Source organism: Pyricularia oryzae, chromosome 6 (assembly GCF_000002495.2).
Source record: "Pyricularia oryzae 70-15 chromosome 6, whole genome shotgun sequence".
NCBI classification, from domain to species: Eukaryota; Fungi; Ascomycota; class Sordariomycetes; order Magnaporthales; family Pyriculariaceae; genus Pyricularia; species Pyricularia oryzae.
In genome coordinates, this window is record NC_017853.1 from 3,065,230 (window position 1) to 3,197,644 (window position 132,415).

The window sequence follows — 132,415 nt, forward strand, 5'->3', positions numbered from 1 at the left end:
TTGGGCCTTTGGTTAAAATTGCCCCAACCAGAATCGGCATGTCCAGAACTGGGCAAGCCCTGGCCTAATTTCAGTCTCTCCATGTTCCAGGTTACTTTCGTCGGAATCCTAACTTCTTTTGGGCATCCCAGAACTTGACCACTTTATCAATGCAAGTCCAAATTAACGGTGAATTGTTTGTGGAATTACAGTATGGAATTCAATAACGAGCTTTTCGTTTTAATTGCCTAGCCATCTTTTCGGCTTTGTACCGTTTTGAAGTCTGTAGACTTTACCTGAAAGATGCGACAATTGTGTTCAATTTTTCCCGCACTTTCAAAATAGCTAAGCGATATTAGAGGCTCAAAAGGCTGACTAAAAAGGCATGTTCTCTCACTAGATTTGGATTCTTAGACTTATCTCTCGAATGTGCCGGCTTACTGTAACGGATTGTTGGTATACATAGTCCTTTTTCTTACCTGGCTGCCGTCCTTGGAAGATCGGCTCATGGTGCGTTTCTAAGCTATCCTATGTGACATTTGGACCACAAGATCACCAGACCCTAACCCTGACCCCTGACCAACGACCCACCGGGGTGATACCTTTATCTACGTCGCGTCAAGCTCAGAACTTTGTTTGTTTCCTTTCTTCTGCTCAGAGTAGAATCTTCGTCGATAGGCGCCAATAGACTAGCTTCCGTGCTATGCTTACCCTGGCCGTGACAGAATTGTCGTCCCGAAATTTGTAATTTCGCCAAAAAGCGAATATGGAGTTTCGCAAACCCTAATATTCCTCAAAAATTTCGACCTGTATAAAAAAATCGCGGTTTCAATCAAAGCAGAGGCCGCGGATATTTCAATGGAGGTTCGTGCCCAGGGATAATGCTAAATTTGGGCAAAATATATGGGCAGCGAATGGAAAGGGACAACACGGCTGGTTTTGGAGCCCGGATATATTTTGGGGCAGGTTATTAATATATTTGCCACCAACCGCAAAATTTTGCTTTACGGGAATTGTTTCGGATTCGGTGCCGGTGGCCATTTCCTAACGGCCGGTTGGGACATCGTTTTAAACCGGCCCTACGGTTTGGAATACCAATCCGTGGTTGGTGGACGGATCGCCCTATGGGACGGGTTTATCGTGGAAATAAATTAGCAAAACCAGGCCGATTTGCTGTACGCCATGCGTGGCGGGGCCGCGGTTGCTATAGGCGTCGTTACCCGCATACGGTTGCGCCTAATTAACGAACCACCGTCGGTAACGTGGTGTTTTGCTCCTATCGACAAAACGCAATTTTAGTTATGCGTCGCAAAAAAAGCGTTTGCAAACGCCCGTGGTTTACCCCGCGCAATTACGGTTTCTTTCCGGTTTTATTTTAAACCCCATTAGAAAGACCCGGTATGCTTTTTCAATATTACCAGCCTATTGTCGGCGAAAGAGATTATTGTCACGGCCAGGGTAAGCATAGCACGGAAGCTAGTCTATTGGCGCCTATCGACGAAGATTCTACTCTGAGGAGAGGAAAGGAAACAAACAAAGTTCTGAGCTTGACGCGACGTCGATAAAGGTATAACCCTGGTGGGTCGTTGGTCCAGGGTCAGGGTTAGGGTCTGGTGATCTCATGGTCCAAATGTCACAATTATCGAATTTTTGCGCCGATATTTGGGCCCGGAGCTGGTCGAATTGGTTACCGACAATTCCTTATAAAATAAAAAATCGCTTATTAAATTGAAATTATTGCCGGTATCGGATATTTTGGCCGCAAACCCAAAAATGTTTGCCGAAATTTCGTCGACGGCGTTGCAGGAAAACCCACTGGTGTATTGGACGCAGACCGTTACCTTTCGCGAAATGGCCAATTTTTATTGCAGCTCCGTTTCGTGTTGGGTTATCCCCGAATGCGAACCGATATTCCTTAATTTGTACCATGCCCTCGCTTTTGTTTAAAGCCACCCGGCGCGCGGGCGGATGCATACGTTTGTCGTTCAGGGCGGTAATCGGATATCGGAGCTGCAAAAAAATTGCAATATGCCGTTAGGCCAAGCGCTGGCCAAATTTGAAATGCATCGGGATGACGCAAAAAAGGAAGCGTGGTGCCGTGACTTTACGGATAATGTTCGGGGCATATTCCAATCGAAAAAGGACCATGGGCCAGGCCGGCCTTATCGCGGGGATGCTTGGTTGAGGGAGCAAATTGGCGATGAAAGGTTGGACGAAATATTTCAGCAATATGATCGTCGGTTTGAAGCTACAGCGTGACAGTGGGCGTTTAATTTTGAAAGCCTGAAGTTGAACTTTGCGTGTTTACACAGTAGAGTTGATGTTTTGGTATAATTAACTTTTACTTGCTGATCGTGTCCCAATCTGCAAATATTATCCCTTTTGGGGTTGTCTTTCCGTAGGCCTCACTTTCTAAAATGTTAAAATGTGTAGAGGGAGGAAGAGCAGCAGCAAAAAAAACCAATTCGAAACCCGTACATAACAAGCCCGAGCAAATGTGGCCTGAAATCCTAAATTTAGTCTAAATGCCACATTTTTGTCCATTTCTGTTGATAGGCCTTTCGTAGATCGATCGATCAACAAAACGTTGTTATGGGTAAAAGGTAATATATTCTTGTCTAACGACTATTCTGTCTACGTTCGAGCTTCTAATCGTCCTTTCCTACTTATACCCGTGACCGAGGATTGGATGAGTCACGTGCGGGTCCTGTGGGGCACCGCACGTGAGTCATAAATTGAATCGATGAATTGAACGCGATCCCTTCTATTCCAACAAGTTGAGAATTTCAGCTTTTGTTATATTATATCATCCAATATATTTTTGTTACAATTCTTTATGGGCGATCACGCAATGCTAAGGTTAAGATCCCATCAAATAAAATAAGTATTTAGTGTTAATTTACTCGCTGCAGGATTTATAATAAATATGCCTTTAAATATTAATATTAGTTCTATACACGCATTATGGCTTTATTGAAGACCCGCAAGTGGTATGATTTTACCGCATATATTAATGCAAAGTCTAGAAGTATTCTTTAACTCTTTAAATAGAAATGTACTGATATAATAATTAATAGACTATGAAATATTACGCGAAATTTGAACAAAATGCAAGCGGAAATATTTTAATATAAAAGGTGCGTCAACATATTACTACAAGTTCGAATCTCTTGCAAATTATCTATTTTATTTATTCGGTTGACCACAAAAGTTCACTTCAAGCTTACATAAACCAAAACTGCAAGATGCATCACACACTTTCCTTCGCGATTATAAACTTTTTAGTCGCAACTTCCACCAATGCTACTATTCTACCGGTTCTGCACCAAGGTAAACCTGACGTGGACGGTAGCCCTTCCACTATTAAAGCCGCTGTAGGTTTGAAATTTATCAGTTTAATTTCAAAGTGGTATCTAATATAATTAAAAACAAGGCTGGAGCTACTCGACATCCTGAAATATACCATTTGAACAAAGTTAAACGAGGTCACATTAGTAACGGCTGCAGTCGTTACGAGCAAGATATGATAAAAACTGCTATGGAAAAGTATTCAAACTATTTTCAAGATATTAAATTATATCATTCTAACTTAATTAATTTAGGTGCAAATCAATGGCCGACGCAGCATACTGGGCTGTTGAAAAGCAGTCTAATCTCAGATTTAGATATTTCAAGACTCATACCGAAGGCAATATTAACGCCCTTCAACAAGCATTTCATAAGATTGAAAAAGCATGCGACCTCGGCTCTGACAATATTGTTTTCCGCTGCGATCCTCCAAATCACCATTGTGACAAGGCAGCTGGTTATGTCCCTCTGTATCCCGCTGACGAGTCCAACAACCAAGTATTTTTATGCCCGTCATTCTTTAATAAATACCATTATCACGATGTTGACAGAGGTCGTATCCTCGTTCACGAGACTTCGCATATTCCATACAGTAAGTAAATCTTACAAACTAATTTTATTGGTATTTTTTCGACCCAAATTTTTGTTAACTTGAGACTTTTGTACTATAGTTCGACATACGGAGGATTATAATACGTATGGATTGCTTGCGTCATTAGCGTAAGTATTATTTCCAAATACCTTGTTTTTTATTTGAAAATGTTGACCATTTTACTATTTTAGACTTTCTAAGGAGCTTAGCCTTTATCACGCGGATACCTTTGGCTGGTTCGCCCTCGCCGCTTATAATAAAGACTATTAAGCTTTTCTTACATGTTGCAATTAGGACATTGGGTGGTGCTGGAATGACAATTACTATAGCAGTTCGTCTTAAAGTTCTTGGCTGTGAGGATCAGGCCCCTAGACCTACCCTCAGAATCACGACTCGGCTCCACGCCGAGCCAGGGATCGGACAAGGGTCCACTAACTCCGGATTTAAGCGCGTCTCTCCAGCGCGCCGTCAATTGTAATTTCTCTCTTCTCTTCAGTTTAGAATTTTCGTCGATAGCGCCTAATACACTGAGGTTCTCCAATGTATGCCTGGCCGTGACATTCCGTAGAAAGCCTTTGAAAAGGGCTTTGTGCTTTTTTATAAGGTTGAGAACCTTTAAGTCGACTTTGAAGTGTAGACCTAGGTATTCCCCATTTTCGGGAGGTTTTTGCAATTGGATTGCCATTATTGACGTCGTTAATTGCAGATATAAGCTGTTTTTCAGTATATTGCTTCATTGGAAAATGGAGAATTAAAATCAGAAAAAAGTAAATCCAAAAGTGACAGATTCATCGAGATATTTATAATAGAAGTTGGAGGATAAAAATAAAAGTGTTGTTATTTTTGGGTGCCGAACAGGGGGGGTGCCGAACAGGGGGTACGCAACGTTAATGTGAGGATTAGGCCCCCAGACCTACCCTTAGAATCACCACTCCACTCCACCAGCCACGCGAAGCCTGGGGTCGTGAAAGGGTCCACTAACACCGTATTTAAACGCGTCTCTCCAGCGCGTCGTTGATTGTGATTTCTCTCTTCTCTTCAGTTCAGAATCTTCGTTAATAGTGCCTAATACATTGAAGTCCTCCAATGTACGCCCGGCCGTGACAATGGATACAGACTGCACCTCATGCTCAACAATATCGATTGACTCGCACGACCAAATTATCAGTCTGCTTGCATAGCCTTACTGATCCGCAGATTTGCCCCTTGACATCTTGATACGCGTATAGACTCAGAAAATACTCTAGCTAGAACATTTGGCCAATCTAGTCAACACCGCGATATTCGAAAATGTTGGAAAATTCGGGCATCGCCCTCATTTTTCCCACCAGCTCCTTCTCCATGGTCACTGTAAAGACGCACCCTTCGTCAGGATCGGCGGACCTGACAGGCGCGTACATGACGACGGCGCCCGCCGTCGAGAAGCCGCCAAATAAATGCCGATAGGTAATCGGCTTCCCGAAGCCAAAGTCAAAGCTACCAACGTCCGCGGGCCTATGATCAGTCATTAACATGCTCATGGGAGGATACGAGTCCAGTCGCAGGCTGATCGTGCGCTTATCCCGGATAGGTGCTACCATAGCCAGTAGGTGGTCCACATAATTGGCAGCTAGCTGCATGATATAGTTGCTATATTCTATCGCATCCAGCGCGTAGTGATGAGCCTGGACGACTAATACTAAGTCGCCGACGCAGAGATTGATCTAATATGCGGACACGGCAGGTCTGTTGTCTGGGTCTGCCTCGGGTCGCTCACCTCATGTCATTGTTGGGATGCCTATCAAGTGGGCTATTATTAGCTTTGTAGGGGAAGAAAAAGAATATCTATTTCGGCATTTGGATCCATGTCAGGGATAATGACCTGCACGCTTGATTCCCGCCTCTTGACGAACGAGTACCCGCCCTGCACATCCTTTTTCGATTGTCCTGGAAAAGGTGTCTACCTTGACCGAGGGTACGTTGAAGTCCACAAGTCAGCAGCTCTACAGCGCGGCTCTTCTCCTCATCCCGCAGGCGGAAGAACACGGCGTAGTTGGTGGAGAGTCCAAAGCGCTCCTCCTCCGTGTCGGACTCCCCCGGCTGGGGAACACAAAACAACGACAAAAGCCTTTGGTTTGCAGCCTCTCGCGAACCCGAATGTGATGCGATCGCTGGACAGGCCGCCAAAGCCGCCGAGGAGCGCAGGAAAAAAGGCGGCTCAGAATGGCGAAGGCCCCCCTCGGAACCCCCAGTGCAGAGCCTGGCGCTATATTGAACTGTGTACTGTATTTGAGGAGTCATTGCTATCTGCAAGCTGATCTTGAACTACTTGATATCTTGAAATTGTATACATCCTTTTGGAAAACAAAATCGCCACATTCGTGCACAGAATCTCCCGGCCCACATCCAGATGTATCTTACTTGATAGTTCTAGCTTAAATGAATTTTCTCGGACAAAGACCTCGGACCACTAGGATGCAGTATCCGATGGCAGCTCCAAGTATTTTCCCCTGATCAGGAGAAAAGCGCTAGCATGCAATTTTGTATGAGCTGAGCTGTGGAACATGGAAAAGGTAATCTCAATGAACAAACTAAGTCGCATGGCATCGGCGCTAGTCCCGACCGATCCACGCCTCCAACAATTCATCAACGCTCAACCTTTGGTCTAGACCACAGGGGTCAATCAGCTCTAGTTTTGACCCTTTCGTCGAACGAAATAAATAGGACACTGCATTGCCATGCCTTGAAAGGTCCGCCAAGGAAGTGCCAAGACCAAACAAGCCATACAGACATACCCTCACGGTCATCAATCCCACTAGCGAGGGCCTACCTGCCTGTCTCCCGTCGTCGTTCATTACAGCCATGCACAGAACACGCACTGCCGTCGGCATTCTGCTGGCCCTCGCCGGCCCAGTTCTCGGCGCTGCCGTCACCAAGATCTCCCAGGATGCAACTTGCGGCATCGCTTTCGGGACCACATGTCAGGGCTCCGCTTTTGGCAACTGCTGCTCCCGATATGGCTATTGCGGAAGCGTAAGATTTATATACAACATGTATATTCATATACAATAAGATTTACAATATGCTGATCACGATTTCTTTTAGGCCGATGGCTATTGCGGAGCTGGCTGTCAATCCGATTTTGGTACTTGCAACGGTGCCAGCCCTCCATCTGGGATGAAGGTCAGCGAGGATGCTACCTGCGGCAACGATGTCACTTGCATTGGCTCCGGCTTTGGTGACTGTTGCAGCTCCAGCGGGTGGTGTGGCAGCAGCAAGGATTACTGTGGCTCAGGTTGCCAGAGCCTCTTTGGATCCTGTGATGGCATCGCCAGCTCGTTGGCCTCTGCAACCGTCAGCGGTAGTACCCGGTTTTCCCTAGGCCCGACATCGAGTTCGAGTCAGGCCGCGTTGTCTTCTTCGGCATCATCTGCCACAGCATTTTCCTCGGGGTTTGCATCAACAGGAAACAGCGCAGCGTCCAACGGCGTCCCGCAAACTTCCACCGAGGTCCCGTCGACCTCCACTGGGACGTCCACATTTTATTCTGTCGACCCATCTGGCACATCCAGCTCCGGCAGTACGTCCGCTTTGCCTACTCCTACGTCGGGAACAGTTTCCGCCGCCCCCTCCGCGTCTTCTGCGGGCGTAAGGGTCTACGAGGAACGGGATGGGCAATGGGTCTCACCGGCCTGTACATATCTCGTCGCCGACAAAAGAGTCACCAACATTATCAAGGAGCCCAAGTCCGCAGCCATCGCAGAATGCCAAGGACGCTGTAATGCCTATCCCGGCTGCCGTACTTTCTTCCTTTATGAAGAGAACGACAGGGTTGGTGGGCCTGGATTCGACAAGATGTATTGCGCATACGGGGTTCGACCGTGGAACGATGATTGGCTGCAGTGCAACAATGCCCGCTACCAGTTCAGCATCGGGTTCGAGTACGTGCGAACCGACGGCGGAGCCATCTCTGCTTCTGGTCCCGGTGGGAGCTCCGCGTCGTCCACTTCCAGCTCTATCAGCAGTTTCAGTTCTATCAGCAGCTCCAGCTCCAGCTCGTTGACCACATCTTCCAGCTCACGGACCACCGCAAGCACCACCTCTACTTCATCAACCACGTCTTCCGCCTCGCGGACGACTTCAAGCTCCAGTTCGACGACGGGGACCACGACAGCCCCGGCGGCACCCTCAACCAGCGTCCGCAGCGTCAGGGTCTACGAGCGCCGCAGTTACAAATCCAAGTCCCCGGGTTGCGCCTCCATCGACAAGACGGCGCTGACCATCCGAGGACTGGACAGCACTCCGGGACCCAACAAAGACTACGCCACGGGCGTAGCTCAGTGCCAAGGCATGTGCGACGCCTACGCCGGCTGCGAGACCTTTTTTTACTCGCGTCAGGACGGCACCTTGAAGGAGAACTCCCTGGCCCAGTGCACCCTTGACAAACGCGCGTGGTCTGATGGGCGCATCCAGTGCGGCTGGACTAGTATCGTTTTCAGCGCCGGGTACCAGTTTGTCCGCACCAATACCGTCACCGTCACCCTGGGAGCTACTTCCTCGGGTCCCACCTCGACAGAAGCCCCCCGATGAAGAGTGCGAGCATTGTGCCGAGCCGGTGACAGATGATGACAGGGCGGAGAATTATATTTGAAGGAGCAATAGAGAGTATTAGATCGTTAACTCTTCGAGACACATATAATTTTTGCTATTACTGCATTATCAATAGTCCTAGCGGTCATATGCATATTGGTCTCGTGTATCGCACGTCTTCGTTCGTGATCCTTTGGGTTAAGCCAATCCTACGCCAATAAACGCCGATGCTCTTGTTCAATTTGCTCCATTGACATTGGATTCCAGTTGCACACTAATGCGAGAAACCCTGTCAACTCGTTTTTTGCCCCTCCTCAGATGCCGCAAGCAGCCCATTGAAGTAACTTATTAAATAATGCCGTTTGTTTTTTGTCTTGACTCTCGAATTACATGCATGGGCTTTCCTACGTAGCACTAGATAGAATGTTTCTTGCCAGCCATTCACTAAAAAAAATGTCGCGCGCCAATTCCGATAACAAACTCCAATTTTGTCTGTAATTTGGAAACTGCGGTTACAGGGCGAGATAATTATGGGCTTCTAGTCGAACCCAAATCTGGGCCACACTGTGTTCACAAATCACCATGGACGGTAAGCTCAGGGCATGTGCGGGAAAATATTGACAATGCTGACAGGGGTAGGTTAAACCGATAGGACCAAATTTGAGGATGTTTTCAGGCTGTTCAGGGTATGCTTGATCACATATTGTAAAAAGCAACACAACATCAAATCTTCAAAGTTTTTGGAAATTTCGCGGCTTGTCAATTGCGCCAACAGTTTCCTTCCATAAATAACAACGTGTTTTCTTGCATTAAACACATCCCAAAACTGGGACGTTACGAGGACCAAAATTGTGTCAAACAAAACAGGCTTGGCCGAACTTTCAGTCAAAAGACCTATGGTTGGCTTACTGACACAAATAGACAAGAAATAACAAAGGTTAGCGAGTCCGCTGCACATGTTTTAATTTTCCCCAGACTCTTGTTTATACCGCAGATCAAAAGAGAATATCTTCAACACTAAAGCCTTATCAAAATATATGACCAAAATGGCCTTGCAAGCACGCATACCTAAGGTAGACCCTGAACTAGGTCTTGTTTGGGAGGGACCTCCAAGCATGGATACACTCAGCGATGTATTTGCTGTCCGTAACGCATTCGCATCCCGTCACCCGGACATATTCGGCCTTCCCCATCTGCCAGTCTCCACTCAAACACCCTCCCACAACGTCAGGTCCGCCGACGGCACCGAAATAGAGGTTACGCATTTTATCCCCGAGGCACCTGCAGCAAAGGAAGCCCCACCGGCTCGTGCAGTTATATTCTGTTTTGACGGCGGTTTTATCATGGGAAACGCGGCCAGCAACATCAATTTTGCCGCCAATATGGGGACAACGGTGCATTGCTTGTCGAAGCTGGTAGAGGTGAAGATTCAGCGGCCACCAAAGTGGAAATAAGAGCATCAAGCATCCCGGATACTCTTATCGATCCCATTTTGAGATCTGATTCCGTTTGATAAAAGGATTTATATTATTGGCTTTCTCTTGAATTTATTTCTGAAACATATGCAATCAGTAGCCACAACGGCTTGGTAGATTTCTCGCTGGACTAGTGGCAGCAGCCGTAATTACCGCCCCCGTTCTAGAGTGCCAATTTAATTTTTATCAATATTACGGAACTACCGTACGTGTGTGCGTGGGCCTTGACCAAAGTAACTGTTCGCGGCGAGCTCCAAATACCTACAGTAGATGTGTTTTTTCTTCTTCTTTTCTTTTTTCTTTTTGTTTTTTATCTCCTTTGTTCTTTGCTTTTGCAAAGGGATAAAAGTGGGAGCACACACGCCCCGCAACATTGTGCTAAATATTTAAGGAAGGGATTTTTACCCCTACTACAGTAGTATTTGAAGGTACCATAAGCATGGAGAAAGCATGGAGAAAGCATGGAGAAAGCATGGAGAAAGCATGGAGAAAGCATGGAGAAAGCATGGAAAAAGCATGGAAAGAGCATGGAAAGAGCATGGAAAGAGCATGGAAAGAGCATGGAAAGAGCATGGAAAGAGCATGGAAAGAGCATGGAAAGAGCATGGAAAGAGCATGGAGAGGGGTCCGTATAGATTGCAATATGCACAACACTTTATAATGAAACCCGCGCAAAAATGCGTCCCTGGTCCGTTAGGCATTTAGCACTCGTACCTTTTGGCGTTTTGTAGCGAGGTCAATTTGCATACCAGGTACAATTTGCAACGGCTCTCAAACACTGCCCCACAGGAACACCGAAACTTGAAGGCCATTATAATATAAAAAAGCTATATCAGATATATCTACAGCTGCTGATATTTTGGAAAACAACTAACGCTGTAGGGTGCAATTCTCGAATCCGTAGCGGTAGGGTTTGAATATGAAGACCGGGATGTGCCAGCGACGGCTGTTCATGCTTTAGTTAACCAGCCATTTTTGTACAACGCAGTTCTTGACCAATATTTACTCTAAAGTGGATTGCTGTTACGATCAAGGTATCGGGGTAACCTGTTCTTATGGTAAAGTACAGTGGGTTGAAGCAACTGAGCGTCTGACTGGGTAACTGGGGTTCTCAATGACTGGGGGTGAAATTATGATTGTTCTCAAGTAAGTATTGAGGTTAACTAGAGTTTGATTGCTGCTAAGCAATCCTAGAATCGAATCTATCTACATGGTAATAAGCGTGCCTTATATAAACTATGTTCCGAATGTGATCTCTCCTGATCTGTCACAGATCGCAGAGATCACTTCCCTTGATCTGTTGTGATCCCTCAATGATCACTGAGATCACTCTCTTGGCAATCACGTGAGGTCACGTGATTCCTTATTATGTAATCCTCTTTCTGCCGGTCGGTGATTTCTCTGGGCGGGTGTCGTCAGGAGGGGTGTGACCCCACCTGGCCTCCCTGGTACCGGCCCAACTGTCTGGTCGTAACAATTGCGACTAAGAAATTTGCAATAACTTCCATGAATCCTCTGATTGAAAGGCAAATCATGGTCAAATTCTTTTGTGAGCGCCCTGACAAGTAGCTTGACACGTCTCTTGCATTAGCACTGGAAGGAGCACAGTCCGAATAAGCGTGCCTTGGAGGGTGTCTTCAAAAGGTGCCACTAGGGCAATTTGCAAAGCTGCATTTGTAGCCTGTCCATTGTTGCATAACCAAAGGACGAAAGGTGAAGCCTGATAGTAATCTGGACTCATGCAGCCACCACCCAAATTCCCGTATCTTGTAACGTTATCATATTGCGTTCTGATTTTAGCAGTCACTCAAATATGTACGGTATTACGAAGTACGATGGCGTGGTGGGGGGGGGTATGGCGCTGTGGAGCGCAGCGGCGCATGGCGTAGTGGCGTAAATGCAGCAGTGTCCCGTCGCTTTTTAAACTGGGCGCTTAATATTAATGTTAATATTGATTTTGATGGCGACGTTGAGATGCACAGTTTCTTCCAATCAGTTAGCCGCCGTTTAAGCGCTTTCGAATTTTCGATTTTTGTTTCAATTAACGAATATCAGGTTCGCGTTTACCAGGGAATTTATATAAATTGTGCAATAGTGAAATGAAAATCTTTGCTCTGACCTGATGTAAAACGCTAAAACTCGTTGTTTTTAACACGATTTTCTGAACGAAACGACTGGAAAAATAACACCACCAAACATCAGCCATTTGATCGACAGCCGAAGTTCAAACCTGCTCCGAAAAACCACAGCGTTCGAATTTGACGGAATAAAGGTGGCCATTTGCATCGAGTATAACGGTTTGACAAAGTATTTCGTCACCGACGAAAACTTTCAACCGAATTGGAACGCGGAAACAGACGCGAAAATAACAATTCCGCCAATTCCAATTTCGAACGAGGAAAAGTATAAATATGACGGTAATTTGTCGTCTAATTTTGCCTCATTTTCAACATTTGGCAACCCTGCATTTTCAACGCCAAATTCGGACATGGTCCGAGCCGAATTGCCATTACACAACGGCTTTTTTATAACGTTGCGTACCCCCTGTTCGGCACCCCCCCTGTTCGGCACCCTGAAAATCTAACAACGAAATGCCTACTTTTATAAACTGATTTAAATATAAAATTATCAACGGACAAAAATACAATCGTTTTCACGCTTCTCCGGTTCATTAACCTCTTCTTCATCAGCTAAAGGTTCCAAATTTTCTATATCATTTTCCTGCAATCCAATAATGTTCTGTTTGTTAACCAAAAGCTCGTTTGGATCCGGAACCACCCTCCTCCTTTTAACCGGCCGTATTGCCTCCAGTTGTGCTTCCAATAAGCTGATTTTTTGCTGGGCGCTAGCCAAAAGGGTATCTTTGGCTTCGAAGCTTTTTTGGACTTTTGCAAATAAAAGACGTGAAGTAGCGTTGGTTTTGTTGGATTGGGAAAGTTTTTGCAGTTGAAGTCGGATATCTCGGGTCGTTTTAGCGGTTTTCCAAATAAGTAAAGACGGGTCGTTAATTTTTTGGGCTGGGCTTTCCGGTGTTTTATCCCTTTGCAAACCGTTGTTTTTATCTTTTATAACGTTGGCGTTGCTATTTTCTAACAAAAAAGGGCTTAAAAGTGGTTTAACCAAGTTTACCGGCCATAACCCCGTTGTACGCCAACCAGATTGAATGGTTTTTGCTATAAATGCTTTTAATCTGGCTTTTCGATAACAAAGTAGGAAATTTCGTTTTCCAATAACTGTCAAACAGCAAAATTGGCTAACAAATCCAAGTTGACGTCGATAAGCTTCTTTTAACGGCCCAAAAACCGATAGATCCAATGGTTGAAGAACGTGTGACGAATGAGGGGGTAAATATAGGAGTTGAATATTATTTTGCAAGCAAAGAAGCATAAATTCGTCCGTTATATGTGATCCATGGCCATCCAAAACTAATAACCGCTTTTCAGGGGTTAAAGGTTGGGTATACGGAATAAACACCTTTTTTAACCATTCGATAGCCGTTTGGTTATTTGTCCACCCGTTTTCGGTTGCATGAAATTGCCAATTATCGAAAGGGCTTAAATCCGTGGGAAACCATTGTTGTTGTACGTTTTTTCCCTTAAATATAACGAGGGGAGGGAGGGCAACGCCCGTAGCCGATATACATTCGATTATAGTCGTCCAACCACGCGTTCCGGGCTCTTTTCGTTGCAACGGCCGGATCCCGTTAAGCCCTAATACTAGGCCATTAGATCCTTTGCCTTCCATTATACCGGTTTCGTCCATATTCCAACGGTTTTCCGGTTTAATAGCGTTAATAACCGGGTTCGTAATATAAAGCCACCAAGATTTAATTACCTCCGTAGTAGCGCCATTAACCCGGGCGTTATCTATTCGACGGGGCCTTTGGGTTTTAAGGATTGGATAACGAGCCAAAAAACGAGTTATCCAACGTTTTCCAAGGCCTTTTGTCTCTCCGGCGGCTTGAAGAATTCGTTCGGCAAAAAAGCGTAATTCTTGATGCGTTGGCGGAAGCCCTAAAGCTGTTTGGGTAAGTACCCAATCAGCCAAATGCTTTTCCTGTTCCGTGGAAAGCCTTTGAAAAGGGCTTTGTGCTTTTTTATAAGGTTGAGAACCTTTAAGTCGACTTTGAAGTGTAGACCTAGGTATTCCCCATTTTCGGGAGGTTTTTGCAATTGGATTGCCATTATTGACGTCGTTAATTGCAGATATAAGCTGTTTTTCAGTATATTGCTTCATTGGAAAATGGAGAATTAAAATCAGAAAAAAGTAAATCCAAAAGTGACAGATTCATCGAGATATTTATAATAGAAGTTGGAGGATAAAAATAAAAGTGTTGTTATTTTTGGGTGCCGAACAGGGGGGGTGCCGAACAGGGGGTACGCAACGTTAGAGCGCATGCGCATATCGTTTGCCGCGAGTCGCTGAATCCCGTAAAACTGAATATCCCAAAGCGCCTACCTAGTCTCAGGGCTCATCCCTGAACGCGCGCTCCGCCAATTGAACTCCGGCTTAATTGGTAAGTAACTTAGGCTAAAGCGCGTTGCAGCGATTTTATCGTGCTCTCAAGAATTCAAGGAGCATAACAGTGCCTTACCAAGACGACATATTATGTCGAGTAGTAGGGCTTTATTACTTCCATTTTCCATATAAGCGAAGCGCTAGAACTTTGGCCCTGGGACGAGTGCTTTGTGCGCTGGGAGAAGGCAGCAGAGGAATTCTGCCAAGATTACAAGACAAAAGGAGCAAAACCCTAGTCTGAGGGCTCATCCCTGAAGCCCAAAGAGCCGGACCAGTTCCGCTTCAATCACACTGGCAAAATGGATACCAACAGCAAGTATCACCAAAGCTCGTTGTGTGCTTGCTGTAATGGCTGCTAAGTTTTGGAACATGATCCCGCCTCCCTTGGGCTAGCCCAGCGCGACTACTCCCTAACGACAAGACTATGCTCCCACAAAAGTCCCGCTGATCACCCAAAAGCCCATGCTGTCGAGCTGATGCTCTGGCTCAGATGGAAATAGATTAACAGACACGTCGGGGATACTGCTAGCCACAGCCCATGACCGTTCAATTTGACATATCCTACAAACAACCGGTTAGCAAACAATCCGTTTCCGTTGCGTCGAGTTCGCCGCCGCTGTCGGCTCCAGCCTGGGAGGGAAAAAAAGAACATGCCAGATAAACCTGATAAAACGCCCATCTCCACTTGCCATCCTCGGCACTCTTCTCCAGCACGCCGTGCGCAGCCCACTCCTTGACCAGGTCGCCTCCGCTCCGGAGCGTCTGCTTCACCTCTCCGTACAACATGATCTCGGGGGACCCGGGCGCGGCCGCAAAGACGCGATGAATCTTGTGCTTGCGGGCCTTTACCCTGTCCCACATTCTCTGTCGGAAGTCGCGAATCTCTGGAACATTTTTTTTCTCTTTAGTGTCTTCTTTTTTTTTCATCTTGTTGCAGCGTCAAGTCGGGATGAACAAGCAGGCCCTAGTTCCGACACGGAAAGGATTCAACTCCATCGGCTGAATCACGCGACATAGAGGAAAACGAACCTTCAGTCCCTTTGCATTTGAAGGTCGCCATTATCGCTGTACCGTCCGGGGTGTATTGTTGGGTGTAGAGGTCATGTCCCTCGGGGTCGTCGGTGATGCGATAAAACTCCTCCAGGAAGGCGTAGATGCCCTCGTCCAGAGCGACGTCTGGTTTGGCAAAGGTGTAGTCGGATGGCATTCTTGAAATTGGAAGCTGATCTTCAGATCTGCGTTTGTATAACAATTGAATCCGGTATTGGATGGGATTGTTTTGTGCAAAACTCAATTTTTGGCAGTCAAGGCTATTTTGGAGTAGCTTGGCAGAGGGGAGGGGCAGAGAATGCCGGTTTATATAAAATCGTCCATCTTGACTTGTTCGAATGTGGGTCCCAACTTTTATGGGCCTTTCGGGTAAGTTCCTAAACAAGATCCATCCAGGTTCAGAACCGCAGCCTATGAGGTTCTTCCAAGAGCTCGAAACCTTTATTTTAAAACTCATTTACTTCCTCGAATCTCTTTGGCCCTATAACTCTCCTTTCCTTGAAATCCACATCCCCATTTTTGAGGGGGATCCTGTGTCTGTGGCCCGAGGAAAAGGGACACGATCTTGCAAGCAGCATTGTTCCCCCGGCCAAACGGAACATGACAAGAGTAGAGAGTACAAAGAAGCTTGGAGAAAGCTTATTTAGCCCTGCACTACAAATTTTGACCGCTTAGCCCCGAAGCAAAGTCAGCCAACTGAGCTAGGATGCGATGCACTGGCTTGAGTTTCAGAGCGTTTGTTATCAACTGCGGTGAAAACTTCCTGGACAGTTTTGATGTCACCAGGGTCATTAGTTTTGAAGAATCTCCACATTTAGGACTTGTTATTTGCAGCAGCGTAATTGGCGTGATAATCAAGGCTAACATAGCTGTCTAGAGCTTGCGATATAGTCCATTCTTGACTATAGTCGCACCCTGTGGCGATGTAGGCGCGTTTCTCTACATTGGGACGGTCGACATCAGCGACCGCTGTGATGACGATAGGCTCGTCACGGGCTGCAATAATGGTATACAAAGGCATATATTCTTTGTGTGAATCTGTGTTTGCACAGCTAATGACCGCCATGGTGGCAAAGGCGGCCACAGCAGTCAGGAGATAATGCGAAGAAATAAGTCTTTGCTACTTGGCTCGAGTTAAGCAGAGTGACGGAACGAAACCAAATAGTAGATGAAGAGTATGCCTCTGAAAGTGCGAAGTCTGCAGGAAGTTCCCAGTTCTATATTGCTCTTTTAAACCCTTTAAATCTAAATGTAATGGATACAACTGCCTGAATACCCCACTCCCTCGCCAAATTTGATAGGGCCTGCCGCATGAGCCCCAACTGCTAAAACAATGCAAACTGAGGCAGTTGTTTAACAGACACTAGGTGTAATATGGCCGTTTATAGTTACTCTCATTGAATGAGTGCCCTATCTGCTGTACATGCGGACGATGCCGACAGTTAGATAAATTGATGTCAGATCCTTTAATTTTATCCCCAAGGTAAGGCACATTTGCCTAGACCGGGTGACTAAATACCACGGTAGCAGGCGGGAAAAGCCGCCCCTTGTCACCGTATGTTTATTCGTGGACTTTCACCAATTTAACTGTTCGCTGGGAATTTCAAATACCTGGATTTGTTTTTTTTTTTTTTTTTTTTTTTTTTTTTTTTCGCAAAAAACTATTACCAAAGCCGGAAACACCCACAAGGCCCACGCAATGGAGCAACTGTGCCATAAAAGTGATTTTTAGCCTTACCACTATAGTATATATAGCGGATTTCCCCTTTTATTGTAGTATTTCCATTAACCTCAAAAGAAAACCAAAAAAAAACTTTTAATATTAGCTATTTCTTAGATTGTTGCCGACATTAATACAAAAACTACCTCCCTAGAAAGCGGGTGTTTGGTTTTATATAAGTACAAATTTTCATATACATTAAACAGCCGCGGTACTATTATAGAGAGCTATAGAATAAAAGTGAAATGACCACTTTAGGGCCCTCTCCATCTCTGAGTCACCCGGGTCTAGCAGCAGCAGTGCGATTGTCCGTAATCAGGAAGCATTTTGGGCTGAAGTAAAACTGTAGCCCTTTCATATCAGATTGTTAAGTGCAGAGATCAGCAGCATGGAATACAGTTACCATTGGCTTCGGATGAAGGCCTTCCGATTGCCGCTGTAAAGAACATGCTGCTGAGAAACTTGGCCTCGAGGCAGCCGACGCGAACCCAGGAGGCACAATATGGGTGTATGTGGATAGCGCCTCCGTTATTTGGGGCCTGAAAGGATCCGCGTCGTTATCCTCGCAATGGGCCTATATCCGATTCCACGAACTCGTGGAGGAGCTAAACGACACAGGCGTTAACATCCTCATACAATGGTGCCCGGGGCATAAAGGAATCGAAGGGAACGAGAAAGCAAACCGCCTAACGGACGAAAATGCAAAAGGACCCGCGGACACCGACCCCCGCACGCAAGACGCGACCGTCAACGGTATCCGATCCGAATTTCGGAAGGCAGCCCGAAAAGCCAGCGCGCGATGTTGGCAGGCCAGGAAAACTTCAAATGCATATAACCGATGGAAACTGGAATATAACCCAACGAAAAAACCAAGCGAGTTCGGGCTACCCCGGCGGATTTTGGGGCATTACCTAGCTATGCGGACAGGACACGGGGCTTTTCGAGGTTACCACGACCGGTTTGCCCACCAGGGCGCAAAAATGTAATACCTTTGGTGCGATAATTCCACGGCACCAAACCATTTGGTCCATTGCCCAAACAATTTTAAATAATGGAAAAAATGGCCTAACGGCCCGATTTTACGGCCAGACACGCAAACCAGACAAAAAATACCTATATAAAACATTGGGGACCCCGCGGACCTTCGAAACGTTAGCAGCTATTATTGGCTATTTTACCCTTTTTCCGCGCTAAAAGCGCATCGAACCTGCCTTGGTGGACACCCCCGCGCGCAACGGTGTGACGAACAAACGGCGGAAGGCATATATATACATAAATAAGATAATAAATTATAAAATATATTCTACAAAAACTTTGGAAACAGAAATTGCTTATCACGACGAGAAGGTTGGTGTAAGGATTAGGCCCCCAACCCTTCCCTCAAAATTACAATTCGGTTTTAACGTTGGGCTCCACATCTCCGACCCCCCTAAAGTCCGGCCCCTAAAAATATCTACTCAGCCACATCAACCCTTTGTTTTATTTTATAAATATCTAGACGAATTTTTCACTTTAGAACTTGATTTTTGAAGATTCTTGCTCCAAACTTTCCAATGAAACAGTACACTGAAAATCAGCTTCTTGCTGCCATTTCTGACATAAGAAATGGCAAATCAGTTCACAAAACCTCGCAAAAATGGGGTATTCCTCGGAGTACCCTTCACGATCGTTTAAAGGGGGCCCAGTCAATTCAACAAGCGAAAAGATTTTGTCAAAGGCTTTCACAGGAGCAGGAAACCTATTTGGCAGATTGGGTACTTGCGCAGGCCGCGTTAGGCCTTCCGCCAACGCATCAAGAACTACGCTATTTTGCGGAACGAATTCTTCAGGCCGCCGGAGAAAGAAAAAGCCTTGGGAAACATTGGGTTAGCCGTTTTATAGCCCGATATCCAATTTTGAAAACCCAAAGACCCCGGCGAATAGAAAATGCCCGGGTTAATGGGGCTACAACCGAGGTAATTAAATCTTGGTGGTCCTATTTGAAAAATCCCGTTGTCGATACTATAAAACCGGCCAACCGTTGGAATATGGACGAAACAGGTATAATGGAAGGCAAAGGATCTAATGGCCTGGTGTTAGGGCGTAATAAAATCCGGCCATTACAGCGAAAAGAGCCTGGAACGCGGGGTTGGACGAGCATAATCGAATGTGTATCAGCTACGGGGGCTGTTATACCTCCCCTCGTTATATTTAAGGGGAAAAACGTACAGCAACAATGGTTTCCAGCTGATTTAAGTCCTTTCGATACCTGGCAATTTCATGCAACCGAAAACGGGTGGACAAATCATGAAACAGGTATCGAATGGTTAAAAAAGGTGTTTATTCCGTATACCCAACCTTTAACCCCTGAAAAGCGGTTATTAGTTCTGGATGGCCATGGATCACATATAACGGACGAATTTATGCTTCTTTGCTTGCAAAACAATATTCAACTCCTATATTTACCCCCTCATTCGTCACACGTTCTTCAACCGTTGGATTTATCGGTTTTTGGGCCGTTAAAGGAAGCTTATCGACGTCACCTGGGATTTGTAAACCAGTTTTGCTGTTCAACGGTTGTTGGGAAACGAAACTTTCTACTTTGCTATCGAAAAGCCAGATCAAAAGCATTTATAGCAAAAACCATTCAATCTGGTTGGCGTACGACGGGGTTATGGCCGGTGAACTTGGCAAAACCACTTTTAAACCCTTTTTTGTTAGAAAATAGCAACGCCAACGTCGAAAAAGGTAAAAATAACGGCTTCCAAAGGGATAAAACACCGGAAAGCCCAACCCAAAAAATTAACGACCAGTCTTTACTTATTTGGAAAACCCCTAAAACGACCCGAGATATTCGACTTCAACTACAGGAAATTTCCCGGTCCGAAAAAAGTAACGCCACTTCACGGCTTTTGTTTGCAAAAGTCCAAAAAAGCTTCGAAACCAAGGATATCTTATTGGCTGAAGCTCAGCAAAAAATCAGTTTGTTAAAAGCAAAATTGGAGGCGGTACGGCCGGTCAAAAGGAAAAGGGTGATTCCGGATCCCAACGAGCTTTTGGTCAGCAAAAAAAACGTTTATGAAGCACAGGAAAATAATAGGGACTGTTTAGAAGCTTTGAACGATGGAGAAGAGGTTAGCGAACCGGGAGAGCCTGACAATGATTGTATTATTGTGCGTTGATAGGTTTACATTTAAATCGGTTTATAAAAGGGGTATTTCGTCGTTACATTTTTCAAGGGGGCCGGACTTTAGGGGGGTCGGAGATGTGGAGCCCAACGTTACCAATTACGCCGAACCATGGATCGGATAAAAAAAGTTATTAGCCCGGATTCAAACGCGTTTTTTTTAACACACCGTTAATTGCCATTTCTTTTTTCATTTTATTTTAAGAATTTCGTTAATAGGGCCTAATATATTAAGTTTTCCAATATATGCCAGGTCGTAATAATAATAAACAAAATCGCTATTTTTACATATTTTTCAAATTAAACGTAATTATTTACGAGATTGCAAAAACTTGTTAAAGATTATGTTACGCGTTCCTAGATTACGTGGCTCCACACGTAATTTATACTACCCGCATATCTGCCGATAAATCAACAGCAACCGAATATTTTGCCTGAAGCTGATTTTACGTAGAGGGCTGCTTAACATAATACCCCTTGCCCTTACATGCCGGTCTTCTATCCTGATGATTTCTCATAGTGCCCACATAACGAAGCCTTTCACCGCATCCGTTGCAATGTGAAGTAAATGGTAAAATTGTGAGCTCTGCCTCTCGCCCGCCTTTTTTGGGGAGCTTGAACGATCTGTTGGGATTGTCCTCAGGTGCTCCGCCTGGTCCGTTTTGGGGGACGTGGGATTTTGTACCGGAATTGTCCCCACGTCGTTGAACAGCGGACGAATCGCAACCGATGGGAACAGCTGTAATACCCACGGCGAAAAAGGTTAAAATACCAAAAAAGGTAGACGTTCGCATATTGGTGGTTTATCGAAAGGAAAATCGGATTGGGTTGACGCGAAGAAGTAAAGGTGAAATAGAAAAAGTTAATCAAGAATGGTGCTGGAATGAAAGTGCTTGTGAGGAAAAAGCCCAAGGCTTCGTAGATAATTTGTCGAGATTATATACAATTGCTGTTAATAGGGCTTATATAGTGGGTAGCCAAAAATAACGCGAAAAGCTAAAACTCTCATATAAAGTTATTATACTCACTATTTTTAAAGAGCAATATCTTGGTAAGTAAAATAGCATTGGAAGGAACAAATAATCATTAAAAGATTTAGGTATGAATTTTATATATTTTAATTATTATTATTATTAAATTTGCCTGGATAAGCTCAAATTTCCAATAAGAAAGTCACGCTCAATTAGGGAGCGACAGAGCAGGGATAAGCCCTGAGACCAGTGGAAAATACTTAGTATATTATCTAATTCTACATAACTAGCTACCGCTGACTTGCGTGTATCTTATGGTGGGTAATGGAGCGGGTGAGGTGCCTGCACGGAGCTGCCAGTCCACGTGGGGTGAGTCAAGTAAACTAATAATAACCAATTTTTAGAAACTTCATGTTTTTTTTCTGTAAAAAAGAAGTTGACAAAGGTACAGTATTTACGCATTGTATTTATTTCAAAAATAGTAAAAACAAATTAATTAAACTATAATTGTTACGAAAGCGATTCCAAAGAAACAAGGTAGCAATATAGGGGCGATGTTATTCGAAGATTTGAGATGAAGTTTACACAAAGAAGAAAGGCACGCTATTGGCGTGCACGCGCCCAAATAAATATATAATAACAAAACATGGCAGTTTATTACGTAAAGTGGAGCTAGCTACGGTTGGCAGTCGCCCAGGCACGCCATTCCGTAATATAAATAGAGAAATTTTATTTTTAAAATTACACTCTCCATTATTAAATTCATATTATTATATTCGTTACTAAAGTTATTTATAAAATCCTATATACGCATTATATTATTGTTACGATCAAGGTATCGGGGTAACCTGTTCTTAGGGTAAAGTATAGTGGGTTGAAGCAATTGAGCGTCTGATTGGGTAATTGGGGTTCTCAATAACTGGGGGTAAAATTATAATCGTTCTCAAACAAATATTAAGGTTAACTAAAGTTTAATTGCTGCTAAACAATCCTAAAATCGAATTTATTTATATGGTAATTGTCACGAAAGCGATCCCAGAGAGACAAGGCTGCAATATAGGGGCGATTCTATTCGAAGATCTAAAGCTAAGTGTAAAGGAAGAAGAAAGGCACGCAGTGCCAATCGCGTACACGCGCCTAAGCGAACAAATAACAAACTCACCCTGGCGCCTTGTCACGTGAGGTGGAGCTAGTCACGGTTGGCAGTCGCCCAGGCACGCCACTCCGTAACATTACCCCCCGTCCGCCCCGCGAGCGGTTAGGACTCTTGCTGTGTCCTGTTCTGTCTTCACCGGCGACGTCGCAATCTGCTGGCTGTGCTGTTCCCCGTAGCCGGGGCGTTGTCGTACTCGTCGGGCGGGTCGAACCGATTCTCGAGGGCAGCCTTTTCCCAGGCCTCTAGGCGCATGGGAGGGCCGGCCTTGTCGGGGTAGGCGTTATGGTACTGTCGCAATTGCACAGCCGCGTTCTTGAATCCTTCCGCGTCGTAGAACTCCGGGTCGGGGTCCCAGCCTCTCCACTGGACTTGGTACTGAAGCACACCTCGTAGCACCCGCGAGGAAATTACCCGTTCGACTTCCCACTCCTCTTCGTTGGTATCTTCTGACGCGTCGATTACCTCGCCTTCGGGCCTTTCTGCGGCTTGTCCGTCCAATGGGTCACGTGGGTCTAGCCGAAGACGGTCGGCATGAAATACGCGGCTTCCCTTCCAAGAGTCTGGCAACTCCAAACGGTAGGAATGCCCCCGCTTCTCCTTAATCACATAACTACATCTGGTCAACGGGTAGTCTAGTTTATCGCTAGGACGGTCCGTCACCCAATGCTTTTTAATAATGTAGACGGCGCTTCCTACTCCGAAATCGGGTTCCCGGCGGTGCTTGTTGGCTTGGTCGCACATTCGTTGTTGCGCCATTTGGAGGTGGGTGCGTGCCGCCTCCACGTAGCTTTCGAGCTTTTTGGTAATCGCTTGAGCTTCGGTTCTTGTAAGTCGCTCACGGGTAGGCAGTCCCTTTAGTTCGGTCCTTTGCGTCCAATCGAAATGCATATGGGCCGGGTAGCCGTTTCCAATCTCGAAAGGTGAAAATCCTCCGAGAGAGTCATGGGGTAGCGTTGCCTGCACCAAATCGATTGCGGGCATACGTTTGTCCCAATCGTCTTGGAAATGGTTAATATGAGGGCGCAACCTTTGGTCGATGTAGGCGTTCATAATCTCTGCTTGCCCTGCTGTTTGGGAGTGCCCGGCCGTCGAAAGCTTCCACTTAATCTGCAAGATCTTGGACATCTCGTCGATCAAATCTGATACAAACTGCGGGCCTCTGTCGGAAACGACTTTCGTGGGTAAACCATAAACGCGGTAAGGACCCTCGTAGTACATCATGGCTGCATCTTTTGCGGTAGCCGTCCTTGTACATGGAACGGCCCACGACCGTTTCGTCAGCGCATCGATCATTACAAACAGGTTATCGTTTCCCGACTTCGACTTGGGCATTGATTTAAAATCTACGACGATGGTGCTCCATTGTCGATCCGGCACGGGTAATGGTTGTAAAAGCCCAGGGGTCTTATCTCTCGGAACTTTGGCTGATCGACAGGAACAGTTGGCGACATAGCGGTCCACCATTCCGCTCATGCCTGGCCACCAAAACTGCTGTGCCACCAAACGGCGGGTCTTATTGCGGCCAGGATGGGCCGTAGCAATAGTCCCATGAACTTCACGAATCACTTTGGCGGGCCATTCCCCGTCGCCTGGGATCACCAATCTCCTTCGGTACAGTACGTGTTTGTCGTGCAACAACGTCCAGTGCTTCTCTTCGGGGTTACGGGCCTTAATTCGGTACTGTTCTAGCAGTGGTGAATGCTCGTTGGCCCTGAGCACCTCTTCAGCGAACAGCAGTTGTCCAGCTGCGCCAGTTGGTTCGATCGCTGCCAACAGCACTCCGAAACCGCCATCGGCAACAGTTTGCCAATATGAAAAGGGGTTGACCACATAAAGGTCGTCGCCAGCACTGTCGACAGGACGGAAAATAGCCATATAGCGTTCTGCTTCCTGACGTTCTTTTTAATTTTGTACATCCTCTGCCTTGCGGGTCAAAGCATCTGCCAGCACGTTCTCGCTGCCAGGGCGGTAAGTGATCTCAAAATTATATTGGGAAAAGAAGTCGGCCCAGGCCGCTTGCCGGGAGTTGAGCAACCGTTTCGTAGAAAAGTATTCCAAGGCCTTATGATCAGTAATCGCCACAAACTTCTTTTTGGTACCCATTAGCTCTGGTCTCCAGGTTTTCAGCGCCCTAACGACTGCTAGCAATTCCTTGTCGTGGATGGGGTAGTTGAGTTCCGCCTGCTGCATAGTTTCGGAAAAGAATGCGATCGGATGCCATTCTTGGGTGTTTGGGTTCTGCTGCAGCAACGCTCCGGCCACCACTCCTCCGGACGCATCAGTCTCTACCCTTGTTTCGTAATCCGCTTGGTAATGGGCAAGGATGGGTGCGGAAGTTAACGCCTTTTTCAGTGTATCGAAAGCGACGCGGCAATGTTCGTCCCATTGAAAAGGCACCGCTTTTTTCGTCAAATTCGTTAGCGGTTTGGCTACCCGGCTGTATTCTGGGACAAACTTTCTGTAAAAATTGCAAAACCCTAGGAAGGACTGCACTCCTTTCACGGTAGTGGGTGGTGCCCACTGCTTCACGGCGGCTACCTTATCTGGGTCGACAGCGACGCCCTTGGTGCCTATAATAAAGCCCAGGAATCGTGTTTCTGTGACGTGGAACTCGCACTTTTTTATGTCAGCCTGGAGTCCAGCCTTTTTGAGCCTTTCCAGGACTTGCCGGACGTGAGTCTGGTGTTCCTCCTCAGTCTCGCTCCAAATCAGAATGTCGTCCATATAAGCGGAACAGAAATCGTCCAAATACTCCATCAGGATCTCGTTGATAAACTTCTGGAACGTGGCCGGCCCGTTAGTGAGACCAAAAGGTAACACATTATACCGGAAGGTCCCGTATCGGGTCCTAAAGGTTGTGTAATCTCGATGTTCCGGGTTCATGCGGATCCGGTGGAAAGCTTGCCTAATGTCGATCTTGGTGAAGAATCGAGCCTTGGAGATCCGGGCCAGTGTCTCCTCGATTAACGGTAAAGGACAGACGTCTTTTTTGGTAAGGGCGTTCAGTTTTCGATAATCGACGCAAAACCGGAGTCCTCCATCGCCTTTTCGTGCGAACAGGATGGGGGCGGCCCACGGGGTCGATCCTGGCTCTATAAAACCTTTCTGGAGGTTCTCTTGGAGATATTTCCTGCAAGCTTCCAACTCTTCCTCCGTCATCTTGTAAAGTGGACTATATCCCAATGTTCTGGGGTCACCCTCGAGTTGTATATTATGGTCTGATCCCGGTCGAAAAGGCGGGACCTGATCGGATTCCACTTTGCTGAACACGTCTAACAGGTCGTGGTAATGTTCTGGAACTCTTTCCAACAACATCGCCCGCAGGTCTCCGTCGTCATCAGGGAGCAGCCTCTCGGCATTCTTCTGCCGCAGGACATCGTCGATTTCGTTTATCGAGGTGCAGTAGAGGGCTGAATCCTCCTGCACCAAACGCATAAGTTGTATAGCGCCTATCATGGCGACACTTGCCTGTCGGTCTTTGTACCAACCCACCGCGTCTCTCTTCAGTATGTATTTTCCTTTGGCATCCTTTTGTATGCGAGAGGAACCTTCGGCCTCTCTGGTCTCTTTCCTTTGGGTATAACTCAGGCTTGTCACTTCAACCTTTGGCCTCGGCAGGTCGTAAAGTTCCCGTTGCATCTCCTGTAAATTCGGATCGGCGTAAGTTTCCCGGGCCGTGGGGATCTCCCAGGTCTGTCCCGACCTGGCCAGCAGTTTTGCTCTCCGGGGTATCGACGGAGGGCGTTCTGTCATTTTTTCCAAGGCTTGGATTCGTCGTTGTATCATTCGTTGTCGGGAGGCCGATTGATCTTTCTTTTCCAGGGCCGCATCTCGACGATCCGCGTCCGACTGGTGTATGGGGCTCACAAACCTCGGATCTGGTGATTGGGTCATGTCGATATCTCGATAACATACCGCCAATGAGGGTAGGCTTTCCGGGAATTGGAGCCGTCGGTGACGACAGTCAGTAAGTATTCCGTGCTCCGCCAGGAAGAGTCGTCCCACGATCATCTCTTGTGGCATATCCAATACCAGCATCGGCGTTTCGCGGAACCTCCGGCCCTGTATTACAAAAGTGGCCAATGCAGCAGTATCGATCTGTTGCGAGGCTTTTCCGTCATAGCCTCCAACCTTTTGGGGGTGGAAGCCGACAATCTTAGGGGCTTTTAACGTTGTGTACAGTCGCCGAGCAAGTTGTTTGCTGATAAAAACGTACCCATTTGCTCCGGTGTCAATCAAGGCACGAGTGTTATAATTGAGTCCATTTAGGGAAATGCTGGCCGCTATAAGCATGGGGTCGCCGCCTAGATATCTACGTAAGAAATCGTAGGGTATCGGCTCTTCCAGCAGCCTTTGCTTTGCAGCGATTTTTTCTCTCAATTCGCACATCTCGGTGGTTGGCCACACCTTCCCTGGGAGGGAGTCCAATTTCCCCAGGGCAATCAGTTTTCCGACATGACGACGTCTTCTCCAAACATATCGGTACCCTTTCCATGGTAGCTTGCAATAATTTGGTTAACTCGGTCCTCGGAAATGGTGGGGCGACCGGTGTCACCGTTGGGGCAGTTCCTGCTAATGTGGCCCGGTTCACGGCATTGGAAACATTTGCCTGTCCGGATAAGTCCACGCATCTCCTCCACACTCAGTTTGCCCTTCTGTCCCTCGTCAACAGCGCCTCCGGTGGTCCGGGCTGGTCCTCCAGCACGTGGAATAACAGACCCTCCTGTGGTCTTCTTGATCGAGGTGGTCTTGGTCTTATTCTTATCTTCGGTCCGCGAGGCGTAGGCTTTGGTGAGGTCATAGGAGATGCCATCGGCCGTACGGACGTAGGCGTCAAACGAGACGTTGGTATCCTGGTGGTATATAACCATTGCGACTCGCAAGTTGGTAGGCAGGCGGCGGTGCAATTCCCGCTTCCAGCTTCGCTTCGGAAGGCCGCTCTGACCTGCCAGTTTGACGAATTTGTTCTTGAAAATCATAAACTTGTCCTTCGTCGACATAATCAGCTTGTCCAATTCGTCCCGCGCTGTATCCTCGAGTTTGGTATCCTTGTATTCCTCGCGCAAATGGCCCATTATACCGTCGTACGTGGTGATCTGATCGGGATGGGTATCGTTGAGGTAAGGGAGCAAGGTGTCGGCGGCGTCACCTCCGAGACGGGACTCGACGTAGGCGCGCTTATCTGCATCGGTGGGATAATGCGCTCCGTCGAGCAACAACTTGTTCTCAATCCGGCGGTGCCAAACCTCGAAAGTAACCTCGTCTTTGTCGGGGTTATTTGAGAATGTCGGAGGATCCTTTACGCGGGATTTGTGGTGCGAACCACCGGAACCGGTACCAATACTAATCGCGGTAGTTTCTCGTCGGGAACGGGCTTCGCGGAGCAGGCGCGAAATGGTGGCCTCGTTTTCTTGCTTGGTGTTGTTTAGTAAATCGATTTGGTCCTGCATATGGGCAATGCGATCTTCCAATTCGTCTACTATCATCTGGTGTTCTTCCTCGGAAAGAGGAGCCTCGTTGGTTTTGCGTGTCGGCCCATCAATATCTATTGATGGTAAAACTCGCTGGTCCCAATCATCTAACCGAACGGGTTCGTCGGTGTCTTCTCGGGAATCGGTGGTCTCGTCCTCCCCCCTAACCGTCACAGTATTTCCCACGCGCTCCCGGGTCGACGGGCGACGCTGGGCCCGTGTTCGTACCGTAGGCTGCTGACGCTGGCGCTCTGCGCGGGGGGGACCTGTCTCGGGGCGACCGTGGTCAGATTCGACCTCTTGCCTTCCCAACTGGGCGGTCGGCTGCCGTTCGGCGTCGTTCTTGGCCATTTCGGTATCGTGCCTTATAGGCGTTCGTGTTTCTTTTTCGGTATCGTGCCTTATAGGCGTTCGTGTTTTTTCTTCGGTATCGTGAATATTATTATACCGTTCCCGGTAGCTGATTGGTTGAGCTTTAGATAATGTCACGAAAGCGATCCCAGAGAGACAAGGCTGCAATATAGGGGCGATTCTATTCGAAGATCTAAAGCTAAGTGTAAAGGAAGAAGAAAGGCACGCAGTGCCAATCGCGTACACGCGCCTAAGCGAACAAATAACAAACTCACCCTGGCGCCTTGTCACGTGAGGTGGAGCTAGTCACGGTTGGCAGTCGCCCAGGCACGCCACTCCGTAACAATCTGTTTGTGGAATTTCTGGTTGGTCCTAGCAACCTACCTGCGGAATTGGTCTTTTTTATCCTCGCTATTATTATCGTTTTTGGGCCGAACAGGGGCTTTTTGGGCCGTTTTATTATTTGTAACCGGGGTAATGGGGGTGTTATTTTTGGACGTTTGAGAAGATATATTGTCTGTGAGGATCAGGCCCCTAGACCTACCCTCAGAATCACGACTCGGCTCCACACCGAGCCAGGGATCGGACAAGGATCCACTACCTCCGGATTTAAGCGCGTCTCTTGAGCGCGTCGTCGATTGTAATTTCTCTCTTCTCTTCAGTTTAGAATTTTCGTCGATAGCGCCTAATACACTGAGGTTCTCCAATGTATGCCTGGCCGTGACATAATTCTAAACTCGCTATGATTTGCTGGTGAAGCAATTAAAATATATCGTTCAATCCCTTTATTCAATCGTTCACCACGTCGGCTGTGCACGACGGTAAACTAGGCCACAGAAGACACCATTCGCGAAATCAATGTCGCCGCGTAAAAATTACGGCCCACCGATTCGCCAATCCCAACGCGTGATAAACGCAAATTCAGCAAAGCCAGATAATTTGGCTTCAGGCACTACGTACTCCCAACACCGAAGACTCGGATCAAAACGGAGAGATTACAGTTGCCCCAGTGAGCCCAGAGCCAGTAGAGCCCGCTCCTACCAGCGCCAACACAGAGCCTGAAGAGCCCGTTGAGCCCCAATCCGACACAGAGCAAGATCAGCCAGTCGACAGCATCGAAGTTGACGGATCGTACGAGTACGAGTCAGTTTCTGAGCACCCAGGAGAGGCGCGAAACCCTCCCCACCAACCTTCTGCCAAAACGTTAGACGGCAGGAACGAAATTCCGAAATTTCCAAGCAGAGCGCCCTCGCCTGCCGCCCAAATGAGAAGCGAAATGGCAAACGAAAGCGAAAACACAACCGGCCAGGCCACCATCACTCAATCGCAATTGCAAGACCTCTTGGCTACTATTGCCCAACTGAAGGACCAGTTGGCCACCCAAAACAACTCCACCAGTAATGGAGCCCGTGGGGTTACACCCTTTAACAGCGCCTTCGGTGGGACCGATTTTAAACCTGTTGGATTTGCCGCCCATGATGCCTTTAGGCCCTACGGAAATGGCCAAATTAGCGTTAACCCCGGGTATGATAGAAAAGCCCGCAAGACCGGCGTTGACCCCGGATCTTTCGAGGGTAAGGACGACACCTTCGACACGTGGATCATCCAAGTCGCCGATATGATGGAAGAAGATGAAAGCACTTACAAGACCGAACGTAGCCGTATGGCAGCCCTTTTTTCGTTAACAAAAGGACCGCCTAACGACCTATTGCGTAGCCGTTACGCCTCGAAAGAAAACCCTTTTAGCGGTGTTGCCGAGATGGTCGCAACTTTAGCTGCGGTGTACCACGACGATAACCAAGGCACTAAAGCACGCCGAGAACTGGCTGAAATGATGTTTGACCCAGCAGACAAAACTATGGACATCCATGTTTTTGTTGGCAAAGTTAACACTTTGGCGGACCGCGCCAACATTCTCAAATCAGAGCGTAAAACCCTACTATACGAACATATTCCGGCAAAATTGAACACCCAGCTTTTCGACGACGCTAAAAATCCGGATATATCGTACGAGTCTTTCGTGAACAAAGTCGCCAACGCTGCACTGGCTAATCAGCGCGCCTACGAGGAAAACCTTAAACGGAAACAGGCTAAAAAGGGGCGCCAATCGCCCGAGCCTCGTCGTCGCCGTTCCCGCGATTACGAACACAGGAGAGAGGTTAAAACAGCGACTCCCACACCCGTTAAGGAAGTAGTCACTCTTTCCGACAAGGAAAGGAGCGCTCTTTTGGACGCAGGTCTTTGTTTTCTATGTAAGAAGGCCGGCCACCAATCCCGTCAATGCCCCGATCGCAAAATTATCGCCAATATGTTACAGGCTCTGGACCATGTGGATTCGTATTCGCAGCCTGACAATTCGACTCGCAACTCGTCGTCGACTTCCTCGTCTGATTCGGAAAACTGCTAAGGCTGCCGGAAGTCTCCTCGGCAGTCTGCATGCCTCAGATAGCTAAAATCGATAGATCACCCAAATTAAACACCTTCCTTGCTCCCATTCAACTGCAAGATGTGAGGATCAGGCCCCTAGACCTACCCTCAGAATCACGTGAGGATCAGGCCCCTAGACCTACCCTCAGAATCACGACTCGGCTCCACACCGAGCCAGGGATCGGACAAGGATCCACTACCTCCGGATTTAAGCGCGTCTCTTGAGCGCGTCGACGATTGTAATTTCTCTCTTCTCTTCAGTTTAGAATTTTCGTCGATAGCGCCTAATACACTGAGGTTCTCCAATGTATGCCTGGCCGTGACACAAGACAAAGGTCGTGGTCTCAACGCCCAAGCTCTCTGTGACACCGGAGCAGATGTGTACTTATCCATTCGACCGAGCCTGGCGAGAAAGGTCGCCCAACGTTTAGAGCTACCTATCAAAAAGCTCCCCAAACCTTTGGACTTTGGAGATTTTAACGGGAAGGTTACCGCAAGAGCCACCGAATACCTTCGGCTCACTTTGCAAATCGACGGACGACAATTCCCACGGCAGAAATTCATCCTCCTTGAAACGGCCCACGATGTGTTTATCGGACAAGAATGGTGGACGAAACATCGAGTAGGCTTATTCCCAGCTACCCGCAGCTTCGTTTGGCCCAACGACCTGCCCGCCATGGCCCAATACTCACCCGCAATCGTTGTACAACGTTCGAATCCGCCTCTGGACCTTGAGGCCCAAGCTGACGCAGTCCGCCGGGACCGCAAGATGGAACAAGAAGACCGTCGCATCCAGGTCCACAAGATACTTCGAAGCCCTAAACGCCAACACGAAAACCAGGCTCAGATCGCAGAAATTAACGCCTTCCCGACTATCCCAAAGACCGTTTCTAACAAAGGCCTGCCAGCTAATATTTGTGCCCTCCTTAACGACCCTCGTCAAGATCGATGGAAACGATCCCCGTTACCCACGGAGCCTATACCGTTGGTACCAGTAAACGATACGCCTACGACCAGCCTGAATGCGGTATCAGCCCTGCAGTGGAACAAGACTCACGATGGACGTCCCATTCCATTCCCTGCAGACGAAGACCCGGAGCACATCGCGCAAGTACGAGCCAAGTTACCCAAAGCACTTGCCCACCTTGAGGGTTTCTTTTCCAAAAAGGCGTCGACGATTCTCCCGCCTAGCCGACCCGGCTTCGACGTGGTTTTGGAACTCGAGAAACCTTTGGAGGGGAGGCCAGCCCGCTATTCGACCCCTTTCGCGATGATGGAGTTGGAAAAGGAAACCATCGACGAACTTCTGAGGATCGATTTCATTGAACGGACAATGGAGGAGACCGCAGCTTCGACTCTGTTCGTTCCTAAACCGCAATCGAAGGAGCAGCGTTTTTGTGTGGATTACCGATGGGTAAACAAATTCATCAAAGGACGACAAGTACTTGCCCCCGACGTGGCCGGGACGTTGAGCAAGTGTGGAAAAGCCCGGAGGATGACCAAGATCGACATTATTCGAGCTTTTAACAGATTGCTAATGGATCCGAAGTCACGGTATTTAACGGCGTTCAAAACGCGACAAGGCACATTTCAGTGGAAGGTCCTACCCTTTGGACTGAAGGTCGGACCCGCCTGGTTCCAAGCTTTTATCAACGCTCAGCTTAATGAACTGCTGGACGCTTTCGCGAGCGCCTACGCAGACGACGTGTTGATTTACACCGAGGATAAATCGGAGCAAGTCCATTTTGAGCAAACCGAGGAGGTTATTTACAGGCTGCACAAAGCCGGACTCCAAGGCGATATCAAAAAGTCAAGTTTCGGCGTTTTCGAAATCGAGTACCTGGGTTTACTTCTAGAGATCGGTAAAGGTATCCGCATCGACCCCAAAAAGGTCGAAGCCATCACCAGCTGGCAATGGGACGACGTCACCTCCGTTTCGGCAGTACGATCCTTCCTAGGCTTATGCAATTTCGTTCGGACGTTCTGCCATCACGCCAGCGAACAAGCAGAACCTCTGACCCGATTATTGAAAAAGGGAGTCCCGTTCGAAAGAGGCCCCGAGCAGAAATCTGCCTTTGAAGCGCTGAAACAGCTGGTGATCACCGCCCCCGTGATGAGTTTCTTCAAACCCGGTATGCCTGTCAGGATGGACACCGACGCCAGTGGCAGGGCCACCGCCGGTGTCGTGTGGCAGCAACAGGACGATGGCAGCTGGAAGCCAATCGGCTATTCGTCCAAAACCATGTCCCCTGCTGAACAAAACTATCCGATTCAGGACCAGGAGCTATTAGCTGTGATTAATACGCTAAAGGACTTCGAACCAGCCCTGTTGGGTACCAAGTTCTGTGTTTTCACCGATCACCAGGCCCTAATTTATTGGTCGACCAAGAAACTTTTGTCCGCTCGCCAGATACGATGGGCTGACTACCTGGCCAACTTCGACATCACCTTTAAATACCGTCCCGGCAAGGATAATGTGGCAGCCGATGCCCTTTCGCGCAAAACTATCGACAACCCTACGGTTAAGGCCCGAGCTGTGTTAGACCGCACCATTGCACTAATCCCTCCAGAAAAGATCGACTCCCGACCCGGCGAACCTCTTCCAACCATTAGCAACTTGGAACCCTCCGCACCGCAGGGAGCTGACCTGGTGGCCCTTATCCTGGAAGAAAACCTGAAACAGAACCTAGGTCACCACGACAATTTGTTAACGGTACCCGAGACTACCCAGGATGGCAAAATCTTCTTAAGAACGGCTCTCATCCGCGAAGCTCATGAGCCCAAGATCTTCGGCCATGGAGGCCAGAATAAAACCCTCAGCCGCCTGAAAAAGGACTATTGGTGGCCCGACCGAAATCGAGACGTCAAACGCTACATTAAGAATTGTCGCGAATGTCAACGCAACAAGGTACGACATGATAAGACGCCTGGGCTGTTGCACCCACTGGAGATCCCTAGACGGTGTTGGCAGCACGTAATGGTAGACGGCAAAGATATGCCCAAGGATAAAGAAGGCTATAATTACGTCTGGGTCTTCATCTGCCGATTGACCAAACTTTTGGCCACCCTACCGGGAAAAAAGACAGACACCGCGGAGACCTTGGCCATGCGGTATTATCAGACTGTGTACCGTTGGAAAGGCGTCCCCGACTTATGGCTTTCCGACAACGCCGGACCGTTTATATCCGAGTTCCTAAACACTTTAAACGAGTTGACAGGAACAAAGCATAAACATGGAAGCGCCCGCCACCCTCAAAGTCAGGGCAGCGTCGAAATTACCAACGCTGAATTGGATCAGAAAATGCGCTTCTATGTAGACAAATACCAAACGAATTGGCGACGGCATATTCCCGCCTTCGACTTCGGCCACAATTCGTCCGTTCACGCCTCTATCGGCATGGCACCGATCGAAGCAGAAACAGGAGCTCGCCCTAGAGACCCGCTCTCTCTACCTTTACCCGAAGAAGACCTGGAGACCGGTCAGCAACAAAAGGCGCTGGAAATGGTCCGCCAAGCTCGGCAAGCTCAGGAGCTGGCCCGCAACAATGGACTCGGAGCGCAGATAGAGCAACAGAGGCAGGCTAACAAGAAACGGCGACCGGTCGACTTTACGGTGGGAGATGCGGTTTACGTTAGCAAAAAGGGTTTTTCCACCGAAGCTCCTACGACCAAGTTGGACTCGCAAAATGCAGGACCATGGACGATTCTCGGGGAAAAGGGTCACAGCTTCATTCTCGACACCCCTGCCTGGTATAAAGGTAGTAAGCTGTTCCACGCCAGCCGACTGCGCAAAGCAGCAACGGATCCATTACCTCAGCAGTATCAAAAGCCGGAACCACCGGTCGAGATTAACGGAGAACCGGAGTGGGAGGTGGAGCAAGTGTTGGCCTCGCGACTATTCGGACGAAAGAAGACGTTGCAATATCAGGTATCGTGGGTCGGACTCGACCCTGATGAGACATGGTATGAGGCCCGCGACTTGAAAAATTCACCAGTACTGCTGGATACCTTTCACAGGGAGTACCCGGACGCAGCAGGACCTCCGGTAAATTTGCAACAGTGGATCAGGAGCGCAGCAGAGGATATTTTTGCGGAAGACGGACCCGAGGACAATGTTGCCGAACACGATGCGAAAGAGACACGAGAGCGGCGGAAGGCCCCGAGGAGACACACGTAACAGACTCAAGACTCTGACCGCCTACGTCGATCAGGCCTTAAAGGGGGGTAATGTGAGGATCAGGCCCCCAGACCTACCCTCAGAATCACGACTCGGCTCTACCAGCCACGCTGAGCCAGGGATCGGACAAGGGTCCACTTACTCCGGATTTAAGCGCGTCTCTTGAGCGCGTCGTTGATTGTAATTTCTCTCTTCTCTTCAGTTTAGAATTTTCGTCGATAGCGCCTAATACACTGAGGTTCTCCAATGTATGCCTGGCCGTGACATGGACTACAGACAATTAAACGACATCACCATAAAGAATTGCTACCCACTCCCACTAATAGGAGAACTCCGAGACATGCTCTACCAAGCACAATGGTTTACGACACTAGACCTCAAAGGAGCATACAACTTGATCCGCATGAAGGAAGGCGAAGAATGGAAAACAGCGTTCCGCACCCGACGAGGACATTACGAGTACCTAGTGATGCCCTTCGGCCTCACCAACGCCCCAGCAACCTTCCAAACCATGATCAACCACGTTCTCAGGGAATGCCTAGACATTTTCGTCGTTGTCTACCTGGACGATATCCTTGTCTTTTCCAAGACGTTGGAAGAACACAAGCAACACGTTCACACCGTCCTAAAAAAAGCTACAAGACGCTAAGCTCTTAGTTGAGCCCGAGAAGTGTCTCTTTCACAGCAAGCAAGTCAATTTCCTAGGATACACTATCGCTCCTGGAGAAATTAGGATGGAGGAATCGAAAATCCAAGCAGTAAAGTAGTAGTAGTAGTAGTAGTAGTAGTAGTAGTATTATTTAACGCCGGGCTCGGCCCGGCTCATTAGCCGGCCGTTAGCAACCTCCCGAGGGGTATCTCGGCGCGCTTTCTATTTTCTCTATTTACACAGCGGAAAACAAGGGCATAGAAGCGAATCGAGCCTGACCGGGTTCGTGCCCGGTCCTGCTTACAGGTTTGTTCACTGACGCGACCCCGTGCCTTCAGGCGCACGGAGGATTCGTCTGACGGCAGTTGACGGCTCTTCATCGAGAGGGGCCTGTGTCCAAACAGCGGAGCTGTCGGTCGTTTGTAGCCATGGAGACGAAGTTCCCAACAAGTGTGGGCTCGACGGCACAGGCGGGTGGTTGTTGTCGATAGCCAGCCGGGTTATCCTTGCCACGGGTAAGCGGGGGAGGAGGTGGAGGGAGCAGGATTCGAACCTACGTTACTCAAGTAACAGCCATGGCGCTTAACCACTGCGCCATTCCCCCCCATGGAGTACATGGATATGGTTACGAAGGGCATCGCCAGAAGCACTATAAATTCGGTGCATATTTTGTCCCTTATTGTTCCGCAACAAACCAGACATCCATCTTACTTCCTTATCCAACAAGACACAATAACATCTACCTCGACACCTTGAGACTCTTCCAAACACCCTGCTCAAAATGCGTGTCCCATTTGTACTCTCGCTTTTGCTGGTCGGTACCATGGCGGCAACGCCTGCGTCCCCTTCTGAGCCATCCTCTATCACCATGATACCTCGTTCACCCGTAAGTATTCCGTAACTATTCTCTTGATCAACAGTTTGACAAAGTACCGGCGCCGTTGCTATACTAAAACAGAACCCGCTAACTTCCAAAAAGCTTGATTCCCAACCCGATAGCGGGCATGGTCTCCACGCACGTCGTGGTGGCGACGAATTGCAGATCGAGCAGTCGACGGAGAAGAAACAAAACACCAGAAGGGCCCGCCGAGGTGCTGGAACCCAGCACATCCGTCGCGAGGTGCTTGAGTAGAGGTTCTGAAGACTTTTACCTCGTGATGGCGACGGCGGCCACTTTTGGCCTTGCAGCGGCCATTTGTACCCATATGCAGGTTCACCTCGCGGGTATCTGCACAGCGTACTTTTTTGGGTAGCATCTTGGGTCATATTAGATAGATATTCAAGTACGGTAACCAATAAAGGTGTCGTGCAAAACCATCATATCAGTCGGCCATGGCGTTGTGTGTGAAAAATCCATTGTGCATTGTGCGTTGTGTTTGTGAGTTGGAAATAGCTTTATGCAACGGCCGGTTGTTCGGTGGGGGTGGCTGGGGAAGAATTTCTCAACATATTTGCGTGGTGTTGTTATTGGGAGGAGCTAAAATGGAGAGATTGACCGCCTGGATAGCCGAAAGTGGCCGTTCAACAGTCCAGCCCTATAATTAAAAGTTGAATTATATATACCAAATCTTGAAGCCAAATTACATAAAGAAAAAAACAAAAAAAAATATTATAATGTTGGATAATACAAATAAAACCAGTGTTACGGCCAGAGTAAGTACAGCACGGAAGCTAGTTCATTGGCACCTATCGACGAAAATTCTATGTTGAGGAGAGGAAAGAAAACAAACCAAGTTGCTAAGTCTGACGCGACGCGGCTAAAGGGTGCCACCTTGGTGAATGTCACATAATCTAAATCTTCATCGGTAGCCACGTTCTAGGAGCTAGGAATATCTCAATGATAAGCCACCAATTGACTCCCCACAGTCCGTCTCCTCAACATCGATTAAGCCCTGGCGACCGGCTTGCTGCTGTCGGCAGCCTTGAATGCTGGCCGAGCTAGGGTTTTGAGGGATTAGGGAGAGGGCTTAAGACCTCCGGGGCTGCTCCCCAGTGGCTTTACAGGGGCGATAATCCTCGGGGCCGCGTTGACATTGGGATAGTGAGCAGAAAAGACAGATGTACCAAGGTTTGCAAAATTGTTAATGCTGGTCTTCGTGCTTGGTGCGCAGTCTCCGAAGGCTGTCTGGCAGCCATCCCCACAATAATCGGGACCGGTACCGCTAGTACCATGGGAAATCTGTTAGTATTGGGCCAAAAACTGCGCAGATAGCTATTGTTGTTTTCTTTGGGCAAATTTGCAAAGGAGGACGGATCAAAATGCCGATTTTCTCGCTCTGTGTAAACATTCTTATCGACGTGGCGTAACTTGCATTCACTTACCAGTGATTTGCAAACGAGCAGCAGGCTTTGGCCGTGGACCCAGGTAGGGTTGCGCAAGTAAGAGTTACTTCGTTCTGGTTTCCCGTAATGCCGCACCAAGGGCCCGAATTGCCCGCACCGCCAAGAGATGTTGCGGCAGGCACGGCGGCTGGGAGGACGGCGCCGATAGCCCCATGTAGGCTGCCCAAGAGGATGGTGGAGATAGCGGCGAAACGCATCATGTTACGACTCGATGGCTGTTGAGACAATGAGTATGAATCTTGACTTGAGGGCTGAGGATGCCTGGTGGTGAATTTGCAATTGAAAAGCAGACAAAGGAGATCCGTAACGAGCGTATTATAATCTTGCAGCTGCTTTCAGTGGCTGCGAAAGAATGAAGACGCGGAAGTCCCACTGCAAGGAAGGTGGAAAGAGATTGATACTTTATCTTCAAAAAGAATCGAGTGTGCACATTCGGGGCGAGAGTTGGCGATCTGGACGGACTAGTAGAGCTTGCGTCGCCAGAATATCAGCCGCAATAATTTAAAAAGCTCTAAGCTCAATCCCCTTCCTCCGGCTCCTTATTAGCACCGCACGATTGAGCTGTTTTAATATCCTCTCGGGGTCTAGAACACGATGGGTACACTAAAATTGCTTAACTACGTACCTTACCCAAGGTAGGTAGGCACCCCCCTAATCTAGGGCACGACAGCCGTATCGATTCGAAGATTGCACGTTTGGCCTAGCGGTTATTTAAAAGCCACGATCTCAACATTAGAGTTGCCCACACTTGGGCGATTTGTCCAAAGCGGCTAAGCTACCTACCGCAAAGGTCCTACCCCCGCGACAGCCACAGCTTGCCGACTTCCGCCCGCGTTACCGATCCTGCACGGGCTTGGCCTGGATGGGACTGTGGCGGTGCCTGGGTGCCTGGTGCATAACAAGAGCGGACTCGGTGTTCCAGCTCCGGCGGTGGAGCTGGCGGTGGTGACCTAGGTTGGGAACCAAGTCGGGAATAAGCTCCATGTCGCAGTCCCGGACGCGGGCCTTGACCCCTTTGAACCAATTGGCAAGAATGCGGAATATGGGGCTTATGAACGGGATAGAGGAGCTAATAAGGAGCGCGGCTGCCTAATGCAGAAAGGTGCCAAGGGAAAATGCCCCTGAAAAACTGCATAAAACTGCATGAGATCCTTTGATTGATCTATCCCGCATTCGTGAAGCAATTAACGCGCAAAGTCTTGGCTGGTGCAGGTCAGCAGGAATATATTCCAGTTGAATGCCGGAGTGCTCCGTGGAGGTGAAGGCCAACAGGAACGAGCCCGTCAAAAGGCTCCCTCAGAAAAGTCAACATTAACTCCACCCCTGATTCTTCAACCGCCTCGACGATGATAGCGATGATTCGTAAGGGTTCCAAAAGGAGGCTCCCAAACAGGCTGCATTACATACCAGCCTCGCACCGGTCAATCGTTCAGAAATCCTGGTTGTTGACCCTTTACTCGGTTGCCACGCAGATTGGCATTACAATATGGAATGGCAGGCCGCCAGTGATGGCGAGGAACGACAACGGTCTTGAAGACGTGGACAGTGCGGTGTATTGGTATTCTGTCTTTTATGCACGGGAATAACCCGGGGTAATTCCATGTATTCGTCGGCAATTTTGTTGGCCGGACACACGGGATTCGTATCAGGTGGGATACGGAGGTTGGCAAGAATTCCGTTCGGGAGAGGATGCGAACAGACCTAGCGAAGTTTGTTTACTTCGCCTTGAGCGCGGGAAAGGAGAAGTTGAATGGGCACTACAAAGGACTTGGAAAACTGAGATTTCTTCCAAGTTGGTGTCTCGTGATGAAGTCCTTAATACTTGGAATGGTCGAGAGGGCCTGCGGCTCTGTCCGGTTGTAATGCAGCACTGGAAACACTGGGTGACAATGGTCGATCATAAAGAAAAGGTCAAGTTAGTCAATTGCGTTTGCAAGGGTTTTGTCCAGTGTAGGAATAGAAAGCCTAAGAGGTGATAATGGTGGCCGCTGTTACGGTTACAAGCCAGGATCGGGATGTCCGCTGACAATTTATTCAACCACGCCAGCTGCAGTACCGAAACCTGTGGTTAAAAATTCATGTTCCACCTCAAATGCGAACAACAACAGCATTCCTGTCAGAAAGGAGCTCAGTTCAGAGGCCAGTCTTTTCCAGGGAGACCCCGAAAGTCGCAGGGTCAATGGCGAAGGTACAGACAGCATCAACGGCCTGGGGGGCGGTTGCTGCGCAGCAGAGTGCTACGTTCGGGAACGGTATTATAATTCCGGTAACACATCTAATGCCGACATTTGCAAAACGGTATCTGCCTCTCAGTGTAGATTTTACGAAAAGGAACATTAGCATACTAAGACCTCATTCTGATCATTAGCTGCTCGTATTGTCTCTAAAATTACCTGGGTATTACAAGAGAAAATGATCCAACATCCATCCCGCCACCGCCGCCACACCGTCATGCCTCCTTCCGATAATCCCCATGGTCGCCAAACTCCCACTTCGCCGGATCCGAGCCGTTCGGCCGGCTCGCCCTGGAGAAGGAAACCTCTGCGCCCTCGATCTGCACCACCGGCGCGACGGCCCTGACCTCTGCGCCGTACCTGGCCGAAAACCAGCAGTCCGTCAGGTCGCGCCGGGCAAAAAGCTCCGGGAACCGCTCGCGCATGCCCCGCAGCGCTGTGCCGCTGATCTGGTCGACGCTGTTGTCGTGCCGCAGCGCGTCGAAGCCGGCCCAGCGGCCGCTCTCCTCCCGCAGCTTGCGCACCACGTCGTCGGGGTACGCGCCGGCGCGGAAGAGGAGCATGTCGTACTGCACCAGCGAGGCGCGGCCGTGCCAGGAGCCGCCGCGGGAGGTGCGGTTGAGGAGCCCCGCCAGCGCCGCGATGGCGCCCATGCAGCCGGTGCCGTAGTCGGAGATGGGGAACGGGGGCACGACGGGTTCCGACAACCCCATGAAGCGGCCTTGCTCCCAGGCGATTCCGGTGACCTTGGCTGGGTGTTAGTGACCATGGTAGAGGTTGAGATACAAGCGTGTGTTGGGCCAGCAGGGAGTGGAAAAGAAAGTGGCAGATGGCATTCATGTCGGCATCACTAGGCCTACTTACACAATCAGCAATCTGCTGCCAGCCCGGACGGTGAGCCCACTCCCCCTCGTAGCCAAAACAATTCTCATTCACATACACGACGCCCTTACCCCTTTCCTTGGCCAACCTGCTCAAAGCCTCAGGGCCGTAGCCGAGTTTTTCCAAAGCCCCAGGCCTGTAGCCATCCACGACAATGTCCACGTCTGCCACCAGCTTCTCGAACTCGGTGCGGCCGGCGGGCGTCTTGAGGTCCAAATCTGCGGCGTGCTTGCCCATGTTGCCGTCGACTTGGAAGAACGGCACGTCGCTCAGGTTCGGGCTCGTGATCTTGAGCACTGTGGCGCCGTACTCGGCCAGGATCCGCGCAATCGTCGGGCCGGCGATTATGCGGCACATCTCCAAGACCTTGATCCCGGATAGAGGGCGGTTATCTTTTGCCGCGGGGAGTGGGCAGGGTGGTGTCGATTCTTCGAGGGGTATTACTGACCAGGGGGCGCTTTTGGACATCACTTGACCCTGTACATCACAGTGTCAGATTGGTCGAGATGCAACATGGTCAACGTACCTAGGAGTGACTGGAATTCGTTCATACATGAGGCGTTTTGAGAAAGTCTTCATGCTTGAGTACAGGCACACCTGCTTGTCGATTTTTTGCATTCATCTGCTCTAGCTCCTCGATTGTGAATTGTTTGACGGCAGACTCGATTGTGCTTGAAATCTCCTCATGCGTCTGGAGGTCGGGGCGGAAGGGTTCCAGGCCGATCATTCCCAGCGTAGTTGACGCCTCCAGGGATCCATGGATGTGGTAATATTCCCCCGGGCGCTTTGTCTCGTACAGATTTGCGCTCATGCGCCGATAAGGATCGGACTGGGCTTTTAGTAGATCCGTATCTTTAAGACTGTCACTGTCAGATTCTGATCTATTTGAGGCAAGTTTCCCGCTGCGAACAAAAAAAAATGAAAATAAGAAAAAAGGCAGACCTTTTAGTAAGTGTTTTACCTCTGGATCCAGCTTCCCCAGACCCCCAACCGTGGCCAGATATGCCTGGAACAAAAACGCAGTCGTCCGCTCCAGATCGATAGTTATGCGCCTCTCCACATCGACGCCATTTCTGGCGTCCAAAATCGCAGCAGCGACTGCAGCCTCGACGGCCTTGAGCACCGCCGTGGTCTCGGTCTCCTTGAACGGAATGGGAAAATATGGAAAATCACGCGACGCGCAGAAGCCGACGTTGCTTTTGGCGCGCAGGCGCGCCGCGGTCGGCAGCGATAGCTGGTCCGAAGCAAACGAGTCCAGGACGAGGTCGAGCAGACGCCACGACTCGGCGGTTGCGGAGTAGCGCGTATGTAGCACCATGATTTTCCTTGCGGCAGGGCGCGTATTGCGTAGAGGTGGGATGCACAAAAAAGATGGAAGAAGCAACAGAATCGGCAGAAAATGGACTAGATCGGCCTCGGTAGAGGGATTGGCAGAGGGGCTGACTTTGCGACAGATCACATCCCCGTCGTAGCTTGTGCGGGGGTGACGAGACGAGGGGTTTGGATAACCAGGTACAGGACTCGGGAGGACATATCAATGAGCAGTTACTCTTTCGGGTGGTTGCATGCCTACACGTCACATTTGCGATTAGCAGCTATCCGCCTGGGAGGGGGGTTTGCGGTGGTTTGTCGGATGTCGGGTCGGTTCCGGAAAAAAAAAGCAATTGTCGCAAAATGAATGGCGGCTAGGTACGGTGTTCCCCTCGGAATCGGAAAACAACTGATCCAATCCAATTAGGTTGGTTTCTGATTAGGTGTTTTCTCGGCGGCCATGCGGGGTCAAGCTCCTCGCGGGTTACGGTACCCCAGGCGCCAAGTTCCACTGCCGACTGTCCAGGTGGCCCTTGGTGATGGGAATTCTCCATCGGGATAGTGACGTGCCTAGATGGGGAAAGATTGCCGCTGCGAGATACGGGATTGAGCAAAGGCATCATCTCCGTAGTTGCTTTGTTATTTTAATTTCATCTCATCTCAACTTTGCAACATGAGGTGTCAGCTTGACCATCTTCATACTAAATGCACATCTGACAGTTGCGGTGCACATAAACCTCATCCGTCGTCTGACATTTACACCACCACTACGATCTCATATCTCGTCTTTTCTTCCTCAATAACAGCTCCCAACCTTTGAGAAAAAAGCCCAAGCGAAAAGAAGATTTCCCCTCTTCACATCGCACCTGACAAAAAATCACCACACCCCAAAATCATGGCCTCGACGCAAAAACCAAACGGCAATGCCAAGCCGCAATACGACCCCGACTTCACCGACAATGTCATCAAGGCCATTGGCCCCAAGACAAATCCTCGCATCGCCGAGGTCATGACCAGCTTTATCAGGCACATCCACGACTTTGCGCGCGAGGTCGACCTCACAGTGGACGAGTGGATGATGGGCGTCGACATGATCAACCGCTGCGGCCAGATGAGCAACGACCGCCGGAATGAAGGGCAGCTAATGTGCGACGTGCTGGGGTTGGAGTCGTGAGTACTTTCCAAGCCCGTCTCTTGAGTGCTGTGCTAAACGATCCAACAAAGGCTGGTCGACGAAATCACAAGCAAGAAGCTGGTCGGCGCCGGCTACGAGGCTACCAAGTCGGCCATCTTGGGCCCCTTTTTCCGCAAGGACACCCCGCCGTCGGCCAATGACACGAGCATAGTCAAGACCATGCCGTCGGATGGCGAGGTGACCTTTATGCACGGCGTGGTGACGGATGCTGCGACGGGAAAGCCGATCAAGGGCGTCACGGTAGACATTTGGCAGTGCAGCACAAACGGTCTGTACGAGCAGCAGGATCCAGACCAGGCAGACTTTAACCTGCGTGGCAAGTTCACAACGGATGAGAATGGCTATTACGGCCTGTACTGCCTGAGGCCGGTCCCTTACCCGGTGCCGTACGATGGTGAGTGGCCGTTCAGATATTCTCTTTGCCGTTTCGACGATGCCGATCTTGTACTGATCAAGTCCCTTTGCAGGCCCGGCTGGTGAAGTCCTCCAGCTTCTCGACCGCCACCCATACCGCCCGGCCCACATCCACATCATTGTAAGCTCACAGTGACCTTCCCATCCTCACTTGACATCGTGGCAAACTGACTGACCATCTATCTGCTCGACAGGCGGGAAATGAAGAGTACAGCCCCCTGACCACACAAATCTTTGACAAGAGTAGCAAATATCTTGTCGACGATTCTGTCTTTGCGGTAAAGGATGATCTGGTGGTGGACTTTAAGCCTGTGGAGGGCAACCCCAAGGCCACGCTCGAACTAGTATACGACATTCGTCTGGCGGCGATAAAACCATAGAGATACGTTGAAGATCGAGCTTCTGCCGGTTGCAGGTACATGGTTTGAATGAAATGGAACACAATTGTTCTTGGCCTACCCCTTGGAATCTTTTGACATTGTTCAAATAGTGTTGCCAAGTCCGCCAAGACCTTGCCTGTACCCCATTATCCATATAGTGTAGGCACTGGGTGTCGAGTAGGCCTGGGGCTCCGTCAATGACGCAAACTGGGTAGGTACCTCAGGTACCTTGTTATCCAGACTCAGCAGAGATTCACAGACTGTTCCCAAGTCGGTCAAGCGTGCGGGTTTAACAAACCTGAATGTATTGGTCGAATAGGCAAAAGCTGACCTACCACCGCTACTTCTGTGCCCCCAAAGGATTCAGCCATTTAGCCAAAACGTCCTTGCTGGAAGTGGGGTTGCATGCGGCCTGAGGTAGGATGCTTTTTCTGCATGTCGAGGTTATTTTGCGGACCCGAGATGCTCATCACGATGCTTCTTCGGCACCGAGATCAAAAAGACAAGCAACTCTTTCTCAAGGATGGCTCAACATAAAGTCACCGCCGCCGGATTAATTAAATCAGGCTTTTTGGAAGCCCCTTGTGGATGCATTTCCATCTTGGTTCTCTGTATCGTGTCGGTATTTTGTTGCGATATCGTAGAAGCTTGCAGAAGGATCCAAGTACGAAAATACTCTAGCATACTGTCCTGTTCAATTTGGTGTCTACTCAAGGTAGTTCCGAAAAGACTTATTTCCGATCAAATTCGGAAGAACGCAATTCCATAATGCAATATTGGGTTATTTTAGGATTTTCAAGTACCAATCAAAATAAATCCTAACCACCGTGACAACCTTTTGAGTCCCCTAAACACGTCATTCTTTACCGAAACATTCCACCCTACTCCAGGGGTTTGGTTATGTGTTCGTTGATCCTGCGAAAACTAACGGTGTAGCCTTTGAGCTTTAAGCTGGGCCTATCGAGGCCGTAGACAGACCTTTATAAACTGGGCTAAGTCTATCTTGCGGTGGATTTTCTATTGCCTGCGATACTTCTTGTTTTGATACAAAAGGCGAAGCATTACTGCTGCAAACATACAACTATTGCAGCACACAGTAATCTGGGATCGTTATCTTCCCCTCTCACTGCCGCAAAGAGGGCGTCACTATGGTCGCTGCAGCCAATCTAGTGATCCTTATGGTGGCCCAGTGGCTAACCCCAACGCTGGCGTTTGCCGATTTGCTGGTGCAGCCATTGCAATCGGCCGTCAGCATCGTCGCCCACAATGATCTGAATGGTATGTGCAGCTGCAGTTATTGTCAACTTTTGCACCTCCTTACTCTCCACTAACGCAAGGCAAGGGTTCAACGACTCGGCTGCGCAAAGCAGCGTAATCATTGTGCACACTAAGCACTCGATCAAATCGGCACAGTCGGCCTGCGCGGAACTCAATGCGACATTGTGGCCGGGTGCAAAGAGGGAAATATCTGTTTCACAATCCTCGATTCGAGCCCTTCTCAGACAGCAGGAGGAGCCTGAAGCTTCTGGCTACTGGATTCGCGCAGATGGCGATCGGACTCTGGCATTGAATCCCCAAGGAAACGTGGTGTCCGCAGACGGAAGCTCACTGCTGCCAGTGCTCTGTACACGTAGCGTGCCGATCCCAACGGCGAAAAACCAAGACACGCTGAGAACATGGCTGGTAGGTGTGGATGCAAACAACGAAACAACGGTTGGGTAAGGATGGAGTCCTTTTTTTTTGTTTTTATCATGCCTCATCAACATCAACAGCGAAAGGAGGTTTTGCTGAAACACAAGACAGCTACCAAGACGCCATCACCTTCAACTTTCTAGGAGTGCGATATGCACCACAACCCGAACGCCTAGCCTACTCGACCAGATATATCGGCTCGGGTGGACTCCGTCCGGCCCTGACCCTCGGCAGCAAATGCACCCAAGACGGCGAAGGATCCGAGGATTGCCTCTTCCTCAACATCTGGACGTCTTTCCTACCCGGCTCCCGATCAAACACCACCATGGATCTCAAGGCCGTCATGTTTTACATCCACGGCAGCGCACTGACGGGCTCCGGCGGCGACCCGACCTTTGACGGCACCAACCTCGCCTCCAGGGGCGACGTGGTCGTCGTCACCGTCAACTACCGCCTCGGGGCCCTGGGCTTCCTTGCCCTGGCCGACACCGATGCCCGCGGCAACTATGCCCTGGGTGACCTCATCACCGCCCTCGACTGGGTCCGCGACAACATTGCCTCGTTCGGCGGCGACCCGAACCGCATCACCGTGCTGGGCCAGTCGGCAGGCGCCGCCCTCGTCCGCGCCATGATGGCCTCGCCCCGCGCGGCCGGCAAGTTCGCCGGCGCCGTGCTGCTCAGCTACCTGGGTGGGTACGGCGCGGGCGGGGTGTTCCAAAAGTACTACACGGTGGAGGAGCAGATGGCCCTCGTGAGCGACCAGGTCCTCAACGCCACAAACTGCTCCACCGCTCCCTCGCAGCTCGCCTGCCTGCGCGCGCTGCCGGCCAACGACGTCTGGAAGGCCAACCCCAACGCGCGCCTGTTGACTATCGACGGCGAGTACCTGGCCGACGACGAGCGGGCGCTCTTCGCACCGGGCAAGCCCCGCTACAGCCGCGGCGTGCACGTCATGCTGGGCGTCGCCGCCGAGGACGGCCTCGAGCTGATCGCCCCCTACCCGCCGCTACCGCGCAACCTCACAGCGCGGGACCGCGACCTCATCACCGCGCGCGGCCTGCCCGCGCCGCCCGAGGCGCTCTTCCCGCTCGGCGCGGCCAGCAGCAACGTCACGCTCGAGGTGTACCGCATGTGGGCGCGGCTGGCGACGGACGCCTTCTTCCGGTGCCCGGCGCAGGCCAACGCCCACGCGGCGGTCGAGACGGGCGCCGTCGGCAAGGGCGGCAGGGTCTGGTACTACCAGTTCGACCGCACGTACCAGGTTCCCCCGTGGCCGCGGCTGGACCTGTGCGAGGCGCCCGGCGGGGACGTGGACTCCCCCGAGGGCAACTTCAGGTGCCACACGGGCGAGATGCTGTACGTCTTTGGCAACGTGGCCCGCGCGGGGCTGCCGTACCGCGACGAGGGGGATTTGGTCTTTGAGAGGTACGTCCTGGACAGCTTTGCTTCGTTTGCGCGCACGTACGACCCGAACCCGGACGTGGCGTTTTTGGAGGCCAGGGGCTATGCGAGCACGCTGGAGGTGGTGAATGTCAGCGGGCGGTGGGAGCCCACGGTGAAGGGGAACATGCGGATGAGGGCTCTCGACTTGCCGGGCAGGGGAGACGCGATGAAGGGGTTCCAGGATCTGGAGCAGTGTGAGTGGCTGGGAGTCCCGACGGACTATTGGCTGCGGTGATACGCTGCCGGAGCGTGTTTTTATTAGCTCAAAGGCTCAGGTGCTGGCAATGTCGTGGCGGAGTGTCGTGGTGGACAGTGATACTTTTCAAGGATTAGCGAGCCTCCACATTCAAGCGAAAGAATGATCTTTTATTTTTTATTTTTTTTATCTTTTTTTGGAAGCAAGGTGCGTTCACACCTTCCTTTCCTAGTGTATATCCCTGCCAGCATCAACGCATTCTTTTCTAAAGGTTACAAGCGCGATTGACACTTGCCACACAGCAGCAGCCGGGCCAGAAGACCCGTACATAACGCCCTCTTTGGCATACCGTTCCTGCCCTCCCCCTCTGTCCAAGGTTCTTTTAAAGCTCGTCGTCTGACCTTGGCAGTAAATGGTCCAATTAGCCGAGGGCAAATCCGGGGTATCCAAGACAGCAGGGGTTATTATCCCGACTCCCGAGTGGGCGAGTTTTGGCTCCCCGGGTTCGCCCCCTCTTTTTTTCTTTGCTTTCTCGGAGTATGCCGTTCAAAAATCAGGGCAGAGTCGACTTTTCGTTTCAGGGAGCGGTGGAAATTTGAGCCCAATGAGACTTCCCTACCTTTCCTGACAGATACTGTACACCGTGATCACCAAGGAGTAACATCTCGGCATTATGGAAAGGTTGAAGAATGGATATTCGATAGGCCCGAAATGGTGACAAGCCTTCTGGATTCGAGTCAGTACTGGTTGACTGCCTTGCCTCGAGCCAGCTTTGTTTAGGAGGACTTGAGCGCGGGGTCAATACGCCACCATAGCTGGCTTTCTTCACCTGACAACGCAGCAATCCGTTGCATTAAAAGACAAACGAGAAATTAGATTAGTAGCCAAACACAGTGACAAGCTTTTCCGTGCTGTCTGGCAACGTTCAGCCCTATCTAAATACAGAGATGTGTTCTACTTGGCTTTTTTTTTAGAGTTCTGAACAACCCTGACTGAACCATTGAGTACAGCTGAAGAGCAAACTCATTTTAACAATCCATTGACAGACTTTGTTAGCCAATGTTGATAATATTGTCATTGCCACACACTACTTGAAAACCCACACCTCTCCTCGTCGAAACCCCAAGCGACGACTTTGCTGTGCACAATCGCATGACTACCGGTAGCTGAGGGCAGCTCGGAACGACGGGTAAACATAAACCCCCTTCGTTGCAAGTCTGCCTTAGAATTGCGCTACTCGAGCACTGCCCCCTGCTCAGGAATCGTGTTGGGTAAGACCACGCGTCCCTGCAAAACGCCGGCAGTAAGCAAGGGTATATGACTCGAGGGCCACTTCTCGAGCTATTACCCCAGACAAGCCCCGCGATGCTCATTCAACTTAGGTAGTACTACAAAACGCCTCCGCTAAAAAGCTGGGGCAGACCTTTTCCCCCATCACCTAGGTGTCGATGAAAATGGTAAGCAGTCAGCAGTCTCGTGAAATGGAGATCGGCAGCTGCGCCAGGTGTATACCGTGGTGTACTGGGGAAGAAGGAAAATCCGATTCGTCCCATGGTCAAGACGCAGGGAGGTTGCCTGTGGCGATTCAGCATTGGGTTTTGCTGCCTCTGAATCAGCTGTGTATTTTGTCCATGTTTCAATGTCGAGATATAAAATATTACAGCTCATCCTAACTGCTGCAAACCTTCTTTTTCAGTTTTGATCATCTTGTTCGGGCTTAATTAAGCATATCCCATTACATAGCAAACACATCCATCATGACGATACCCAGCATTCGTCGACTGGCCGCCGCGGCAGTAGCAGCCATCCCTGCAGACTGTCGATTTCTGACCAGCAGGGCGTCTCCAGTGGACAACGCCGACACACAACAGTTCACACAAGCATGCCAAAACTTGGCCAAGGAGCTCCAGATACCAAACAGCACATTCGTGTCGGCCGACTTTGTGCCCGCCAACACGACGCTGCAGTTCCCCAACGTCGACCCCGCCTGCAACAGGCCGACGCAGCTCGTGTCGGTGCCGCTCTGCCGCGTCCAGTCCAACATCACCACCTCGACCACTTCCGGTCTCCACTTTGAGGCCTGGCTGCCGCAGAACTGGACGGGGCGGTTCTTGAGCACCGGCAACGGTGGGCTTGGGGGCTGCGTCCAGTACGACGACGTCGAGTGGGCGGCCTCGCTGGGTTTTGCTACAGTGGCAACAAACAATGGCCACGACGGCATGAGCGGGAAGCCGTTTTTCCAAAAGCCCGAGATCGTTGAGGATTTTGCCTTTCGCGCCATTCGAACCGGCGTCGTGGTGGGCAAGAATGTGTCTCAGGCGTTTTACGGCAAGCCGTACAGCAAAAGCTATTACCTGGGGTGCTCCACCGGCGGCAGGCAGGGCATGAAGATGGTGCAGGACTACCCGGACCTGTTTGACGGCGTGTCGGCGGGTGCGCCGGCGCTCAACTTCAACAACCTCAACACGTGGAGCGGTCATTTCCTCCCGGTCACGGGCTCCAACACGAGCGACACCTTTGTCAGCCAGGATCTGTGGAACGTCGTACACCAGGACATGCTGAGCCAGTGCGACGCGCTCGACGGCCTGGCGGACGGCATCCTCGAGGCGCCGGACCTGTGCCGCTACAAAGCCGACGGCCTACTCTGCGGCAACGGCACCGCGCAGCCCGGGTCCTGCCTGACCGCCAAGCAGGTCAACACGGTCAACACCATCTTCAGCGACATGCTGGCGCCCAACGGCACGGTCCTGTACCCGCGCATGCAGCCGGGCAGCGAGGCGACCGGGGCCTTTGACACGTACTACAACGGCCAGGCCAGCGACAAGTCGGACTGGATAAAATTTGTGGTCATGGCGGACCCGGACTTTGACCTGGCCAAGTTCACGCCCGACCTGTGGGCCAGGAGCGACGAGCTGAACCCCGCCAACATCGCGACGCTCGAGGCCGACATCTCGGCGTTCCGCGACCGCGGCGGCAAGCTGCTGCACTACCACGGCACCATGGACCCCGTCATCAGCAGCGACATGTCGCCGCGGTACTACGAGTCGGTGCGCGCCGCGCTGCGCCTGGAGCCGGCCGACATGGACGCCTTTTATCGCTACTTTCGCATCTCGGGCATGGGCCACTGCAGCGGCGGGCCCGGCGCCCACTTCATCGGCAACCAGCGCAAGCAGCTGGCCTTTCTGGACAAGCCCGACGAGAGCGTGCTGATGAGCCTGGTGCGGTGGGTGGAGCAGGGCCAGGCTCCGGACTTTGTGGCGGGGACGGCGTTTGTGGGCGATAAGCAGGGTGGGCAGGTTGCCTTTTCGCGGAAGCACTGCAGGTGGCCGCTGATGAACAAGTTTATGGGTGGGGACTCCAACAGCGCCGATTCGTGGTCGTGTGTATCTTACAATGCTACTACTTAATTGCGGCTGGCACAATTGGATGTGTTCATGTTCATGATATTCCATATTCTTTCAATTATTCGAGATAAAAATAAAGGCAGTGGTCATTCCACCGATACAATTCGCTTAAATAACCCGTAAATGGACATGGTTACAGTGCTATTATCAAAAGTACAAACTGTTACCCCATTGCGTGCACGCACAAGTTGCAACCCTTTGATTTGCCATTCACACCATTTGCAATACACAAAACAAACACGGGAACGCCAGATGCAGCCGAATTTTCAACATTGAAAATGCGTGCGTTCGTTGCAAATGGTGCATGCAAATGGTATAAATCAAGGCATTCGTCGGTGGTTCAACTTGTACCTTCGACAATAGCACTATAACCGTATCCACTTACGGGCTGTTTAGGCAAACTGGACGGATGGAATAATCACAGCTGAACAAAAACGTGGTATTATCATTGATGGACTCGATAATGTGGCCTTGCTTGGCGTGCATGTGTATCATCTCAGAGCGGCCTAAACCTACGGATATAAGCTTAGGAGAACCACGTAGCAAATGCTCGAGATTATCAGCATCAAGGTGGCTGCTCCCCTGCTGAGTTGTTTCTGCTGAGGCTTCCGCGCCGCTCGCGCACCCTGTCTCCTCCGTCAATATGACTGGAAGACCGTACAGCCTTGGCGGCTAGGCATGTCCAATCGCGCGCCTACGCAAGTGAGGGGCAACAAGAGTGAGATAAACGGGGGGTAGGTCCCAAAAAGAATCATGCAGCAGCGTGCTCACATTTACTTTCCTTTACCGCCCAGGCGTCTTTTTGGGACTGTCTTGTCAACATTCTCCGCATTATTGGATTCAGGCGACAAATCCTTCGTCCCACCTCCGTGCTAGGCACTAGAAAGGACTAGAATGGCGGATTTATTGAGCAGAACTTGGAACGCCGTACTGGCGTGGTCAAGCTGGGCCGCACCGCTTGACCGTGTCAGCGGATCCGGCAAGATTTCCGCTGAAAGTGGTAAGTTTTCTGTCCCCTAAGCCTTGTGAAGCTTGTCTTAGGCTTCAGTGTGGCCATAAGGAGCATTGCGGTCTCTTGCTAAACCTGCCAAAGCTCTACAATTGTTGTTCAATTACATCCTGGAACGTCTAGCGAGCCTTGATTCTTTCAGCGGCTGGTCTGATCCAACCATTTTCATCGTCTACGCCCACGACAACGAGAACCTAGGGGATGCCAAAGCCGCCGTTGTGGGCCGCATGATAAGATGGCTGCAATGCTCCAGGTGCCGAGTTATCTCGGATAGATCTCCCCTCGATCCTCTCCCCGATGCCCTACCCGACAATGCGACTGTGCGCAACATCCTCGACAGCCAATTTCGTCTTTTGCCTTCCTCGAGCGATCGTGAGAGCGTTGCAATCGTTATCTTATGTGGGTCGGATGTACTGGAGCAGTATATGCGACACCCATTCACGTCGTCCTACCTTGAGAAGGTCCAAGAGGCATACAAGAGTGCCCATGATCCCAGAGACAAAATACGAGATGTGGTAGAGGCCCATGCAGGGCAGGCAGGATTCCACCACGTCCTCACCGAAGTTGCCTTCCTCGACATCAGAAAACAAGCACAGAAGAAAGATGATGGAATTATTTCCCTGGCTCTCAGTGGAGACCTCCCTTCCACCTACTTGGAGTTCTATGACAGATGCAACGTCGTTCTCAAACTCAAAGAGGAGAAATGCATTTCGAATGAGCACAATCTTTTCTTCAAGCTTCTCTACCATGTATACCCCAAAGAAGGCGCACACTCGGTGATCAAGGAGTACGAGGATTGTTACAACAGCATCCGCGATCACTTTCGCCAGCAGGCCCCGAATACCATGAACACGGCCAAGGAAATCATCTTGCCAAGCCTTCTCAGTGCTGCGGAGCGCATCATCGAAAACAGAACCGCTAAAGGCAGACTGGCTGGATTTGTCAACATTGATGCTGAGCGCAAACTCGAGGAGGACAGAGTCCGAATTCTAGGAATGCTCCCTCCTCTACCATACCTAGATCGCAAGAACAGAAACGTTATTCGAGCAGAGGACACATGCGTCTGGGCCACAACGCATCCAAAACTGCAGCAATGGCAGACCGCTTCAAGTTCTAGCGTCCTGTGGCTTTCAGCGGACCCTGGTTGTGGAAAGTCTGTGCTAGCGAGACATCTGATCGACGACGTGTTTCCCGCCGCCTCACCCACGGCCACGATCTGTTACTTCTTCTTCAGAGACGACTTTGATGATCAGCGCACCCTGATTAATGCCTTGCGGTGCATAGTACACCAGCTGTTCCTACAAGATCCCACATTGATCACTCAAGCAGTCATCGACGCCTTCCAGAGGAATAACAAGCTTTTGTCTTCTGAGGACGGACTTTGGGACATTTTCTTGCAAGCTGCACAGAGCAATCACTCTCAGGAGGTGCTTTGTGTGCTGGATGCCTTGGACGAATGCCCTGCACAAGACCGAGTGATCTTTATTCGGCAATTGAGCCAGTTCTACAGAACCAACTCGACTTCCCGCCTCAAGTTCCTGATCACAAGTCGTCCCTATTCTAGGATTGAGTCGGATTTCCGCGGAATGGAGCCCAATCTAAATACCATACACCTTGCTGGTGAGAATGAGCGCGAACTAAAACAGATTGAAAAAGAGATCGACGTCGTGATTAAAGTCCGTACCAGAGAGCTGCAGCAAGCACTTCGTCTCAGGGAGGAAAGTTACACCGCTTTGCTGAAGGGATTGACAAGTGTACCAAACCGGACATATCTATGGGTCACGCTCGTCCTCGATGTGGTAAAAGCCAACATCAGGAAAACAAGACCTGCAATAGAGGCCATTCTCTGCGAGCTTCCTCAATCTGTGGAGGCAGCCTACGAAAAAATACTCTCACGGGCCGACAGTCAAGATGGAATCCTGGCTAGAAATATCTTTCAGGTTATTCTGGCCGCCACACGCCCTTTCTCCGTGCTGGAAATGTCTCGGGCCCTTGCCATCAATGGGGCGTCAAAGAATGAGGAACAAGTGCAGAATGAGACAGAAGATGAGTTCCGTGAGGTTATCCGCCAGCTTTGTGGACTTTTTGTTATCATTGTCGACTCGAAAGTCTATTTTCTTCATCAGACGGCGAAGGAGTTCCTGCTGCAAAAGCGAGCAGCAGTTTCACCACATCGTCCTATTACACAGCGCGATTCCCAGTGGAGGCATTCTCTGTCACTTGAAGACTGCCACCTTTTTTTGGGAAAGATATGCGTTCTGTGTCTATTGCTCCAGCCAAAGGAAAGCCCATCTGAAGATCCTTCCACGGGAGATGCCTCCCACACTCTTGTGAATTACGCCAGAGCTGATTGGAAGTGGACATTTCACTTACGCGCAGCTGGCAGCATTCATGCGGTGCTTTCTCAAGCAGCCAGGCTATGCGTTAAGCTTACGGAGATCAAACCCGAAGATGGGACAATCCTTCCCCGTATTGCCTATTCAAGAAATATGAATCCAGACAATTGGGAAAAAAGTGTCATCAAAACGGCTCAAATAACGCCTTTGATCATTGCGTCAGCTCATGGACTCGCTGCAATTGTTAAGCTTTTGATTGCAGAAAGACCTGAGGACATACTGAAGACCGACAAAGCATACGGCCGAAATGCCATTGGCTGGGCGTTGGCCCAAGGACGTACAGATGTCGCGCAAGTCTTCTTCACCGAAGTTGAATGGGGGACAGTATTCAGAGCCCTGCAGGCAGATGGCTGGTACACTATCACGCCTGCATTACTTTGTTTTAACGGGAGACATGAGGCAATTGCAAAACTCCTTGTTGAAAAGGTAACTGAGAGGGAAAATTGGCTCATGGATCAAGAGAGGTTGTTCACCAAAGGTCGACTCCTTCACAACGCGGCCGCGTGCGGCTTGGTGAACATAATGCATATCCTCATCGAAAGGGGCGAGAATGTCGATGCCAAGGACAGCTCGATGGCGACTGCTTTACATTGGGCAGCTCGCAGCGGAGCCACAGATTCCGCAAAGCTGCTTTTGGATCTCGGTGCGCGGATCAACGCACGGGATCAAAATGGGGCTACGCCCATCCATTGGGCGGCTGCAGAAAGCCCGATGGGTAACAATTGCAGCTTAGTCCAATTGCTGGTAAATCGAAAGGCATCACTTTACCCTAAGAATAACAATGGCGAAGCCCCTCTTTTTCTCGCAGTCAGACGCGGATGGACAGAATGCGCTGAATTGCTGTTGGACCGAGGCGCGGTAGTCGATGCTCAAAACGACAAGGGCGATACGCCTCTTTTCCTCGCAGTTCGACACGGCTGGATCGAGATCGTTCAGCTACTTTTAAATCGAAACGCAATGGTCAATGTAATCAGTCAAGATGGACTTACTCCTCTCCAGGAATTGTTTCAGCCTGGCAAGACCTGGAACAGCATCACTTCGGAAATTTTCGTATTACTGTTGGATCGAGGTGCATTGGTTAACTGCAAAGACAGCAACGGAGATACAGCAATGCATTGGGCAGCTATCAACGGCTATCAAAAAGCACTTAAACTGCTGTTGAATCGAGGGGAAGCAGTCGATCCTAGAAACAACTACGGCTCTACCCCTCTCTTTCTCGCGCAAACGAATCGAGATGCCGGTGTAACTCGACTCCTCTTAGACGCAGGTGCACAAGTCAATGCCGTCAACACTTTTGGGTGGACTCCTCTTCATGAAGCCATTAGATCTAGGAATTCCGAGCTCGACCGCGTTATATTGCTTCTGGAACAAGGTGCACTGATTGATTATCAGGATTATCTTGGGGATGCTCCGCTGCATCTGGCAGTGGCCATAAAGTGGGAAATGGGGGCTCGACTACTCTTAGATCGAGGTGCACAGGTGGATTTGCAAAACAAAAATGGTTTGACTCCGTTGCATTTGGCAGCGGAAAGAACGCTTGAAGAAGAGGCTCGACTACTTTTAGATCGAGGTGCACAGGTGGATTTGCAAAACAAAAAAGGTTTGACTCCGTTGCATTTGGCAGTTGTTCGTCAATGGGAAAAGGGGGTCCAATTGTTTTCAAATCGAGGTGCGCAAAAGGATCTCCAAACGAACGACGGGTTGACTCCTCTGCATTTGGCAACGGTACAAAAGTGGGAAGAAGGGTTTCAACTACTTTTGAATCAAGGGGCACAAATGGATTGTCAAAACCAAAACGGCAATATTCCGTTGCATACTGCGGTGCGAATGATTTGGGAAAAGGGGGTTCGACTGTTTTTGGCAAAGGCCAAAGAGGGACAGGTCGATGTTCAGAATGCTAAAGGAGAAACTCCACTTCATTGGGCAGTTAGGTGTCATTGGCAAGAAGGTGTTCGGTTGCTTTTGGGCCAAAACGCACAAATTGAAGTTCAAGATGTCGACGGGGACACCCCACTGGATTGTGCAATTGAGGATGGTTGGGAAGAAGGGGTTCGATTACTTCTGGCCACAGTTGAAAAAGGAGAGTGTTGATGTCTAGAAAAGCAACGGGAACATTCAGCTGGATCGTGTTTTTCTCATCAAAACGAAAATTTTGTGCTACTTTCGAACGGCGAGAGAGAGTAGTCTGATATCTTGAACAGATCAAGACCTTATCCCTCTTTTCTAGATTTTTCTCTTTTGAAATCCCATGAGGTCAAATAGTTAGTTGTTGCAGCGGCATCTAGATCAAACCGCCCAGCAGTATGGGCCGGGCCGTCGTGACTTTCATATACTAGACGACCTTGACCAAGGTATTTAGTTGGTAGGTATCTGGATCCGGAAGTTATTAACATGTAATAAGTGGTCAGGTACTCAGCCATACTAGGTATTTACATTCCCATCTAAATCTTGTGGTGAAGCCGTGCATGTGAATTCCAGTACTGACATAGTATAGGAGCTGCGAATGTTGAATCGTATTATCGGCTTATGGCATGCAGTCATCTTTGCCTTGCACCTTCATTGGAGTGTGGTCTCAGCCTCCCTGCACAGCCCTAACGCCTTTGACGTCTTAAATCCCCGCTTTCCCCGCTTCCCTTCCAATCTCATAATTTCCTACCACTTTCAAGTTCCTTGCGACATTTCAACTACGAACCAGAAAACCTGTTCCATAAGCATCAATGGCTCCCGCCTGGGTCCACCCTCTGGTCGCGGTAGTCAAGAGGGACATTGTCAACGATAGTTTGGTCACAAGTATTGAGTCACAGTGGCATAATCCCAAAGACACACTGTCCGTGCTCCTTCTTCTCAGCCCAGACGTCATTCGACAAGCTATTGCCCAGCAAACCGGCCGTCGGATCGTCCCCGTTGCCTTTTCGTTTGGATGGGTTGCTTATGGAGCGATGTCTCTCCTCCATACTTTTGGGGGTGCGTGACAGTGTCGTTAGATCTGACTTTTTGAACGGGCGCATTGCCTGGCTCTGACCAAATGAGGCTAACAACAGGTGTAATTGCGCGGCGTCCCCACAAAATCAGATGGCCATCTCATGCCCCCCACCGACGTCAACAACGTCCTTGTTCTCACTGCAGACAGCGGCCATGTCCGGTCCTCCTCCAGCTGGGTGCTTGGACGGCTTCTACGGGACGTAACACACAGCGTTGACAATGGAATACGACATGAGCAGGCAAAGGTCGCTTCTACAGGGGCAGAGCCGTTCAAACAGGGACAGCAACCAAGCGTGGCAGCGGTTGAGCAGCAGAAATCGATGGAATCCACACCCTGGGAGGCACTGCGTGTGTCTATATACCAACTCGACGATAGAGCCGATGACACAGTCCCACAGGTAGACGGCGTGTGGCGGTCCGGTGTGGTCACAATACTAATCCAGCTGGTCCTCTCGATCGTACCCTGCCTTGTCTACCGGGAGTGGCACGTCTTTCTCATCACCGCAGCCGGCACGATCCTGGCCCTGGCGACCTCCTCCTTGCCGCAGTGGCGAGATGAGAAGTGGGCGTGTCCCAAGACGGGCGGGCCTACGGTTGCTATCACGACGGGGAATGGCAGCAGGCATGTGATCATAGTCGAGAACGATCGCAAAAACGACAAGGGGCTACATTTGGAACTCTTGGCCCACGGTACACGCGTTTTCCGGCCTTCTCTGCTGACCAAGATTTCATGTGTTGCATTTGCAACGCTGTGGATCTGTTTGCTCATCACCATGGCTGGGATCGAGGACAATACGTGGTGTGAGTAGCCGCAGCTCATGAAAATGTGCATCCTGGCGCAACATGTCTCACTCATTTGTATAAACTCTGACAAATTGCAAGCCAGACCTACTCGCAATCGGCGCGATTGGCAGTGCCCAAAACCTCTACGCCGCCGCCGCCATACGCTCACCAGCCGCGCATGGGATTCATGTCAAATTGAAGGAGACCATCGTTGACTCAAAAGTGGCCCCGGTCCTGAAGCGTGTTGAGCAGAGATACCCTTCACTTGGGCTGTCTCTGGTAGAGATTTTCTTTCCTGCGTCGCTACGGGTGAAAGATCCGGAGGACCTCGAGTTTTGGAGGGGCGCAATGGAGAGGAGGTTGGCGGAGAACAAGCACGGCATCAGACTTGACAGGATTGGCGAGGTTTCAGCTGGCCAACCTGAAGTGGCTTCTCGAGATGCGGTGCAGGGAGTGTAGACGATGCTGCCTACGGATAGGGGGAAGGAGTGGTGCTCGAGGAAGGTGGCTCTCGAACATTCAGTGCTGTCGAAGCTGCTGATGTATGGTTGGCTATTTTGATGCAATGGGACGCAAGTTAGGAGCTCCGCTTAGCAATATCAGCAGCTGAAAAACAGACACTACACCCCGCCCTCGAAGACGACTATCCAAAAACAATGGTGCGGGGTAACCTTCATCATACCTTTGGGGCTGTACTGCCAGATGCGGACAAGCGTACATCAGCACTGCGACCGTCCGGGGCTAACGGTCTGGGATGAATGTAGGCTGTGTAAAGCAAAGCCACAGATTGTGCAGCCGGCCACCTGTAGCGTATTTTGTGCTGCTCAGCCTGCATCGGAAGTGGACAAAAAGGGGGAGGACTGCGGCGAAAGTGCTTTTTCCTCATGCATAGATGATAGAGGTAGGCAGGGCAAAAGTGAGGGTGGCTCGTTCTCTTGGCAGTGGCTGTGAAGCCAGTCAGATTTTTACCTCTTACGCACATTCAGCAGGTATCTCCAAGTCCTCAAGGTTCAATTACTGGAAAATTCAACGAAGCTGAAGATGCCCAAGTTCATCTTGGCGGTCTGAATAGTGCGAGGTTGCAGAAACAACCTCTTGCCAGTAGGCGGGTGATTAAAAACCTCGTCACACGATTCAAAGTCCTGGCCACATAGACTTGGGTGGCTCACAACTATCAGTATGACGAGAATGTTCCCACGGAGTATTCTATCCCACAAATGAAGCGATAGCAGCAGGCTAGGGCTACCAGGCATACTCGAGCTTAAAGGCAGAAATGGGAATAAATCCGAATGGAGAAAATCCAGGTAGGACGAGTGATAAATAAGTCTTTATGCATCCTAAAAGCCACGTTTTACTGCTGCCTTGGCTATCTGGCTGCTCCTCGGGCTCCAAAGAGCCCTCATATCCTGAAGCTTAAATGCGGGGAAATTTACATGTGTAATAAGCAAACCCGACCAATTCTCCTTGATCCCGAGATATTGGTGACATCATTTCTTGGCCTTTGCGAGAGCCTTGTCACAATATCTCGGGAGCTGGGGTACCTACCCTCGGTTACCTTGGCAGACCCTGATAGTGAGGCAGCTGACAACATGGTCTCGTCGATCCCTGGATGCTAATCAGACTTGTTTTTACTCCCTACTCGTAGTTGAATTTGAAAACGACTCTGATTTGACGACTTGCGTCAAAATAAAATACAGCAAGGTGGTTGCTCCCAGCCGCAGCTATGATGTCACGTTTAACAACCACGCCATCTTGTTTCCGCTCCCGAGTCCCGACCAAGATATGACATTATACCGGACTGTTTTGGCGGTCAAGAATGGCGGTCCAGCTGGGCTGCCTAGCAACATAGACTGGTTGTTCGCTATTGGCGAGTAACCCTGCGTGGCTGGGTAAGGGTGACCAGGCGTTCACGAAGAAGAAAAATCAAGGCTGCAGACCAAACCCCACGATCTCATCGCGGCACCCTGGTTTCACCAACTTACCTGGAGACTGCGATCCTTGTAGAGGTACTGTATAGATGCCTTGCAAAATAATCAAGTTTATTCAGGTGGGTAAAAATGCAAGGTTGAAAGTGGCCAGTCGCAGCCGATTCGAATGCTTCTGGGACTGGCGGAGGTGGTCTGAACGGGTTTATGGTGGCTTCAATCGTGCTCGGTGAAAAACGCTGCAGAACTCTTCCCCTTTCTGCCCCTCTCCACCCTCTTTCCGTTCCACCTCTTCCCCTTTTGCCTCTTTCCCTCCTCCCTCTTCTCGTATACCTCTTCGAAAAGCTTTGGTCTACACTTTTCAAGATCAGCCTGTCCAGTTAAATCAGATCGTCAGCCAAAACCCTGGATCCCAGCGTAGATTGCTGCCTGGAGCGATGAACCAAGAAGACAAAAAGGTTCATGACAGCCCAACGTGCCTTTGACAAACGCTTGGGAATATTTGATATACAGTAGATGTCGTGAACAATCTGGCAAAGAGGAGCAGCAGTCAGCGTCTAGAACTTGGATCATCGAAGCCGTGTTCGCGTAAACGATATTGTTGATGCGACTCACATCCAGCGAGTAACCTTGTGGACCAAACTTTTGCCCCAAAGTTGTCTTGAACAGGGTCGGGTCAACCTCGGAGGTTGGCACGTGCTGTCGTATCTGTCGATGCAGCAGTTTGCGAACAGTGACAACAAAATTTGTTCCGAAACAGCTCATCGCGCCAGGGTTCGACGTTTTGGCAATTCATCTAGAATCAGGAGGTTTTTGAAAGATCGCGATCGATATCTTGACATCTTTGCTCAAAAGTGCGAGAAAAACCGATTTATATCCCTGCTTATCTTAGCTACCCAAGATTAATGTCACTGTTGCACTCGTGTGGGAGGGTGGTCTTGTGGTAAGGTGGCTGAACCCCATGCGCATACAGCGCATCATCAGACGCCCACTGGGCTCGGCTTCTGACCGCCACCAGGCAGGGTTTTATTTGTGCATTCTTGCCTGCGTCGCTTCGACAACCACCGTCAATATACAGAGTACCATAATTTCGTCTAGCCAGGAAATATCGACGATGCTATGTCATATTCTTTGACTATCATCTCGTCACGTGTTCAAAAACATAATTGAAATATCCCTCTGCAGAGCAAAGTCTAGGCAGGGTGGCTGCACTCGCTCAAATTACTCTCTATCCAGTTCCACATGCGTAGATTGCTTCCTTCTAGTGCACCCGAAAAATTTACAAATAATCCCCTGGATGAGTGTGCCACTGGGCCGGACATGTTCTGGAACCGCAAAACTATCCTACACACAAGCTCCAGACCCTGGTTTGTTTTATCCCTATCGTGTTGTAAAGTTGACTAGGCGCCCAATTGCAGACTAAGATTTGGCTGTAGAAGCCAGCGCATGGTGGCATCGGAAAGCCGCTCCAGACCACGCCACGACACGGAATTCATGATAAGGAGGCGATAAAGCCCGCATGGAATCAAGAGAGGCCTGAGGTTATGGCAATCCCCAATGTGGACGTAGTGCCACAAGCTCAGGAGAGTGAACATTGATACCATCCTATTCACATAATTGATTCATTCAATCAACCACCTCTTTCTGGCCCCAGACGAATTGGTGTGGAAAAACGCTGGAACCCAAAGTTGGAAACAATCGCCACTTATCTCAGTGAATCCGGGTCGTAGGGAACACTAATAGCAAAATTACTATCTGAAATGGCAAGGAAGGTTGTGCAAGGCACTCGAGCTGGGTACTAGGATGGCCAACCAAAGTGCATTGTGTTAGTTTTTCGAGCTGGTTTTGAAAGCATTGGCCTCTTCGTACCATGGTTACACGGTATCAATAGCGGCCGTTGGGTCCACTTGGAATTTATTGCATCAGCATTAGAGGGGATATACTGCAGTGCTCCTAATTCTCCTTCCTCTTTGTCTAACTACCAGTGAAGGTAGGTGTAAGTCTCGGTTATGTCTTTGCTCTGTTTCCTTCTCAGAACTGTCCATGGCTACTCCCAACTGCTATAAAAGACAGTACTATATCTAAGAATATCACAAGCCCCGGCAGTTTAAGCTTGAGAAACGTCTATGCAAATGTTGGAAGTGAGTCCTCCCAGGAGAACTTTTCGTAAACCCTGAGTGGCATCGAGCGAAGGTAGCACATCGCAATGACGATGATGATGAGTCTTGACACCACGTAAAACAGGGAAAGAAAGTAAAAAACAACCTTTCCCAAGACCCCAGACTCTCCACGTGAAATTCGCTGGAGATATTTTGCTCGGGCCACAAAAAAAACAGGAAAAGAAGCGGGAAATACCATGGCAAATCCGGATGCCGTGTTCCAAGCGTATTGCATAGAGGGCGATGGAAACGTACTCCATGCCCAAGGTAGGGCAAGGAAGCCGTTCGAGGCTGAAAGGGTAAGGCAGCAGACATAAATCAGCACCATGCTGACGTTTTCCTTCTCCAGGTGTAGGAGGTCGTGATACTGAAATGTCCCTTTCTTGACGCGTTTGGGGTTGCCGTCTCCAGAAGTGAGCTGCTCATTCAAAGCGAAATGTTGGCCATGGCGATTGAGTGCAGCGTTGAAACCCGGCTGGTCGTGCTGAAAAGGAAGTTCCCCGGACGGACCACACTCGACAGACCGGGAAACAGAGCCGGGGCTGAAAAGGACGGTGACGTATCGGGCATCATAGGGCTTGTGCCACCAAAAATAGTACATCAGAGCAGACACTAATATGTAGGTCGTTGTCATCAACTCCAGCAGCGAAATTGGCACCTTGTGGCTCAATCGAGCGAAGCAAGTTACGCCAAGGTAGAGAATTTGGCTGATGGCGACCAGTTTGGCGATGGGATCAGATTTCGCGAAACCCGCAATGTCTGCCTCTGTCAGTAGGAATGGAGCTCTTTGCTCATCGGTTTCGAGACTCCGGAGAAATTCGACTAACCCAGAAAAACATTAGAACATGTGACGGCTCTTGTAAGACGAAAGAAAAAAAATGATTTCCTGCTTACTATATTCGCAGAGACTGAAAGGCTTGGTCCGAGTTTCGTGCTTGACAGCTGGCCCTGATTCTTGATCCACCATAAGATTCTGTGTGCTGAAGGCTTCAGGGTTGACCTGATTGTCACTCGATATCTCCATCATCTCTGCCGGCCGCTGCCTCTCGGAAGAAAAGATGGGCACTATCCCGCCCATGTTTGCATAAAAAGCGTGGCTCATGGTGATTGTCGGTTTTTGGACCCCCTTCCAGCTGGTCGACTGGAACCAGGAAGCAAACTCGGCCTGGGCATATTGGACTTTTTTCAACTCGACACAGGCTTTGGAGTACTCGAGCAGGGCGATGAAGAGCGGCACCGCGGGCACGATGCACATGACGAGCATCCACCAGACCTTTCTCAAGATGTTCCGGAATCTGTCCCACTTTGGAAACTCGGCTTGGATCTCCGCCTGGGAGGGTATGTCCAAATGGATGCATTTGTATGAGCACAGCAGGATGACGGAGAAGCATATCCATAATATGCCGCTGGTGCCACGTCCCGGTGGCGCTGACACCCACCCGGTATTAGTGACAGTTCTACACTGGGTAAGGCTGTTTGGGGTGGGCGAGCTGGTTGTGACGGGTGTGAGGATTCCTCTGGCGAAGTAAACTGGGGGGATTGAGTCTGTCAACATGATGTCGTGTGATGAATTAGAGCAACACACTGGCAGTGTATGGGGTGAGAACCGGTGAAGTGAGCAAGAGGATACCGAACAACTGCAAACAAAACTGGATATAACATGCATTTTTTGTAGTCGACAAATCCCCTTGGAATCTAACCAAGTCTATGCTAATAAGTTAGCTTCGCATATTGTGGTCTCGTTGATCATTGTTTTGCGTGTTTTGCGAGTTTCGCAGCAAGGGCTGTGAAGAACGCAACATACAGCTACATAATAGTGCAACGAATTACAGTGAGGACTCATCTTGGCGATTCTGGCTTCTTGAAGCTCACATGCAAGGTCTCGGGGCTGAAAGTCACGTTGGTTGTAGATTCAATGTAGTCCTTTGGAGCTGATCTGGGCTGGGTTCCGTAGCCAAAGCTACACTGTTGGCTGGTTGGAGGCAGCCCATTTAGGCTGATCTGGGCGTCGCTCTTGTACCGAAAGGCACGCTGGTTGCAGATGGCCAGCCCGTTAGCCCAGATAAGGCTAGCTAGCTGGAGCTCTAGAACGTTGCGTTTGGTATCTTATCTGTTGGCTTGGGAAACAATTTTTGTTTTGCCTGACTCGAACATTTGCCACCAGGTCGATGCACGTGAACGTGTTGGCGTGGTTCCCATCAGGTAAGTTATCTACATACAATAAAGCGCTATGAGGCCACGCAAGCAAGTATAACTAAAGATATAACAATATAGAGAAAGCACCTAGCAGTTTCTACGGGTATCCACTCAATACTAGGTGTGACGGTCGAGCACAGTATCTCCCGGCATGGGACGTGTCAGTATAGGTAGGTAGGTATAACTGTTTGAAACTCCAACTGCCGATACTACCAAACTCGGCGATATAAACACCGGTGTCTTGACTATATGCGTAAATTGTCATCCTCAATTTGTTTAATATTGCTGATAACACGGACAGCTGCTTTCTCTGGATATCAGACCATATACAGCAGATACAGACTGTTGACATTCAATTGTATATAGGTAATCAAACTAAGAATAACTGTTTCTCGAAAACGGCACATGTGAGACCATTGACTAAACGGTCATCTACACACTTTTGTCAAATCATCGGGCGTATGAATGCAGCGTCGATGCACATATTGTGATTGTGAGCCGCACTTCTGGACCACACCGCTGCATCCTTGTGCTTGTCCAGTTTCTTGGAGCATTGAACATGTTGTGAAGTGACAAACATAAATCTGTATTTGGGCGTGGTATAAAGGAATCAATTCTGCTATTTCACCGACCATGCAAACGAAGCTCTACCCAAGGTGGGCTGTATGGCTGACAAACCGGCGGTCACTTGACTCGACACATGTAAAACTTCTCCCGTGTATTCTCATAGGATGACCCCTGGTGAGTGAATGAACACTTTCCCGTGAGTGTGACATCATGACATGCGCAATGATGAGGTTCAGCTTTGCGCTGTTGCGGTTCGCAGGGGAAGTGGATCAAAATGGAGGCTTGACTGCGACAAGAAGAAAAGACACTCGTTCCTAGCACCTGTGGATGTATGGCGGTAAGGCGGGCGCAAGCTTGACAAGGAAGCATGTGGCTTTTCTTTTTCTGAGTCTTGGCGGTGGCTTTCAACCTTGTATTTAGTGCATTCCAAGACACATTTGGCTGCTGCTTCGGACTATCTGCTCCGCTCATGGGCCCTGGTCCACAGGCTTAGGGTTAGAGTACGCCGAACTCATGTCGTACAATCTGTCTTTGTTTCCTCGCGCCACGACGCGATTGGGCCCTGCTGCGCAATTTTCACACGAACCTATTCCTTGTCGTGCGTTCAATAAAAAATCGAAAATTGTCATGGTTGCGGACACGAAAACCCAAAAATCGCGGTTGTTGGGGCGTTGGGGCTGTGCTTAGAAGGGGATTGGACTGCCTGACCTCCGTCCCCCCGACTATTACGATCATTCACTTTCACCCCGACCCGAAAATATTCCCCATACCCGGGAGCAGCTGAAATGCAAATAAACAGCAAGCAGTCGCCGTAGGCTGCAGCCAAGACGATTGATTCCAGCCCGCATTGGGGAACAGAGACATTCGGCTGCCAGCCGAAACAGAAGTCATGGCTGCTTGCCAGTAACTCCGCCAACAGCAGCCTTACCGCAGGACCCTTGCTCACAATAATTGAAGCTATTCCCTGAAAGTCGAGGATGGGCTTGATGCGCTAGAAGCCATTTCCCTCATTGGCAGCTTTTCTCCGGTTGCGTAACGAGATTGCTCGTATGGATACAGATGCGTATTCTTGCGGGCCGTCTATCGTGACCCCGATTGCTATGCGCGATGTCGACTTTTGCTTGTTGCTTTCGGGTAAAGCATCAGCACGGGGCCAAGCTCGGTAAGGTTGGTATCCGAACCGCGATGAGACATCCTCCCAGTCATATTTGAGCGGCGATTGCGCGAGGGCACCTTGGTCTCATCAGTCATGGGCAACAAAGGAGCGGCTGCGCCAGCCACCTTCCCAGACAGTAGGTCTCGTCTGGCCAGAGGCTTCTTGCAGATCGAGGAATGCCACATGCGATCAGTCGAGGAACCTAACAGTGTCGCTCTCGACAATAGCTTGCCGTCTGGAAGCTAGAAATTTGTGGTCTTCCAGGCAGGATGCGGCCCATGATGACTGGTAATGCCCGTCAGGGTCTTTGAACGTCATATGAGGGTAGACGGGCAGAAGCTTACTCCGAGACAACTTGGGCAAAAATCCAGGGTCCTGTCAATGGATGCCTGCGACGGGGCAAGCTAACCAATCATGGGATCAAACCCAGCACCCTCATCCTTGCCGGCATCTTCCGAAATCTTAGCAGTATCGCTAAACATTGCCACTGGGCGATCTGCACGTCGGGCCGCAACTTTACCTTGCCGCGCCTGTCTACTGGATTGGCCACGATCTTTAGAGCTACCGACAACTTGGGCCAACGACACCGGGACGGGAGGTGATTTGCCAGGTTCTTCGATGGGGCGATATTAAGGGAAAGGATGAAATTGGTAATGCAGTTGTTGACGATATAATTTGCTATAGTTTTTGATCCATGCACTTTTTTTGCGAAAGCCCTCATCGCCAGCGCATTTAGACAGGCGCCCAATAAGCTGCATGCCGGATGCTTCAGCAAATTTGTGGCATTCTAACTTTGCCCCAAGTGTCGGCTAAATGACAAAACAGGAAGCGAGGGGCGGTCAAAATGCATGTTGGAGAGCTGTCGGGATATTTCTCGGAACAAATTTGCATCCGGTAGGCTGCAAAGGTCTTTGGTCACGATGGTGAGCCAATGTTCATCTCGACTCTCTCACTAGACCCGCCATCTAAAGACCCTACAGTAGACGAAGTCCACAACAAGGTTACGCCATCACCGCTCGACTCCCTCGTAATTTCTTGTGCGCTCGCGCTTGGCGCCGGTATCAGTACAACAATTCACCTTGAGCCCAAAAGATAGGGAGCGACACGAAAAGGCAGCAGCCCTGTAGGATCCGCAGCAAAACGTTGCGTGGGATAGAGCCAGCTCGGGGTGGACCAGGCCATGACCAGAATGACCCAAAAGAACCCTACGACCTTGGCAAGTCGGCTCATAATCGGGCTCCGCTGCACCGTTTTTCCGACAAGAAACTGCGCAAGGTCCTCAATCATGATGACCAGGGCCTGCACCTGGAAGAAAGAAAACACTCGTGTCTCTTGGGGTGACATGCCCACTGCGAGGTCTGAGGCGTGGTGGAGCACACCAGAAGCTGCAAAGACGGCGTTCAGTCTTGCATAGCGGGACAGCAGAGTTCCCCGCGGTATGCGTAGAAAAGTGTCGCATATCAGGGTGGAGACGCCACTCAAGCCTTGGCGGAGGCATTGGTGCCATACTGATCTGCAATAGTGGATGTAAAGTTAAGCTACTGCTGCATAGAATTAAGGATGGCTGATGCATAGAATTTAAGATAGGTTCGCCTCGCATGGCGCTGCTTAGCTCTCGACCTACCCCCAAAAGTTGCGGATACTGTAAGCATCCTGGATATAGCCAAAGAGAGGAACGCAGTCTGCAGGCTCCCACCAGTGCAAGACTACTCCCACGATCAGAACCGCGGTGTGTATGATGTAGAGCAGAATCGCGACAGTAATCCAAAATGAGATCGACCCAACGAGGCGAAAGACAAGATCAGGGGCTGAAAGGCCCGACAGTGGCCAAAGTGCCTGCTTTGGTGGTTGCACAAGCGACAGATCCGGCGGGGGCATAGAAACGCCGAGATCGAGAAGGAGGTATGCTATGCACAGGGCGGGAACTTGGCGCACCAGGAACGAGCGGCGAGTTCCGTGATAGCTCGGTCGGATCTTTGTTACGGCCCACAGGGTTCCGATCCGACGGAAGCTCCAAAGCAACGCCACCGATTGGAGTCCGGCGTGGAGGCGCCCCCAATTGGCAGACATCGAGAAATGAGAGGGGGCTGCGCGCGACACGGCGATCAGGTCGATGGCGCTGAAGAGCTGTATCCAGAGCAGACCGGCGCCGATTCCCCGCCACTGGGGAATCTGGCAGGTCTGCACTAGGCTCGATTGGGCCATGTAGCTAATGCATGCCAAAGGGACAATGCTAGCCAGTCGAAGTACTTGTCGTCCTGCAGGAACCTTGAATATTGCGTACCAGTACACAAATACGAAAATCAGTTGCCAAGAGACGGCCCACGGAGAAGGTGGGCACACGTAGTCCGACATTGTCTTATTAGCTGCCCGTGGCTGAGTGTGACAAATGCATCCAAGCGAATCAAAGAGGTGCGCCTGCGCTGCGGGGGTCCGGAGTCTAGGTGAGGGAGGTAGGTGAAAGGTGAAAATGAGATGTCCGCAAGATGAAAAGCGCGCCAGTGGGAGGTGAGGGGTAACGCGTCGGGGCTAACTAAATCTAGCCTAGAATACAGCTAGAAATAGGTACTGTAGGCCACTGCGTTCTGCCAGCTCAAGGCGGTCAGAAACGAGAGTGCACGGGCCCTACTGCATGGAACAAAACAGCGTGACAGGTCGCGACAGAGCTAGGCTGCGTTTGGGATACATGCGCTAAGGAATAATGACGGTTTAATGTTCGGACGGCGACATTTCATATCTGTCAAGCTGTCTTGCTCTACCGGCAAACACCTTGCACCGGTGCAAACATCGATGGCCTGCTAATTGGCCATCATAAAGTTCGAGTCAAACTACCACAGCAAAACCTAAGCGGATCGTCACGGAAAAAGTCTAATTTGAATCACCCATTGCTAGCTAGGATCGCCAGATGAATACCATAGAACAAGGGTCTGGCAATCGAACAGTCAGCTCTGGGCAGCCAGCTGGACCGCACAAACAAACGCGCCTCACAGACTTGTTGCGCAACGGACATTGTAACGGGCTTAACAAAGCATTTCCTCACGTACTGGAAGACGGATCGCGTACAACTGATTGCATAACGCGTGGCACCATTGGGCGCTTGAGTCCCTACAGATGTTTGGCCTGATGTTGCTGCGGCAGCCGGGCCGGTGTTCGGATGCCGGCTACTCTTTTTAAGTTTACTTTTGCTTTTTCGTTTAGCTTGGCCGAACAATCCACCAAAAACAAAGAGAAAAAAAAAAAAAAAAAAAAACGTGCCTAATGAAAAGAAACCACGTACTGTCTAGGATTGGGTTAGGTTGGACGCTAGCGAGGGGATCGCTGCCTCCATATCACAACTCCCTTGATAAAAAGTCGCACAGGTTACCTGCAAACAATTGGATTTTGTCGTTCAGGCAATCCTCTGTCTTTCTCTGCCAGCAAGCCAGCCAGCCTCGACCAAGTCAAGTGGGTTAGTTTTCACGTTGAATCCATCGCGATGGATGTCATTCAGCACAAGAATGCCTCATGGGGTCGCGCCCATGAACGCAACACCTTCAAGCACCAGATGATGTCGGTGTTGTTCCTTTTGTTCTGCCCTCTCTGCGTCCTGGTCGCAAACGTCATCATGTGCGAGTACCAAGGCTCCATCCTCTCGTTCCTCCAGGCGACCGCCAACGGCAGCATATACCGATCGCTCACGGCGTACGACTTTCAATTCGACCAGAGCGCCCTCACCGCCTACACCACCTGGGTGCTCTTCCAGGCCGCCCTGTTCCAGTACCTGCCGGGCAAGGACAGCTTGGGGCAGCAGACGCCCGGAGGAAACATCCTCCCCTACCGCACCAATGGCCTCCAGGCGTGGTTCGTCACCCACATCGTCTTTGGCGTCCTCTGCTGGATGGGCGTCGTCGACGCTGCCATCGTCCCCAAGCTTTGGACCGGATTGATCTACGTGACCAACATGGCCGGTGTGGCGTTGTCGATTTTTGTGTTTTTCAAGGCCTACATTGCACCGTCCTATGTCCGTGATCGGAAGTTTAGTGGTAAGTTTTTTCTGGAAATTTGTCGGTCGAAATTTTGCATGCGGCGTGCTGACAATCTTGACTCAGGATCCATGGTTTACGACTTCCAAATGGGCATTGAGCACAACCCCAGAATTGGAGAGACTTTTGACCTGAAGCTTTTTACCATTGGTAGAGTTGGAATGATGTCGTGGACGATAATGTGTGTTTCCCCATGACAACTTGTCCCCTCTTTTTGACACTGTGCTGACACAACTCTTAGCGATATTTCCAACGCCGCGTATCAGTACCAGAAGTTCGGCAGCGTATCGCTTTCAATCATCTGCGTGTCCCTGCTGCACGCCGTTTACGTCGTGGACTTTTTCGTCTACGAGGACTGGTACCTCCGCACCATCGACATTGCCCACGACCACTTTGGCTTCTACCTGGCCTGGGGCGCCACCGCCTGGATGCCGGTCATGTACACCCTGCAGGCGCAGTACCTAGGCCAGCACCAGACCGATCCCTCCATGGCCTACGTCGCCTTCACCTTTGCCGCGGGCCTGATCGGCTACTACATCTTCAGGACCAGCAACAACCACAAGGACCTGGTCCGCAGCACCGACGGCAGGTGCACCATCTGGGGCGCCGCTCCCAAGTTCATCCGCGCCAAGTACACCACCTCGGACGGCAAGCTGCACGAGAGCATCCTGCTCTGCAGCGGATGGTGGGGGTGGTCGCGCCACGCCAACTACGTCGGCGATCTGATCCTCAGCTTTGCCATGTGCGCGCTCGTCGGCACCACCAGCGGCATTGTGTGGTTCTACGGCGTGTACATGGGCATTCTGCTGATCCACCGGTCGTACCGCTGCGACAAGCGCTGCCGCGACAAGTACGGCAAGCAGTGGGACGAGTACATCCGGACCGTGCCGTACCGGTTCGTCCCGGGCATCTGGTGATTGGCTGTTGACGGGTTGACGGAGGAGCGAGCAGCACAGATGGGGAAGTGCTGCACAATTATTCCTGAAGTCGAGCGTCGAACGTTCAATTACGAACGAGAGATGTACAGGAACAGCAGGCAAGAGCTTTTAGAACCCAACTAGGGCTCGGTGCTCGAATACATAAATCATATATGAAATGGCTCCAAGAGCCCAATAAAGGTGGAGAGGGATTGCTGATGAGATTCAGGGTAGCAAAGTCGAGGCGTTACTGCTTGGTTTGAGCCATAGCTTTTTTTTAACAAATAAATTCTCCTATTATATTTGTCAAACAAGTGCATTGAACATTTGAATTCAACCCAGGGCATCCTGCTGCCGAAAGAGGTTGAAATATATACAAGTCTAGGTGTGAAAGAGAAGTGCAAATCTCAGGTATTAAGAACCAATTATTGATCAGTTAATTCTAATACTTGACAGCCACCTTTGGGCCAACCCCAGGTATATGAATGTGAAGGAACCGTTCAGCCATATAATTACCCACCTTGATACCACCATACTTGCCTAAGTACCGACCTATTTACATACTCACGGCTCGCCTACCAATGTACCTCTTAACCCACCCATCTACTGAGATTCAGGATATAACTTTTGATTCTTTACTTTCTGGTTTCAGCCATAGTATTTCGACAAATAACATGTTTGATTATACTAGCAACGCAAACGCATCTCACAAACCAACTCCAAACCCCGGGAATCAAAGTGACCAAACTATGTTGAAAGGTATACAAGTCAAGACAAAACTAAAAGCGCACAATTCTCAGGCGCTGGCCCCAATGACTATTCCGCTTGGAAGCTTCAAGCCCACAGGTAGACCGCGGATAAACTGTGGTACGAACTCTGTCTGCCTCCTCTTGGAAAACACTTCCTCAATGTCCTTGTACATGTCATATCTAAAAGTAGAAGACGGTTAGCCAGGTCTACTCACAAAGACAGCAACAGCAGGCTTCTTGCACCGGATACAAAGAACTTACGCGTTCATTTCCTCAATGGTCAACTTTTTCGTCTCGTCCTCGACCTTGTACGTGGCTGTGTTGGTGTTGCTCGAGAATCCTGCCCCGGGGACTGTTAGCAAAGCACACTTGCAGGTTTAGGGTTGTCAGGCTCTTTTGGTGACTCACCGATCCTCTCGTTGATGTTGGATGCGGCCTTGGCGGCGGCAGCCTGTACTCGCGTGGCACGCGGAAGCCGGACCTGCTCGTAGACGGCCAGGCACTCGCTCAAGTCTCCCCGGAAGTGCTTCCTGCTGAAGATGATGCCCAGTGCGGCGGCGTCCTCGATGGCCATGCAGGCGCCTTGGCTTTGATGTGGCATCATCTGCTGTTGTGTGAGCATATGTTCAAGCTTATCGTCTTGACGAACGATTTGTCCGAAGTTAAGGGGTATGAAGGAGACTAACGGGATGGGCTGCGTCCCCTAGCAGGGCTACTGTGCGCTTCGTAATAAATGGGTAGGGCTCGCTAGAGCAGCCAAGTTAGCATCTCAACTACGATAGTGGCTGGCCTCGATAGGCAACAAGGTAAAAGCCACTCACTGCACCCAAAGCCTCCACGGCTGAATCTCCTTGCCAATGGCAAGATGGCTCTTGACCTGCTGGTCCAGCTCCGGATACGGGGCCAGCAGCTCCTCGACCGGCCTGTCCTCGCCGCCCCAGGTCTGGGAGGTGTAGTCGCCGGCCGACCGCGAGAAGAAGCAGTAGTACGACAGCAGGTTGCCGCCGTTGCAGGGCGACAGCACGATCTTGTCCCACTTGCCCTCCTGGCCGCCCCAGTACTCGAGCGCCTCGTCGAGGGAGTAGTCGACCAGCCCCAGCGCCCTGGCCTCTTCGGTGGTGACGTTTGCGTGCAGGCAGCTCGAGTCGGACGGCCTCTTCTCCGGGTTCAGGCCGATGGCGCGGCGCGCGACTGAGCCGATGCCGTCGGCGCCGATGACGAGGTCATGCGTGGCTGTCTTGCCGTTGCTGAAGGCGATGGTGCCGGTTTCGGTGTTGATGGTGATGCACTTGGTTGGCGTGAGGTCAGTATATGTGTATGTGTATGTGTATGTGTATGTGTATATGGGGGTTAGGGGTGATACTCACGGCGTGGTTGACCTTCAACACAGGCACCGGGCCCTCACCCGCCTCGTCAAACGCACAGTCTTTCAGCATGCTGTGCATGTACTGCCTGTGAAACATGTAATAGACGTAGCCCCACTTCTCCTCGTAGTCGTCGAGCTCGTAGACGCTGACGGGCTCCCCGGTCTTCCAGTCGCGGTTGATGAGACGCTTGAGGATGACGCCATCGCCCTTGGCCAGGTCGACCTTCCACTCGTGCAGCCAGCGCGTGCCGTTTGCCGCGCATGAAACGGATGCCCCAACCTCGCCGGCAAAATCGTTGCGCTCGTACACGGTCACGTCGTGGCCTGCCCTCCTCAAGCTGATGGCCGTCGACATGCCGCCGATGCCCCCGCCTATGACGCCGACGCTGAGCCGTCTCCAGCCCGAGGCGGAGCCATTGTGGGCGGATGTGCTTCTGTGGTTCATTTCTGTGGATTGTGAATTGTGATTATGTTGCGATGCGCAATGATGGATATCGCAATATTAAGCACGTAGCAACTTATAATTTGGGCAGACTGATAGATGGTTGCTGGTGGATTGCTAGAGGTAGATAATGCGAATAGTTTTCTGTTTCATTCTATCCAAGTTCCTCACTTGGCGACTTTATGTTTCCGCCGCCCACATCACCGACCCCCAACACCCGAGTTCTTATCTGACAGGGGATGCTTCCACAGCCGACCCAGATCGCATCCTATTACGCGCCGTCCACGTATTTCCAGAGGGCCCAGCTGTTCGGGCGGCTGTAAACACGACAGCTATCTCGCCCAGTCGCCCATGCGACAGCTATTTTGTGCTGCATCCGCTCCCGTTTTCCACGACGTCATCGCCAATGTGGTGGACGCATCCGCACAACCCGGGTTTGAGGGCGGGCCAATTATCTAGCATCTTCGGCTTCGCCCTTGCGGATGCTGTCAGCTCGCTACCCTCCAAGTTTTTTTTTTTTTTTTTTTTTTTTTTTTTTTTTTTTTTTTTTTTTTTTCAAGTGATAACCACCCTGATTTTGTTTGCTTATCTTCGTAATGTGCTGCATGCGGGCGGGTACAGTCGGGTCAAGAAGGGACAGTCGTTGTGTTGCTGCTATCTTGGGAAAATAGGGGTCTGATTCGTCCAAGTCGGCAATCAGTTCAAACAATCAGATTCGCTGCACCGACAACTGCAATCAGGGGTATTCTCCACACGAATGATAATGACAAGCCCACCTTGCCCACATCCGACATGTCCGTCGGATAATGCACCCAGCACTTGGTGAATTAATATCGAAAACACTATCTTGGAATGCACCCCCGCAGTTTGGTATCACCAGTAGTGGAGCCCAGTTTGTCCAGAGAAGGAAGCAACAACCATCAGCTGACAATGCCCCTGAACAAGGTGCCTGTCCGCCCTTTTACGAGTTTGAAGTGACATATGTTGGGAACGGATCCGCCCTGATCACGATGGAATTGCACCATCAGGAAGATCCAGCAAACACCCGCACCCGCATTGCACTAGCTCCCTAGACTTGGGGGGGGCATCGATTGATTTCCCGCACCCTCTGTGCTCACCGGACCCATCGTCCCCACCCTCTGTGCTCACCGGACCCATCGTCCCCACCCTCCCCGAGCACGATATCCACAAATGCCGCGCCCGCCAGTCCGGCCAGAGGACCGGCAGCGCGTCGCCCGGGCCTGCCAGACCTGCAAATCATCCAAGAAGCGGTGCGACGGCGCCCAGCCCTGCGGTTCCTGCTCCAAAAAGGGCCTTGGTGATGTTTGTCGCTACGTCCCCGGGCGGCGGGGCAGCTCCCACAGGTCGAGGCGGTCGGCTGCCGGTCGCAGCAGCAGGGTGGGCGGGGAGGACGTGTGCGACAATGACGACCTCTCGGACGTGGCGTCTTCACCTTCGGCCGCATGGGGTAGCTATAGCGAGAGCAACCCGGAAGTGGCTCGCGTTCTGCCGAATCCCAGGGTTAGGGGCGTGATCGAAGAGGAAGGGGTGGATGCCGATGATGTTTTAGACGGCTCGAATGACACGAGGTCTTCATCGCAGCAGCCGGCTGTGATGCTGTCTAGTTCAAGTGGAGAAAGAGGTATGCGGGTTTTGCTTTGTATTCTACCCCCAGAAAATCAAACATGGCGTCTCTTTAAGGGTTTTAGCTCCGGGGTCCAAACTCCTTGGCAGCTAGTGCCCCTGTGTCTTGATCGGCGCTAACTACAGCGATGCAAACACTGCAGTTTTTATTGGCGACACTGCTGCAATATCTTTTCTCCGATTCCTCCAACACACTCTCAAGCGCCATGCTGGACCATCCAACTTTACCGACGACCAAGACACCCAGCGGCTGTTTGAGGCAGCCGACCCAGACGCAGTCTCGCCGGCTTTCCAAGATGATCTCACCTTTGAGGTCAAGGAAGAGCTGACACGATGTTTTCTTGATGTTGTGCGTTTACTGCCTGTTTTTTTTTATGTCTTTTCCAAGATTGTTCTGAATCTCAGTGTTTGCAAACTCCTGACCGTCACCGCAGTCTAGCGGTCTTTTGGACCTTTTCATCCCAGCCGAGCTTAACCAGCTCCTGGGGCTATCCGCACAGCCCACAGATTGCGACCGCAACGAACCGCCAGCACGCAGGCGACCACCTGAAGCCTCGCTCGCCTCGCTCTACCTCATGATCGCCATCGGCGCCCAATGCCGGGGAGAGGGCGCTTCAGACGCTGCCATCGCGGCCAGGTACTTTACGCAGGCTCGCAAGATGGCCTTTGACAAGATGCTTCAGGACCCGACGCTCGACCTGACCCGGGCGTTTCTGCTCATGGCCTTCTACATGCTGGGTGCCTGCCGGCGCAACTCGGCGTTCATGTACATTGGCGTGGCGTCCAAGGCTGCTGACATCCTGGGTCTGCACATCGAAAGCCAGCAGAGACATTTGAAGCCGGATGTGCGGGATGCACGGTAAGTGGCTTGCCATTAATGGCTGAGAGCCACTGAAAAAAAAAAAAAAAAAAAAAAAAACAAAAAGAATCCCCTTGGCTGACTTGGTGATATTCATACAGTATGCGCACATCAAAAAGCCTCCGCGTCCTCGACGTAGTCTGCAGCTCCATCCTCGGCCGCCGCAGCAGCGCGCCTCTCGGAACCGGCCCAGAGACCCAGCACCAACCCCGCCAGGAGGAAAAACCACACACCCACCGCAGCACCGCTCTGGCCGCCATCCACGGTCTCTCCTCCGTTCTGAACGCCGCCGTCGCCAAGTCCACAGAAGGCGAACTAGACGCCCCCTCGGCGGAGGCCTTCCTGCGCACGCTGCGGCAGCGCAGCCGCGATTTCCCCCAGTCGCTTCGTCGGGGGCCGCGGGACCTCTTGAGCCACGGGCGGGGCGTCGCCGTTGGGAACATCCATGTGGCTGGCGCGTACTACTTTGCCGTCATCTTGATCACGAGGCGGTTCCTGATCCGCCAGGTCATGCCGCAGCTTCGAGGGTCGTCGCGCGGTAGCGCCGGTGCAGCAGCCCATGGCCCTGATCACGAGCTCGTCTCGGAGCTGTCCCGCGCGTGCGTCGAGGCGGCTACGTACATGGCGCAGACGTGTCGGCAGGCTATGGACTGTGGACTGCTGCCGGGGAACATGTGCATCATAAAGTAAGGGCGTACTCTCTCTTCCTTTGGCCCACCATGCTCTTCCATGTTTATACTTGGAATGGCACTTGCTGACACGATCCACCTCATAGAGCTTGGATCTTCGCCACGGGGCTGGTGCTGGGATTCTCTCTCCTCGTCGACGAAGCCAAAGAAGCAGCCGACGCGAGCGAGAGGCGCGAGGCGTTTCGCAGCTCCCTCCACATCCTGGGCGAGCTCAAACGCCTCAGCCCGCAGGCCGGGCAGTACTTTGGCATCCTTTCCAACTTCCGAGACGCCATAGAGCAGTACAGACAGCGGCTGCTGCAGGAGAAGAGGGAGGTGAGCTCACAGGGCAGCCTCGTGGATCGGATCTTTTCGCCGCTGCCGTCGATCTCGGTGGCAGATAAGTATGGTCAGCTGCAACACCCACAACAGCCGCCGCAGCAGCAGCAGCAGGAGGAACAGCTGGTTGGTCTGTCGCAGATGCCCACGCCTGAAATGACCATATTGGATGATGAGATTGCGACTTGGCTGGGCGAGGGGTCACTCTCGTTTGATGTGGTTGGCGGCGGGGAGCAGCAGTGGATGACGTCGGGGGATCAGGATGTCATCATGCGACTCATCTGGGATGGTTAAGGGGCATTGGTGGAGAGTGGGAGAATCCTGACATTGGGGAGATCGAGCCAGGACATGATATGTTTGATGTTGGCGTTCTTCTGCACTTCTAAGAACGTTTTTACCAAGCAAGCATTTCCAATAATTAGCAGTCACCTTTATCATACATAATCCGCGTCCGCACTAGATACATTTTAGCAGTAAAAAGGTTAATTTGGATAAATATCGTATAAATAGTCAGGTACGTAGGTAGGTAAGTAGGTAGGTAAGGGTTTTGGTGGGAACGGCCTCGTTTAGGTCGATATTATGGAACGCGATGGGACGGGTTTGCATAAGAGTTCAGAACAATGCTCTTTCTGGTATACACCACAGAGCTAAAGACTGTTGTGATAGATGCCATGCCCAGTGATTCCTTCCTCGTCTACGTCATCAGATTCGACATCTGTTTCGATGAGTTCGGCGTCATGTTTGGCATCATGCTCGATTTTCTTGTCAATGTCGGAAAGATAATCGATTTTGATCAAGCCCAAGACCAGTGGGCATCATGGAGGATCTCTTGGCCAGCTAGAATTCGTCGACGGAATGTTCTTCGCTGTCATAGGGTCCGACTTGGTGTGACTGATAGAAATTAGTGAGGTGCCGTGAGAAAGGCTGTAATCGTGGCATCTTGTATGTACCTACTGCCTTCTTGATGGGATTGAGATGATCTCAGATTGTAGAGGATACCTTCCACATCGCCAGGCGAAGCGGTAATGTGAGAGGCGCGCGTCGTGTTATAGAGATCTATGCGTGAAGGAGCAGACATTAGCTGAAATAGCCTCAGAGTTAGAGACTCGCCAATGTGGGTTCAAGCCCTCTTGATTGAATGTTTTGCTCATTCCGGCTGCGATGTCGAGCCAAACAGAGCCCGCAGAAGTTGTGGTCCGGATATGAAAGATGCCATCTGCAACACCGGCAAAGCAGGAACACAGGGGGGAAGTCTGAGCTTGAGATCAAGAAAGAAACTCATATCGTGCATTGTTATGAGCTTTTTGAAGTCACGCTTAGGACTGTCTAGTGAAACTGATAGCCTCATGCCTGACACCGGGATTCTCCTTCCCTGTCCTGTAATGGTCAGTTTATCTGACGAGTCTTGCCCTGGGCGAAGCCTTTTTAACTCATGCCCAGGACGAGTAGTCTTGTTAGGTATGGGCTGGTCACAGTTGGCTACATCTGTCAAATGAAGAAGTGAATGTCTTTGTTGTTTTCTCTGTCTTGATATAAACACTTCTAGTCCGCTATCTGCACGGTGGGCTTGTAAAGCGGAAGGCCGCAGTCGCTCTCTTTTTTGAAATCGGTGCTCCTGCCTGAATTGCTTCTCCGACAACAAAGTCAGCACTGATATGTTCACAACAAAAGAAAACAAGATCTTACCATCGCTTGCCTTCCCGTCATCTCAACTACCGCTTACGTCTGTAGGGGACCCTGGAATTTTCAGATTTCTGGAAGCTGTGTTGGAATGTGTCGCGAACAATATACGATGGTTGAAGGTGTGGGAATGGAGAGACGGGCAGAGGAAAAGGAAGAAGCGATACGTGGCTACAGTGGAGAGGAGAGCGGTCAAAAGAACCTAGGTAGGTAGGCAGGTGATGAGCAGTTGAGAAAGTAGAGTTCAGGTAAGAGGGTACCAAACGGGCTTATTTGTTGTTTGCAGCAGATTTGGATGTCAGACCTGCTGCTCACATTGCCAGTGAGTAGTAAATCGATGGCGACAAGCAGATGTAGATTGAGAAGAAACTGAGGAGGGGACGAGAAATGGGAGGAGAAACGGCTTGCGTTTTGTGGCAGGGAGGAAAGAAACTGAAGACTTGCATTTTCAGGTGGCGGGGCAGGCTTTCAAAGGAGCATAAGGAGTGGGATCAGTTCTTGAAATCAGTAACGCTGGCTACTGTGTGCTACTTTGACGGGAACTGGACCCACTGTCCTCGAATGCCAAATTCGTGTTGGTCAGTCAAAAAAAAAGCCGTCGAGCAGGTTCTTCTCCAGGACAATATCAAAAAGGAAGTCACGAAAGGATGGGGTGGGACGTGACTGATTTGTGCCCCGCTCAGTGGTCAGCCTTCATACAAATCTCAAGCAAGGTACCGTCTTTGACTGATGGCCAGATCCAAGCGGTGGTTCACAACGGCTTGTGTTGACCAGGTAATCTACCGCCCTCACAAGCTGGCGCAGCCCGTTTGCCCGGCTCCCCTTAAAGCATACGCGCCATCCACCGAGCATGGCACGGCAAGGTTTGTTTGTTATTCTCACCCCCCAAGCCAGTATATCTACAGAACCCCGCTCCCATTGACCCCCAAAAGTCGAGTTTGACCGCCTGGATTGCGGTTGCTGGTGACTCACATGAATCCCCGCCCTGGATCTGTGCTTTCGACCTTCAATCTTGAGAAATTCAGAGATAGTAAGTCAGTGGATAAGCTGCAGGGGTGGTCTGTTGCTTGCATCTTTTGGGCGTTTTTCAAACAGCCGCTTTCAAAAGTCGGCAGGGACTTTTGCCATACACAATCGGCGTCTGCACTCAGTGACTTTTCCCCATGAGAAGAGGGAACTGAGCAAAAGCATATAAATAAACAGGCAGATAAAGATATGGGCAGGGAGGCAAACAGGTAGGGAGGTAGGTAGATATCTAGGTATTTGCTACTGAAGGTAGTTGCTCGATGATAACACCCTATCCTTCTTACTTCAAGCGGCGCGTGTACCTTGTCTGTCTGGGGGGAATGGCGCAGTGGTTAAGCGCCATGGCTGTTACTTGAGTAACGTAGGTTCGAATCCTGCTCCCTCCACCTCCTCCCCGCTTACCCGTGGCAAGGATAACCCGGCTGGCTATCGACAACAACCACCCGCCTGTGCCGTCGAGCCCACACTTGTTGGGAACTTCGTCTCCATGGCTACAAACGACCGACAGCTCCGCTGTTTGGACACAGGCCCCTCTCGATGAAGAGCCGTCAACTGCCGTCAGACGAATCCTCCGTGCGCCTGAAGGCACGGGGTCGCGTCAGTGAACAAACCTGTAAGCAGGACCGGGCACGAACCCGGTCAGGCTCGATTCGCTTCTATGCCCTTGTTTTCCGCTGTGTAAATAGAGAAAATAGAAAGCGCGCCGAGATACCCCTCGGGAGGTTGCTAACGGCCGGCTAATGAGCCGGGCCGAGCCCGGCGTTAAATAATACTACTACTACTACTACTACTAATTGTCTGTCTCCAACATTTTCCAAAATATGTGATATCGGACGTACTCGAGGACCTTATGACCAGACAGCATAACTGTTGGCCAACAAGAACCAGGTTCAATCGTTCTCAGGCTTGCATCCACACTTGCTTCACTTCTCACCGGTTCCAGCGCCTTTTCTTGGGACCTTTTGATTCAGAAAGCTTTCGCCGTAGAAGACAGGATGACGTGACTACTGTTTGCAGTTGAAAGCACTAACATTACACAGAGGGATTGCTCCAGAGGCTGGACAGGCGTCCTTTGAAGTCTGGAAGCCCCAACCGCCCTTATGTTTTCCTTTTGGCTTGTACGCTACTACGCAAAGTTTCTGATTGATAGCTTGTGGCAGGCTTGCGTGCTTGATGCTGTGTCATCCCTGACAGTCCTGTCAAAAGGCACCGTATGACTACATATAGTAACATGGCGTCATTTCGTCATGATGGAGGCTAGGAGTATAAGAATAGCATCATTTCTGCCCCTTCATATTTTGCTCCCAGTTATTGCATGACATATTATAAGCCGCATATAAAGAGACTAAGCACCTAGAGAAAGTTCCATTTCATCAGATCGATGAGTTATATCACCTTGTTGTCTGAAAGACAGTGGATATCCTCCTTCAAGGCGTTGTCATCCAAGACGGGCCTGTACTCATGAAATACCAGTTGGCCAAGTTTGTTCCATTGAGCCAGTCAGAAAGCCAAAGGCCAAATATGGCTCCACATAAAGTGCTCCACATAAAGTCAGCCTACCTCTTCTCCCAGCCAGCAAGATATAGCGGCGAACGAATACTGCACCGAGTTTAACCAGAGACCTGCATTCACTGTATCCCTTACGCAAGCATTTTCGCTCATTCCATTCAAACTGCGAAGAGGGAGGTCTTGGTGGAGGACATTCATTCGAAATTAAAACAATTACAATGCTTTGCCTCTCTGGTTGCACAGGTAGTTGCTTGTCTCCATTCTTGTATCCTCCAATATATTTTGCCTCCTCTACCAGCCAACTCTTCTATATAACTGCCTGGGTACACGCTTACTTTTCTCCCGGTCCCCCTACATATCCTACTATATATCTTACTACTTACTTGAGGATTTCGATCGCTGGCGGACCACCACCAAGTGCATGCTGCTCATTGCGTCGCACGAAAGCGATTCTGCCGCAAACGACGATCTGAAGTTCATTTCGTCTGCAAAACGCCGTTCTGCCGGTCACGTTGCCGCAATTCGTCACTTCTGCGCAAAGCTCGACCATTGGACGGCTTCCAGCCATTGGTATCTTCCAAAACCCCAAGTTCGCGGCATCCCTCTTTCAGGGGATCTAGTGGCACGTGAGGGCGTAACTTCAGACTGCCGGATCAGTTTGTAGATGAGTCAATGATATAGGCCATTAAGCGCGCATCCAGTAGCAACATACCTTCTGCTTGCAATCCTGTTTTCTTTTTTGTTATACTTGATCTCCACTGAAGTCGAAGGAGGAGACCGATGAGGCAAAGGAGAAGATGGAACACGCCAAGCATGAGGCAGCCAGGGCAGTGGATCAGGTTGCGAGGATGAGGAAGATTACAAGTCAGGGGCGAGTCACCGAGCTGGACGATAAGGACCAAGATGGCGAAAAAAGCAGCGAGAGCGAAAAGGAGGCGGTTTTCTCTTTCTGGAAATTTGGTGAACTAAATTAAAATCAGGATTGGGATGATATGTATTTTTTGAGGATTGAACCATGGATTTCCTCCTTTGTTGTTTTTTTCTTCTATTTTTTCACGATAGGGAGCTAATATCCTCCATGTCCCTGGGTGGTCTTCAGGCATTGAGGAGGGGGATTTTGGTGGTTAGGTGATTTTTCGGGAGAGGATTATCCTGTATCCGCCAGAGGACCTATTTTAGTGCCTAGACTAGAGATAGAAATCGGCCAGATTTCCCACTGAGGCTTCAGCCTGACCTGATACAATGAACTTTTGGCACGATTTTGTCTGACCACGGAATTGGCAGTGATCTGCGTTCTGGTTGTCTGATTCGTTTTATGGTCATCTGGAAGACAGCGCTACACGACGATTTCTTCACAGTCAGTCAATGGCAATCCTGTCGCATCCATAGTGACTGAAAAGACAGACAGTTGCACCAGAATGTTCAACTTCAGCGTACCACGCATGGTCAACTTCGATGATCTGAGGAAAAGAGGGCTTAGAAGCGGGGGAGCAAGTAAGTACCTACCTCCAGCCTACCCACCTAGGCAAGGTAGCTGGTATATAGAATACCGGACGCCCAGGGCTACCTGGGTGTCATGATTGTGCACCACACGTAAAGCTGCCGCTGGGCCGGGTCTAATCGATGGTTCCACTGACAATATAGCCCTCTTAGCACATGATTGTGCCCGGCAAGTGCCGGCACTGGCGCTAGTGTTCGGATTCTCAGTTGGAAGATCTGCTTTTTCACTGTTCTGTTGTTTTTTCAGCCTGCCTTGGATGCCTTCTCGAATCCATACCTAGATTTGAAGCTCAAGCACGTAACTACTCGGCTGCAGCAGCGTCTATCGGCGCTTGAGGTTCTTCAAAGTCATGCGCGTTGCAAGCCGTGCACTTAGTTAGCGACCAAGTCTCCTGGCGTGCTCAATATGTTATATTTATCTAGAGTCTACCAGAGTGGAGTATTTTCATGCGGACCGCGGTGACATAGCTCTGAGTCATGACAACCAAATACCATAGTACCGTAGTTCCAGCTTGTTTTGTGTTCTCTTCGAGGACAGCCGATGCAGGCGGCTTCTTTGCAGCCACGTCGGCTGTGTTCTTTTGATAGGCCATGGGGAACAACATCATTTATTACCCAACTACCCATTAACCCGCTTATTTTCTTAGCTACTCACATAACTACCTCCTGGTTTACATGTCTGCATACCTGCCTGTCAGGCAGCCTACCTAGTTGGTGTATGTGTACGCTGTTTGTCCAAAAAAAGGTACGGCTAATAAATGCAAAATGCAGACGCGGACTATATATGGTGAAAATCACTGCCGACTACTGAAATTGTCTGCTTTATAAGAACGCCCTGGAGAGACTGAGTCTTGATACTGTGCCACAAATTTCGAAAACCAGCGCGCATTTCAGCCTTCCATTTTCCCTCCCTACTCATTCCTATCTTCCTTCTACATGGCCCAAGCTTGCTGTCACACCTCAAGGTTGGTTGTTTCAAATTAACATCATATTAAAAGGAAGCAATACTTTCTAGGTCTAAATTTCAAATGGATGATGGGTACACGACATGTCCTCCAATTGTAACTCTTTCTCTTTTTACACGCATCAGCTCTTCTTCTTGGAAGGGTCCAGGTAGAAGAGCGTCATCAAGCTGCGACCTCCGCACTTGGTCCTGTTTGCAGCTGGGAGACTCGTATCACCACCGCACGAGACATCGCAACTGGCGTCTGATGTCGCGTTGGACCCGGGAGTCGCGCCAGTCTGGCCGAGCCAAGAGATTTGATCACCGCACCAACATTCACGACTAGAAAACCCCTAGCGTTAGCATCATTCGCAGCAGGCTGGGGGGGGGGGGGGGGGGGAGTTGAGGACAGGAATTGTACATACCCATATTCGATACCAGCGTAGCGGAACATCCAGCAGGCCTCGAGACACTTGTCCTGCGTCATTTCCGGCACGTTGAGGTACTGCTTGGGGAAGAGCTTGCCACGCGACGGCTCCTTCACGCATCCGTAGTAGGTGAAGTTGACGTTTCCGGGCCACAGGGGTGGGGGAACCGTGCTCTGAGGCGGCGGCGCCGTTGATGAAGCGGACGAGGATGCCGTGGTAGATGCTGTTGTCGTCGATGTGGCGGCTGGGCTGGAAGAGCTGGCCGAGCTGGAGGCACTCGTGGTCGGTGGCTGGCTGGTTGAAGGGCTTGTGCTTGAGCTGCTGAGGGACGAGGATGCTGAAGCCGAAGTCGTCAAAAGGCTGCTAGCAGACGTGCTTGTTGAGGAACCGGCAACCAAAGACGATGTCACCACGTCGGGAATATTCTCGCCAGCCTTGGAACTAACACCAGCGTTGCTCGAGGAGGCGGCCAAGGTGCTTGAGGCTCCCGAGCTGGACGCCGATGAAGTCAATGAGGCATAGGCAGTGGTGCCTGAAGCGGCTGTACTGGACTGAAGTGCCGAGGTCGAGGTCGAGGACGAGGACGACGCGGAAGCAGATGCGCTCGAAGCAGTGGTGGACAAAGTAGCAGCTGTGCTGCTGGCAATGGTCGTCGAGGCAGAAGTGCTGGTCGCAGGAGTTGACGAGGAGACGACTGACGAACTGGCAGATGAAGCAGCGGATGTACCCGAGCTGGATGCACTGAGCTTATACACTGAGATGCGATTGCTACCGCCACAGAACGTCGATGTGTCGCCCTTGCAGATGAAGTCGCACGCTCCGGGGGTGTCGATTTTGCTTTCTCCCTTGATCGCATTTGAGCAGTAGCACTCGCGACCTATCAGAGTTGAGTCATGACCAAGTCAGTAAAAACAGATTTTGACATCCAGACCATCGAAATCAGGACAGGGGTTAGTGCTCCACAAAAGGAGGTAGAAACTCACCATACTCGACTCCGAAATATGTGAAGCCAGCGCACTGGGAAGCGCAGTCCTCCAATGTCATGAGATCGCTGATATACGTTTTTTCGTTGATGGCCCTCTCTGCATTTTGATTCTCTGTCCAACACCCGTGCCAAGCATAGGATCCAACCCGGGGCTTGGGGGCCGGGGAAGCGCTGGCTGTGGCGGAAGTTGACGCGGTGGCCGATGTAGTGGAGACGCCGACAGAGGCAGAGGAAACACTAGCCGAGGAAGCGGAAACACTGGCCGAGGAAGCGGAAGAACTGGCCGAGGAAACGGCAGCACTGTTCGACGAAGTGGAAACAGCAGCCGACGAGGTGGAAACAGCAGCCGACGAGGTGGAAACAGCAGCCGACGAGGTGGCAACGGTACTAGTAGTGGGCAGAACCGTCGTGCCAGGAGCAGAGTCGTCTCGCAGGTAGACGTTGTTGCGCGAGTTGCCACCGCAAAATTCCGTCTTGTTGTCTCTACACGTCATGGAACAATCCGACAGCGGGGCGGGCAGAGCGCTCGGTGGCATATCGGCTGCGGAACACCAGCACTCTCCTCCATATTGAAGCCCGGCATACTTGTAGTTCTTGGCCTTGCAAGCGGAAACACAAGCCGCCACGGTGCGGACGTTGCCGGTGTTGCCAAAGGGAAGGGCTCGGCCGGTCGCGGCCTCGGTGTAACATCCGAGACTGGTGTAGCCGTTCACTCCCGGGTTGGTGACAGGAGCACCCGGCGGCGGAGGGAGCGTGGTGTTGGTGGCGTAGAGGGTGATGTGTGCGTTGCCTGACCCAACTCCCTCACCGTTACCACCGCACCACTGATTGACATCTCCAGAGCAGTCAAAGTTGCAATTCTCTTCGCCTGCGGGTGTATTAGGAGGTGTGTTGCCTCCCCAGCATTCTCTAGAAAAAAGAAAGAAAAAAAAAAGTGATTCCAAGGTCAGTATTCGGGCCAAGTCTGATGCTAGCTGGCGGGTCAATGAACAAGTGGGGGCATTGGTGTGACTTGCCTGTGATACTGCGTGCCACAGAAGAGGTAGCCCTTTGTCGCGCAGGCCTTGAGACATATGTCGGTCGTCATATCGTTGCTGGCCGCGACCTGCTGCGCAAGTTGCCTTCCTGGGGTGTTCTCGCGGAAGCAGGAAACATAGCGATAGACACCGTCCCCATTGGGCTTGAGAGGGCCTCCCTGCTGCGAGACAGCCGTGCAGTCAAAGGGCAAAGTGAGCTTGGCCATGTCCATGTCGTTGAAGTTGAACACCCAAGCCGCACGCTCGTGCTTGGCGTCAACGTTCCAGTTGGTCTTGGGTGCGTAGCAGATGAGTACAGCTTCGGCGGACTGACCAGCCTCGATCCGGGTACCTTCGGCGAGGTCGGCCTGGTTGGCGGCCCCGATGAGACCACCAGTGCCGAAGGGTGGCTTGGAGATGGGAACCTCGAGCGCAACGGCGCCTGGGCCGCCTCCATTGGTGATGCGCAGCCGGAGACGCCTTTCGCTGTTTTGCGTAACGTTGCCAAAGCTCAGAGTGGCGTTCGGGCTGTATGTCTCCCAACCAGAACCATCTGGCTTCTCCCATTGAATGACGGCAACAGCCGGAGTTCCGGTGCTTGCTGAGATGGGGACGACAACCGTTCCGCCGTTGGTCGTGAATTGGACGTACAGTGTGAAGTTACCAAACTGTGATGGTGAAAAATTCACCTTGGCCACTTGAATGGTTTCAGGGGCAATGGTTGAGGGTACGTCGCTGAGCGTGAACTGTCCAGATGATGTGCTGTCCCAGGGCCCACTTGGGCCAGTCGCCGAGTACTCGACGTTTTGGATTGTGAGTGGCGCTTTTCCTTGGTTGTTCAGGGTCAGGGAGAGACTCATCGTCTCATGGCCTACACCTACGGGGGCGAAGACAAGGCTCTTTGGCTGCAGAGATAGCAACGCCGCGGAGCTCTGACCCTGTCCAGAAAGGGCAACCGAGCTTGTGATGCTGTAAGAGTTTGTCGCGTCTGTGTTCTGAGTCGTGATTCGGACCGTGCTTGTCAGGTTGCCAACCGCAGTCGGCTTGAAGCGTGCCTTGAATGTGAAAGATGATCCAGTCGCAATAACCCGTGGAACAGAGGGCACATCCGCAACACTAAAGTGAGCCGACTCAAGAGTCATGTTTGCTACCGTGACGGGGATTTTGGCAGTGCAAGTGATGACCTGCTCGGCAGCTTCCATTCCAATCTCGACCACGCCGAAGCTGCTGGACTCGGTGCAGTTCAGGGCAGGCTTGGTCGGAGCACCAAATCCATAGATCATGCCAGCGCCGGCCGGAATGTAGACTCTGCCGTTACCGAAGGTGGGCCTCGTGAATTTTCTTATCCCAGTCACCTGGAAACCTTTGAGAAGTTTCATCTTGCCATCCGCTCCAGGTATGGCCTCGTGGATTTTGAAGTGCCACTTGGAAGGGCCCGGGTTGTCGACGTCGGTCGTCCAAAGTATGCCAGTGCCGGGCTGGCCGTTGAGCGATGTGACGGCGCCGTGGCTGGGACCAAGCCGACCAGTGTTGGCCTCGACACTTTCACCAACCTTGATAAAAGTGGGAGCGTTGCTGGCGCAGGAAAACTTGAACACGGCCGTGGGGAAGCCAATGGGGTTGATGTGAACGTACCCGCCCTCGTGCGGATAGACACCCGCGCCGGAATAGACCGAGTTGGGCTGCTTGAATTTGTAGATGACCCTGTCACGCTGGCCTTCTGGCTTCCCAACGCCGTTGGTGCGGTAGCCACCCAGGTCATCCATGTCCAAGAAGTACGTCCAGCCGGTTTTGCCTGTGACCACGCCGATGCGCTTCACGCTGCCGCAAGAGAACTCGGAGGGAAGCAGCACGAAGGGGCTCGTTCCGAGATCCTGGTCGTTGCCATCGAGAATCTGCTTTTCCTCTGGCATGAAAAAGTCAACCGGCTTGAGCTTGCCATCCTCCTGGATCGTCATGTGGACCACGGCCTCCTCGAGCGCCGTCGGCGGGTTACGGCCCTCGACAGGAATGGTGGAAAGCTGAGATTCATAGCCGTTTCCTGTCGAGTAGAAGATGGAGCCCTTGTCGTCGGCTGCGATACCACCTCCGCTCATCCAAATGGAGGCGCCCTTGGCTCTCACACCCTCGCCCTGCGTGGCGAACTGCTCAATGATCTTTCCCGATGTCTTGTCAAATCCCATGACCCATCCTGGCATGATCAAATTTTGTTAGCTGATTGGTTCGACTTGTGTTGTGGGGCCGTGGGCTGAGGCGCATAAGATGTTGAAACACATCTTTGGGGAGAGGAAATGCGGGACTATAAGCAGAGCTGCGGGATTATAAGCAGAAAACTTGCCCGTAATGTTGTACAGAACACAGTGGCTCCCGAAGCCAGCGTAGATGTTGTTGCCCTGTTGCAGGAGGCCTGGACGCTGGTTGTGGATGCCACCCTGGAAGATGCGGGTGGGATTGTTCCGCGCTGCCAAGTTCTGGAAAGGGATAGGGAAGTTTTCCCGTTCACTGAGGTCGTCAAGGCTCAGGGCATGTGCGTAGTGGCGGCCAGCGGGCCGCCCTTGAGGCACATTTGTTTTACTTTGGTCTTCGTACGTCTTCACGATAACATAAAGCGTCTCTGTCACCGGATCAATCACCCCTGTGCCAATGATCCCCACATGGGGACTTATATCAGCGCACACGCCCCTGGGCAGGAACAGAGAGTGTCAGTATACATACAGGTGAAAACATGGTGAACAGCAGTTCAAGACACGTGACTTACTCGTTATCATTCAAGTCCAACGTAAGGAACGGAATTGCGAGGTTCCTAGAGGCGACTATCTCGCCCGTGACGGCATCAAGCTTGTATACGTTGTTCTGCGTAGTTGAGACGTATAGGAACTGGCGCCCTTCAGGATCGTTGCCTGGCGTGAACACCAAGGGCATTGAGAAGAACTGCTCCTTCTCGCCGCCATAATTGCCAGGCAGCGCAGTGGCGAACAGCTGCTGGAACTGGGGGCTGGCAACGATTGCCGGGTCAAGGTTGTGGTTGCTACAACCGCGCGGTTAGTAAAATGCGAACCAAGCTAGATACTCCGTAGAGACAGCCACTTACGACCTATATCCATTTCGCATGTTGTCTCCTCCCCAGGTAATGAAATCAGTGGGCGCATAGCATTCACCCAGACCGACGACGGCCGATATGGCCGTCAACGCCCGGACAAACAACCGGGATGCCATATCTGCGGCACTTGATGCGGCGCAAGAGTATGGCCTGTGCGCAAAAGCCGATGATGAATCCTCAGGAGGGTATCGTGCAATGCGCAAGCTGGGCAACTGCAACCACAACCAGCTGCTTGTCTTTTTCCGCTACCTCCTCCAGACACGGCGCAAGCAAAACGAGGGACAGCAACTGCACGACAATGCAGTAGCGGGCGACAGCAAGGTGTAAGAAAGAGACGGAAGAAGAGAATAAAGAGAGACTTTGTAAAACGAACGTCCGGAACAGCAAACAATAATGTTCAAGCGAATGTGGTGCTGTTCGCGTTGGCTGCAGAAGGTTGCATCGCAGACCTTGGAGTGGTGGCCAAGATGTTGACGGCGACGGGACTCCAGAAATGTGGTTGATGTATGGGGGGGGGGGCTCCTCCGCATAGATATTCATAGGAGAACCAACCCCGGGGCTGTGGTACGTGACAAGGGTTGATGATAGACACGCCGGCCGCCGGCTGATGGCGAGAGGCGCTAAGCCCAAAGACGAAGGTTGCAAGAGCAAGCCCCTGTCGTTCATTTCTTTTACAGGGGCGGGCTGCAGGTATTTCGTACTACACAGCACGTAGAAACTGCTGTTCAAACAGGGGCAGCGACATGGTTCAGGTTTTCTGCTGCTTGAATCCCAAGACATTTAATAATGACAATGCTTGCTCCCATCTCAGCCTTGCTCGTGGCGTTTGCCCAGCTGGAAGTATCAAGACAAGAATAGGTACCTGAGCAAGCTCAGACAACAAACAACCAAGTCGGATATTCGGAGGCCAGGATGCGCAAAAGTCTCGCCAAGCAAACTATGGGGGGCCCCCCACCTGCTGCCTGTTGAGTTGCTGGTTGGTTCATTGGTGCTGAAAAGGTAGGTACGGGGCAAAAAGTACGGGGCAAAAGGTGCGGGAAAACACGAGGTTTTTTTGGAGAAAACCTTTGGGTCTGTATGTAGGTTCCCAAGGTGCCAATTCGATAGTCCTGAAAAATGCAGCTGATGGACTTTCCAACATGCAGATAAGAAACATTTGATGCTTGGTCTATCACAATGATGATCCGTTCCACCCGACGGTTAGAATAGGCATCATAAAGCGATACGTCAAGATCTGACTAGTCATGATAGCGTGGAGAAAACGAGTATTCGTGCCATCGATTGAAGAAAATCATTCCGATTGAAGGGGAAAAGAAAGTTGACAAGGAGAAAACGTGCACCTAGGTGACCTATCGGATAAGGTTTAGCCAGGAACGCGCCCGCCCCGCACTAGGCCATTGGGCGCGCCGAGTCTGGACCAACCCCAAATTGCTCGATCGAGGCTAAAGAGATAAAGTAAGTAAAAAAAAAAAAAAAAAAAAAAAAAAAAAAAAAAAAAAAACAGCGGAAGGGTTTCATGGCAAGCATGGCTCCGAAGCAACATCTAGATCTAATATTCCGTTCAGCTCAAAGGATACGGTAGAATCCTTCCTCTTCCATGTGTCCTGGGGGCAAACTCTTGCATGCATCCCAGAGTGATGAACGCGCCATCGAATTTATTGGTTGTTGGCGCGGTGAATACAAACAATTCGCACATTTTCAACATCTTCGCTTGCCGGGACGCGCATCGCCAAGCTCTTGGAACGGTCTCAATTGACGGATACCATGTCCCGTCATCCCCTTGCGGCTTGCTGCAGCCGCGAATGAAACACTACTGGTCCTGATTTGATCTTGCCCTGCCGAGTGAAGCCAAGGCCCAAAGATAGCGTGGCATGCACACCAACCTACGATCCTACCGTCCTATCTTGCAGCAAGAGTCGCATACGAAAAATCGTACAAAGTATTGCAGGCCCGGTGTGATCGCGATGGAAAGATGACTAGTCTAGTCTAACAGTGGGCGACACCCCCACCTACTGTGATTAAAAATAAATACATCGTAGGGGTGATCATCCTCCATCTTCGGCCCCAAGGCCCGAAAGCATGCTGCAGGAAGAAAAAAGCCTCCCATCGGTATACCCACACACCTATCCTATGTAAGGTGCCTTGGGTGCCTTCATTTCCAGGGTGTGCACAATTAACAAACACCCTTGCAATAATGGGAGGTAGCATCGCATCCCGCGTTTTCCGCCTCGCGACACTCGGCTAAGTCCGTCAAGTCCGTGATCCAGCTCATCTAGGGATGGGTAGACAAAGAAGAAAAAGGAAGACTAAATAAAAGTCCGTGCAGATTTCAGCACTTTGTGGCGCAAAACCTGGCAGTTGATGGCTGAATTAGCTGACAGCCCAGAGCATAAAAATATTTTACGCACGATAGGGCTGAATGAAAATACAATATCATCGAGAAACTACCCCTAACTGAAATTGTCATCTAGAACTGGAACCTTCAAGCCAGATATGGTATAACTGACAGCAATGCGATCGCATTGACAGCCACCCGGAGAGGGTGTATCGAGCAACAATTTACGCAAGAGCAACAGGAGCAAGACAATATATTTCTGGGAAATTTCCTGGCTCGTGAGATCTGAAAGTGAACCGTCTCCCTCCCTCTTCTCCCTCGAACATACCGGATACCGGCCCTGCTGCTCTCTAAGCGGGCTTTGGTAGACCAACCCTGGCCGTCTATAGACTATGCGAAACCCGCCACAGGACTCCAAAGCCCTGCCTCCTGCTATAAGCGGGAGCTGAAAAGGGCTGAAATCGGTTGGTGAGAACAACGTTGCGAAACGAGGCGCGCGGCTGAGAGGCAAGGGCGTCGTCGGTTCTCCACCCAGGCAGAGCCTCGACCTACGTCGGAACTGTATCGTGACAAGCCCAGGGATTGATGGCTTGGTGGCTCATCTAATTCTAGATTCCAGGCTTTGCGAGACAGGCTGTGCTTGCCTCGAAATATGTCTTTGGCCTATAGTACGTAAATTTTCCCTTCTGATTGGTGAGGTTACTTGCTTCCTGAAGAGCTGGTGAGCACCTGGTCCAGTGTATAGCACATGGGAGGCGAGTGGCAATGCACACTATCAAACAAATTAAGCGCTCATGGATGCAAACGGCAGACTCACGTGGTATGCTTCCATTTAAAAGGATTATATATAAATTCATATGTTGCAAATTAAACTGGCATCACAAGGTTGTCATGCTGTACCACGCATCTCATCCACTCAAGATGCAGTAATTCTAATGCCATGCCGATCGTACCACTTCATCCAATCTACCCAAGGTTACCCAATCATCCAAATGACTCAACTCTAAAAAATCTCCCTTTGACAGGAAACCGCATCGCCAAGCCCGCACCGTCGCCAAGACAGCACCCTACCCTATCCCAGACGAGCATACAGCAAGAACCCAAGCCCAACAACCGCCGCAGTCCACGACGCACCACCCCTCCAGGAACCGCTTCCACCGCCTCCAGGACCACTATTCTTGGAAGGCGCCGGCTTTCCGCGGCAGATCGGGCGGGCTTTGGCCTGCTGTTCGGTGTACGGACCGTCCCCGTCTCCCTTGGAACAGTCGCCGTACCCGACGACCACCGAGTAGTTGTTGTCCCCATTCACAATCTCGCCCGCCTCGCCGCCGCCGGGGGTTGGCTGGCAGCACAGCTCGGATAGAGTCTGGGCCATGAAACCGATGCTTGAGTGTGCGACTGTCTTGGACTTGCTCTTGTCGTGATTGCAGAACTGGTAGACGTCGAATGATGTAAATGCCCGTGTTAGTGTTTTTATATGCCAGAGGCAACAGTCGGGCAGATGTCCTGGGTGTACTTACATAAACAGCACTCGAGCCACTGCATCCGACTCTGATACATTTACCCGCGTCTGCTTTGACATCCTGTTTTGTGTCGCGAAGGCTGGCAGCCGATCTCATTACGTCCCCCTCCTCGCCACCGGCATATTTGCCACATGAAACACCTAATAGTCGTAGACAAAGTTTTTTGTTAGCGTTCTTTTTTATTTTATTATTTTTTTTTGCCGGTCCACCGCGTTAGACAACAAGCCAGCTGAATAGTAGAGAAAACGATAGGGGAATCCATAGAGAAAGCGAAAGAGAACGCAACAGAGAAGACAAGACAGGGGACGAGAAACGAAACAGGAGACTACTCACGATAGCCACCATACATATAAGTCTCGGTGCTAGGCCTCATGTCCAGCTTTTCAGGGTGATAGTAAGCGATAACGGGCATGCCAGGGCCCGACTTGGGCGCATCGGCGGGCGCAGATATAGTCTTTGGCGACGGTACCGATGGGGCCTTGGGCTTTGGCTTTGGTCCCTTTGCGTATTCCGCTCTGTACTCGTCGGACGATGGTGAGGCGTCAGGGTTGCTGACCGTGTCGGTGGTGCTGCTGCTAATCAAGGCGTTGCGTTGGACCGATGGGAACATGGCGGCTTGAGTAGCAGCGGAGAGGAAAAGGATGGCTGCGACCCAAATGTCGGAGTAGGTGGTATGTAGAGGCCTCATTGTATGGATGCTTGACTACTCCTTGATCAGCCAGAAATATCTTCCATTTGCCAAATTAGCGGATAGTGTTTTCAACTTTTTATATTCCTTGTGGTTAAGTTACCTTGTTTGTTTGTTAGGGGGAGGCTTGGAATATACTTTCGAGATGATGAGAACAGGAGTAGAAATAATGGGCTGCCAGAAGGGAGAAAGATGTCACTGCTCAACAGTGAGATAACAACTGGTCGTGTTCGTCTCCTGTTACTTAGATCCTCACATTGCTGCCTGATCTTGTATTCACCAACGGGATTGTTACACCATGTAGTGGCCATCAACCGAATCAACAAACAGCATTCACTCCGGTTGGGAAACCGCGCATCGTCTTTAATCAATGTTAGTAGCAATACATTGTCAGTCCATCGAAAAGCTCTGACCAAAGCCAGTTTTCTCATTATTTTTAACTTAACTACGTAGAATCAGTTCTAAATGCTGCAAACGATCATGTCAACGCCTGTTGTTTACTACCATCAGCACCCTGGTCGCCTGCGGAAGCCAGAGTGGGGGCGTCGTCCTTGCCGGGTGTTTTATTTGCCCCAAACTTGCCCTTGATCTTTTGCTTCAACCTTGCCAGCCCATTCGCCAAACCCGGCCGAGGACCTTCGTCTGCCCCGACAAACCTCCTAACCAAGATGTTGAACAGTCCTCCGAACCCTAAAGCGATTGCAGTGCTGGATAAAATAATGACATTGTACGGCATGCTAAAGTCGGGTGTTGGTAGGCTGAGAAGAACCGACGCAGTCCTGAGGTTGGCGTTTCTCGAAGACGTGGAAGAGGATTGGTTGCTGTTTAGGATGGTTACGACGGCCGATGCCACGTCGAAACCCCTGTTGGCGTCGGGCGGGTACTCTGTGTACCTCAAAATGGACTTCTCAAAGTCGTACGTGAGAAAGACTGTCGAGGCTGGCGGGACGCGCATGCGCACCTCGACCTGCGACCCACGTGCGCGATCAAGTGCCGGTCGATAGTAAATCTCCTGTATCACCTTTTTATCTCCTTTGGCTTGGGCCTGGCCAGCCGAGACCGTAGATCCCCTTGAATCAATCTCCGAATCTGCAACGCGGGCAGTCAGGGTGTGTAGGTAGATGCGCATGAACCAAGGCAGGCTCTCCATGTACACAAACTCAATCTCCTTGTCTGGGCTCGGGTTTGTGAAAATGGTCTGTACGCCGCCGCGTTCGGCGCCATGGCCGGTCAAGCTGCGCTCGGCATACAGAGCTGGAACCTCAGGCTTCAGCAAACCCCTGGATTCGAAATCAGCTCCCGGCGATTCCGGATGGGCGGAAGATTCCTGGCTCGGCTCGGCAAGCACAAGCTCGACGAGAGCGCCGTCATCGACCTTGAAGCATCGCGACCGCCCGTCGGGGTTCTTTATCTCGTGCACCCCTTCCGAAGTGTACACACTGCGGCTTTCGGGGATTTGCATGCATACTGGGGGTACGTCGCTGTTAGCCAGCGGGCATGAACCCTGCATCGACCGCCCGAACACTTTTGACAATGTCCAATCCTGGTGGGCGGTGTAGTCTGCGGGGAAGCAGGTGTGTTCATTGTGGTACTCCTTGGTGGTGTCGCATTTGAGCTCCTCGCTGGGGGGAGGGCGAGGGATAGGGTTGTCTGGATTTAGTCAGTACATGTAACGCCTCGTGTAGAACGATGGGATGAAGTCATACCACGGGGTCGCTTCGCCCTGTCCAGGTCCAAGACCATGTCAATGGTCTGCTCAATCTCCAAAACGCAGCCGCCATCCTCACTACAGACGGGCCTGACGTCAATCGCCATGCTCTGCCAAGAGGCATCAAAGAGCTTGTGGCCGTCGAGCAGGGAAGCGATGCCAGCCTTGCCCTTGCATGGTAGCAGCTTCAAGAAGGGGGTAAGGTTCTCGGTGCAAACTACTTCGCGGGGAAGAGTGCCATAGAGTAGATGCATGTTGGCAGCCGTGACGTTGGGGTGGTCACCCTCGGGCTGGAAAGACATGACAGGCCGGGTAGTTCGTGTGCCGTCGATAAAGTTGAGAGAGGCGCAAAAGAGACCAGACAAGGCATTTGTCAACGTCAACCATTTGCGATCGGCTCTGAAATCACCAAGCGGTTCCAAGTTAGCATGACGACCACCAACAAGTCCCGACTAGACCGGACAAGTTCATTGCCATATCTGACGAATCAACATACTCCTCATCTGTGCTTGCATCAAGCCAAGCCCACAGTTCAACACCAGTGCCGCCCTCCCGAGTTCCATCCCAAGGCCTGGCGCCCCAACTCTCAGCATCCCATCGTCCAAGCCCGAACCTCAAATGCAGCTCGCGGGTGCCGGCATGTTGTAAAATCTGCGCAAGGGAGCGCGGAAAAAGTCGGTAGTTGTGCGCTTCAAAGTCTGCGATGGTCGTGTTGGCGCGAAAGTTGAAACTGGCGAGTAGTGCGGATAGGGGTAGTGGTCGAAGTACTAGCTGCTCGTGGTATTGGGCGGCGGCGAGGAGGGGGAAGAGAAGGAAAGCAAAGAGAGACTGCATCGTGATGTCTAGAACGAATCGTGCCATCGCCTCGACCGCCCCATCCGCGGCTGTATAGCAAAGGACCCAAGGTCGAGAGGTCCGCAAGGTTGGCTTTGACGTCTGTCGTTGTCCGGCAAAACCGACGGTTGAAAGCTTCGAGACCCTTGTGTCCCTGAGGTAGGTGTCATGTCAGCTCCACGATCCGAGTACCCCACAATTTAAATCTGATGCTCTCTTCTATGATTGGTTAGAAGCCCACCGATTGACTGACGCCCCACCACGCAGCGGCTTCCAGAATCCAGATTCAATTGAGCTGTCGCGGTCACGTCCAAAATTTCCGTAGGCAGATCACAGCAGCAAATTCCACGGCCTAACAGCACTCTTCACCACGCAAGTCCAGTTTGCGCCCCTCTGCAAAACTCAGCAGCTGAGACCAGACCCATTAGGCACCTTCCACATCTGCACTCAATCCCCATCGCTTTTTATAAAAGTCGAGCCAAAATCCTCCATCGCAAACATGGCGGCGGAGCAGAGAAAGCTCTTGGGTAAGCCCTGTCATAGCACCCATCTTCTCCATCTTCCCCATCTTGCTTGCCAAGCTGACACCAAGATGCACCGTTACAGAGCAACTTATGGGTGGCGGCATCGCCGCACGCCCTGCCCAAGTCTCTCTCACCGACTCCAAGGTCTGCCGGTCCTACGTCGCCGGCACATGCCCCCACGACCTCTTCACAAACACACGACAGGATCTAGGCCCTTGCCCAAAAGTACACTCGGAGGCGCTCAAGGCGGAATACGAGGCACTGCCGGAAAAGGAGCGACAAAAGATGGGCTTTGAGTACGACTACATGCGGGATCTGCAAAAGTATATCGACGAGTGCAACAGGAGGATAGACGCGGCTCAGAGGAGGTTGGAGAAGACCCCCGATGAGATTAGGCAAACAAATGTGCTGGTACGTTACACATAATTCCCAGCTATCTCTTGCCACGCTTGGCCCGATTTGGTTCTTGGGAGACTGGTCGCTAACATTCTGTTGTTGCTGACAGCTACGAACGATATCCGATCTTCAAAACTCGATAAACTGCGGCCTGGTCGAGGTCGAAATCCTAGGAGAGTCCGGCCAGGTCACGCTCGCGTTAGATGAATACGTGCGCGTGCGCCAAAACCAGGCCGCCAAAGCCGAGCGGGAAAAGGAGCTCCGCGCGCTTGCCGACACAGGGGGTCCCTCGGGTCACCAGAAGCTTCAGGTGTGCGACGTCTGCGGCGCGTACCTTTCGCGCCTGGACAACGACAGACGACTGGCAGACCACTTCTACGGCAAGATGCACCTCGGCTACGCTCAGATGCGGAAGACGTACGACGCCTTCCCCAAAGAGCTGCGGTCGAGGGGAGGAGGCGGTGGCAGGATGCCGTTGGACGACCACGGCCAATCAGGGCCTGGAGGTTATGACGATGGTTGGAAGGGCCCCAGAGGGCCACGGGCGGGAGGCTATGGTGGCGGTGGCGGTGGGGGTCGCGGAGGTCGTGGGCGCAGGTGGTGAGGCACCTTGTATGCCTTTTTATTCCCAGTTCTACTGGTTGTAATGGCGTTTAATGGAACCATGTGATATAGGCGTTAAGGATTGGACAAGCGATACCTAAGCTGATTTGTTGTTTTGGGACAGAATCCCAGGGGCACATATTTTCATAATATTGAGCTTGGTAAGCCGCAATATGTTTTCACACGACTTTTAAACGGTGTTTATCTGATTATGATATTTTTTCCCTTTTCCCGTATTGTGCTATGTGGTATCGCTTTATTTGACACTTGGCTCTTTGTATCGAATAACAATCAGCCCCGGGCTACTCCTAAAATCAAAAGTCTTACCCTGCGGAACTTCGCTAGAAAGGTAGGCCAAGAATTTCTTGGTTACCAATGACATCCCGTTCACATTCGCTTTTTATCGTCATTTATATCTCGAACCTAGGCGGCGGGTTTATCTTCAGCCTTTGTTCTCGCGTCCTCGGCTTCAACCTCGTCGTCCCACCGAGCGTTGGGCGCTAGCGGCGAGAACATCTTGACGGGGGTCTCGCTCTTCTTAACCGCCTCCACCGCCGCCGTTTTAGGCGCAGCGTTTGTCGACAGCGGTGGGAACTCGGCTTCGTTGTTGATGGCTGGCTTGGAAGCCTGCTGGCCGTTGCGGTCGCCGCCTCTGCCGCCGAAATCTCCACCACGGCCGCGTCCTCTCCCTCCACCACGGCCACCACGGTGGTTGTGATAGCCGCGATCCTCAGGCGCGTCGTCGCCATCTCCAGTGGCATACTTGCTACCCTGGAGCCCGCCCAGCCTGCCAGAATGGAGACCCTTAGACCCCCTAATTCCACCGTTGGCCCCTCCGGTGAACGCCCTCCTGTCTTCCTGCTGCGCCTCCTGCTCCCAGGCTCCGTCCTTGGCGCCCATGGCCTTGAGCTTCCTCTCCCGGTTCTTAGCCCTCTCATCCTCAAGCCTCTGCCTATCCTCCTCAGCCTGGCGGCGCTTCTCCTGCTCCGCCGCGCGCCTCTTGCGCGCGTCTTCAGCGCTGCGCGCCATGGCCATCTCGTGGTCCCGCTCGTCCCGCTGCGCCTGGTTGTGCCTCCGCATCTTCTCGGCCGACGCCACCGCCATGGCGGCCATCTTGGCCGACAGCTCCTCGTCCGTCAGCTTGGTGCGCGGGTTCGCCCCGGACTTGAGCCGCGCCTCCGACGTCACCGAAGCAGGCTTGACGGGCGTCTGCTGCCCCGCCGCCGCGGTCGCGGCCGCTGGCCCCGTGGGCGCGTTGGGCGGGGGCGCGTTGGGATCCTCGTCGGCCGGCGCGGAGGGCGTCGCGCCCTCTACCGCGTCGCTGCTGTCCTCGGGCGCGGCGGCGGGGGTGCTCGCCTCGGCGGGCTCGGGCTTGTTCGCTTGCTGGACCGCCTGCGCGTGCGGCTTTCCTATGCCGCCCCCGCCGCGGCCGCGCTGGCCGCGTCCACCGCGCGTGTTTGGCGAGGAGGCGGCTGGGGCATGTCGCGACTGGCCGAGCTGTCCGCGCGGCCGAGGCTCGGTGTTCGTGGATGGAGGTGGCCTGGTGGAGGCGGCCTTCCTGGGGGTTGGGTTCTGCGGCCTGGCTTCAGAGGTGGTTGGCCGGGTTTCGGGGACCGACGGGGAGTGTTCGATTGGCGTTTGAGGCTCGGGCGCGACGACGGACGGGACGGCTTCGGAGTCTACGGGCTCAAAGTCGTCGAGGAACAAGTCGTCGTCCGTTCTAACGTTGAACTGGTCGTCCATGGCTGGTTTTGAGAGGATTATAAGAGGTGTGGGTAATGTTTGGATCAATCAAGCAGATGATGATGGGGAAGCTATGCGCAGTGGCTTGCAAAGTTCGATGGAGCTAGTTGGAACCGCAGCGATGACTCTAGAACATGCAGGTTACAACTAAACGAGGAGGCGTATTTAAGAAATACATCCAGCTTTTGCTGCTATGTCGTACAGTGGGTGTGTTTGTTGGCTGGTTGGAGTGGGTGGCGGCGCGGAGGGGTCTTTTGGTCGGTGCTGGTGGCTTTTGCGGGGAACACAGCATCGAAATCCGACCCTTGGCAAATCCAGTGAACCCACTTGAACGCGATTCTCTGACTCCATTGGCCAATCAAATCCAGCTAATTTGGGACGGCCTGTTTTTAGTTCGAGTTTCCCATCCCTAGCTGAAATTTCCATCTGTAGTTAGATCTGGGGACTTTCTACAAAGGACCATATACATGTCGGTATTATATCGTGACTTGTTGCCCTACAATCTGCAAACCATATTAACAAGCATTTGCTAAAGTTAGAGTTTAGCACCAAGCCACCAACCAAAAAAATGAAGAAATCCAGTCGATTCTGTGATCCCCCGAAAACCATCTTTCATGTTCCCTCTATCTTATCCTTTATTCCCTAGTGCACAAAATGCCTGACCCATAGCTGTTTCGCACAAAGGCATTTGCCCAGATTGCGATCTCGCCCACCACTACTACGCCTTTTTGGTTGAAGCAGCAGGCCCAAGATGAATTCACTCGTGGAAACAAGAGCTTCTCCCCAGTCCCCAGATCTGCACTTACCAATATCCACATCATTCTCATCTCTTCCACCTGAGCTCCGGCAAATGATATGGCTCGAATGTCTCGATAGACGCCCAAGAGTGTACTCCTTTGACCTCGGCGGGCGTGGTGGAGGTCGCTACCCTTACCAGAACGTCGCTGGCATCCAACCGGCTTTTGTGGTCTATTATAAAGAGGAGCGAGATCTTATCGCCGGCTCGGCCGACCGTCGCACTTTGAGCGGTATCTGTGCCGAATCAAGAAAGACAGTGCTCAAGGTGTTCCCAGACATCCTTCGCTTCGAGAATCGTGGAGGATGGATGAGCCCCGACGAGCACGGCTTCCGTAATGCTCGGGTGAGAGAGTGGAGTGGGGTTTGTCGCTACAATAGCACTCTAGACGTCATCTCGCTTCGCCTTGTGCGAACTCAACTGTCCCTGTTTCCTAAGGTCATGAGCGTCACTGTTGATCCCTTCCCTGCGTTCGAGGCCATCCAAAACTTGGCTTTGGTTTATGAGATTGACGACGACAACATTCTTACCCCGGACTACACCTATTACCCCATTAATGCGCCCCATAACCCGGATACTTGTGCCTGCCCTGATGGGTCGCGGATCACTACTTGCAAGGAAGACATGATTCCTAGGTTTCTCAAATGCTTCCCTAGTCTCAAGAGGCTCATCGTCAATGATTCGGGCTTGCGACCTTGCGAATACTACTGGGACGAGCCCGAAGTCATACGATTCACGGGATGCAAATGCTTTGCTGACCCTGGCGATTCATCCTCGGCTGCGCCAGCAAAGAAGCACGATGTGTGGCAGCTTGTCCCAATACACAACCATCGAGGTCATCGACGGGAATCGGCTTGCGTCGCCCTCGTTTATGATGAGAAAACGGACTGCGCGGGGCTGAACTTGGACTCTTTTCGGCTCTGGGATAACATCGAGATCAACTACAAACCCTTGGAGCACCTGGTTATGAGATTCTTGCATCCACGAGACGCCCAAGGCCGCTGGGTACAGATAGGCTCCGCCAAAACGCCCGAGCCGTCGAACTCGCCCCCAGCAGCCTCAGAGGACGTCGCATAGCGACGATGCCTATCAAACCCCCTTCAAGTCGCGCTCGGCCAAATCCCTCGCGAGCTCACCGACGCTGCCAAAAACCGCGATTTCATGCCGCTGGCAGAGCATTACCACATCCCCCCGCTTCTGGTACCCGTTCTCGCAGACGACCTTGCACCTCCTCCGGGCGCCGGCCATCTCGCCCAACTCCAACAGGCCGTCGCTCGGCCGAGACGAGGCGGCAAGGTGCACGACGACGAGGTCCGCGCGACGCTTCATATCCAGCTCCCACTTTACGTGCTCGCGAAACGGCTCATGGTCATAGTCCTCGCGCCAACTCTCGTCCCACTCGGGTCGTGACGGGTCGACCCAGGTCACGGGGAGGTGCGCGAGCGAGCCGACCAGGGCCTCGCGCCAGTCGGCCGTGCCACTGCCTGTCGTGCTTCCGGCGAGGTAGACGATTCGCTGGTACCCAAACACTTCGCGCTGCATTGCGTGGAGGATTTGGTATCGCGCCGTCGGTGCCTCGTCCTTGGGCAAGCAGCGAGCTCGCAAGGCCATTGTTTTTTGTTTTTGCTCTGGGGAAAACGGTGGATTGACAAGGTGGCCAGTAGCCGATCTGTGGCGTAGTGTGTTTCTTGGTCTATGGCGGCATGGAGTCGCTGTCACGTTGGGCTTTTCGCGAAGCAAAAGAGGGGTTCAGGGTTTATTGTTCATGGTGGTACGGGCAGCTTCGCCTTGCTCCCGCATTCCAGGCGAAATGTGGGTGGCGCAGGCGATATCCTGCATGCGTCACTGCCGTCTTACTATGTTTTGCAGGGTCCATTAGTGTATCGCTTATTGGCTTTTTCTTGGCTTAATTTGAGGAATCGTCTACCACAGCTTACTGTATTGTCGCTTGTCGGTTTCAGTCGAATTTGAAAGTATGCCTCGACGTGCGAAATGAAATTGTTTGGAACAGAAAATCGTGGACGAGAAAATCCAAAGGAAAGGTGAAAAATCTATTTACACTGAATATCATGGTATCGACCGGCCCGGCTAATAAGAAGAAAAGGAACAACAAAAATAGAATTAGGAGTAAAAGAAGACAATCATGAATTGAAGACCAAATGCGAACCAGAAACCCCAGGCCCAGGTACTTATTTGTCTGCGTCAACGCCGAAAGAAAACAGATATGTAGAAGAGGCGAGCTCCTGGCTCAACTCTTACATGCAGCCTCACTCATCCTGTAGAGTAAAATTATATGTTAGTATTTCGATAAGACGCGACCATCAAGTTCAAAAAAGGGTCAGGAGGGAAGGAAGAGGGGGAAAAAATACGCACATGTTTCCAGCCTCGCTATACCTCGCGACAACAAAACCACCCTCCACCGCGATGCCAACCTTTGTGGTCTTTGGCCAGATGACCTGGGTGTAATGGCCAATCTTGCCAAAGTTGCCATTGTCGATGTAGGTTTGTATCTTGACGCCGCACTTGTAGTCCTTCTTCTCGTCGATCCACATCTTGGAGGCCTTTTCCATGGCGTCGCCGTCCATGATGCGGCCGGCGAGGTTCTCGCCCTTGCCGTCGCGGTCCTTGGCGTGCTCGAGCCCCTGGTTCCGGGACGCCAGGTGCTTGGCCCAGCTGCGCGCCGCGTCCTCGAGGCCCTTGTCCCACTGCATCGGGTCCCGCTTCTGCCCGTCCTTGACCTCGGCGCGAGCGGCGTTGTGCGCGTCCAGGGCTTTTTGCTGGTCGCCGCTCAGGTTGCTCTTGGGAGGTTCAGGCTTGGGTTCAGGTTTCGGTTCGGGCTTGGGTTCGGGCTTGGGTTCTGGCTTGGGTTCAGGCTTGGGGGGCTCCTTGGGAGGATCCTGTTTTGGGGGTTCTTGTTTGGGAGGCTCCTGCTTAGGCTCGTCTTGTGGTTTTGGGTCCTCTTTGCCAGGTTCAGGTTTGGGCTTCGGGTCGTCTTGCACCGTGATGGCCGCAAGTGCCTTTTCCTGCGCATCCGTTAGCTTTGTCGGGTTGAGGTCGATGACGAGAGCGCTCGCGCATGTTGCGACGGCCAGGATGTTGAGGAATCGCATGGCTGCAGGTGTGTGTGAGCGTCTGCGACAAACAGCAAGTTGAATATGTATAAAAAAACAGTATAATAGTTTTATTGTTCTACAGCTGTCAAGAGTCCATAGTTGATTTGGTGATATGCAATATGATGGTTGGTTCAATTCTACCAGACATCCCTACAGCACTGTGGAGTCCAAACGAAAGGGCAAGTGGTTGATATAAGGAGAGCAATTTGACAAGTTGAGAGGGATCATCGGCTTCGTCTTGAACGAGCTGAATACTTCTCGCTCCCGGCCTTACTACACCTAATGTGCAAAGCCCCACAGGCTACACGCCGTCCCGTGGAGGGATCTCCATCGCCCTCAGGAAGGCCGTAGTAACCCCGGATTTGTTCGCTGCATAGTGACCGTTGGTGGTGTGGTGAGATGTGGCCAGGTTAGTTCGAGACTTGCTCGGAGCGTTAGGCAGGCATGCTCGACAAGATGCTGACCCTCAGCGAGGTACCCGACGCTGAATGTCTTGCTGACTGGGGCTACTGAACCACCTTTCTACGCCCAGTCTTGACCCAAAAGAATTATGGGTTTTTTGCGACTGCGTTATTGGGGCGATGGTAAATGGTTTAATTGTCTAGGCAAAGACGACAGTTCAATCGCTACAATAGTCAATATGATGTTGTCTCGGTGGTGCTTTTGGTCTTGTGTCTAAGGAAAGTCGGTTTCAGACTTTGTTTGGAACACAAACAGCGTAGGCAAGAATGGAATTTTGCAAAAGACCAGTGGAGGTTGTAGGGATGTGTAGCGTGGAGTAAGCCGATAAGCTAACGTCACAGCCACTGTGATCTCGGCTCCGAAGTTATTTTATGTATTTTTTATTTATTTTTGTTTTTATTCTTACATAAGGCACTCAACGTGCTTATGTGCCTAGCTACGGACGTCCTCGCACATCGACAATACGCTCGAATATGATTGAAGACATGGAAATAAACATTTAGTTCCAGTCCTGTTTGGTTTCCTGGGAACTATATCCGCGATTGAGTCGCACTAGCTCTATGTCTAGGCGCAATTGGACGTATAACCAGCGTATTCCGCAAGGCCGACCCTAGCAGCAACAAAAGTGGAGGACGACCCCACTGTACTCACTAGGACCGTAAGGCGAGATTATGTGTCATCGATGCGCCTGGCGGGCAAGGCGGGCCAAGGCTCAGTCAGCCGACACCACCATACCAGACCCTTTTCCTGCAGAGCAGGACGTATTCATTCATTCTCTGCATCCCGCACCAATGGCCGACCAGATATCCAATTTTTAAAAGCAAACGGGCTTTCTTTCTCTCAGATCATTGGAGCAACATACACCTGTGAATGTGAGCAACAGGCGAGATGGATCTGAGTTTTACGCGGCATTCGAGAATCTCACTTGGTCCACATAATGGTCAGCCAGGGTGCGTTCGCCCTTGCTGACCCGCGGACGCCGAAGGGCAAGCAAGCCAAGAAGCTGCAAAAACGATGGCTGCAAAATACGCCCCTGATTGCTAGCTGGCAAATATATCTTGATACTTTCGCCAGTCGTGATGTGTCAAGCTTTCTCCTATCGGACATTTGATCCTTTGATGAAACTTGACGATATAGCTGTTTGCTCGGCAGTTTCACCGCTTGTAGTTCAAGTTGAGTCACGGCACAGGAAAAACGACTTACTGCGCTTCATTTATTTTGACTCACCTACCTTGTGAACATTGAGGCATCTACATATGATGACTGACTTTAAGCCCACCAAATCCAAAGCCACCAAAGGCTCTGAACAAACAGTAATCCGCCCTCTTGGTCAATTGTAGGTGCAAAGTCTCACTTTTGCTTGCTCTCAGCCACCCGTGGCGCTTTTCTGCCATTTGACGAACCTCAAACCTGTGCGATTCCGGCTGACGTGCGAAAACGTATCACGTGCACAGAGAGCAGTACCAGTCAGCTCTACATCATTTGGACTTTTACGCCGGCACGTCGGTTGCATGCAGCTATGCCGGGCCAGACGTCTCAGCAATCCTAGAAAACAGCAGCGCCGAGTCCGATGAAGGTGTGCTCCCGACCTGGCTCGCTCGAGCTGTGGCGGGAGTCGTTCGACAACAGCCGCTGTTGAGAGTTGGACTGCTGGGGGAAGACTCGCGTCGCCCCAAGTGGGTTGAACTTGACAAAATCGAGCTTGCCAACCACGTCAAGTACGTGACGCAGACGGCGGACCAGGAGTTGCAGGATTCCCAGGATGAGTTTCTGCTAGATGCCAAATTTGAGAATCTCGAGACGCGCCCTGGATGGAGGATGTTGGCAACTCGCCGTCGGGCGGCCGACAAGTCCTACTATCTTGACGTCTTGTTCAGCTGGAACCACACCAACGTGGACGGCATGAGCGGGAAGATCTTCCACATGCTTCTGCTACGGCAGCTCAACGCTTGCGATGCAGAGATGCAAGAGACGGATGCGACCGCGGCCTCAAGACCAGAAGATAGCTGGCCGCACCCCGTCTCCGCGTCCATAGACCCCCGCCGCTTCCCGCAGCCGCACGAGCAGCTGCTCAAGATGAAGTTGACGCCGCCGTACCTCCTCAAGACTCTATTTGAACACAAAGCCCCAGCGTGGCTGACCCCAGAATCCATGAAGCGCAGCTATGCGCACTGGGCTCCGATGCGGAGAGGGCCGATGAAAACGCACTACGCCGAGTTTGGCCTCCCGGAAGAGCCCCTGTCGACCGTCCTCCAGCTCTGCAGGAGGCACGACACGACCCTCACGGGTCTCCTGCACGCCCTAACGCTCACGGCCATGGCACTCCAGATCCCCGAGTCCGAGCAGGTCGCCTTCCGGGCCGAGACGCCAATCACGACGCGGCGCTTCATAAAACCCACGGACAAAGAGACGGGCCACGACCGGATGGATCCGTACGAGACCATGGCCAACTACGTGTGCTCGTCCAAGCACCGCTTCGGGCGGCGGCAGGTGGCCGAGATCCGCAGGCTGCTGGCCCAGACGACGTCGCAGCAGGCGGCGGCACCGACAGCCGCGCCCGAGCTGCCGGCCGAGCTGGCCAAGGTGGTGTGGGAAGCGGCGCAGGGGGTGCGGCGGGACATCAACGAGTACCTCGAGACGGGCACGACGGACATGGCGACGGGCATGATGAAGTTTGTGGGCGACTGGCGGGCCGAGCACGAGGCCAACGCCGACAAGCCGCGGTCGTCGTCGTGGATGGTCACCAACATTGGCGTGCTGGACGGCAGCGACGGCCCCCGTGGCGGCGGACGCTGGGCCATTGACAGGGCGCGGTTCCTCATCTGCGCCGAGGCGGTCGGCCGCGGCTTGAACGTCAGCACCATCAGCGTCAAGGGCCAGGGCCTGTCCGTCGGGCTGAGCTGGCAGGATGGCGTCGTCGAGGAGTCGCTGGGTAAGGGGGTTGCGGCGAACCTGGAATGCTGGCTTGTGGCACTGGCCCGACTGAGGAAATCAGGCTGAAGCATGCGTGGGCTGGCGTTCCAAAAGTGGTAGTGGGCGTCCGGAGGGATGTAACGATTCAGCCGGGACTGGTGAATTGGCTGACATGAAGAGTTTTGCTTCGTGAGTATTGTTCCTGCTTTCCATTTACTAAATCGGTGGTACGAGTCGACTGCACAATCCCAGCGTATATTACGTTGGCGAACGGAAGCGCGCATTGTGCCTGGTTTATGCTGTATTTAGCCGCCGGTTGGATTTTTGACTGGTTAGATGGGTATCGTACTGGACGCGTCTTGCTTTATCTGTAACAACAACCTAGTATCAATTTCCCTTGCGGCTCCTTATCACGCAGAAACACGGCATTGTGATGCGGCATACTCGAGCGTAGCATCCGTCGCATGGCAGCCGCATCATATACCGACGCGCCCACTATAGCAGAACAGGGGTTGTCACACCCACCAACACGGGAGATGCGAACCGAACTGTCATCGGAGGTTTGTTGACTTCAGGAACGGCCCACCCAATATATCCGGGAGTGGGGATAAAATCAGGCATGCTGCACACGATTGTCGGTTCCTGGATCGGGATTTGTTAAACGATTTGGCGGGGTGCTTTGTTGAGGGTAGAGAATGCAAATGCTGGAATGCTCCGAGCATGGCAATGGCGCGGGGTTGCTCATTGATACAAGCCAAGGGTGTTCCATTTTGGGCAAGATGTTACGCGGTTGACAGTTGTTGTTGCTCCGAGCCTTGGGAATGAATGCAGTTTTTTTTTTTTTTTTTTTTTTTTTTTTTTTTTTTTTGCAGCTTGGAACAATACGTGAGGCCTGCCGGGGCATGTGTGGGCTGATGAATTCTGAGCTGCATATCATTCATCCCAAGGTCATGCAAAATTCTTTGCATAGTAGTCGACCAAGGTGATATTCAAGAGTCTCTGACTTTTGCCAAATCCAAAGCCTTTTCCAACAGCATACTAGAAAAAGTCGTACTCGTTTTATTTTAAATTCCCCCCAAAACAAATTTGTCGATTTACCACCACCGCTAGACCTCCATCACCATCCAACACAGTACCATGACCAAAGAAAAGGCCGTCGGTGGCAGCATCGGGGTCGACGACGACCACGTCGCCGCCGTCATCCGCGCCATGGCCCCGGTCGACTTCTCCGCCCCATTTGACAAGTCCGGTGTCGCCGGCAAAGTCATCCTGATCACCGGCGGGGCCTCCGGTCTGGGGGCCGCGTTTGCACGCGAGTGGGCGACGCACGGCGCCTTCATCTTCATCGCAGACCTGGACGACAGGCGCGGCGAGGAGCTGGTGGCCGAGCTCCGGCGCAGCAGCGGCAGCCCGCACCACCACTACCAGCACTGCGACGTGACGGACTGGGCCAGCCAGGTCGCGCTGTTCAAGGCCGCGGTGCGCGCCAGCCCGACCGGCGGCATCGACGTCGTCGTGCCCAACGCGGGCATCGGGCACGACTCGGGCAAGCCGGGCGAGCCGGGCATCTTTGGCGACCCGCTGGACCTCGACGGGGAGGCGCCGCCGCCGCCCCGGACCAAGGTGCTCGACGTCAACCTCACGGGGGTCCTGTACACGGTGCAGCTGGCCATCTTTTGGCTGCTCAAGAACCCGGCGCCGCAAAGGGACGACGAGGCGGAAGCGGGGACCCGCGCCACAGACGACGGCGAGAGCGCCGAGGACAAGCAAAAACGCATCGCCAAGTGGCACAAGCAGCGCGACCGGCACATCCTCCTCATGGGGTCCATCGGCGGCATCATGCCGCTGACGGGGTCGCCGCAGTACACGGCGTCCAAGCACGCGGTGACGGCGCTGTTTCGGTGCCTGCGCGTGACGTGCTTCTGGCGCGGGATCCGGGTCAACATGCTGCTGCCGTGCTTTGTCGACACGCCGATGGTGCCCAACGGGGTCATGTTCGTGCTGGCCGGGGGCGGCAAGGCGACGGCGGCGGACGTGGTGGACGCCGGGACGCGGTTCGTGGCGGTCAAGGACGTCTGCGGCCGGGCGGCGGTGGTGGGCCCGCGGATGAAGGTCGAGGACCTCGGCGTGGAGGCCGGCCAGAGCGCGAGGATCGTGGAGATCGACCCCGGCAGCACCAACACGGGCAGGGGCGGGGTTTGGCCCGGCAGCCAGGCGGCCTGGGAGTGCTACGCGCACGACTACGAGAACTGCGAGACGTTTGTCTACCGGTACACGCGGGTCCTGGCAGGGTACACCGTGCTCAGGGGGTGGGTGGGCTGGTGGAGGGACGTGTTTGCCTTGATGTTTAGAAGGGCATCAGCCTAAGGTGGAAGGTGGAAAGTGGAAGGGCGGAAGATAGGGATCTGACTGCATTGGTGTGGTTACACTGGCTCTACTGGTATCAAAACTCAAGATGTGTTTTGGTTTGTATGCTTTTTGATTGCTAGATTTCTTCAAGTACCAGGCAGTCTTTTTCTTCTGTTGGATGTGATGAAACCTATCAACGCATTCCTTTCAGATCCGGCACTCTCTAGTCTAGTATCTGTATGAAATCTGTGTTGGGATCGAATAGGAGTAAGATTGTGTCTAAATCATCAAAGATCTGGCTGCGTGACGACAAGAATGTGTTCCTGGCCAAGGAGCGATATAACCAGAAAGTCTTTTATCAGCTGTTATCATGTTGATGCAATGGCCCCGGCTGAAAGTAATTCACCAGTAAAAGACTGAATCATTTCCTGAGGAGACGCCACATCAAGATCAATCATGATAAGCAAAACAAGCAATTTCAATCCTGCAGTGCTGCGCATGATTAGTCCGTCGCACTGAACATCATCATGCAGATACTGCTTGATCTGGAACCTCAAAGTCCCGGCAGCATATTAACCGAGTACCGTCACTCGTCTCAGGATGTGGGGATGGCATTTGGGCGGCAAAACAAACCATTAAGGACCGATCCGGGTAATTTCCCCGGTCCGGCAGCACTAGGAGAATTACGCAGATAAATCCCTTCCGGACGTGGTAACCGGTATGCAGGCCACTCTAAACTTCCCGCGTTTCTCATGTTGCAGCCCGTATATTGTCTTGGATTTGACGTGAATGTCTTTGGTCCGTTGATTGCCGCATTGAGCGTTATCATGGCTGCGGATTGCAAGCTCATAGGCGAGAACTTGCCGACCTTATATGATACCCTACCCGACCTAACTGCCGACAATTAGGGATGTTTTGATTGGCCCGGGCTGGCGAATGATACCAAATTGGGGCATGGAGGAGCGAGGCCCTTTCCAAAGGCCCGGGTTCCCAAACGGAGGTTTGATAAGGATCTGCGGGAAGTAGAGGACTGGAGCAACTCGGGAGCTTGTGATTCAAGGAACATGTTATACGATCTTTTGGTCTTGGGATATGGAAAATTAAGATAACATACGGAGGATGGTAAAAAGCCAGATATCCTAAAGGAGCACGGGATCAAGAGTGAAAATCACGACACTTAAGTCCAGTCTGATCCCTCGTGAATGGTGAAGAGTACCACTGTTGTTCACTTGTTCCGGCCAGCACTTTTTGAAAGCTGTTCAAGTGTCCCAGAATTCTTCTTGTCAAAGCATGTAGCCTCATGTTATGAGAAGCATCCAGGAACTCCTAGTGCAGAATCCACTAGTTCTAGAGATATTAGTCTCGACAGACCAACACCACCTGCACAGTGCAAAGCCTAGGCTAGCAACGAGTCACGACAGCTACTCGGCCAGGAGGAGCCTTTATTCCAGAACTTGATTCTGCACATCTGGACATCAGTTGCAAAGATGGCTCCTATCGCACTGCAGCCCGAGCACGAGACAAATGGTCGACGCCATGAATCCCCAGAGAGTCACGCCGTCGACCATGACACCTCTACCTCGGAAACAATGAGCTCTCCAGTAGGCACGCCGCTGGAAACTCCGGCGTCACCAGCCAATGAGCCTCTGCCTCTGTTTGAAGTCCCTCTTGCGGCTGAAGGGGCTGTCCTCGGTGACAACTTTGTTGATGCCACCCAGGCCGCCGACATGAACAGCAACGGCCATCACCACACAAACGGTGCCAGCAATGGGGCCAACGGCGCTAATGGGACCAGCGGCACTAATGGGACCAATGGCAGTATCCCAAGCCAGACCCCCATCAACAACATCCCATCCACCCAAGACACAAGACAGAGCAAACTCCCACCACCAACCGGCCCCAAGTATGAGCCCGTCGCCATCGTCGGCATGGCCTGCCGTCTTCCAGGCAGCGTGTCCGACCCCGAAGCCTTCTACGAGCTGTGCTGCCTGGGCCGCAGCGGGTGGAGCGAGATCCCGTCGCACCGCTTCAGCAAGGAGGGCTACCACCACCCAAACCCGGACCGGCTGGGCTGCTTCAACCCGGTCGGGGGCTGCTTCCTGAGCGAAGACATTGGGCTGTTCGACGCGCCATTCTTCAAGATCACGGAGCGCGAGGCCGTGGCCATGGACCCGCAGCACCGGCTGATCCTCGAGTGCACGTACGAGGCGCTGGAGAACGCGGGGATCCCCATGCACAGCATCGCGGGGCGCAACGTGGGCTGCTTCGCGGGCGGGTCGTTTACCGACTACGAGCTCAACAACCTGCGCGACCTCGAAACGCAGCCCATGCACCAGAGCACCGGCAACGCCCCCACCATGATGGCGAACCGCGTCTCGTACTTTTTCGACCTCCGCGGCCCCAGCCACACCGTCGAGACCGCCTGCTCCTCCAGCCTGACCGCCCTGCACCTGGCCATGCAGAGCCTGCGCTGCGGCGATTCGTCGCTGGTGGTCCTGGCCTCGAGCCACCTTAACGTTATGCCCGACCACTTTGTCGCCATGTCGTCCAACGGCCTGCTCTCGGGCGACGGGCGGTCGTACGCCTTTGACTCGCGCGCCAACGGCTTCGGCCGCGGCGAGGGTGCCGGTGTGGTCATCCTGAAGCCGCTGGCGGATGCGCTGCGGGATGGCGACAATATCCGTGCCTTGGTGGTCGGGTCCGGAGTGAACCAGGACGGTCGCACCAACGGCATCACCATGCCCAATGGGGAGTCGCAGCTGGATCTGATGCGCAAGGTGTATGCGGACAATGGGCTCGACCCCCGGGACTGCGGTTACGTCGAGGCCCATGGGACGGGGACGAAGGTGGGCGACCCGCTGGAGATGAAGGCGCTGCACGACATGTTTTGGGAGGATAGGAGCCCCAGACAGCCGCTGCTGGTGGGATCTGTCAAGACCAACGTGGGACATCTCGAGGGGGCCAGCGGTATCGTCAGCCTGATCAAGTCGGCAATGATGCTGGAGAGGGGGTACGTGCTGCCGAACCATGATTTCAGAGAGGGCAACAAGGAGATACCATTCGACGAGTGGGGCGTAAAAGTGCCAAGCAAGGTCATGCCCTGGCCCAGGGGGAAAAAGTACATAAGCATCAACAGCTTCGGCTTTGGAGGTGGCAATGCACATGCTGTCCTGGCTGCGCCGCCAAGAGTCAAGACCAAGAAAGCGCCGTTCAGGCTACCAGGAGAGGAAGGACTCAGTCTGGAGGAGCTGTTGGAGAAGAGAAAGGCAGATCGGGCGGCGAATAGTGACCAAGCTGAAGTTGAGGGTCCAGGGGCTGATGCAGTCCCGCCTCCCGTCATTGACCATGTCACCACCACCACCGCCACTGCTACCGCCATTGCTATCAACACCGAAACCACCACGGAAACGCCCACAGAAACCCCCACCGAAACCATCACCGAAACTACAACAACCCCCAAACCCGAGCAGACACCCCACAAGCGAGTCGAGCCCAAGCGCCTCTTCGTCGTCTCCGCCAGCAGCAAAAGCGCCCTCGCCAAGCAAATGGCCAACATCACCTTCTACATCGAGCGGCGGCCCATCGCCTTCCAGAGCGCCGTGCTGCCCAACATGGCCTACACGCTGGGCCAGCGGCGGTCCCTGCTGCCGTACAAGCACGCCGTGGTCGGGGCCGACAGCACCGCCCTCACGTCCGGCTTCACCTCGTGCCCCGCCAACCCCATCAGGTCGACGCGGCCCCCGAGGATCGGCTTCGTCTTCACCGGACAGGGCGCGCAGTGGCACGCCATGGGCCGCGAGCTGCTGGCCTCGTACCCCGTGTTCCAGGCCTCGCTGGAGAGCTTCGACGCCTGCCTCTCCCGGCTGGGTGCCACGTTTAGCCTGGTCGCGGAGCTTACCCAAAAGGACGCCAAGACGTCGCGCATCTCGGACGCCGAGCTCAGCCAGCCCGGCTGCACGGGCGTCCAGCTGGCGCTGGTCGATCTGCTGCGCGACTGGGGCGTTTGCCCGGATGCCGTGGTCGGGCACTCGAGCGGGGAGATTGGCGCGGCGTACGCGGCTGGCGCGCTGACGCTGCACGAGTGCGCGGCCATTGCGTATTTCAGAGGCCAGTCGGTGCTGCAGCTCAAGGCGGCGTACCCGGGTCTCAAGGGTGGTATGCTGGCGGTCGGGGCTGGGTCGGAGGAGGTCTCGGAGATGATCAAGACCATGACCCCTGACCCGGCTCGGAGGGTGGTCGTCGCGTGTGTCAACAGCCCCGGCAGCATCACGGCTTCGGGTGATGTGGCGGCTGTGGAGGAGCTGCAGGCCAAGGTGGAAGAGAAGCAGCTCTTCAACAGGCGGGTGCGCGTCGAGACGGCCTACCACTCGCACCATATGGAGTTGGTGGCGGACTGGTACGGAGCTGCAGTCGGCCCGCTGGACCCCAAGGCAACCGACCTCAAGCCAAAGGGGGGCCGGCACGTCGTCGAGTTCTACTCGTCCCTCAAGGGCAAGAGGGTGCGGGACCTCGCCGTCCTCGACACCTCATACTGGGTCCAGAACCTGACGCAGCCGGTGCTCTTCTCCCAAGCCCTGACGGCAATGTGCACGCCGGCCGAAGGAAAGGACAACCTCGACCTCCTGATCGAGATGGGCCCACACCCAGCCCTCGAAGGCCCCGCCAAGCAGATCCTCAAGAGCATCGACGCGCTCTCCAAGAAGCCCACGTACCTCGCGTCGCTGGTGCGCAACAAAGACGCCGTCGACACCACGCTCTCGCTGGCGGCGTCGCTGTTCACGCACGGCCGGGCGCTCGACATGGGGGCCGTTAACTTCCCGGTGCCGGCGGCGCGGGCGCTCAGGGTGCTGAGCGACATGCCCAAGTACGCGTGGGACCACGGGGCGCGGTACTGGCACGAGAGCCGGATCGGGCGGGCGCACCTGTTCCGGCGGTTCCCGCGCAGCGACGTGGTGGGCAGCCTGGCCGACTGGTCCAACGACCTGGAGCCGACGTGGCGCAACGTCGTGCGCGCCGACGACATGCCCTGGGTCCGCGGCCACTTCATGCAGGACATGATCGTCTACCCCATGGCCGGCTACCTGAGCATGGCGGTCGAGGCCGCCGCGCAGAGGGCCGTCGTGGCCGGCGTGGGCCAGAGGCAGGACGGGGCGGGGCACGAGGACCAGGACGACGACGCGCTGGCCGCCATCGACAGGTATGTGTTTCGCGACGTCACCATCAGCAGGCCGTTTGTCATCCAGGAGGGCGTCGATGCGGAGATCAACATCACCATGCGGCCCAACCCCGAGGGCACGCGGGAGTCGTCGGCCATCTGGGACGAGTTCCGCATCTTCTCGTGGAACCGCGAGAGGGAGTGGGTCGAGCACTGCCGCGGGCTCATCCGCGTCGAGCACAAGTCGTCGCGGATGGTGGGCGGCGACAGGCCGGGCAGCCCTAGGACCGTCGGCACCGGCGTGCTGGGCCAGGTCAACAACGTCCACGACGCCAAGGCGGACGAGGCCGCCCGCTTCGAGGCCAAGAAGCACGCCATCTCACGAGCCTGCACCGAGACGGTGGCCGCCGAGGACATCTACAGGGACCTCGATAGGGTGACGGCGAAATATAGCAGGGAGTTCCGCTCGATGGAGAACTGCTCGGCCAGCGACACGGCCTGCACCGCCGACGTGGTGGTGCCCGACACGGCGAGGACCATGCCCAAGGGCTTCGAGCCGGCCGTGCACATCCACCCAGCCCTGCTGGATCAATTCACCCACGCCGCATGGGTTGTGGTTGGTGCCGGGAGGGGCAAGCTGTCTTCGCTGTTCATGCCTCGCTTCTTCAAGAGCCTGTCCATCTCGGGAAATCTGCGCCACCACGTCTCCAAGCCAGGCGACAGGATGCGTGTGTATGGCAGTGGGAATCCGGACTTTTCCAGCCCTGGGTCTACCACGATATCCATGTTTGCCACAGACATTGAGGGCAAATCAGAATTGATTTCGATGGAGGGGCTGGTCCTGGACCCTATTCATGACGCTGGGGGGCAGCAGGTCGACCAAGGGGTTGCCAGGGAGCTGTGCTATAAAATAGATTGGGTTCCTCTCCATGGCGAGAAAGTCACGACGGTCACGTCACGATCCGAGGATCGGAATAAGACGACTCCAGCACAAAATACGAATAGGGAGATATCAGACAGCATAATGATTGTTGGACCGCCCACCCAGCAAAACCCTACCACCCTGACACTGACCGACAGTCTCGAGCAGCAGCTGTCGAAACATGTTTCCAGCAGCACCGGACAATCCATCACATCCATTCCTCTGGAAACTGGTTGCTCAGAAGGAGCAGACACGTCTCCATACGTCGGCAAAATCTGTATAGTCACTGCAGAGCTAAATGGCTCACCACTCCTCGCAACACTCAACGACGCAGGCTTCGCCGCCGTACAACGCCTCATCCTCTCCGCCAAGGGAATCCTGTGGGTCGTGAGGGGGGCTCACACCGACGCCACAGATCCCCGTCTCGGCATGATCTTTGGCCTGGCCCGAACTGTGCGGTCCGAAACTGGCATCAAGTTTGCTACCCTCGACTTGGACGGGAAGGCCAGTCAGGATGCTGCCGAGGAAAGCAGGCTAATTGCAGAGGTTGCCTGTCATGTCTTTGGCAAGCGGCCTAGCACCGACGAAAACGATATCGATGCAGACGGCGACCCAGACATGGAGTTCCAAGCCAGAGACGGAATCCTCAGCGTAGCCCGCGTCAGCAACGACACCACCCTCGACTCCTTCGTCGAGCAGCACACCAACGCCGCAACAGCCCCATACCCACAGCCCTTCCACCAGCCCGGCCGCCCCCTAAAGCTCGTCGCCGGGACCAAAGGAGCCCTCGACACCCTCCACTTCGTCGACGACCTGGTCAACAGCCCCAGCAGCCCCCTGAGCGCCGACGAGATCCTCATCGAGGTCAAGGTCACCAGCATGAACTTCAAGGACGTCATGGTGTCGATGGGCGAGGTGCCGTCCCCGTACCTGGGCGTCGAGTGCGCCGGCATGGTCGCGGCCGTCGGCGCCGCCGTGCACGACCTCAAGGTCGGCGACCGCGTCTGCGCCAGCTCCGAGGGCGCCTACTCGACCTACACGCGCTGCCGGTCCACCAGCGCCGCCCGCGTGCCCGACGACATGACGCTCGAGGCCGCCGCCACCGTGCCCGTCGTCTTCGCCACCGCCTACTACGCGCTGTTTGACGTGGCCCGCCTGCGCAGGGGCGAGTCGGTGCTGATCCACGCCGCGGCCGGCGGCGTCGGCCAGGCCGCCGTCATGCTGGCGCGCATGGTCGGCGCCGACGTCTACGCCACCGTCGGCAGCGCCGCCAAGCGCGAATTCCTGGTGGAGACGTACGCCGTCCCGGGCGACCGCATCTTTTACAGCCGCGACGTCTCGTTTGCCGCCGCCGTCGGGCGCGCCACCGGCGGCCGGGGCGTGGACGTGGTGCTCAACTCGCTGGCGGGCGACGCGCTGCGCGAGACGTGGGAGTGCGTGGCGCCGTTTGGGCGCTTCGTCGAGATTGGCAAGCGCAGCATCCTGGCCAACGCCGGGCTGGGCATGGGGGTGTTTGACCGCAACGCGACGTTTGCGTCGGTGGACCTGACGCTCGTGGCCCAGGAGAGGCCGCGCGTCATGCGCCGGCTGCTCGACGACGTGTTCCGGCTGCTGAGCTACGGCGCCGTCCGGCCCATCTCGCCCATCACCGTCTTTGGCGTGTGCGAGGTCGAGGCGGCGTTTCGCACTCTGCAGGCCGGCAAGGCGCACGGCAAGATCCTCGTCACGGCCGCGCCGGGCGATCTGGTCAAGGCGACCTACTCGCCGCGGACGTTTGATCGGCTGTTCAGGGGCGATGCTACGTATGTTGTCGTTGGCGGGACGGGTGGAATCGGGCGGAGCATCGTCAAGTGGATGACAGAAAAGGGGGCGAGGCACGTGGTTGTTGTGTCTCGATCCGATGCTGTCTCGCCCAAGGTGGCTGACATGATCAAGGAGGCCGAGACTGCCCACAGCGCAAAGGTCTCAGTATCTCGGTGTGATGTTGCCCAGGTTGAAGACGTAGAGAGGATGATTGCGGAGATTTCGTCGGCTGGCATGCCTCCCATCAGGGGCATGATACACAGCGCCATGGTGCTCGATGTAAGGCAAACCCAACCCCCCCTCTCCTCTCTCAGTACCCAAAACACTAACCAGTAACCACCAATCCCACCAACCACCACAGGACGTCCTTTTCGAAAAGATGACCTTCCCCCAGTGGGAAACCGTAGTGCGCTCCAAGGTATCCGGCGCCTGGAACCTGCACACCGCACTCGCCGACCACCCCCTCGACTTCTTCGTCGCCCTCAGCTCCGTCGCCGGCATCATCGGCAACCAGGGCCAGTCGGCCTACGCCGCCGCCAACACCTTTCTCGACAGCCTGGCGCGCCACCGCCGCGCCTGCGGCCAGCCCGGCGCCGCGCTCGACCTCGCCGCCGTCAGCGACGCCGGCTACCTCGCCGAAAACGCCGAGCGCCAGCGCCAGGTCCTGCAGCAGATCGGCGGTGAGGCCGTATCCGAAAAGGAGATCCTCGCGCTGTTGGCGGCCGTCGTCGCGCGCGACGGTGCGCAGGCCGCCAGCGGCGGGCAGGTCCTGACGGGGCTGCGGCTGAGCCCCGCGGCGCCGGCGACGTTTTGGTCCGCCGACGCCAGGTTTGCACCGCTGCGCGCCAGGCTCAAGGAGCTGCGGGCCGCGGCGGAGGGTGGAGATGGCGCGGCGGCGGCGACAGCGAGCATCTCGCCCGGCGCGGCGCTCAAGAGGGCGACGTCGTACGCCGAGGCGCACTCGGTCGTGGTGGATGCGCTGCTGGACAAGGCGGCGGGCGTCTTGATGCTGCCGCGCGAGGAGCTGGACCCCAGCAAGGGGACCGTCTTTTACGGGCTGGACTCGCTGGTCTCGATCGAGATCCGCAACTGGATCACCAGGGAGTTTGGCGCCGTGCTGCAGATTCTGGACCTCTTGAGCAGTGGCTCCTTTTCGGCCCTGGCGGAAACCGTCATCAAGAAGACCGAGTTGTGTTCTTTTGAGAAGGGCACTGCTTAAGGATTTTCCTGTACTTTTTTTTCCTTTTTGCTTTGGCTTATGGCAAGTTGATTTCTATTGTCTACCAGGTGCATGCAGGGGGTAGCCTTCGTTGGGGCCGCTTCAACATAAACAGACGATTTATCTTTCGACATCCACATCATACTGTACACATGTAGCTTTTACGTTTCTGGAGTGCATTTTGATTCTAGTTCGGTAGCGTACGCTAAATTACTATCTCCGCGGAAGTTGAGATCAAGGATCGCAACCTTTTCATGCTTGAATTCCCCGCGCCTGGACGTCGTAATCCTAACCTTGCCTCTTTGTGACCCGACGCCATTACTACATGTCTTTCCGATCCTCTGAACCCTTTTCATGCGCTTTTAACTTTATTTACTGTTGTAAACTTGATTTCGTTTTTCCCAATCCAGACTTTCACACCAGGGGCTGCTACCGAAATTTGCTCCTTTCCACGAAAACTCCATACCTTACAAGTGCTTCCGATCAAAACACTGCGCGTGTTAACCCGAATGGCTTACAAAACTGCACGCCCAAACTCGGCTTTGATTAAAACTCTCCCATCCCTTTTTTGGAATTCTTCATTTCTAATTAGACAGCTTTACTTGCCTCAGGCCCCATGTTATTTTTCATTCTATTTGCAAGTCTTAATTTAAGCTGGGACACAAGCTTTGATGTAAACGATGCGAGTTTTATTATTGACAACGTTTAGATCTGAGATAATAGAGTGATTGGTTGAGCACGTCAGCTCCTCACTTACTCTAGTTCTGGCTTCTACTATCCATACATTGAAATGACATACAATCAGCCAGAATAATTTGGGAATTATGAATCCAATTCGTGATGTGATGTCATTTTCAAATGCATGTTGTGCGGATGGAGAACTTGTTGTATTTTTCCAACAGATATGCAGCTTGAAGCTGGGATGCAATTCACCAGGCTTCAGTCTTTACCAGAGAGACAGCAATGGGCAACGCCTGGAGAAGACTGGCAAAAAGGTGGGCAGTATCATTGAAGTTACTGAATGAGAGGATCACAGCATGAAAGCTCTGCTCCTAAATCCAGTAATCCAAAAGAAAATACATAACAGGTTCGGTAGGGACAGCTCAGAAGAAAGTTAAGACAGGCTGATCAAACTGGCCCCGAATTCTTCACAGATCCAATCAGGCCACAGCATCTAGCATGTCCTTAGCAGCAGCCAGAGCTTCCACAGCACCCGATGATGCAGCCGATCGTGCATCCCTGGCAGGGTCCTGCGATGGGGCACGTGTCCCTGCAGGTGTTCCACCAGTCCAAGTCACAGGCCTGCGCCTCGACGGATGCGGCGGAAGATTTGAAGTCTGTGTGTCTGTTAGACGGGACCTTTGTGGAAAAAAAAGAAAAAAAGAGATGTAGGAATCAAGACAAACTCACCTCGCATCATCTGTGCGAGCTCGCTTGAGCTGACGTCCCGGTTGACCACGGCGGCGGGCTCGCTCTGGGCGGGCATGGCGTTGATGCTCAGGGCCAGAGTGGCGATAATGGTGGTGATGGAGAAGCGCATGGTGAGAGATGTTTGTATGAATGGCGGAATCAGAGCTGATTGTTGTGATGGGTGATGGACTCAATGATGAAGTTCTTGGGGAAAGAAGACAAGAAAAGCAGCTGCTTTTATATCCAAGAGCCTGCCCATACTGCCGTCTACTTACTCATCAGTTTGGACCCTTTCCATCTCCAGGAGACGATCGTAACATCAATGGCAAATGCTTATTCCGAACGGCGACTGATCCGACCAACAAAAGTCCACCAAGCAGCACAAAACACCCTTACAGTATATCTCAAACATCCATTACACACCTTTTAGTACGGCCAAGAGGCAATATCGATGAAGATCGCTTCCGGCTTAAGAGTATATGCGTTTCCCCGCATTCCTTTTGTCCAAGTTTGACTGCCCTTTGTCTTGTCATTCGCTGATACGAAACCATTACATCAGCTCGGCCCCTCCCACATTCTTATGCGGACGTGCCGCCACGGCACAGCAAGTCTCGAGCCAGGCACACTTGCTCGACAAAGGTTCAGCTACGGCTTCTTCCTCCCTGCCCGCCTGCGGGGATAGACGAAGGATTTAGCATATTCTTAGCGCCACCTTGGGCACCGGGGGGAAAATAAGCGACAGCCCGGTATTTTGCGATGTTGCCAAGCCTCTTATAGGGTCATACTGTCAAGCTCTGGCCAAGAGACACTTGAGCGCATCAACCTTTGTAACTCAAAGTGCGGCGCGGAATCCTCCTGCTACACAGCATCGCAATCCGACGCTCCACGGCTGCATCAGTCCTGCTCAGCATGGAAAAAGATCCACAGTCAGCCTGGATGTCATCACCGCCTTGAGTTTGGACACGCAGTGGGTTCATTGGGCGCCTTCGCCACTTGGGATGTGCAGGGAGCTGAAAACATGACATCGAACCAGGTCCTCTCTACGGGGTTCCAGGACCCCTGATTGACTGAATGACAGGGGCAGTTGTTTGGCGAAATATCCTCAAAGGGGGTCGGTAAGCACAACTTTGCACGAAACGCGAATATGGGGGAGATCAGTTACATTCGAGAGTCTTTTCAGCTTGACAAAACCAGCGTAGTCATGTGTTTCCCTCTTGCTGGCTGGACACTGATTCCATGGGCAAATGAGGAGTGTCGAACTGGTGAGATCCTATCTGGCCAAACGCAATACGATCAAGGCGAGTCTTCAAAACCAAACGGAGCCTCGAGTCGGGGAGGGCATCTTCGATGTAGAGAACCTCGTCTAGCGGCTTCATCTGGCCTCACTGGCTTCTTGTACCAGAGTGGCCATGCGAAAAAAAGACCCTGGCTACCTGTCAGTACCCAGTGTGGGACGGCAGCAATGACGACATCCCAGTGGTTGCAAAAAAAAAAAAAAAAAAAAAAAAAAAAAAAAAAAAAGGTAGAGCCGGCGTGACGCGGGCGTGTGATAGAGAAGATGCGGCACGGGGAGTCGACGTAGGATACAGCTCAGCGGACAAGGAGGCACGATAGACGACGAGGGTGGCAGGGGTCGACCGATCGGCATATAATGGTGTCTCACTCCTATAGTAGCTCGATATGAGGTAGGAAAAGAAGAAGGAAAAAAAGGTGATCATTCCGGGTCAAACCGCAGGATTCGGTCAAGGGGCTTGCAAATGTATAAATTGTGGTAGAGTAGGAGGACCCTTGTCGTGGCCATGGTGGCCTGAATAGGCACCTTTCTAGCGGGCGGTCGGCTCATAGCGACAAGCTTTGGTAAGCTGCCAAGAGTATGACACAAACACCACCGGTCGGAACACCAATGACTTCTACATACAAAACCGCAAAACGCAGTTGATTAAAGATCCAAAATCAAAATCACAAACTTCCTGGAGCTTGTTTCTTTTAAACCCATTGTCAAATATTCCAAGTTTGAAGTGGGTACAATTTTCTCGATTTGATGTTCTTAAAACCACAGCCTGGCTTGGCTGCCTGGGTCCTGTCAGATTTGCCAGCGCTGCAGGTTGACAAAGTCACTTAGGGCTTACTGATGGATTGTAGGCAGTGGATACCCTCACAGTAACCCGTCGCTCCAGAGTGACGAGCCTATATTAAATCAAGTGGATTTGTTAAATCCGAGTTGCCTTCACTTCCTCTTTATATCGGTTGCACATTGCACTCCAGCCTCCAAAAGATTATGAGAGGCTGGAGGAACTTGCTGGCTACACCAGATACCCGGTATGCACCTCCCATCATTTCCTTTTGTTCTTGACCACATCATCAAACACTCAAAAGCCGACAACACAAGATTGAGAATCACACGTAAACATGCTGCCACGCTACTCTCTCCTTCTCTTTGGCTTGAGGGTTCACTTTGGCGCAACAGCTCAGCCCACTCGAAACGTCGACACTGCCCAAACTAGGGACCCGATTGATTTGGTTGAGCCCCTTGGACATTTGCTGAAAAGAAATCCAGGACGTCGATCGGGACGCACAACTGCATACGATCGCGACTTATCAGATGATGACTGTAAGTTTAACTGTGACGTCGTGTCTTTGCCTTTTTTTCTTCTTTTGTTACCCTCGTTGCAGCCATTCGTCGATGTGCATCAGTCACTTTGCGATGAGTTTTGAACGCATGCTAACCCAGTTACGAACGACAGCCATTTACATACCGGGCGGCGGTAGCTCTGATGATGAAATATACCCTTCGGACTCAGCATCCGTGATAAATATCCCACCACGGTCGAGACAGTCGACATCTCGCCGACCTGCCAAGCCCAGCTCCCGGGGCTCACGGAACGGGGAAGCTGCTGACTTGTCGAGAGGTGTAGGACGCATGCCAATAGACCCCGACAGGGAACCGTACGATAAGCCCCTGTACAAAGACCCATGGGACGCGCGTAACCCGAGCCCGGTCAGACAACCCCAAGACGCGAGACGCATGTCTGTAGATCCCGACAGCCAACGGCGTCGGCGCCCAGAGCGGGACGACTACGATGCCGTCCCGAGCTCCCAGGGCCCAAGGCCTCGCCATGAGAAGACCAGTACCCGCCGCCCCATGCCGGCTGCTGGCGTCGACGAGGGCCGGGGAGCCCCATCCAGCAGTCGGCCATACAGCTACGGCGCAGGGCATTCGGGCAGCTCTGGGCTTGGCCAAGGAGGGTACCCCGCAGGTGCCAGGGGCGATGTGCCACGTCCGCCGCCGTCGGCCCACCGGCGAAAAGCTTCCCGGCCAGAGAATGTCGGCACTGATCGCACGCCAAGGTCTCATGGCGCTGCCAGGGAGCCAGGATTCGTGATTTATCTGAAATGGAATGGCGAATTTGGTTCATTGTACGTCAATGAAAGGGACCTCGCGTCCTACACGGTCGCTCATCTTCGGGTCTTGTCCCAGGGCATATTTCCAAAGTTGAAGGACATCTATAGCTATGCCTTCGTCTTTGAGGATAAGGTAATATTGGACCCAGCCAATCTGCCCAGCTTGGGCGTTACAGAAAATTCGGTCATCAAGCTGGTGCCCCTGAAAAATGTCTATGCAGAAACCTTGAGGACAGGTAGACCTCATCTCAGCAGCCGACCAGTACCAGGCCCTCCCCCCGCTACGAAACTGATCACCGACGGCCGTGGAAAGGGCAGGGGTGCTGTGCCACTTTCGAGCAACAGCGACAGTGAATAAGAGAGCAGTAGCCGTGGCTCTGGGGGCCAAGAAGCTAGCCTACAGCAAATCGATACTGTTGGTTGACTGGAATGTATTACAAAGTAGGCGGTAAAGGAAGTGCAGGGGCCCTTTATGGATAGTGACCCTTTTCATATTCCACCTGACCAATGTACAAGTTACGTACCTTGGTTAATGCATACTCTGCAGCCGCATTTCCAAGTCCACTCCAACAGTAAACGCCACCTCCCTCGTCATCGGAGTCGGAACCCTCGTCGTCAGAGTCGAACCACTCCCATCCTCCCTTGATCTCATAACCAGGAGGCATCTTCTGCCACTCGAGATTCAGAGTGTACCCGCAATTAGGCTCTATGTTAAAGCCGATTTTCTTTCCATCCAGAGTCATTACCCACGTGTTATCGCCAACGTTGCCATTGGTCGTGTAAATGAAGTCAGACCCTTTCCAAAGATTCATGACGCATTTCAGGACCTCGCCATGCACCTGAGAAATCACAAGAGCTATTATAAGCAAAGCTGTTGTGTGCTGCATGATCAGAGTCTTGTAATCTATAGGTACCGGTGGTTTAGCTTTCGAACATTTGGAGCAGGGAAACGCCCCTGAACCTACATTAGCAAAAGTTATATTGCTTATGTGATGCAAAGAGGATGAAAAAGTAGGATATTTTCAGTCGGCTGGGGATTCTCAAGCGTTGTGGTGACGAATGACAGCTTTGTCATGAGGGTAAAGCCTAATCAACATGAATGGCTTGAACCACTTGAATTATACCGAAATCGGTTTAAACACCTCCTTTACAGGGCCGTTATTTTTAGGGCTTGAAAAATTAATCTCAAAACCCCTTATTTTTTTCCGATCATGTGTGATGCGAGAATAACGATAACAGTCATACAACGGTACCACAGTCCTTTACATAACTAGCTACAATGGATCCGGCTCCGATTCATGGCACACACGGCAACTCCGAACATCCATGGACCCGCAAGGGCACCGGTCGTTCCGCTTCCCAGATCCATGGCAAGCAAGGTGCACGAGTCGCAGCCCATTTACTATATATATATCAGGTATAATCTCATATCCGTCGGTCGTGCATTCTTTTATATATATATATATATATATATATATATATATATATATATATATAGAAATAAAAGTTAAACCAGTTGGCCTACCCGGTTGACAAAAGGACTACCAGATACCTAGCTATTTGTCCAAAGACCCCGGAAATTTCGAATGCCACAAATCACGAGATGGGCAAGTACTGGGAGATGAGAGTGTGTATGCTTGCCACTTGGAGTTGCAAATCACAAACCCCAGTATTGCCTGTCTTGCGATTGCCAGTGAAGACGTGGAGCAAGGTAATCAGAAAATGTGAATCGGTGCTCTTTTTGTGATCCTAGTATAAGCTTAAGCCTCTGGCTAGCGGCGTTGGATTCGGACGTGTGACGGTGCGACTTGGATATGACGACTACAGGATATCTCCAGCGGCCCATCCATACCCGTGCAGGGGCAAGCATTGCATACGCCTCTGTGGTATGAGGCGAAAAAACCCGCCCCTTCACGGGGTACCACATATATATGGGCCATTATTAATTTAACCTTTCGCGGGTACCAACAAGTACCTGACTTTCTGTTCTTTTTTTTTTTTTTTTTGTCGAAAACTATTACCCAAGCCGGCAAAGTTTACAAAACCCACGGCATTGAATTAGTGTGCAACAGGGGGGACTTTTACCGTTACCACCATAGAATGTATATGATACGGTGTTGTGGCTCGAAAGATGAAGAATTGCATAAACGCGTGATATAATTTTTAAAGTGCGGCTAATTTGAGCATTTCATGCGTAGGCATATAAAGTTGTAATTGTAGGCACTAGTGCGGTTTATTTTATATCAAGAAGAAATATTGTACATAAAAGGCCGGTTGAGATACTGACTGAGTAGTAATGGACATCAATTGTTCCATCATAGTGTCAACTGTCAACATAGAGATCACCTTCCAAACTTTACATTCGGACTCCTTTCTCCACCTTGTCGTTAAAACTCTACCTTGAAAGCCAACCTGCGGATCCTTATCCCACTTTTGCAATCTTCGCCATTCAGCCAGTTCGTCAAAATGCGTTTCCAAACTATCAGTCTAGCCATCTTCGCCACGGCTCAGCTTGGCTTGGCTGCTCCTACCAGCGGCGCCGCCGACAGCATAATTCACCGTCTGGTGGCCCGTAAAGAATCATTTGCAGAGTGTTATCAAGATTGCAGACGAAGGTTCTTCGAGAAGCAGAAGCCGGGTGAGAAAAAAAAATTTGACTTGAATTCCAAGAGTTCTGTTACGACCAGGATTGGTACCGACACGATTGGGCAAGAATGAGAAAGGTGTCGGGTGTGAGGATCAGGCCCCTAGACCTACCCTCAGAATCACGACTCGGCTCCACACCGAGCCAGGGATCGGACAAGGATCCACTACCTCCGGATTTAAGCGCGTCTCTTGAGCGCGTCGTCGATTGTAATTTCTCTCTTCTCTTCAGTTTAGAATTTTCGTCGATAGCGCCTAATACACTGAGGTTCTCCGATGTATGCCTGGCCGTGACATAATTCTAAACTCGCTATGATTTGCTGGTGAAGCAATTAAAATATATCGTTCAATCCCTTTATTCAATCGTTCACCACGTCGGCTGTGCACGACGGTAAACTAGGCCACAGAAACAGAGGACACCATTCGCGAAATCAATGTCGCCGCGTAAGAATTACGGCCCACCGATTCGCCAATCCCAACGCGTGACAAACGCATACTCAGCAAAGCCAGATAATTTGGCTTCAGGCACTGCTACTCCCAACACCGAAGGTTCGGATCAAAACGGAGAGATTACAGTTGCCCCAGTGAGCCCAGAGCCAGTAGAGCCCGCTCCTACCAGCGCCAACACAGAGCCTGAAGAGCCCGTTGAGCCCCAATCCGACACAGAGCAAGATCAGCCAGTCGACAGCATCGAAGTTGACGGATCGTACGAGTACGAGTCAGTTTCTGAGCACCCAGGAGAGGCGCGAAGCCCTCCCCACCAACCTTCTGCCAAAACGTCAGACGGCAGGAACGAAATTCCGAAATTTCCAAGCAGAGCGCCCTCGCCTGCCGCCCAAATGAGAAGCGAAATGGCAAACGAAAGCGAAAACACAACCGGCCAGGCCACCATCACTCAATCGCAGTTGCAAGACCTCTTGGCTACTATTGCCCAACTGAAGGACCAGTTGGCCACCCAAAACAACTCCACCAGTAATGGAGCCCGTGGGGTTACACCCTTTAACAGCGCCTTCGGTGGGACCGATTTTAAACCTGTTGGATTTGCCGCCCATGATGCCTTTAGGCCCTACGGAAATGGCCAAATTAGCGTTAACCCCGGGTATGATAGAAAAGCCCGCAAGACCGGCGTTGACCCCGGATCTTTCGAGGGTAAGGACGACACCTTCGACACGTGGATCATCCAAGTCGCCGATATGATGGAAGAAGATGAAAGCACTTACAAGACCGAACGTAGCCGTATGGCAGCCCTTTTTTCGTTAACAAAAGGACCGCCTAACGACCTATTGCGTAGCCGTTACGCCTCGAAAGAAAACCCTTTTAGCGGTGTTGCCGAGATGGTCGCAACTTTAGCTGCGGTGTACCACGACGATAACCAAGGCACTAAAGCACGCCGAGAACTGGCTGAAATGATGTTTGACCCAGCAGACAAAACTATGGACATCCATGTTTTTGTTGGCAAAGTTAACACTTTGGCGGACCGCGCCAACATTCTCAAATCAGAGCGTAAAACCCTACTATACGAACATATTCCGGCAAAATTGAACACCCAGCTTTTCGACGACGCTAAAAATCCGGATATATCGTACGAGTCTTTCGTGAACAAAGTCGCCAACGCTGCACTGGCTAATCAGCGCGCCTACGAGGAAAACCTTAAACGGAAACAGGCTAAAAAGGGGCGCCAATCGCCCGAGCCTCGTCGTCGCCGTTCCCGCGATTACGAACACAGGAGAGAGGTTAAAACAGCGACTCCCACACCCGTTAAGGAAGTAGTCACTCTTTCCGACAAGGAAAGGAGCGCTCTTTTGGACGCAGGTCTTTGTTTTCTATGTAAGAAGGCCGGCCACCAATCCCGTCACTGCCCCGATCGCAAAATTATCGCCAATATGTTACAGGCTCTGGACCATGTGGATTCGTATTCGCAGCCTGACAATTCGACTCGCAACTCGTCGTCGACTTCCTCGTCTGATTCGGAAAACTGCTAAGGCTGCCGGAAGTCTCCTCGGCAGTCTGCATGCCTCAGATAGCTAAAATCGATAGATCACCCAAATTAAACACCTTCCTTGCTCCCATTCAACTGCAAGACAAAGGTCGTGGTCTCAACGCCCAAGCTCTCTGTGACACCGGAGCAGATGTGTACTTATCCATTCGACCAAGCCTGGCGAGAAAGGTCGCCCAACGTTTAGAGCTACCTATCAAAAAGCTCCCCAAACCTTTGGACTTTGGAGATTTTAACCGGAAAGTTACCGCAAGAGCCACCAAATACCTTCGGCTCACTTTGCAAATCGACGGACGACAATTCCCACGGCAGAAATTCATCCTCCTTGAAACGGCCCACGATGTGTTTATCGGACAAGAATGGTGGACGAAGCATCGAGTAGGCTTATTCCCAGCTACCCGCAGCTTCGTTTGGCCCAACGACCTGCCCGCCATGGCCCAATACTCACCCGCAATCGTTGTACAACGTTCGAATCCGCCTCTGGACCTTGAGGCCCAAGCTGACGCAGTCCGCCGGGACCGCAAGATGGAACAAGAAGACCGTCGCATCCAGGTCCACAAGATACTTCGAAGCCCTAAACGCCAACACGAAAACCAGGCTCAGATCGCAGAAATTAACGCCTTCCCGACTATCCCAAAGACCGTTTCTAACAAAGGCCTGCCAGCTAATATTTGTGCCCTCCTTAACGACCCTCGTCAAGATCGATGGAAACGATCCCCGTTACCCACGGAGCCTATACCGTTGGTACCAGTAAACGATACGCCTACGACCAGCCTGAATGCGGTATCAGCCCTGCAGTGGAACAAGACTCACGATGGACGTCCCATTCCATTCCCTGCAGACGAAGACCCGGAGCACATCGCGCAAGTACGAGCCAAGTTACCCAAAGCACTTGCCCACCTTGAGGGTTTCTTTTCCAAAAAGGCGTCGACGATTCTCCCGCCTAGCCGACCCGGCTTCGACGTGGTTTTGGAACTCGAGAAACCTTTGGAGGGGAGGCCAGCCCGCTATTCGACCCCTTTCGCGATGATGGAGTTGGAAAAGGAAACCATCGACGAACTTCTGAGGATCGATTTCATTGAACGGACAATGGAGGAGACCGCAGCTTCGACTCTGTTCGTTCCTAAACCGCAATCGAAGGAGCAGCGTTTTTGTGTGGATTACCGATGGGTAAACAAATTCATCAAAGGACGACAAGTACTTGCCCCCGACGTGGCCGGGACGTTGAGCAAGTGTGGAAAAGCCCGGAGGATGACCAAGATCGACATTATTCGAGCTTTTAACAGATTGCTAATGGATCCGAAGTCACGGTATTTAACGGCGTTCAAAACGCGACAAGGCACATTTCAGTGGAAGGTCCTACCCTTTGGACTGAAGGTCGGACCCGCCTGGTTCCAAGCTTTTATCAACGCTCAGCTTAATGAACTGCTGGACGCTTTCGCGAGCGCCTACGCAGACGACGTGTTGATTTACACCGAGGATAAATCGGAGCAAGTCCATTTTGAGCAAACCGAGGAGGTTATTTACAGGCTGCACAAAGCCGGACTCCAAGGCGATATCAAAAAGTCAAGCTTCGGCGTTTTCGAAATCGAGTACCTGGGTTTACTTCTAGAGATCGGTAAAGGTATCCGCATCGACCCCAAAAAGGTCGAAGCCATCACCAGCTGGCAATGGGACGATGTCACCTCCGTTTCCGCAGTACGATCCTTCCTAGGCTTATGCAATTTCGTTCGGACGTTCTGCCATCACGCCAGCGAACAAGCAGAACCTCTGACCCGATTATTGAAAAAGGGAGTCCCGTTCGAAAGAGGCCCCGAGCAGAAATCTGCCTTTGAAGCGCTGAAACAGCTGGTGATCACCGCCCCCGTGATGAGTTTCTTCAAACCCGGTATGCCTGTCAGGATGGACACCGACGCCAGTGGCAGGGCCACCGCCGGTGTCGTGTGGCAACAACAGGACGATGGCAGCTGGAAGCCAATCGGCTATTCGTCCAAAACCATGTCCCCTGCTGAACAAAACTATCCGATTCAGGACCAGGAGCTATTAGCTGTAATTAATACGCTAAAGGACTTCGAACCAGCCCTGTTGGGTACCAAGTTCTGTGTTTTCACCGATTACCAGGCCCTAATTTATTGGTCGACCAAGAAACTTTTGTCCGCTCGCCAGATACGATGGGCTGACTACCTGGCCAACTTCGACATCACCTTTAAATACCGTCCCGGCAAGGATAATGTGGCAGCCGATGCCCTTTCGCGCAAAACCATCGACAACCCTACGGTCAAGGCCCGAGCTGTGTTAGACCGCACCATTGCACTAATCCCTCCAGAAAAGATCGACTCCCGACCCGGCGAACCTCTTCCAACCATTAGCAACTTGGAACCCTCCGCACCGCAGGGAGCTGACCTGGTGGCCCTTATCCTGGAAGAAAACCTGAAACAGAACCTAGGTCACCACGACAGTCTGTTAACGGTACCCGAGACTACCCAGGATGGCAAAATCTTCTTAAGAACGGCTCTCATCCGCGAAGCTCATGAGCCCAAGATCTTCGGCCATGGAGGCCAGAATAAAACCCTCAGCCGCCTGAAAAAGGACTATTGGTGGCCCGACCGAAATCGAGACGTCAAACGCTACATTAAGAATTGTCGCGAATGTCAACGCAACAAGGTACGACATGATAAGACGCCTGGGCTGCTGCACCCACTGGAGATCCCTAGACGGTGTTGGCAGCACGTAATGGTAGACGGCAAAGATATGCCCAAGGATAAAGAAGGCTACGATTACGTCTGGGTCTTTATCTGCCGATTGACCAAACTTTTGGCCACCCTACCGGGAAAAAAGACGGACACCGCGGAGACCTTGGCCATGCGGTATTATCAGACCGTGTACCGTTGGAAAGGCGTCCCCGATTTATGGCTTTCCGACAACGCCGGACCGTTTATATCCGAGTTCCTAAACACTTTAAACGAGTTGACAGGAACAAAGTATAAATATGGAAGCGCCCGCCACCCTCAAAGTCAGGGCAGCGTCGAAATTACCAACGCTGAATTGGATCAGAAAATGCGCTTTTATGTAGACAAATACCAAACGAATTGGCGACGGCATATCCCCGCTTTCGACTTCGGCCACAACTCGTCCGTCCACGCCTCTATTGGCATGGCACCGATCGAAGCAGAAACCGGAGCTCGCCCTAGAGACCCGCTCTCTTTACCTTTACCCGAAGAAGACCTGGAGACCGGTCAGCAACAAAAGGCGCTGGAAATGGTCCGCCAAGCCCGGCAAGCTCAGGAACTGGCCCGCAACAACGGACTCGGAGCGCAGATAGAGCAACAGAGGCAGGCTAATAAGAAGCGGCGACCGGTCGACTTTACGGTGGGAGATGCGGTTTACGTTAGCAAAAAGGGTTTTTCCACCGAAGCTCCTACGACCAAGTTGGACTCGCAAAATGCAGGACCATGGACGATTCTCGAGGAAAAGGGCCACAGCTTCATTCTCGACACCCCTGCCTGGTATAAAGGTAGTAAGCTGTTCCACGCCAGCCGACTGCGCAAGGCAGCAACGGATCCATTACCTCAGCAGTATCAAAAGCCGGAACCACCGGTCGAAATTAACGGAGAACCGGAGTGGGAAGTGGAGCAAGTGTTGGCCTCACGTCTATTCGGACGAAAGAAGACGTTGCAATATCAGGTATCGTGGGTCGGACTCGACCCTGATGAGACATGGTATGAGGCCCGCGACTTGAAAAATTCACCAGTACTGCTGGATACCTTTCACAGGGAGTACCCGGACGCAGCAGGACCTCCGGTAAGTTTGCAACAGTGGATCAGGAGCGCAGCAGAGGATGTTTTTGCGGAGGACGGACCCGAGGACAATGTTGCCGAGCACGATGCGAAAAAGACACGAGAGCGGAGGAAGGCCCCGAGGAGACACACGTAACAGACTCAAGACTCTGACCGCCTACGTCGATCAGGCCTTAGAGGGGGGTAATGTGAGGATCAGGCCCCTAGACCTACCCTCAGAATCACGACTCGGCTCCACACCGAGCCAGGGATCGGACAAGGATCCACTACCTCCGGATTTAAGCGCGTCTCTTGAGCGCGTCGTCGATTGTAATTTCTCTCTTCTCTTCAGTTTAGAATTTTCGTCGATAGCGCCTAATACACTGAGGTTCTCCAATGTATGCCTGGCCGTGACAGCGACGTTCCGTCGACGAGCGACCAGATTTTAATTTAGCGACGCAATTAAATATAGCGCAAAAAAATTAGCCAAAAAGGAAGGAAAACCAGAACAGGGATTAAAAAAATACGGATTATTTAAAGGCTAAAGGGATTTGGCCAAAAAAAGGAAATCTAATATTACGACCAAATAATTGGGCCGGTACCAAAAAGGCCAGGTGGGGTTA

At 52.0% G+C, this 132,415-nt stretch overlaps 35 protein-coding genes and 2 pseudogenes across 37 annotated transcripts; 19 read left to right on the forward strand and 18 right to left on the reverse strand.

The window, feature by feature from the left end:
- Positions 1-3,591: 3,591 nt before the first annotated feature.
- On the forward strand, positions 3,592-4,189 carry MGG_17758 (uncharacterized protein; the record flags this gene model as incomplete). Its single annotated transcript, XM_003720058.1, has 3 exons — positions 3,592-3,919; positions 3,999-4,047; positions 4,111-4,189. 3 exons carry the CDS (start codon positions 3,592-3,594, stop codon positions 4,187-4,189), a joined length of 456 nt encoding a protein of 151 aa, XP_003720106.1.
- A 995-nt stretch (positions 4,190-5,184) lies between these two features.
- Positions 5,185-6,199, reverse strand: MGG_03785 (uncharacterized protein; the record flags this gene model as incomplete). The annotated part of the gene is made up of 2 exons (XM_003720059.1): positions 5,185-5,622; positions 5,906-6,199. The coding sequence occupies 2 exons, from the start codon at positions 6,197-6,199 to the stop codon at positions 5,185-5,187; spliced, it is 732 nt and encodes a 243-aa protein (XP_003720107.1).
- A 561-nt stretch (positions 6,200-6,760) lies between these two features.
- Positions 6,761-8,488, forward strand: MGG_03784 (uncharacterized protein; the record flags this gene model as incomplete). The annotated part of the gene is made up of 2 exons (XM_003720060.1): positions 6,761-6,931; positions 7,004-8,488. 2 exons carry the CDS (start codon positions 6,761-6,763, stop codon positions 8,486-8,488), a joined length of 1,656 nt encoding a protein of 551 aa, XP_003720108.1.
- Positions 8,489-9,534: 1,046 nt separating this feature from the next.
- On the forward strand, positions 9,535-9,942 carry MGG_17759 (uncharacterized protein; the record flags this gene model as incomplete). Its single annotated transcript, XM_003720061.1, has 1 exon — positions 9,535-9,942. The coding sequence occupies one exon, from the start codon at positions 9,535-9,537 to the stop codon at positions 9,940-9,942; it is 408 nt and encodes a 135-aa protein (XP_003720109.1).
- Positions 9,943-14,801: 4,859 nt separating this feature from the next.
- MGG_03781 (uncharacterized protein) lies at positions 14,802-15,785 on the reverse strand. The gene is made up of 3 exons (XM_003720062.1): positions 15,511-15,785; positions 15,136-15,365; positions 14,802-15,042 (listed from the first exon to the last, which is right to left on the reverse strand). Exons 1-3 carry the CDS (start codon positions 15,686-15,688, stop codon positions 15,028-15,030), a joined length of 423 nt encoding a protein of 140 aa, XP_003720110.1. The 5' UTR covers positions 15,689-15,785; the 3' UTR covers positions 14,802-15,027.
- A 5,078-nt stretch (positions 15,786-20,863) lies between these two features.
- On the reverse strand, positions 20,864-21,211 carry MGG_17760 (uncharacterized protein; the record flags this gene model as incomplete). Its single annotated transcript, XM_003720063.1, has 1 exon — positions 20,864-21,211. The coding sequence occupies one exon, from the start codon at positions 21,209-21,211 to the stop codon at positions 20,864-20,866; it is 348 nt and encodes a 115-aa protein (XP_003720111.1).
- A 14,940-nt stretch (positions 21,212-36,151) lies between these two features.
- MGG_20277 lies at positions 36,152-36,223 on the reverse strand (annotated as a pseudogene). The gene has a single exon. The product of its transcript is annotated as a tRNA-OTHER (tRNA).
- Positions 36,224-36,347: 124 nt separating this feature from the next.
- MGG_17761 (uncharacterized protein) lies at positions 36,348-36,751 on the forward strand (the record flags this gene model as incomplete). The annotated part of the gene is made up of 2 exons (XM_003720064.1): positions 36,348-36,505; positions 36,599-36,751. The coding sequence occupies exons 1-2, from the start codon at positions 36,401-36,403 to the stop codon at positions 36,749-36,751; spliced, it is 258 nt and encodes an 85-aa protein (XP_003720112.1). The 5' UTR covers positions 36,348-36,400.
- Positions 36,752-37,573: 822 nt separating this feature from the next.
- On the reverse strand, positions 37,574-38,162 carry MGG_12049 (uncharacterized protein; the record flags this gene model as incomplete). Its single annotated transcript, XM_003720065.1, has 2 exons — positions 37,574-37,781; positions 37,942-38,162. 2 exons carry the CDS (start codon positions 38,160-38,162, stop codon positions 37,574-37,576), a joined length of 429 nt encoding a protein of 142 aa, XP_003720113.1.
- Positions 38,163-40,312: 2,150 nt separating this feature from the next.
- MGG_03774 (CAIB/BAIF family enzyme) lies at positions 40,313-42,773 on the reverse strand. Its single transcript, XM_003720066.1, has 4 exons — positions 42,021-42,773; positions 41,632-41,930; positions 41,061-41,555; positions 40,313-40,942 (listed from the first exon to the last, which is right to left on the reverse strand). Exons 1-4 carry the CDS (start codon positions 42,394-42,396, stop codon positions 40,412-40,414), a joined length of 1,701 nt encoding a protein of 566 aa, XP_003720114.1. The 5' UTR covers positions 42,397-42,773; the 3' UTR covers positions 40,313-40,411.
- Positions 42,774-43,073: 300 nt separating this feature from the next.
- MGG_03773 (hydroxyquinol 1,2-dioxygenase) lies at positions 43,074-44,453 on the forward strand. Its single transcript, XM_003720067.1, has 4 exons — positions 43,074-43,559; positions 43,614-43,978; positions 44,052-44,119; positions 44,193-44,453. The coding sequence occupies exons 1-4, from the start codon at positions 43,285-43,287 to the stop codon at positions 44,376-44,378; spliced, it is 894 nt and encodes a 297-aa protein (XP_003720115.1). The 5' UTR covers positions 43,074-43,284; the 3' UTR covers positions 44,379-44,453.
- A 1,103-nt stretch (positions 44,454-45,556) lies between these two features.
- MGG_03772 (cholinesterase) lies at positions 45,557-48,109 on the forward strand (the record flags this gene model as incomplete). The annotated part of the gene is made up of 4 exons (XM_003720068.1): positions 45,557-45,656; positions 45,721-46,065; positions 46,190-47,707; positions 48,012-48,109. 4 exons carry the CDS (start codon positions 45,557-45,559, stop codon positions 48,107-48,109), a joined length of 2,061 nt encoding a protein of 686 aa, XP_003720116.1.
- A 1,357-nt stretch (positions 48,110-49,466) lies between these two features.
- On the forward strand, positions 49,467-51,116 carry MGG_03771 (uncharacterized protein; the record flags this gene model as incomplete). The annotated part of the gene is made up of 1 exon (XM_003720069.1): positions 49,467-51,116. The coding sequence occupies one exon, from the start codon at positions 49,467-49,469 to the stop codon at positions 51,114-51,116; it is 1,650 nt and encodes a 549-aa protein (XP_003720117.1).
- Positions 51,117-52,007: 891 nt separating this feature from the next.
- Positions 52,008-56,616, forward strand: MGG_12047 (uncharacterized protein; the record flags this gene model as incomplete). The annotated part of the gene is made up of 3 exons (XM_003720070.1): positions 52,008-52,113; positions 52,246-56,251; positions 56,385-56,616. The coding sequence occupies 3 exons, from the start codon at positions 52,008-52,010 to the stop codon at positions 56,614-56,616; spliced, it is 4,344 nt and encodes a 1,447-aa protein (XP_003720118.1).
- Positions 56,617-57,182: 566 nt separating this feature from the next.
- Positions 57,183-58,970, forward strand: MGG_03769 (uncharacterized protein). Its single transcript, XM_003720071.1, has 3 exons — positions 57,183-57,482; positions 57,591-58,301; positions 58,387-58,970. Exons 1-3 carry the CDS (start codon positions 57,236-57,238, stop codon positions 58,740-58,742), a joined length of 1,314 nt encoding a protein of 437 aa, XP_003720119.1. The 5' UTR covers positions 57,183-57,235; the 3' UTR covers positions 58,743-58,970.
- A 1,454-nt stretch (positions 58,971-60,424) lies between these two features.
- Positions 60,425-60,973, reverse strand: MGG_17762 (uncharacterized protein; the record flags this gene model as incomplete). The annotated part of the gene is made up of 2 exons (XM_003720072.1): positions 60,425-60,580; positions 60,824-60,973. The coding sequence occupies 2 exons, from the start codon at positions 60,971-60,973 to the stop codon at positions 60,425-60,427; spliced, it is 306 nt and encodes a 101-aa protein (XP_003720120.1).
- A 1,266-nt stretch (positions 60,974-62,239) lies between these two features.
- MGG_03767 (uncharacterized protein) lies at positions 62,240-63,922 on the reverse strand (the record flags this gene model as incomplete). The annotated part of the gene is made up of 3 exons (XM_003720073.1): positions 62,240-62,268; positions 62,623-63,189; positions 63,262-63,922. The coding sequence occupies 3 exons, from the start codon at positions 63,920-63,922 to the stop codon at positions 62,240-62,242; spliced, it is 1,257 nt and encodes a 418-aa protein (XP_003720121.1).
- Positions 63,923-66,919: 2,997 nt separating this feature from the next.
- MGG_03766 (uncharacterized protein) lies at positions 66,920-68,772 on the reverse strand. Its single transcript, XM_003720074.1, has 2 exons — positions 67,911-68,772; positions 66,920-67,799 (listed from the first exon to the last, which is right to left on the reverse strand). Exons 1-2 carry the CDS (start codon positions 68,639-68,641, stop codon positions 67,361-67,363), a joined length of 1,170 nt encoding a protein of 389 aa, XP_003720122.1. The 5' UTR covers positions 68,642-68,772; the 3' UTR covers positions 66,920-67,360.
- A 202-nt stretch (positions 68,773-68,974) lies between these two features.
- On the forward strand, positions 68,975-71,524 carry MGG_03765 (7-dehydrocholesterol reductase). The gene is made up of 3 exons (XM_003720075.1): positions 68,975-70,308; positions 70,375-70,489; positions 70,550-71,524. Exons 1-3 carry the CDS (start codon positions 69,762-69,764, stop codon positions 71,223-71,225), a joined length of 1,338 nt encoding a protein of 445 aa, XP_003720123.1. The 5' UTR covers positions 68,975-69,761; the 3' UTR covers positions 71,226-71,524.
- A 315-nt stretch (positions 71,525-71,839) lies between these two features.
- MGG_03764 (salicylate hydroxylase) lies at positions 71,840-74,004 on the reverse strand. The gene is made up of 6 exons (XM_003720076.1): positions 73,342-74,004; positions 72,796-73,262; positions 72,661-72,721; positions 72,383-72,578; positions 72,236-72,314; positions 71,840-72,154 (listed from the first exon to the last, which is right to left on the reverse strand). The coding sequence occupies exons 1-6, from the start codon at positions 73,783-73,785 to the stop codon at positions 72,022-72,024; spliced, it is 1,380 nt and encodes a 459-aa protein (XP_003720124.1). The 5' UTR covers positions 73,786-74,004; the 3' UTR covers positions 71,840-72,021.
- An 894-nt stretch (positions 74,005-74,898) lies between these two features.
- Positions 74,899-77,795, forward strand: MGG_03763 (uncharacterized protein). The gene is made up of 5 exons (XM_003720077.1): positions 74,899-75,424; positions 75,570-75,775; positions 75,861-76,285; positions 76,387-76,971; positions 77,061-77,795. The coding sequence occupies exons 1-5, from the start codon at positions 74,974-74,976 to the stop codon at positions 77,584-77,586; spliced, it is 2,193 nt and encodes a 730-aa protein (XP_003720125.1). The 5' UTR covers positions 74,899-74,973; the 3' UTR covers positions 77,587-77,795.
- Positions 77,796-80,312: 2,517 nt separating this feature from the next.
- MGG_20278 lies at positions 80,313-80,384 on the forward strand (annotated as a pseudogene). The gene has a single exon. The product of its transcript is annotated as a tRNA-OTHER (tRNA).
- A 2,541-nt stretch (positions 80,385-82,925) lies between these two features.
- MGG_17763 (uncharacterized protein) lies at positions 82,926-83,383 on the forward strand (the record flags this gene model as incomplete). The annotated part of the gene is made up of 2 exons (XM_003720078.1): positions 82,926-83,001; positions 83,289-83,383. The coding sequence occupies 2 exons, from the start codon at positions 82,926-82,928 to the stop codon at positions 83,381-83,383; spliced, it is 171 nt and encodes a 56-aa protein (XP_003720126.1).
- A 585-nt stretch (positions 83,384-83,968) lies between these two features.
- MGG_03761 (uncharacterized protein) lies at positions 83,969-90,048 on the reverse strand. Its single transcript, XM_003720079.1, has 7 exons — positions 89,471-90,048; positions 89,138-89,407; positions 88,718-89,061; positions 86,380-88,570; positions 85,362-86,272; positions 84,376-85,255; positions 83,969-84,292 (listed from the first exon to the last, which is right to left on the reverse strand). The coding sequence occupies exons 1-7, from the start codon at positions 89,593-89,595 to the stop codon at positions 84,094-84,096; spliced, it is 4,920 nt and encodes a 1,639-aa protein (XP_003720127.1). The 5' UTR covers positions 89,596-90,048; the 3' UTR covers positions 83,969-84,093.
- Positions 90,049-92,886: 2,838 nt separating this feature from the next.
- Positions 92,887-94,025, reverse strand: MGG_03760 (uncharacterized protein; the record flags this gene model as incomplete). The annotated part of the gene is made up of 3 exons (XM_003720080.1): positions 92,887-93,246; positions 93,335-93,477; positions 93,671-94,025. The coding sequence occupies 3 exons, from the start codon at positions 94,023-94,025 to the stop codon at positions 92,887-92,889; spliced, it is 858 nt and encodes a 285-aa protein (XP_003720128.1).
- A 387-nt stretch (positions 94,026-94,412) lies between these two features.
- On the reverse strand, positions 94,413-96,716 carry MGG_03759 (GPI transamidase component GPI16). Its single transcript, XM_003720081.1, has 3 exons — positions 96,230-96,716; positions 95,732-96,132; positions 94,413-95,675 (listed from the first exon to the last, which is right to left on the reverse strand). The coding sequence occupies exons 1-3, from the start codon at positions 96,592-96,594 to the stop codon at positions 94,504-94,506; spliced, it is 1,938 nt and encodes a 645-aa protein (XP_003720129.1). The 5' UTR covers positions 96,595-96,716; the 3' UTR covers positions 94,413-94,503.
- Positions 96,717-96,895: 179 nt separating this feature from the next.
- Positions 96,896-98,322, forward strand: MGG_03758 (uncharacterized protein). The gene is made up of 3 exons (XM_003720082.1): positions 96,896-97,094; positions 97,174-97,502; positions 97,597-98,322. The coding sequence occupies exons 1-3, from the start codon at positions 97,067-97,069 to the stop codon at positions 98,089-98,091; spliced, it is 852 nt and encodes a 283-aa protein (XP_003720130.1). The 5' UTR covers positions 96,896-97,066; the 3' UTR covers positions 98,092-98,322.
- MGG_03757 (uncharacterized protein) lies at positions 98,222-100,088 on the reverse strand. Its single transcript, XM_003720083.1, has one exon. The coding sequence runs from the start codon at positions 99,831-99,833 to the stop codon at positions 98,514-98,516; it is 1,320 nt and encodes a 439-aa protein (XP_003720131.1). The 5' UTR covers positions 99,834-100,088; the 3' UTR covers positions 98,222-98,513.
- A 211-nt stretch (positions 100,089-100,299) lies between these two features.
- MGG_17764 (uncharacterized protein) lies at positions 100,300-102,737 on the forward strand. The gene has a single exon (XM_003720084.1). It carries the CDS (start codon positions 100,585-100,587, stop codon positions 101,704-101,706), a length of 1,122 nt encoding a protein of 373 aa, XP_003720132.1. The 5' UTR covers positions 100,300-100,584; the 3' UTR covers positions 101,707-102,737.
- MGG_03756 (uncharacterized protein) lies at positions 101,490-102,421 on the reverse strand. Its single transcript, XM_003720085.1, has one exon. The coding sequence runs from the start codon at positions 102,238-102,240 to the stop codon at positions 101,719-101,721; it is 522 nt and encodes a 173-aa protein (XP_003720133.1). The 5' UTR covers positions 102,241-102,421; the 3' UTR covers positions 101,490-101,718.
- On the reverse strand, positions 102,575-104,443 carry MGG_03755 (uncharacterized protein). The gene is made up of 2 exons (XM_003720086.1): positions 103,003-104,443; positions 102,575-102,905 (listed from the first exon to the last, which is right to left on the reverse strand). The coding sequence occupies exons 1-2, from the start codon at positions 103,737-103,739 to the stop codon at positions 102,878-102,880; spliced, it is 765 nt and encodes a 254-aa protein (XP_003720134.1). The 5' UTR covers positions 103,740-104,443; the 3' UTR covers positions 102,575-102,877.
- Positions 104,444-104,970: 527 nt separating this feature from the next.
- MGG_03754 (uncharacterized protein) lies at positions 104,971-107,543 on the forward strand. Its single transcript, XM_003720087.1, has 2 exons — positions 104,971-105,540; positions 105,659-107,543. Exons 1-2 carry the CDS (start codon positions 105,461-105,463, stop codon positions 107,202-107,204), a joined length of 1,626 nt encoding a protein of 541 aa, XP_003720135.1. The 5' UTR covers positions 104,971-105,460; the 3' UTR covers positions 107,205-107,543.
- A 193-nt stretch (positions 107,544-107,736) lies between these two features.
- On the forward strand, positions 107,737-109,561 carry MGG_03753 (uncharacterized protein; the record flags this gene model as incomplete). Its single annotated transcript, XM_003720088.1, has 3 exons — positions 107,737-107,773; positions 108,382-108,596; positions 108,783-109,561. The coding sequence occupies 3 exons, from the start codon at positions 107,737-107,739 to the stop codon at positions 109,482-109,484; spliced, it is 954 nt and encodes a 317-aa protein (XP_003720136.1). The 3' UTR covers positions 109,485-109,561.
- Positions 109,562-111,055: 1,494 nt separating this feature from the next.
- Positions 111,056-117,682, forward strand: MGG_14945 (polyketide synthase; the record flags this gene model as incomplete). Its single annotated transcript, XM_003720089.1, has 1 exon — positions 111,056-117,682. The coding sequence occupies one exon, from the start codon at positions 111,056-111,058 to the stop codon at positions 117,680-117,682; it is 6,627 nt and encodes a 2,208-aa protein (XP_003720137.1).
- Positions 117,683-119,725: 2,043 nt separating this feature from the next.
- On the reverse strand, positions 119,726-120,105 carry MGG_12043 (uncharacterized protein; the record flags this gene model as incomplete). Its single annotated transcript, XM_003720090.1, has 2 exons — positions 119,726-119,910; positions 119,976-120,105. 2 exons carry the CDS (start codon positions 120,103-120,105, stop codon positions 119,726-119,728), a joined length of 315 nt encoding a protein of 104 aa, XP_003720138.1.
- Positions 120,106-122,384: 2,279 nt separating this feature from the next.
- On the forward strand, positions 122,385-123,735 carry MGG_17765 (uncharacterized protein; the record flags this gene model as incomplete). The annotated part of the gene is made up of 2 exons (XM_003720091.1): positions 122,385-122,586; positions 122,720-123,735. 2 exons carry the CDS (start codon positions 122,385-122,387, stop codon positions 123,733-123,735), a joined length of 1,218 nt encoding a protein of 405 aa, XP_003720139.1.
- Positions 123,736-123,847: 112 nt separating this feature from the next.
- MGG_17766 (uncharacterized protein) lies at positions 123,848-124,189 on the reverse strand (the record flags this gene model as incomplete). The annotated part of the gene is made up of 1 exon (XM_003720092.1): positions 123,848-124,189. The coding sequence occupies one exon, from the start codon at positions 124,187-124,189 to the stop codon at positions 123,848-123,850; it is 342 nt and encodes a 113-aa protein (XP_003720140.1).
- Between the last annotated feature and the right edge of the window lie 8,226 nt (positions 124,190-132,415).

Bases quoted from the DNA above. Each gene is read 5' to 3' on its own strand.
- MGG_17764 (XM_003720084.1), top strand. From the start codon at position 100,585: ATGAATTCACTCGTGGAAACAAGAGCTTCTCCCCAGTCCCCAGATCTG.
- MGG_03757 (XM_003720083.1), bottom strand. From the start codon at position 99,833: ATGGACGACCAGTTCAACGTTAGAACGGACGACGACTTGTTCCTCGAC.
- MGG_03773 (XM_003720067.1), top strand. From the start codon at position 43,285: ATGGCCTCGACGCAAAAACCAAACGGCAATGCCAAGCCGCAATACGAC. The intron at 43,560-43,613 runs GTGAGTACTTTC...GATCCAACAAAG, and splicing joins GACGTGCTGGGGTTGGAGTC to GCTGGTCGACGAAATCACAA. The intron at 44,120-44,192 runs GTAAGCTCACAG...TCTGCTCGACAG, and splicing joins CGGCCCACATCCACATCATT to GCGGGAAATGAAGAGTACAG.
- MGG_03761 (XM_003720079.1), bottom strand. From the start codon at position 89,595: ATGGCATCCCGGTTGTTTGTCCGGGCGTTGACGGCCATATCGGCCGTC. The intron at 89,408-89,470 runs GTAAGTGGCTGT...GCGCGGTTGTAG, and splicing joins ATGCGAAATGGATATAGGTC to CAACCACAACCTTGACCCGG. The intron at 86,273-86,379 runs GCAAGTCACACC...TCTTTTTTCTAG, and splicing joins TGTGGCACGCAGTATCACAG to AGAATGCTGGGGAGGCAACA.
- MGG_03774 (XM_003720066.1), bottom strand. From the start codon at position 42,396: ATGGTGCTACATACGCGCTACTCCGCAACCGCCGAGTCGTGGCGTCTG. The intron at 41,931-42,020 runs GTCTGCCTTTTT...ACAGTCTTAAAG, and splicing joins GGTAAAACACTTACTAAAAG to ATACGGATCTACTAAAAGCC. The intron at 41,556-41,631 runs GTATGAACGAAT...TGTGATGTACAG, and splicing joins ACTTTCTCAAAACGCCTCAT to GGTCAAGTGATGTCCAAAAG.
- MGG_03755 (XM_003720086.1), bottom strand. From the start codon at position 103,739: ATGCGATTCCTCAACATCCTGGCCGTCGCAACATGCGCGAGCGCTCTC. The intron at 102,906-103,002 runs GTGCGTATTTTT...TTTACTCTACAG, and splicing joins TATAGCGAGGCTGGAAACAT to GATGAGTGAGGCTGCATGTA.
- MGG_03769 (XM_003720071.1), top strand. From the start codon at position 57,236: ATGGCTCCCGCCTGGGTCCACCCTCTGGTCGCGGTAGTCAAGAGGGAC. The intron at 57,483-57,590 runs GTGCGTGACAGT...CCACAAAATCAG, and splicing joins TCTCCTCCATACTTTTGGGG to ATGGCCATCTCATGCCCCCC. The intron at 58,302-58,386 runs GTGAGTAGCCGC...ATTGCAAGCCAG, and splicing joins GATCGAGGACAATACGTGGT to ACCTACTCGCAATCGGCGCG.
- MGG_03754 (XM_003720087.1), top strand. From the start codon at position 105,461: ATGATGACTGACTTTAAGCCCACCAAATCCAAAGCCACCAAAGGCTCT. The intron at 105,541-105,658 runs GTAGGTGCAAAG...TCACGTGCACAG, and splicing joins ATCCGCCCTCTTGGTCAATT to AGAGCAGTACCAGTCAGCTC.
- MGG_03764 (XM_003720076.1), bottom strand. From the start codon at position 73,785: ATGAACCACAGAAGCACATCCGCCCACAATGGCTCCGCCTCGGGCTGG. The intron at 72,722-72,795 runs GTGAGTGGCTTT...TGGCTGCTCTAG, and splicing joins CCGTGGAGGCTTTGGGTGCA to CGAGCCCTACCCATTTATTA. The intron at 72,155-72,235 runs GTAAGTTCTTTG...TTCTACTTTTAG, and splicing joins ACCATTGAGGAAATGAACGC to ATATGACATGTACAAGGACA.
- MGG_03759 (XM_003720081.1), bottom strand. From the start codon at position 96,594: ATGGCACGATTCGTTCTAGACATCACGATGCAGTCTCTCTTTGCTTTC. The intron at 96,133-96,229 runs GTATGTTGATTC...TGGTGATTTCAG, and splicing joins GATGCAAGCACAGATGAGGA to AGCCGATCGCAAATGGTTGA. The intron at 95,676-95,731 runs GTATGACTTCAT...GACTAAATCCAG, and splicing joins CAGGGCGAAGCGACCCCGTG to ACAACCCTATCCCTCGCCCT.
- MGG_03763 (XM_003720077.1), top strand. From the start codon at position 74,974: ATGCCGCGCCCGCCAGTCCGGCCAGAGGACCGGCAGCGCGTCGCCCGG. The intron at 76,286-76,386 runs GTAAGTGGCTTG...ATATTCATACAG, and splicing joins CCGGATGTGCGGGATGCACG to TATGCGCACATCAAAAAGCC. The intron at 76,972-77,060 runs GTAAGGGCGTAC...TCCACCTCATAG, and splicing joins GGGAACATGTGCATCATAAA to AGCTTGGATCTTCGCCACGG.
- MGG_03781 (XM_003720062.1), bottom strand. From the start codon at position 15,688: ATGCCATCCGACTACACCTTTGCCAAACCAGACGTCGCTCTGGACGAG. The intron at 15,366-15,510 runs GTTCGTTTTCCT...AAAATGTTCCAG, and splicing joins CAAATGCAAAGGGACTGAAG to AGATTCGCGACTTCCGACAG.
- MGG_03758 (XM_003720082.1), top strand. From the start codon at position 97,067: ATGGCGGCGGAGCAGAGAAAGCTCTTGG. The intron at 97,095-97,173 runs GTAAGCCCTGTC...GCACCGTTACAG, and splicing joins GGAGCAGAGAAAGCTCTTGG to AGCAACTTATGGGTGGCGGC. The intron at 97,503-97,596 runs GTACGTTACACA...TGTTGCTGACAG, and splicing joins TTAGGCAAACAAATGTGCTG to CTACGAACGATATCCGATCT.
- MGG_03756 (XM_003720085.1), bottom strand. From the start codon at position 102,240: ATGGCCTTGCGAGCTCGCTGCTTGCCCAAGGACGAGGCACCGACGGCG.
- MGG_03765 (XM_003720075.1), top strand. From the start codon at position 69,762: ATGGATGTCATTCAGCACAAGAATGCCTCATGGGGTCGCGCCCATGAA. The intron at 70,309-70,374 runs GTAAGTTTTTTC...ATCTTGACTCAG, and splicing joins CCGTGATCGGAAGTTTAGTG to GATCCATGGTTTACGACTTC. The intron at 70,490-70,549 runs GTGTGTTTCCCC...CACAACTCTTAG, and splicing joins ATGATGTCGTGGACGATAAT to CGATATTTCCAACGCCGCGT.
- MGG_03766 (XM_003720074.1), bottom strand. From the start codon at position 68,641: ATGTCGGACTACGTGTGCCCACCTTCTCCGTGGGCCGTCTCTTGGCAA. The intron at 67,800-67,910 runs GTAGGTCGAGAG...CCACTATTGCAG, and splicing joins AGTATCCGCAACTTTTGGGG to ATCAGTATGGCACCAATGCC.